We start from the raw sequence: 101731 nt of genomic DNA on the forward strand, positions 1-101731 counted from the left end.
TCGTTCCAGCCCGGACGCATTAAAGTGCAATCGGTCAAGCGCCATTGCATCACATGTGTTGCCCGATGCTTCCCGAGATAACCGGGGTAGCACTGAGCCATCAAGACTAACGTACGAATCCGACCGATGCAAAGGAACTGACGATCTGCGTGGACCGATGCATCAAAAGGTGTGTCGAAGTTGGCTTTGGGCCACGCTGCCACACCGATGCATCCGACTCAGGAGTCGAGTCTATTAAAAACTAAAAAGTACGGGTCCCTATACAGATCCCTGAGGCACTCCACTGCCCACTCCCTTCCACTGAGGAGATTAAATGGACAATTTTCTCAGTGGAAGGGAGTAGGCAGTGGAGTGCCTCAGGGATCTGTATTGGGACCCGTACTTTTCTATATTTATTTATTTATTTAGAATTTTTATATACCGATAATCGTTTGGAACATCTAATCGGTTTACAGAAAAAGTAATGTAGCCACAGGCTTTACAATAAACATAGAACATTGGATGATAATACAAATGCGAGAAGCCAAAGAACAATATATTTATAAATGATCTGGATAGAAATATGACAAGTGAAGTAATCAAATTTGCAGATGATACAAAATTGTTCAGAGTAGTTAAATCACAAACAGATTGTGATAAATTGCAGGAAGACCTTCTGAGACTGGAAAACTGGGCATCCAAATAGTAGATGAAATTTAATGTGGATAAGTGCAAGGTGATGCATATAGGGAAAAATAACCCATGCTCTAGTTACACAATGTCAGGTTCCACATTAGGAGCTACCACCCAAGAAAGAGATCTAGGCGTCATAGTGGATATGGATAACACATTGAAATCATCGGTTCAGTGTACTGCGGCAGTCAAAAAAGCAAACAAAATGTTGGGAATTATTAAAAAGGGAATGGTGAATAAAACGGAAGATGTCAGAATGCCTCTGTATCGCTCCAGGGTGAGACCGCACCTTGAATAGTGTGTACAGTTCTGGTCGCCGCATCTCAAAAAAGAAATAGTTGCAATGGAGAAGGTACAGAGAAGGGCGACCAAAATGATAAAGGGAATAGAACAGCTCCCCTATGAGGAAAGACTAAAGAGGTTAGGACTTTTCAGCTTGGAGAAGAGACGGCTGAGGGGGGGAATATGATAGAGGTATTTAAAATCATGAGAGGTCTAGAACGGGTCAATGTGAATCAGTATTTACTCTTTCGGATAATAGAAAGACTAGGGGGCACTCCATGAAGTTAGCATGTGGCACATTTAAAACTAATCGGAGAAAGTTCTTTTTCACTCAACGCACAATTAAACTCTGGAATTTGTTGCCAGAGGATGTGGTTAGTGCAGTTAGTGTAGCTATGTTTAAAAAAGGATTGGATAAGTTCTTGGAGGAGAAGTCCATTACCTGCTATTAATTAAGTTGACTTAGAAAATAGCCACTGCTATTACTAGCAGCAGTAACATGGGATAGGCTTAGTTTTTGGGAACTTGCCAGGTTCTTATGGCCTGGATTGGCCATAGGATGCTGGGCTTGATGGACCCTTGGTCTGACCCAGTATGGTATGTTCTTATCATTTCTGGCATGGGTATCTGCCTTAGATCTTCCTCAGTAAAGACCAAATCAAAGAATTAATTTAAATCTCTCCGCTATGGCCTTGTACTGCCTTAATGCCCCTTTCACTCCTTGATCATCCAATGATACATCTGACTCCCTCACAGGCTTTTTGCTTTGAATGTACCTGAAAACATTTTTATTATGAGTTTTTGCTTCAATAACAAGCTTCCTTTCAAATTCTGTCTTTGCCTTCCTTATCAATGCTTTGCATCTAACTTGTCAGTGCTTATGCTGTTTCCTGTTTTCTTCATTCAAGAATAGTCTCTCTCACATCAACTTTTAACCTCACCGGCAGTCATTTGGCCTTTCTTCCACCTTTTTCAGTGCACAGAAAACATCTGGTCTGAGCTTCCAAGATGGTATTTTTAAACAAGATCCATGCCTGATGTAAACTCTTGACCTCTGCAGCTGCTCCTTTCGGTTTTTACCTAACCATTTCCCTCATTTTAACATAGTCTCCCTTTTGAAAGTTAAATGCTCTCGCAGTAGATTTCCTTAGTGTCCTCCCCCTTCAATTATCAAGTCAAATTTGATCACTATTACCAAGTGGCCCACAACACCGTTACCTCTCGCACCAAATCATGTGTTCCACTAAGCATTAGGTCTAAAATAGCTCCCCAGCTTGTCGGGTTTTTTTTACCAGCTGCTCCATAAAGCATTTAATTCATCTAGAAACGTTTCCTCCTTAGTTTGTCCTGATGTGACATTTGCCCAATCAATACTGGGGTAACTGAAATCACCCATTATTACTGGGTTACTAATTTTGTTAGGGTCCCCTTGGATTTCCCCCCAAGTTATTACATTCCACTATTTGAAAAAGGGTTATAGCCTGTGCAACCATATGCAGCCTCAGGCACCTTCCAGTGATGTCACACTCATGAACAAGGACTAAACATTTTATTTACTTTTTGAAGAAACACAGACAGTTCCTGAGCTACCTCCATAAACGTTACTTAATATATGTCATTAGAAAATGCTAACTAAAAAAAACCTGTCTGCTGACAGTACTTCCTCAACACACCGTCTTCATGTTTCTTTTCCACAGGAGCAATCCCATTTCCTTCCCAAGTCTGCTTTAATTTAAATCCCCGGGCAGAATGCGTCCCTTCTTGCGGGCTCTCTCCTTCTTTCGCTCCATCTTGCCTCTCTTCTTTTTCTGGATATTCCTTCTCCTCTTGTCCTGGCGCTGTTGCATCTTCTCCACCGTCTGCTCGGTCCGCTTCCCCCACTGCTTCTGTCGCTGTGTCCGGCGCTTCTCCTTCCGTTTAAGTGCTGCCTTCAGCAGCTCCTCATTGTCTTTGATTTTCACGCCTTCTGCCTTGTACAGGACGTTTGTCCATTTCATTTTGTTCTCCAGTTCCTGGGCTTTCTTCTCGTCCGTGGTTTTCAGGTCCTCCAGTTTGCTCTTCCTGGCGTCCAGCCTGCTGAGCAGCTGCCTGAAGTTCTTCCCGGTGAGAGGCGACAGCTTCCCTTTCAGGCTTTGCTTTTTCTGCTTCTTCCTCAGAACGTGGTTCAGCTCCTTCTGCTCATGGACCTCCACCTTGTTGAAGAGAAGCAGTGCCTGGCTGCTGCCTTGAGCTGCGTTCTTCTTTTCAGATGCTGACTCAGACGCCCTGCTCAGTTCTGTATCATTGTGCTCCTCTGGTCTCTCCTTCAGTTTCTTCCTTTTACGTTTCTTCCTCTCCCGTTCCTGCTTTCTTCGCTGCCTTTTCCTTTCCAGTTCATCAAGCGACAACCCTTTGGAAGTGCCCTTACCAGAAAAGAGAAAGAAAACAGTCATGGCCCTAGTAGAAGAGTTCAGTTTTCAGTATAAAGATTTATATCCAGAAAGCATGAATAGTGAAATTGCTTCTATGTTTTGCACTTTCCATTTCTAGTTTAGTATTTGCTGTTCTTTGAGATGGGGCTTATTATTTACTGCTTTGTTTCCACCCTAAGGGTGTGCTGCAGGATACAGTTTCATATAGGAACACTTTATTTATTTATTTATTTATTTAGCTATTTTCTATACCGGCTTTCACGACCAGGGGTCACATCAAACCGGTTTACATTGAACAGTTTGTGCATTAAAACATAGAACTGGAACAACTAACTGGTGCAGAAAATACAGTTACAATGAACAAGGAATTATACAACTGGGAGAGTGGGAAGAAGAAGAAGAAGAGAGTATAACAATTAATAAAAATGCATTTACAATGGATCTTTACAAAATATGTAACTTAAAGACCCAGACTGAGAGCAGTCCTGGTCTGGAGTAGGTGGTAGAGCAGCTGTTTATACAACCAGCAATTTGATGATTTATATGGTGACTTTTCCCACATGGAAAGACCTTATGTGATGGGTTACTGGTGCATGCATGGTACCTGGCCTCGAGCTTCCTGGATTTTCTCATGCAACCTTTTCCGAAGGAGATCCACAGCAAAAAAGGAATCGGGTTTAGTCTCGCTTTCTGGAAGAGAAGTGCAATTTATGGAGAGTAGGAAACAGGCATGTACATCAAAATGGCAGGAGTTCTACCCAAAAGTGCAATTGGTGTGCACCTGTTTATGGATTTAAACTTGATCGTTCCTGCGTTACTTCTGAAAAACGTGCTTGCACCATTTGGTCCAGGATCAGGAAAGCTATACAGTCTTGAGTCTCTGATCTCATGCAATGCTTTGGTGCTGCTGCGTCTTTAGGGAATTAAGTCATGCATACTTCCACAGCGTCACCTAGTGCACAGATTCCAAATCTGTAACTGTGTGACACACAAATGGTTCTCAGGCTCTGGATTACAGAGACACAGCCCTAAAGCAGCAGCAACTACCACCGCCCACCACATTTTAATCTGCTATGATTAGAAGATTGAAGGAAACAACAGGAAATGAAGATGCAGGATTGGTTGTTTAACTGGAGTGCTGATTTTAACTTTTCCAGTGCAGCTTAAAAAAAATAAAAAGGAACCAAAAGAAATTTAAATTCCATTCCCATTGCCCCCTCAGTGAGCAGACATCGTGGTATAAAGTCAGCTCTGCCCCATTATTGCACACATGGGGAAAACCTTGAATACTTTTACAAACCCTTTTAATAGCAACACAATATGGATTTCTGAGCCTTGGCTGAAAGCAGCCATTGGATTTCAGTGGCCAGTGTGATCTCAGGAGGCAGATTCGATCCTTGTGCTCTGGGATGACCATTCGATAATATTTTACGACCTCTCTTGGGCCCTGAGGAGGTGGGGTGGGGAGCGGCCAGGGGTTTGAAATCTTTTTTTTATAATCTAGGCCCATAAGCTCTCTGCATATTTTCCATTGCCCTTTTGGCAGTGGAATCCTGCTTCAGGTTGAACTTAGTTCAAGGAAAGTGATATATAAATCTAACATAACATTTTTTGTGGGTTCTGCTTTTTCTTTTAAAACTAAAATGAGCACTGTTGGGTTTGGGAAGTATGAAACAAATCATAGCTGATGGAATCGCTCTAACCTGTGACAGTTCAGATTCCAGTGTAGGATCTGAAGTGTGCTACAATCCTGACCTGCTCAGCACCCCTGCTCACCTGGCTGGGCGTGGCTCTCCTTCCCTGTGGCAGGCCCCACCTTTGAGGTATTCAGTATCAGCCGCAGACCATGGGGCGGCTTTGTTTTTTCTGATCGTTTTCTTGGTTTCTTTCTCTTCTTAGGTTGCACAGATTCTTCAGACCCATCTCTTTTCAAAGCTGTCAGATGTTAATGGCAAAGAGCAATCAGGTTTTCCATCAACTCTCCACTGTCCAGGGAAATGTTACATCAGGGCATTAAATGAAGCTACAGCACCCTTTCCAACTAAAGCTCTGCAGAACATTGATCAAGACCCTGCTACCACTCCCACCTCTATGCGAAGAAAGGCTCCTGGTATTAGGATATGGGTTTGGTTTGTTTTTTTTTTTTTACCTCAGAGCTTTATAATACTTATTTTAAGACACAGAATGAGGCTGAAAGGTTGCACATAATGTATTAAAAATTTATACCACAGGGAAATCTGCATCACTCACTCAGTTTAATTCAGTTTCATTATATAAACCTCAACATGCACCCAAACTGACTGAATAGGTCCCATATCTTTTATAGTATAAACCTTTCAGGGGAAAAAAACTTTTCATGAATGGAGCTAAATTATAAATCTTTAATGATTTAGATATGATTAATAATCACAAAGAAATAGCCACTTGAATGTTATTGAGATATTTCAAAGAAACCTTTATGCTTGCAATTCTCAAAGCTGGCATTTGTAGTAAATTAATATCAAGAGGGGCAAAAAAAAAAAAGAAAGTCAAACAAACCTTAAAATTACCTAATTTTCTTTTCCTTGGATCCTGATTCTCCTGGGCACACACTTTCCTGGCCAAGCTCTGAAAATATGAATCTTTGGCTATCAGACTAGCCATCCCTAAGGGAGAGAAACAGAAAAAGACAAACCATACAGGCTGTGAGCGTGCCCCGAGGTTCCTCGTCCCCACTGTCCACAGGTTCGTGACTGCAGAGACCAGGCACACGTGAGAAGTCTCACCCTGAGAAAGGGCTACACAAAAGGATGAGGGTATCTGCTGGCTTTATAATAAAAACAATCTAATCATTAAAAAAAACAAAAAATCAGAGGGAATGAGGCAATGTAGGACTATTACCCTATGCATTATTTTTAGACCCCCTTCATCGCTTGATGCATTTGGTCAACACAGATATACGAAGTACAAATACAGCACAAAGAGTAGAAGAAAAGATTTAGGGAAAGGCTGCTTTTTTTAATACAAGGATATTGCCCATAAAATAAGTGCACACTTGGAAAAAAAAAGTTAAAAGACTTAAAACAAACCTTTTTCAAAGAAAAGAATGTTCTAGAACAAGGGGGCCATGGTTTAAGGTTCCATGGAGGTAGACTCAAGAGTAACATCAGAAAATATTTCTTTACAGAAAGGGTAGTGAATGTATGCAGTAGCTTTTCAGTTGAGGTGGTGGAGACAAAGACAGTAACAGAATTTAGGAAGTGAGTGGAAAGCCAGAGATCAACTGGGTTCTCTGGCTATGCACCAGGAATGAAATCAGGCAGACTAGATGGGCCTTACAGTCCTTATCTGTGGGTATTTTCTATCTTTCTAAAATACATTGACATAAGAAAACAGCTTAGGAATAAGAGAGACACCAATCTAGGCAAGAAACAAACAACTTCCCCCATGAGGAAAGGCTAAAGAGGTTAGGGCTCTTCAGCCTGGAGAAGAGATGGATGAGAGGAGTTATAATAGAGGTCTATAAAATCCTGAGTGGGATAGAATCGGTAAACAAACAGTTATTTACCCTTTCCAATAGTACTGGGACTAGGGGACACTCCATAAACTAATAGGTATCGCATTTAAATCAAACTGAAGAAAGCTTTTTTTCACTCAGCAAACAAACTGTGGAATCTGTTGCCAGAGGATGTGGTGAAAGCAGCTAGTGTAGCTGGGTTTAACAAGGGTTTGGACAAGTTCCTGGAGGATAAATCCATTAACCACTATTAGCCATGTACTCTTGGGAAAGCCACTGCTTATCCCTGTTGTGATCAAGGAGGACTGGATCTATTCTTTGGGATACTGCTGGGTCCTTGTGGCCCGGACTCATCACTTCCAGCTAGTTCACAGGTTGACAGCTCACTACAAGAAGATAAATGTAACGAAATAGCTTCCTTCTTTAAAAATAAAATCGATAACTTAACCTCCACTATTTCATCCATTTCGAAACAAGAAATAAAAATGAAATCTAAGTAAGGGAACAAATGGTGTACATTTGAAACAATCTCAGCAATGGAGATAGAATCTCTCCTAAAAAAACCTAAACCCGGCATGTCATCCAATTGACGCCATTCCTGTCTAATCGCTTAAGACAATTGCCCACATAATCGCTCCAACTATTGCGTCTACAATTAACTTATCATTAACCGAAGGTAAACTACTAGATGTGCTTAAATGTGCGACAATAAAACCAGTTTTTAAAAAACCAAATCTTGATTTTACATTATTAAATAACTACCGGTCCATTTCTAATTTACAGTTAATTGCAAAACTAATAGAAAAATTAATACAGAAGCAACTTACAAACTACCTCGAAACTAATAACATTCTTTTCCCTGTTGCATCCGTCGATCCTAGACGGCTTCACCCCGTTTGCCTCACCTTGGTTCACGGCTCCTCCCGCTTACCTTGGGAAAATGGCTACTGCTACGTCTGCAAGCCGCCCTCTCCGGCGTCCCACAGAACGGCTATGGTGCTGCATCCCGCCATGCTCCTCCCAAGGACCTACTGGGGTGCGCGCTACCCTCTTCTTTGTTCCAACTATGGCGCGAATTTCGGGGGCGTCTTCCTCAAGTGACGTCACGCCATCCGGGTATTTAGCCTGCCCTTACGTGCTAGCTAATCGAGTTAGCAAGGACTTGGATTCGTCCGGTCTAAGCTACTCTGCCGCTTCCGTGCTGCCGCTGGAAGTCCTCTCTGCACTTTGGAGTATTGACTAACCTGGGTACCCGCTCCTCGGGGGCCCTGTGCTTTATTTCAGGTGCCTTACAGGGATCAGGTGCTCGCTCCTCGAGGGCCTGCTCTCCCTGCCTCAGTGCCAGTACCATCTACTTCAGCCTGGTGGAATTGCATACCTACAGCTACCATCTAGTGAGTAATCTAACTCTCAGTCTATCTCATTCACAGTACTGCCTTGCTGGGAAACCTTCACCGGAATTCCCCTATACCAACGGGGTGAGAAGGGTCTCTTCTGCCGAGGGTCCCGAGACTGCTACATCCAGACTACCTCACTACTGCCACCTCTGGTGGTATACATCAGCTAAACAATAAAAGATCTAATTCTGTGTTTGTGCGTCCTGAGTCTAGCCCAGTACTGTGGCTCCCTGCGGAGCACCTCCCCATGGGCGTGGTCATCTGCCTCAGTACCCAAGAATCCACCCAAACACCGCTTAACCATAACATTCCCAAATCAGTTTGGTTTTAGAAAATATTTTAATACTGAAACGTTACTAATTGCGCTGGTAGATACTGTGCTAAGAGGATTTGACAGTGGGCAAAGATACTTCTTGGTACTTTTAGACTTATCCGCAGCCTTTGACACAGTAGATCATTCAATACACTGCAACCGCTTGACTGAAATAGGAATTACTGACACTGTACTAATATGGTTTTCTTCCTTTCTTAGTAATCGCTCATTCCAAGTAAAGATTAAAAATACAACGTCCGAAAAGCTTCTCCTTGAAACTGGGGTCCCGCAGGGGTCTGCACTCTCAGCCACCCTATTTAATGTATATTTACTACCGGTCGGTCACCTACTTACTGGGCTAGGTTTGAATTGTTATATTTACGCAGACGATATCCAAATCCTTGTCCCTACTGAAGATACAATTGAAAAGACGTTTAATATAATTGCAGTCTATCTTAACGCGATCAAGCAACTCCTGTCCCATATGAAACTAGTACTAAATATGGACAAAACTGAAATTATACTATGAGAAAGGAAATGCAGAAATGAAGAAATTCCCCCAATAGTGTTGGAGAATAAAAAAAGATAAAACCCATTGTCTTTGTTCGGGACCTTGGAATAATTCTAGATACAGATGTAAGTTTTAAAAAGCACATATCTATCAAATTGAAGGAGAGCTACTATAAACTCCTCACTCTTCGAAGGTTGAAACAGCTACTTGAAAAAATTATTTTAGAACAGTTCTACAATCCCTGATCTTTTCCAATATCGATTATTGAAACTCCCTGCTACCAGGGCTTCCTTTGTCCACAATCTGCCCTCTACACAGAATGCAGCCGCCAGAATTTTGACTGGGAGCAGAAAATTTGACCACATTACACCAATCTTAATCTCATTACACTGGCTACCAATCAAATATCGTTCACAATATAAAACAGCTTGCATTCTACATAAAATTATGTATGGCGAACAAACAGATTGGTTAAATGCGGCCATTCGTTTACATACTCCCCAAAGGAACCTTAGGTCAGCCAATAAGGGTCTACTAACAATTCCCTCAGTGAATTCAGCACACCTTAGCCAAGTGAGAGAGCGAGCAGTATCGATAGCAGGCCCCAAACTCTGGAATACGTTACCAGCCGAGGTGGGATTACAAGCTGATACTAAAAAATTCAAGTCCAAACTTAAAACATGGCCATTTGGCTGTGTGTATGCAGAACCCAAGTAAAAATAACCTTGTAACTCTTGCCTCTCTTTTAAGAGTTTTAATATCTTTTTATACCTTTTACATTTTCTTATTGTTTTCAATTTTTACCCTGTATCAGGTTTATGGTTTAAGTTTTGTATTAATCATTAATTATTTATATTTTATTTTATAGTTACATAGCTCTTGGCAATTTGTTTTATTGATGATTTATTTACAATTTTATTTCATTTCTTTTATATTGTAAACCGTTGTGATGGAATACCCGATACGACGGTATATAAAACTTAATAAACTAGAAACTAAACTAGACAACACTGCCGCTCAGATGCTATCTGGATCCAGTTGCAGGGAACACAATACCCCAGTACCCCAATACTCCGAAATGTCCACTGGCTTCCAATTCCCTACCAAATGCAATTCAAAGCCCTATTTATAGCATTCAAATCACTAAAAGGAGTAGGCCCTACCTACCTAAAAGACTGCATGTCCCCCTACAAGCACACATGCAGGCTAAGATCCAAACCCGCAGCCCTTCTGCATTTCCCTGCTCCCAAAGACTCCAGGCTCGCCCAAACCAACAAGCGCTTTCTCCTTGTTCTTCCCCAGGTTCTGGAACGCTCTCCCAGTTGAGGCTGGATGTGCCACTAACATACTGACTTTCTGTCACACGGTCAAAACCTGCTTTTTCATCAAGCCTACTCTCTCTCACTGCATATTTATTCATTTACCATATGACCGCTTAACTGGCTCCACACTGCGCCATTCGGTGTTCTGTATTATATGCAATGGTCCTGTATAAAGTGAACTACCCCACACTGTTCCATATGCTATTCAATCTTATAGGCAGTCCTAACTGTAATAAATTGTATTATTTGTAAGCCTTATCATACTTATGTAATACCATGGTAGTAGCGCAAGTAATAAATCCTTGTAATAAATAAACAAACAGACTGAGATACTTCTTACAGAAAGGGCCAGAACAGTAAGAATTGACCACCACAGACTCTATGCTAAGAAACATAGAAAGAACAATTAATGGCAGATACAAATTTTTGAGGCCCGGTCTGCCTTTTCTCCCTGCAGTAATACCACATGCCCAGTTCTCACTTTCCTACCACAAATCCTTTACTCGTCTTATGCTTTCTTGAAAAGCAATATAGATTTTTGCCCCATCCCCACCCCAAACCAACCAGTTCAATGCATTCACCACCTTTCCTAAAAAGACATATTTTCTTTATTTCTGGGGTCTAGCCGCCTCCTCTTTCCCAGTACCACAAAACTCAGAGCTGTAACACATTTGTAAAATGTTTTAGCACAAGGTATTTAGTCTAACATATTCACCATATCATGCAGACCCTGCACCGTTTTGATAGCCCTCTTCTGGATCATCTAAATTCTTCTGGAGATAGAGCCTCCAGAACATAGCACAATACCGCAAACAAATTCTCACCATCAATTTGTACAGAAGTATTTCAACTGTTGCTGAATGTCATTGATATGGTTGCACACTGTTTAAGCATATCAAATGTAATGCTCACCGAGTCAGAGAACAAGAGAAGCTCTCTTCTGATCTCTCTATCATATGTATTAGCTCCAGAACAGAGAAGAAAGAAAACAGTTTCCAGTCTTCAAAGGAATCAGCACAAAGAACTCTCCTCAAAACCACAATCTATATTCAAAACACACAATAGTTAAATGAAACCCAGTAACACAACGCAGATACAAGAACCAGCTCTTTCACCAGAAATCAAGATCATCAATTGTCCAAGTTTAAATGTTTCTCTCTCAAAATCTCACATTCTGGATCCCACAGAACCTTAACTCAAGGTAGTTTCAGTTCCCAGAATGCACCTGTTTGATTGTCCAAAGCCTGGATGAACTGGCTGACTGTAAATGGCACTTTTAGATGCTTCTCAAGGATTACTCTCTGGCACTGGAGTTGAATATAAGAAGGCCATTTGACAAAGCAGGTCAGATCATGCTTGGCTTGAACATCTTGACCTGGAAGGAAGATAGGGAAAACATAGTTCTTATTTGATAATTTCCTTTCCTTGAGTCCAATCAATCAAACCAGACCAAATGCTTATGCTTCCCAACCAGCAGATGAGTCTAACAGGTTATCTGACATCACCCCATATAGGTTCCCCTGCTGACCTCAGCCTGCAAATATTCTAAGTAACAAGCTAAAATAAACATTTTTAATCCACTAAACTTTCCCTTGCTCTTTAATCAAAGCCAGAGGGTTTCCAAGGGAGAAACAAACAACATAAGCAAGAAACAGAACTTGCGTTGAGTGCAAAAGAATTTTCTCCGATTAGTCTTAAATGTGTTACTTGCTAACTTCATGGAATGCCCCCTAGTCCTTCAATTATTCAAAAGTGTAAATAACTGAGTCACATCTACTCGTTCAAGACCTCTCATGATCTTAAAGACCTCTATCATATCCCTCCTCAGCCGTCTCTTCTCCAAGCTGAACAGCCCTAACCTCTTCAGCCTTTCTTCATAGGGGAGCTGTTCCATCCCCTTTATCATTTTGGTTGCCTTTCTCTGTACCTTCTCCATCGCAACTATATCTTTTTTGAGATGCGGCGACCAGAATTGTACACAGTATTCAAGGTGCGGTCTCACCATGGAGCGATACAGAGGCATTATGACATTTTCCGTTCTATTAACCATTCCCTTCCTAATAATTCCTAACATTCTATTTGCTTTTTTGACTGCTGCAGCACACTGAGCCGACAATTTTAAAGTATTATCCACTATGATGCCTAGATCTTTTTCCTGGGTGGTAGCTCCTAATATGGAACCTAACATCGTGTAACTACAGCAAGGGTTATTTTTCCCTATATGCAACACCTTGCACTTGTCCACATTAAATTTCATCTGCCATTTGGATGCCCAATCTTCCAGTCTTGCAAGGTCCTCCTGTAATGTATCACAGTCTGTTTGTGATTTAACTACTCTAAATAATTTTGTATCATCCGCAAATTTGATAACCTCACGCGTCGTATTCCTTTCCAGATCATTTATATATATATATATATATATATATATATATATAAAAGCACCAGTCCAAGTACAGATCCCTGAGGCACTCCACTGTTTACCCTTTTCCACTGAGAAAATTGACCATTTAATCCTACTCTCTGTTTCCTGTCTTTTAACCAGTTTGTAATCCACGAAAGGACATCGCCTCCTATCCCATGACTTTTTAGTTTTCGTAGAAGCCTCTCATGAGGGACTTTCTCAAACACCTTCTGAAAATCCAAATACACTACATCTACCGGTTCACCTTTATCCACATGTTTATTAACCCCTTCAAAAAAATGAAGCAGATTTGTTAGGCAAGACTTCCCTTGGGTAAATCCAAGTTGACTGTGTTCCATTAAATGATGTCATTCTATATGCTCTACGATTTTGATCTTGAGAATAGTTTCCACTATTTTTCCCGGCACTGAAGTCAGGCTCACTGGTCTATAGTTACCCGGATCGCCCGGAGCCTTTTTTAAATATTGGGGTTACATTGGCCACCCTCCAGTTAACTCTTGCCTCAAGCAACAGATTGCCTGGAGCCTCCCCTGGGACATATTACTTTAATAAATCATTAGCACAATGCAAGCCATCACCATAATAAACTATATGAACCATGGTTAATATTTTAAATAGGGTTCCCCTTGGATAAATAATGGCGGCTGCGAGGGCAGAGGTGCCATATGCAGGCACAAGAAACCATGAAGGAATCTGAGTAACAAACACTCACCATGGCAGACATGGACAGAGAAAGGAAGAACACAGCAGTGTTGCCAGATCTGAAATATAAAAATCATATTTTATAAAAAATTATTTATGCTACAAATTGGAAAAATGTGCATCACAAAAAACAGCAAAACAGAAAAATGGTTTAGAATTATAGGACAACTTCTAAGAGTGACTTTCATAAAAAGAATTTATATTGCCTGATACTATTCCTTGGTGCAGATAATGGAGTCCTGGGCCAGGCTGAAATAGCCCTGGCTCAGCTTCTGCTGTGGTCCATTTTGGCTCTCCTGCTTCTGCTGCTCCACATTCAGACACAATCCAGTTAGCAAAGTTAGCCAGATAAATGTATCCAGCTAACTTTGGAGGTATATTCAATAGTGAAACTGCACTACTGAATATAGCTGACTATTTTAAAGTTAGCTGGATAATTATAGCCGCCTAACTTTAGGACAGCTCTTTAGTCCAACCAACTCACTCTCTCTCTCTCTCTCACACACCCTGCAATCTGGTGTAGTTTGCCCCTCACTGTCTCACACACACCCACGCATTCTGGTGCAGTTTCCCCCTCACTCTCTCTCTCACACACCCACGCAATCTGGTGCAGATTCCCCCTCACTCTCTCTCTCAAACACCCATACAATCTGGTGCAGATTCCCCCTCTCTCTCAAACACCCATACATTCTGGTGCAGTTTTCCCCTCACTCTCTCTCACACACACCCACGCAATCTGGTGCAGATTCCCCCTCACTCTCTCTCTCACACACCCCACGCATTCTGGTGCAGATTCCCCCCTCACTCTCTCTCACACACACCCACGCAATCTGGTGCAGATTCCCCCTCTCTCTCAAACACCCATACAATCTGGTGCAGATTCCCCCTCACTCTCTCTCTCTCACACCCACGCAATCTGGTGCAGATTCCCCCTCTCTCTCAAACACCCATACAATCTGGTGCAGATTCCCTCTCTCTCTCCCTCTCTCACACACCCACAAAATCTGGTGCAGATTCCCCCTCACTCTCTCTCTCAAACACCCATACAATCTGGTGCAGATTCCCCCTCTCTCTCAAACACCCATACAATCTGGTGCAGATTCCCTCTCTCTCTCCCTCTCTCACACACCCACAAAATCTGGTGCAGATTCCCCCTCACTCTCTCTCTCTCTCACACACCCACAAAATCTGGTGCAGATTCCCCCTCACTCTCTCTCTCTCACACCCACACAATCTGGTGCAGATTCCCCCCTCTCTCTCTCACACACACCCACAAAATCTGGTGCAGATTCTCCCTCACTCTCTCTCTCTCACACACCCACAAAATCTGGTGCAGATTCCCCCTCACTCTCTCTCTCACACACCCACAAAATATGGTGCGGATTCCCCCTCACTCTCTCTCTCACACACCCACAAAATATGGTGCAGATTCCCCCTCATTCTCTCTCTCACACACCCACAAAATATGGTGCAGATTCCCCCTCATTCTCTCTCTCTCACACACCCACAAATTCTGGTGCAGATTCTCCCTCATTCTCTCTCTCTCTCACACACCCACAAAATCTGGTGCAGATTCCCCCTCACTCTCTCTCACACACCCACAAAATATGGTGCAGATTCCCCCTCATTCTCTCTTTCACACAATCATGCAATCTGGTGCAGAATCCCCCTCACTCTCTCTCTCACACACCCACAAAATCTGGTGCAGATTCCCCCTCATTCTCTCTCACACCCACAAAATCTGGTGCAAATTCCCCCTCACTCTCTCTCTCTCACACACCCACAAAATCTGGTGCAGATTCCCCCTCACTCTCTCACACACCCACAAAATCTGGTGCAGATTCCCCCTCACTCTCTCTCTCTCTCACACACCCACAAAATCTGGTGCAAATTCCCCCTCACTCTCTCTCTCTCACACATCCACAAAATCTGGTGCAAATTCCCCCTCACTCTCTCTCACACCCACAAAATCTGGTGCAGATTCCCCCTCACTCTCTCTCTCTCACACACCCACAAAATCTGGTGCAGATTCCCCCTCACTCTCTCTCTCTCACACACCCACAAAATCTGGTGCAGATTCCCCCTCACTCTCTCTCTCTCTCTCACACACCCACAAAATCTGGTGCAAATTCCCCCTCACTCTCTCTCTCTCTCACACACCCACAAAATCTGGTGCAAATTCCCCCTCACTCTCTCTCTCTCTCACACATCCACAAAATCTGGTGCAAATTCCCCCTCACTCTCTCTCACACCCACAAAATCTGGTGCAGATTCCCCCTCACTCTCTCTCTCACACACCCACAAAATCTGGTGCAGATTCCCCCTCACTCTCTCTCTCAACACACCCACAAAATATGGTGCGGATTCCCCCTCACTCTCTCTCTCACACCCCCACAAAATATGGTGCAGATTCTCCCTCATTCTCTCTCTCTCTCACACACCCACAAAATCTGGTGCAGATTCCTCCCCCCCCCCGGACTCTCTCTCACACTCATGCAATCTGGTGCGGATCAACTTTTTCTCTCTCTCAAAGCCATGCAATCTAATGCTGATCATCCTTTCTCCCTCTCATACTCACGCAATCTGGTGCAGATTTCCCTTTTCTCTCTCTCACACCCATACTATCTGGTTCAGATCCATCTCAACTCACCCTCACCAACTCTCTCTCCTTCTTACACACACATACATAACCTGGTGTACATCCCTCCCCTTCTCACAGACATACACAACCTGGCGCAAATCTCCCCCTCACTCCCAATTCTCTGATAATTCTTATAAAATCCAATGCCTGCTAAACCACTGATATGAAATTGGGTTTGAGAATAGCAGCACACACTCCACCACGTGGCTGTTGTTCTGGTAGCGTCCCGGTCTTTCTTTCGAAACCTGGATGTAGGATGCACCGAGATCACCTTCAGGCAGAAAATTTTGTTCCTGCTCGTTCTCTCGCTAGGCAGGAAAGGAATCGTAGAAGATGGAGCCAAGGATTCAGCTGATGGTCTGCAAGGCATGCAAAAACCGGAAGCCGGCTGAACACTGGACAGGAGCACCAGAGCACCAGAGCGAGTTCCGCCCTCATTTACCTCGAGAATAAGGAAAACTCAGTTGATTGGCTGAAGGGCAGGCAGGAACCGGAAATCAATAGAGGACAAGCATTGGACTGGTGCGTCAGACTAATCGCTTCCTTGTACTTTTAAGAGGGAGAACTCCACTGATTGGCTGCAGGCAGAAACAGTAACTTTACGTCTTAGTACGGTAAGCAAACCCTGCCGCCAGTCTGCCCCAACCTTAGTACTTGCAGGAAGAGGGCAGGAGGCAGGACTCACTCAGCCGAGTTAATTGGCTGCTGGGGCAGATGGGAGGACTCTCTCAGGCTCAGCTGATTGGCTGCAGGTAACTAGAAAGTAGAGCTGGCAGTCACATGGACATTTCAGGCTGGTAATTTTGAAGTTAACAATAAATCTCTTGTGTGCTTTTGTCCCCACAATATTACAGTGAATCAATGAGAAAAAATAGCCCACGTGAATATCTTGTACTAATGCTTAAGGTCACAGAAAATCAGTGGCATCTCTAGATAGAAGAATTGGGGGGGGGGGGGAGGGTAAGCTAAAATGACATTTTCTCATTTTTTTAATTTATTCACATCCACCTCCATAGCATGGCCCCCTGCTTTAAAATTGTCTATAAAAAGTCTCAATAAGAAAAGGTCTTATGCATAATTTAAAAAAGCTGGCTAGTTTCGCACATCTAGTAAAACTACTATTAAAATTATATTCAGCTAATTCCATCTGGCTATGAGAGTGAAGTCTGGAATGTATATAGGAAGGCACAGAATGCCAATGTAAATCCTGTACCTCCAGTTCTGTAACACACTGTGCATCCACTGAAATTCCCCCAACAATGGAGCTCATACAAAAAATATTTTCAAATTCTGGTGTCACCTCACAGTAATAGCAGCACAAACACCTTCCACTGTCAGACATGTTGTAAACTAAAACAAAACCCCACCAAAAAAGATACTCAAAATCTATACAGCAAACTTAGCATAACGTACCAGTAGTATCACCAAGGACTCAAATAACAAGAACCCTTCCTATGAAAAAGCACAGGTAAATATTACATTGGGTCTCAGAATACCAATATACCACCTACTGGGGAAACAAAAACCCGATTGCTATAGATCCCTACACACACACTACATCACTACATGCCAGCAGAGTCTCTCATCTTGGTCACACGTACAGAGCAGAGACAGACCCTCACCAAATACAGTTTCCTGTACATACCCAGATCAATCCAGACCAGTGGGTTTAGACCTCCATACCAGAAAATGGAGGCAGAGAACAAAACCTTGAGGCACTGCTACATAACCGAGAGTGCCACCTGCAGTCCTTCAGTATTTCTCTGTCTCCAGCAGATGGTAGAGGTGCAAACCTGCAGTCCTTACTGACTTGGAAGTTTATGAAGTGGTGCAGCTCCCCGTGGAGCCAGGTTCCGATTGGCAGGCCATCCCTTGGGTCAAGCCGGGTGAACAGGGGGTTGGATACCTCTGGTTGTTTCAGCCCGCTGTTCCAGGGGCCCCTGATAGCCAGGGGACTGGCTCACTGTCAGCGCCCTGAGGCCCCTCCTTCCAGCCGCTGGACTCCCCAGGGACGTGTGACCAAGCCGCTGGGGATTTTTGCTTCTTTCTCTTTGTGGGTAAAGCTAATTAAAAAAAAAAGCCTGCATTTGCTTCTGCAGAGGCGGTGGAGAGTTTCCAGCCTGGGATAATGAGCCTGGGGGGGCTGAACTGGGGGCAGCTGGCCTCCGGAGCTGTTGGGGCCGGTAAGGGAGTGGGAGTAGTGTAGACAGGTGCAGGAGCCTTCTCCTGCGGGGGACACGTGATTTCAGCGTGCCGCGGTTTTTCTCTGTAGATCCTTGTTTTGCGCGCTCTGCCTACCTGTCTCGGCCTTTCTCTCGCACTCCGACAGTTGCTCCACGGCAGTGCTTCCAAACAGCTCAGCTACCATGTGGTGAGGCCCACTTCATGCAACAGTGCATCTGCTTAACAGGGAGATTGAATTTCAGCCGGGATGGCAGATAAACTGTGGGCAGCAGCCTGCAAAGCCTATGGGACCTGGTCCACCTGCCTGAGACCCCTCTCCTTGTGCACAGGTTGTGCTTCGGGGGTGGGGGGGAGGGGGCTCTCCTCCAAGTGACCCAGGCTCAGGAGGGCCTTCCGATCAGAGGGATCCATGGCAGGGGTCAAGGGGAGGTGTTCCCCACCTGCTGCTCCCGCGGGAGATCACAGCAACACTGACTCCCCTTCTCCTCTTTCCCCTGCAGTGCAGGGACGCAGTGAAGACTGGGAGGAGGGGGGAAAGTCTCCATTCAGTAGCCCTGAATGGGTCTTGGGGGTCCGGGAGGCTGTTCCCCAGAGTTTATTTGGCTGATAACTGAACTGGCTGGGAAGCAGGTGCTCGGAGAACCAGGGAGAGGTCCTTGGGGTCATCCAAGAGACAACGCTCGGGTTCTGCGGGCTCTCTGGGCCGTGCAGCCAAGTGTCATGGATCATGGGACTCTCGTCTGGACCCTGTCTCCAGGGACCTGGATGACTTGGATAAGCCACAGGAGGACCCAGAGGTAGACATGGATGTGAGTCTGAGTCCTGGCCCTGATGCCACCAAGGATAATCCGAATTCTGTGGAGGCTTCTGGGGCAGATGATGATGAACATAAGAAATTGCCATGCTGGGTCAGACCAAGGGTCCATCAAGCCCAGCATCCTGTTTCCAACAGAGGCCAAGGAATGCAGAAGAAATTTATATAGTCCGTTGTAAAGGGGTCGGGAGACCCCTTTGAATGTTACAATAATTACAATGGAGTTGCCATATGAACGATAAAAAAGATATTTGGAATATTTACAATGGACTATATAAATTTCTTCTGCATTCTTCGTGCTGATATATTATTCCTGAGTGCAGACATTGCTCTTGTGCTTTGTTGGATTCCAATAGAGGCCAAACCAGGCCACAAGAACCTGGCAAGTACCCAAACACCAAGAAGATCCCATGCTACTGATACAATTAATAGCAGTGGCTATTCCCTAAGTCAACTTGACCTTCGTGTAGTTTGCCCTCTCATTCCCAGGTGTCCAGCATGAATGAGGGGATTACTGTGAGTGCAAGTGGAGAGAGGAGATTAGAGGGGGTGTAGGATGAGTGAGAAGATTGGAAGGGGGATTGGAGTTTGAGAAGATCAAAAGGAGCTGGGGGGAGTAAGGGAGTGATAGTGGTGGTGGTGGTGGGGGGTTCCTATGACTTCCTTTTCTACTCCATCCCAATCTTCCCACCTTCTCCTCTACCATTTCTCACTCTTTTACGCCTCCCTTGCTTCCTAATTCTCCCTGAATCCACCATCCTCTTCCTTTATCCTCCCCACCCCTTATCCCTCTACTCCTGCCTAAGATTCCTTCTTTATTATCCTCCTCTGAGATCCCTCTTCTGAGATTTCCTTTCTTCCCATTTCCCAGATCCCTTTTCCTCTAATAAAGAACCAAATAAATTAACAGGACATAGAAATGTTAGAAAAAGATTTTATTTTATAAATGAAAAAAAACCTGCATTATTTAAAATCCAAATATATGCTAAATTATGCACAATCATCACATAATAGCCACAGAATCTTGAAAATCTGCTGCAGGAAACAGGGGCTCTGTGTGCACTTTATAGCATTTAGACTTAATTTAAGTTTGCCAAACTTAGGGTGTCATTTATAAAGGATTTTTCCCACTGGCACAGAATTGGAGAAAAGCCTTGGTAAATCAGGCCCTTGGTATGCTATGAAGAAATTTATACCCACCCATTAATGTCCTTTCCTTTAGTCCTAACAGACCAGTCCATACTGCAGATGGAGGCAGAGACAAAAATTCAAGCTCTGACTTCACTCTCTATAAAAGATCTGGTGCTGCTTCAGCAACTCAATATGCTATGCCGAAGCTAGAAAACAACCGGGAACCATTGTTAGTTCTGGTTCACCAATTACCATTATAACAAGAATCTACTATCATTTGTTGGGTACTAGGCCTGGGACAGAAATACCAATCCCAAGTTTGCACTCAGGGCTACCGCATTCATTATGGACATCCTTGCATTTGCCATTGGCTCTCCTGATTGTAAGGTTCCCCTAGAGCTAGAGAGAGAGAAGAAGAAAAAAGACATTAGGACACAAGAATAATTTTAAAATCAAACCACAAAGGTCAAGGATTGAAGGTGCTATCTGATCCCCTCTCCCTGGGCTATGTTTCTCTGTTTGGTAACAGGCCCTTTTTTTGCTAAGTCTATCTGTATGACTTCCTATACCTATAGGCATCTATGCGACTATAACTATCTACCTATCTGTATATTTATATATATTCCTATCTATAAGTGAACTCACACCATTTGTTTTTACCGCTGTTCTCCTCTCAGGTTGGGTCCTAGACTTGTCCATTAGGACTAAAAGAAAGGAAATTAACAAGTAAGTATAAATTTCACCTGCTTTCACTTCCTACAGACCAGTTCATAATTGTGGGTTATACCACAGCAGTCCCTATTCCGGGTGGGAGTTACACTTGCTTCCAGGATTGCTGTATTAAATGCTGTCTTTTTTTTTTTTTTCCTATACCCAGATTGTCCCCTAGCATTCTGTAAAAGTATACTGAGATGCCCTTGTAGCTGCCCTACAGATTTCCTCTAGGGTCACTGATCAGCTCGGTGCATAAGACACTGTCGGTGCCTTCTCCCAGTGTCCTTTTAGGCTCACGAACCTTGGTCTTGCCTTTAATATGCAAACTTACTTACTCCATTGCGCCCATGCTGCATTTGAGGTCACTTCCCTCTTGCAGACCTCTGCAGTCAAACACAACCATCTACTTGAGTTCCTGAACTCATTTGTGAATTTCCAGATATCTCAAAAAGAACCTTATGTCTGTCTAGTGATTTGAGCTCCTGCTTCTGACCTTAATCTTTAGCATTCATAAGCCCTGCAGAGAGTGATGTGTCCCATTACTTTCAAGACAGCAAGTTGACATATTGGGCACTATGATCCTTTTTTTTTTTTTTTTTAAGGATTGCCAAAGGACACCTAGCAGATGGACTTTCCCAACAATTTTATGTATGTAAAATTTGTAAACGCCTCGATTAATGATAGGCGGTATAGAAAAAAGAGAAAATAAATAAATACAAGTCCTTGAAATGCTCCTCTATGATGCTTGAAAGGAAGTGAAGGTAGATCTCTTCTTAAGTAAGCTTCCTACCAAACTAGGGAGACTTCCTTCAGTGGAAGACTTGTGATCTTGCCTCCTCAGAAGAATTGTATCTAATTTGTGAGCAGGATGAGGCCAGTCTCCTTCATCTTCCTTACAACAAGCCTGCATTCTATAGGAAATATTTTCCTTGCATTGCTCTTAAGAGTTCACACATTCATTAATCCAGCATATCACTAAACTTCTGAGAAAGAAATGTAATTGAGAAGCTCAATAGAACTTAATCAAATCTTACACCCCACATGGGGCCTGAACTCATGTTAACCTTGCCCTTTTGTGGGCATTGTACTACCTTGTTGGAAGGACCGGATAAGAGTGCCTGGACTCTTCCCTGAAATGTTGTACCTCCACACTGACCTCTTAGAGGGCTTCCACATTTACAATGGCCTTAATCCATGTCTTTACCTGTCCTCGCTATATAGCTTAGTCCTTACTGCACCAAAGTTGGTGAGACAATAGTACGCTCTTTTTGTCAAGAACCATTTGCCTAAGGGGAGGGAGAACTCCTGCTTTGCACTACTGCCTAGTCCTGTAGGAGAACATGATCCTAGACTGGATCTTAACTGACTTTACCAGAGCGCCTGAGAACTATTGGTTCTATAACTTTACCTTGAATCACTCTAGGTCCGACCCTAGATCCTAATTTCTTGACTGCCTAATTTGTAGCTAAAACCTTTGGCATTCTAGATAGCTGGCCTTGGTCCTCTGTCTGGACCTGGCCCCTTTGGTACCCCTTTGGTTCTTATCCAGCTTTGGCTTGTTCTGACCTCACTCTTCTCAACCTGTATGGTTTATGCTGACATACCAACTCCCTGAGGGACAGTCAAGATCAGTTTCATCTTAGCAGCGAGTATGAGGGCCTACAAACGATTAGGAACAGAAAAAAAGATTAGATGTATCTAAATGCAGCATATATCGGCTTAGGGCTACCTCTCGATCTACCACTAGGCTAATGACTGCTTAAAAGAGGGGACAGTTTCCCTCCCTGTATAGGGGAGGCTTACTACTCCTTGCTCCACAAGTATCTGGAGACCCAGCTAACTCAAAGGAGGAGCCTTGTTGCTGTCCTCGAGGAATCCAGGAACAAGTGTTTGACCAATATCTGGTCATAGGACTTGGAGAAAATATGCAGGAATGATTTTGATCCTTTGGCCTGCCCTTCATCCTGGGAGCTCCAGGATAAGAGAATTCCTCATTTTCACTGAAAGATGTGGAATAAAAACTGCAACCCTGAGCTTGTCTTTTTTTTTTTAAGCTACAGGCCCCAGAACCTGCAAATAACTTTCCTTTTTAGTCCCTTTATCCCCGATACCTACAGGGAACAGCAGGGATTTCACCTTTATTGATGCTACAACAATCAGAGGGGAGCCTCGGAGTCTCTCTGAAAGAGTACCCTTGAATTTGGATTACAACCTAAATAATGACTTCCCCCGCTAAACCAAAAAATCTTTTGCTAGACAGACAAATGCTTTGCATATCAGTCTTAGAAAAAACTAAAAAAAAAGTAACTGCACTTTGATTATGCAGAATTCTATTTACATGGAGTACCGGGATCTACCTGTTTTCAGGGGCAGCGGGGTGTTCAGTCGAGGGATTTTGCCGTGGAACGTTAGGGATTCTGGTGGTCCTGAATGGGGAGGGGCTTTTGCCTCTCTCCCCTCTACAAGTCATACTACAGTTCTCATACAGTGAGAAAAAAAACTATATCATAAAACCTAGATTGTACTGATTGCCCTGCGTGGGAGTACCCAAGGGCTCTGCAAACGCACCGTGATCCTTCTCGAACTTGCAAAGACAGGCGCAAAATGGGGAACTCACAAATGGAAATCTCCCCTTTGCTTATCTTCCCTTTTTGTAGCCCCATCAATTGTGGATCCGCCCAGATCCCTCTATCCAGACCTCCCCTTCTCTCTGATCCTTACCTGTGAAAGACTATCAGCATAGCCTCTATTGAAGAATGCTAACCTTACCGCAAGAGGTCTTGAAACACCAGTGATCATACTTAGCAGCCTAGGGAGAGAAAAGAAAGGGGCAATTAGAGAAGATAAGGCCATCGCGGAAAGATTAAATGATTTGTTTGCTTCAGTGTTTACTGAAGAGGACGTTGGGGAGATACCCGTATCGAAGAAGGTTTTCATGGGTGATGATTCAGATGGACTGAACCAAATCACGGTGAACCTAGAAGATGTGGTAGGCCTGATTGACAAACTGAAGAGTAGTAAATCACCTGGACCGGATGGTATTCAACCCAGGGTTCTGAAGGAACTAAAAAATGAAATTTCAGACCTATTAGTAAAAATTTGTAACCTATCATTAAAATCATCCTTTGTACCTGAAGACTGGAGAGTGGCTAATGTAACACCAATATTTAAAAAGGGCTCCAGGGGTGATCCGGGAAACTACAGACCAGTTAGCCTGACTTCAGTGCCAGGAAAAATAGTGGAAAGTGTTCTAAATATCAAAATCACAGAACATATAGAAAGACATGGTTTAATGAAACAAAGTCAGCATGGCTTTACCCAAGGCAAGTCTTGCCTCACAAATCTGCTTCACTTTTTTAAAGGAGTTAATAAACATGTAGATAAAGGCGAACCGGTAGATGTAGTATATTTGGATTTTCAGAAGGCGTTTGACAAAGTTCCTCATAAGAGGCTTCTAGGAAAAGTAAAAAGTCATCGGATAGGTGGCGATGTCCTTTCGTGGATCACAAACTGGCTAAAAGACAGGAAACAAAGAGTAGGATTAAATGGACAGTTTTCTCAGTGGAAGGGAGTGGGCAGTGGAGTGCCTCAGGGATCTGTATTGGGACCCTTACTTTTCAATATATTTATAAATGATCTGGAAAGAAATACGACAAGTGAGGTAATCAAATTTGCAGATGATACAAAATTGTTCAGAGTAGTTAAATCACAAGCAGACTGTGATAAATTGCAGGAAGACCTTCTGAGACTGGAAAATTGGGAATCCAAATGGCTGATGAAATTTAATGTGCATAAGTGCAAGGTGATGCATATAGGGAAAAATAACCCATGTTATAGTTACACAATGTTAGGTTCCATATTAGGTGCTACCACCCAAAAAAGAGATCTAGGCGTCGTGGTGGATAACACGTTGAAATCATCGGTTCAGTGTGCTGCGGCAGAATGTTGGGAATTTTTAGAAAGGGACTGGTGAATAAAACAGAAAATGTCATAATGCCTCTGTATCGCTCCATGGTGAGACCGCACCTTGACTGATATGTACAATTCTGGTTGCCACATCTCAAAAAAGATATAGTTGCGATGGAGGAGGTACAGAGAAGGGCGACCAAAATGATAAAGGGAATGGAACAGCTCCCCTATGAGGAAAGACTAAAGAGGTTAGGACTTTTCAGCTTGGAGAAGAGACGACTGAGGGGGGATATGATAGAGGTGTTTAAAATCATGAGAAGTCTAGAACGGGTTAATGTGAATCAGTTATTTACTCTTTCGGATAATAGAAAGACTAGGGGGCACTCCTTGAAGTTAGCATGTGGCATATTTAAAACTAATCAGAGAAAGCTCTTTTTCACTCAACGCACAATTAAACTCTGGAATTTGTTGTCGGAGGATGTGGTTAGCAGATAGTGTAGCTGGGTTTAAAAAAGGATTGGATAAGTTCTTGGAGAAGAAGTCCATTAACTGCTATTAATTAATTTGACTTAGAAAATAGCCACTGCTATTACTAGCAAGAGTAGCATGGCATAGACTTAGTTTTTGGGTACTTGCCAGGTTCTTATGGTCTGGATTGGCCACTGTTGGAAACAGGATGATGGGCTTGATGGATCCTTGGTCTGACCCAGTATGGCATGTTCTTATGAGAAGTGTTTGAGTCAAGCCTTCCTCCTTCTGATCTTGGAGTTTGAATCTTTTTTTTTTTGTTCAGCAAGTAATGGCTTCATAGCTGAAGGCAACTCCCATCTACTCCAGTATCCCACCCTGAGCAATTTTTCCTTCTCATGGGAACATGTCTATTTGGTTGCATGTGGGTCGGCAGGGCAGAAGAGTTACCAATGCTACCTCCAAACTGATTATACACATTTTTGGGGCAGCTTTTGTAATTGTCTGCCAAAATTTCCAGCTTAATTTGATTTTTTCTCATTGATAAGCAGGCTTATTTAGCCATGCTGACTGGGTGACATCATCCTGTCATCACAGGGAGAAGCTTTCTCTCTAAGCTCAAGAAGTCTTTTCATCTATGGCTGCACGGCTACTTACCACACATATTGAGTGTGCTCCTCAGTTTCATTTTTTTTTGCGCTCTGCACGGACATGTGGGGCTGTTCTCTCTCTACTTTCTCCTCAGTACAAAAAAAAAAAAGAAGAAAATCAGAGAAGAACATCATTTAAAAATGTCCATATCAGGGTTTAAATTCTGTGAATATGGAAAAATCATGTTGGTGACTGATGGGCACAAATACTGCTATTTGTGCCTCGGTCCCAATCATGATCAAACGCTCTGTGAGCAATGCGGGAGAATGTCTCCAAGAGCTCAGTGCCACTGAGCGGCAATGATCCTTCGACTAAGAGAAGAAAAGTCAGGATCTTATGCTCATCCTCTGGCAGATGGAAGATCAAAGCAGTCATCCGCAGGACCAAAGATCTCACATCTAGATCGGGCGAAACGCTCTTCTTCGCTCTGATCTAAATCGAACGCATACAGCAGTGCCTCGATAACATCGGCGCACATAAATGCGCCGAAGACAATGAATGCGCCTACAACTTCTGTGCACATCTCAGCGCCAAGGACATGCATGAACATCTCAGCACCGAGGACATGAGCGCACAGCTTGGCACAGAAGACATCGGTGCACAACTTGGCACCAAAGACACTGACACGTAGGAAGGCACCTACAGAGCACATCACTCCGAACACATCGGCGCACATTGGGGCACTGAAGAGATCCAAAAAGCCGACTCAGCAAACACAGTTGGAGAAATCTAACTTGCCAGTGCCAATTCAATCTTCCAAACACACATCAGACAATGAAGTCTCTTTAAACATTGAAGCACTTTCAAAGTTTATTGTACAACCAGATCTGTCACCATCAGGAGATATGGTGTAATCACCATCTCACAATCCCTTCTTACAGTTGTCTGAACAGGAAATGGAAGACGAATCATCAATGGAGCTGATCTCCTCACCAGAATCTAGTCAATCCGAAGGGGAATTCTCACTGACCCAACGTTGCCACTCCCCTTCTTTACAAGAACCCTTATTGGACAAGCCAAAAATACAACTATCAGAACCTCCAGCACCTAGACCTGCTGCACTAAGAGAAAACATCTTAAAAGCAACAATACTTTTGTCTCGGTGACACAGATGCACATCTCATCGATTTACTAGCTCTGCATCCTTGCTGGAAAGGTCTCAGCCATCTGTCAGCTTTTGTTACAGATCAGCAGCGGATGAAACACTAACACAAATAACTTCCATTTTGAAGTCCTTTTTTGATAATCTACCTACTCAGCAGGAGATGGGGACCCCTCATTCCCCATTTCAATCGGAAGCAAGTCATTCTTATTTCTCTGACCACGCTCCTTTACCTTTAAAGCTGAGCATTAGCCCACAGGACTCTTGACAGCCCTCCAGTCTCGCCAGTATTGTCTCACTGCCCTGATGAATCCCAACCTTTCTCCCTGGGGGACTCAATGGGCATCCCTTCAGAAGAATTGGCTCAACCATCATCTCCTCCAGAGGACCTAACTTATGCCAAGTTTTAGAAAAGGTGGGAATTCTACTAAAAACTGAAACTAGAAAAGTGCCCAATCCTAGGGCTGAGACAATGGGCTCTTCCTTCTTATTCGTTACTGGACTCAATCATGGATAGATGTGGGAATCCCCTAACTCTCTGGTCATAACGTCCAGGAAGTTGGATCTCAAATATAAAATGCAAAAATCCACCCACTACAGCATGGTTCAAATTCTGCATGCCTTAGTTGTGGTAGAATCTGCAATGAAAAAGGCAAAGAAAACAAGGCTATATTCCAATACACCTCCTTGAAAAGTTGCTAGATGAATTCGGCAGGAGAATTTTTCAGAATTCCATGCTCGATGCTCGAATTCACCAACATCAATTTTATATAACACAATATTTGTATGAATGCGTTCAAAACCTGATATCCTTTATCTCACAACCACATGGAGATATGGGAACACCTCAGCCGCTTGCAGACTTACGTCACCTTCTCAGAACAACCTTTGAGAGGTTTGATACGTCAGCCGGATCCTCAACAGCTTCTATAGCAGCCAGACATCTAGCATGGCTCCATTCTAGTGCAATAAGAGAGGATGGGCATGATAAATTAGCAAACTTACCATGTAAGGGAGAGAACCTTTTAGTGAGAAACTTAGGGAAACAGTCTCTCAAATCAAAGAGAAAAATGTAGCAGTACAGTCTCTAATGTCTCCAATTGAAACATCATCTTCTAATAGAAATACTTTTCAAACTACAGGAAAAACTTCTACCCACGTAGATCATACAGGGTTTACCAAACTTATTACCACCCTTACTGACCTCACGCCTATCAGCAAGCAAGACAAGCTCAGCAGCAGCAACAGAGGAACCACTCAAGGGGTCAATGATCCCAGAAAGTGCAACAATCAATGTCCCAGAAGTAACAGAGTTTTTAAGGGACAGCCAGCCAGCCACAAAACGCAGGGCATGTCAGGGGTAGAATTTCATCCTTCTTCCATGCTTGGTCCAAGATAACAACTGATCAATCGGTTCTGGAGATAATTTCCCAAGGTTACAGGCTACAGTTCTCCTGGGTACCCCGTTACCACACTTAGTAGCCTGCACCAGCAGACAATCTCACATACTGTTACTTCATCAGGAAGTAAGAACTCTGTTGGACCAACAAGTGATCCGCCCTCTTCCACCTTCCCAAATACACAAGGGCTACTACTCCCAGTACTTTCTCATTCCCAAGAAATCAGGAGGTCTCTGTCCAATCCTAGACTTACGTTCTCTCAACAAGTTTGTCAAGAGATAGAAATTCAAAGATGACCTCTTTGAAATCAATTTTCCCTTTCCTGCAACCCAATGACTGGAATTGCTCTTTGGACCTAAAGAATGCTCACATTCCCATCCATAGAGCCTATTGGCAGTACTTTTGCTTCCAAATTGGGGACCATCATTACCAGTACAAGGTACTCCCCTTCGGACTCTCATCTGCCCCAAGAGTGTTTCCAAAATATCTGTGGTAGTTGTGGCTCACGGAAACAAAAGAGCCATATATTCCCATTCCTCGACGACTTGCTGATTGTGTCTCCAAATCTGGACACAATACAGTATCACCTAAAGGAGTCAACTCAATGCTTAGAAGGCTTGGGTTGGATCATAAATTACGAGAAATCCCAGCTTCACCAGTCTCAAACTATTCAGGGCTTTTCTACCTCAGGACAGAGCTCAGATCCTGCGCTCTCAATGTCAAATTCTCTTCAAACAGAATGTAACGACTGTACACCAAGTACTTGTCTTATTGGGGCACATGGCAGCAGCAATTCATGTCATCCCTCAAACTGAACTCCACATGAGATGACTTCAATGGGGAATAAAGTTTCAATGGAATCAGTGACAGCAAATGATGACAAAGAGAATTCGACTCACAATCTCATGAAAAAAGATATAAAGTGGTAGATGAAACCTTTGGTATTATCCAAAGGAGCACCATTCAGAAATCCTCCCCATCGATTACTCATTACATCAGATGCATCGACGAAAGGATGGGGAGCCTACCTACTTCAGTGGAAAACCCAAGTCACCTGCAGATAAATCTCTTGGAACTAAGAGCCATAAAACATGCACTTCACACATTCCAGTCAACGATTTGAAGAATGTCTGTACTGATCTGCACGGTCAATCAAGTAGCTATGTTCTTTTTATTTATTTATTTATTTAAAAACATTTCTATACCGTCTTTCACAAGCAAATAGCTGACCAAAACGGTTTATAATAAAATGTAAAAAATAAACAATAATTTTAAAAATAAAATAGAATAAGATAAATAAAATAAAAATAAAAATGAAATAAAATGAAAAATAGCATCAACTAATTAAGTAAATAAAAATAAATATACTGAAAACAGTAAAAATAAAAGTAAAAATAAAAATGAAAAATGAAAAAAATGAAAAACTACAAAGCAAAAATAGGAGATCACGTGATGTGGTGAGCCAGAGGGACGTTTTTCCACTGGCTCCAGGGCCCACTCCCACCATCGCGGTCCATTCACGCGTTCAAAGCCTTGCTACCGGAGAATTGACCAACACACCGCAGAGAGCTTATGTCCATCGTCAATTATATGCATAATGTCTCTCCAGTGATGGCTTCAAAGAGTGGCAAAAGGGAGAGAGAGAGAAACCGAAGGTCAGTGATCCCAAAATGGTGGCCGCTAGGGAAAGTAAGCACTTGCCAGCTCCCCCAATGCTTTCAATCGCGGAAATTAAGGAGGCGATTCATGAAGCGTTAGATGAAAAACTACAGCATATTACATCCCAATTGGGGGAAGTGAAAGAGGCTTTGAATGATATGCTACCTCGTATGGATCACATAGAAAACAGGATTTCCCTCTTAGAAGATGATGCAACCCAAAACGAGAACAAAATAGCTGACCGTGATAAAAAAAAAAAAGATCTTCAGCTCAAAGTAGATGAACTTGAAAATCGAGCAAGAAGAGGAAGAGGTCTTCTTCAAAGACCTGGCCCTGCCCACACTTTCAGCGTCCCAACTAGCTTTTTTTAACCGACCCCTACAGACCTATGAAATATCACAAATTATAGCTGCTGCCAATATGGGTAGGTCCCCTGGCCCAGATGGCTTCTCTTGTGAATTTTACAAAATGCTTACATCGCAGGTTTCTCTCCCCTTGACAAAATATTTCACAGAGGGAATTGTGCGGAAGGGCTTCCCTGCCTCCTTTAGGGAAGCTTACATTATTGTGCTTCCTAAGCCGGGGAAGGATCTTACGTGCCCCTCGGCTTACCGACCCATTTCGTTACTAAATTGTGACTGTAAGATTTTGACCAAGGCCCTTGCGGAACGCCTGAAAGTTCTCCTTCCAAGAATAATTTCACCACATCAAGCGGGATTTGTGACAGGGCGAAAACCCAACCAAAATATTATCAAGCTGCTTACAGCTATGAATATTTGTCAACACCAAAATATTCCAGCACTTATTATTGGATTTGACTCAGAGAAAGCCTTCGATAGGGTGGAGTGGAGATATCTCTTCTCCATTTTACAAAGATTTGGCATTCGAGGGGAATTCTTACATTATATATCTCTCATATAATGACCCTGCATCATATATTTTAGTAAATGACTGTCTCTCAACAGCGGTAAAAATCAGGAGGGGGGTGCGACAAGGATGCCCTCTCTCTCCCTTACTATATCTATTATCTTTAGATCCCCTTCTACGGAAAATTGATGCATGCCGAGCAGTGAAGGGGTTTGTGGGGCCAAAATATATTTTTAAAATCGCGGCCTTTGCAGATGATCTATTGGTGTTTCTAACACAACCCCAACTATCCCTACAGGCAGTACTGGAAATTCAGTCTCAGTACGGCTCCTTTGCAGGCCTTCGGATAAATTGTGACAAATCTGAAGCTCTCGATGTTACTGGCACTTTGCGAAGACAGTGGCTGGGTAGTTTTCCACTTAGGTGGGCAAGGGGCTCTTTGAAATATTTAGGCCTGAATATTCCAGCTCGGGTGGCATATTTCTACACGGTCAATGTACAACCTCTGCTAAATTCCACTCTGACCACCCTGCGGAGATGGGAGCCTTTACCTTTATCATTGATGGGTCGGGTACAGCTATTTAAGATGGTCTTGTTACCCAACTGGTTATATCTTCTTCAATTAGCCCCACTCTGGATTTCAAAAGGTGATCATCATCAACTTAATCAGGCGCTACGTTCCTTTTTCTGGAGGGGTGGACGAGCCCGTTTACCACTCCATACTTTGAACAGTTCGAAGGAAACTGGAGGATTAGGATGTCCAAATTTAATGTGGTACAATTTAGCCTGTAGTCTTAGACATATTAGAGATTGGCTTTTCTCCCTGACGTCAGTAACCCCATATCATTACCTACTAGAATGGTATGGGGTATCATCGTTAAATCCTTTATTACAACTGCCCATAACATTGGTTCCTTCCCATATAAAACACAGGAATTGTTACGTACTTGTAGGAAGGCCTGGCAGTTGTTTTGCAAGATGGGACGTGTTCTAAACCCAATAACCCCGTTACTCACTATCACGGGTCATAATTTATTTACTCCCGGCAGAGAGAATAAAATATTCTCCAGCTGGCATCAAAAGGGACTTACTTACATATTTGACCTGCAGGACAGGCTTACGGGAAATATAATTCCTTTTCACATATTACAGCAAACTTACACACTACCCGCATCGGACCTGTATGCATATCTTCAAGTTACCCATTTTATACAATCCATGAAAGCCACTTTGCTACAGACTCCAGACACCCAAAAACTCAGAGATATAGTGCAAGTGAGTAAACAAGGTAAAGCAAATGTATCATATTATTATCGGGAGGTTATGGGATTATCAGCTTCCCAAGTTTTAACTCAGATTTATAACAGTTGGAAAAAATGGGCTCTTTTCGATCTGACCTTTGTGGAATTTCAAAATTGTTTTAAAAGCTTACCTACTGTATCGGAGAATGTTCTCCTGCAAGAAACACAGTACAAATTTCTTTGGCAGAGTTTCATCACCCCTCTCAAGGCCTACCAAATGAAGATTTCACCCTCCTCCCAATGCCCAAAATGTACAAATTCCGAGGGCACCTTTTTCCATTGTTTTTGGGACTGTGGGCCCATTTCCAAATTTTGGAGGAGGGTGTACCGGGCATGTTCCACCTTTTTACGAAAGGTGTTGGTCCCTAACCCTAACCTTTGGCTTTTTGGAGTGAATGCAGCCACCCATATACAGCTCTCTGACTCCGAAAATCTATTTATACTTAAGGCTGGATTGGTGGGGAAACAAATTATTCTAAAAAATTGGCTTAACCCCGGTAGCCCCAGCCATGAGCACTGGTTTCGTGATCTGGTGATCCTATGCTCTATGGAGCATGCTATCCTCACGCCGACTATGCCAAGGAAATCTGTGCAGACCTCTTTAACATGGGCAGCCTTTACAGCTCATCTCAATCCTAGTATTGGCACATACAGAGACCCTTGGACCAAGTTTCCCGTGAATCAGTCTGGAGAGAGGGCACATGCGCATTCTACTGGACACCGGGATCCGGTCCCATCGAACAAGTTACCTTCAGATCATTCCAGCACCTAAAGAAAGACATTTTTTCTTTTTACCTAAGACTTTTCAATGTTTAAAGTTCTGGTTCTTCAATAGTTCTGAATATTGGAAAAACCTCTGAAGAGAAAGGGGGGGGAGGTTCAGGGGAGCGGAGGGGAGGAGAAGGGGTTTAAATTGTCTTTATAAGTTGAAAAGTGAAAAATTGATTCTGCTTATACTGTCTTGTTAAAGAAACTCAAAAAATAAATTAAAAAAAAAAAAGCAAAAATAGTAAAGCAGGAAAAAAAAATACAATGGATTCATTAAACCCCTAATTCTAATAATTGTTCTACATAAACCAAGAAGGAGGGTCAGGTTCCAGGTCTCTCTGCAAAGAAGCAATCCAGATCTGCAAATGGTCAGAACAAAACGGAATATTTCTCCAAGCATCATACTGACCGGGGTTAGCAAATACCGAAGCGGACAAACTCAGCAGGATTTTTCATCCGGATGAATGGTCTCTGGACCTGAGAATAGCAGATGATCTATTTGTCTGCTGGGGAACACCTTGCAAGGATCTTTTCGCAATGGATCTCAACACAAAGGTGGAGGCCTTGTCTTCGATTCTCCCCAGCAATCGCAGAATACCCAGGTTGTGTTTCTAATCCTTTGGACAGAAGACCTATTCTACACCTATCTTCCAATTCCGCTCATATCTCGAACAATACAGAAATGTATATCGGACAAGGCAGAAAGGATACTTATAGCTCCGGCATGACTGAGACAACTATGGTTTGCCTATCTAATACAACTCTCAACTCAACCCAAACTGTTTCGAGGAAACAGCGCAAGAATTCTAACCGAGGAGAGGGGGGTGCTTATTCACCAGATGCACTCCGACTGCCACCACAAATCACGGAAGTGTTAATGGCAGCCAGGAAACCATCCACAAGAAGGAACTACTCCTTCAAACGGAAGGGATATTCTAATTGGTGTGACCAATGGAGCATTGATCCCTTCACTTGCTCCCCAAAAACTTACTGACATATCTACACGCTCTTTCAACCTCGGGTTTAACAGTGACTTTAATCTGAGTTCACCTGAGCGCTAAAATAGCGTATCACTTCACAGATAAAGGTTCCCCAATCTCTTCTCATCCATTAATTTTGAAGTTAATGAGAGGATTACTACATATTCACCCCCCAATACAGAAATCTCTAGTTCCATGGGACGTGAATGTTGTCCTAGATAGCCTAATGAGGGCTCCATTTGAACCCATGGAGTCCTCGTCTTTAAACACAATATTTGGAAGGTACTTTTCCTAGTAGCAGTCATGTCGGCCAGGAGAATAAGTGAGCTCCAGGCTCTGGTAATTAATTATCCATACCTTCAACTCCATCACGACAAGGTCCTACTATGACTCACCCATCCTTTTTACCAAAAGTGGTTTCAGCTTTTCACTTAAATCAAACAATTTCATTACCAAGCTTTTTTCCCTAAACTTCACGCGATGGGGGGTCACATAATGTGGTGAACAGGGGAGGACGTGCTCCACAGAGCTCCGGGTGCCACGCTTCAATAATATCTTTTTTTTAGCTGCCTACAACTCTTTTCTGCTGTAAAAACAATATCCTCCTTGAAATATGTCGATCGCCTCCTATATGCAATGATCACCTTCCAGTATGCCAATAAAAACCTGCAAGAAAGAAAAAGAGAAAACTAAAATTATAGACACCAAAATGGTGTCTGCGTCCGATTCGACATGCAGCAAGGGACCAAACAGAAATATGGCAGAGGAACTTAAAGCAGCCGTTCTAGAAGCCCTGGATGTCAAATTTGCTTCCATCTCAGCGCAAATCACAGAGGTATGAACCAATCTGTCGGAACTGAATAACTGCTTTGAACAAATAGAAGGCAGAGTGGCTGTGTTGGAGGATGATGCCTTTGCAGCAACCGCTAAAATATTAGCACTTGAAAAAGCAATAGTGGCATAAACCTCCAAACTCGATGAGTTGGAAAATAGAGCCCGCCAATCTAACTTACGCTTATTGGGCCTTCCAGAATCTATAGCTGACCGGAATCTTGGTTTGTTCCTGGAATTGTGGTTGCCGGAATCTCTCCATCTTCCTGAACTACATTCCACTCTTAAGATCGAAAGGGCCCAACGGCTAGGCCCATAGAAAGAAAAGGACCTGAGACCAAGAATAGTCATAGCGAAGATCTTAAACTTTGTGCACAAGCAGGCTATTTTACAGGCCTATCGCAAATCCCCGGAGCTTACCTACAAATCAATGAGGGATAGAATCTTCCAGGACTATTTTGCCCGAATTTCAGCTTTGCGGCAAGGATTTTCCCCAGTATGCTCCAATTTATTTAAGAAACAGATTACATTTTCGCTCCAGTTTCCGGCACGACTAAATATATGGCATGGTGATGCAATCAAATTCTTTGATTCGGTAGAGGAGGCAAAAAGAATTTTGGACTCACTCGTCTATTAATATCTTTATATTGTGTGGAAAATTGTTAGAGGCCTAATATGGTGTGAAAGAAGATGGTTTTTTTAACCTGATCAACGCCATTTTGTCAGCCGTTTTTCTTCAGCTGATGGAATTCGGACCTTTCAGCCTCTGCTTTCAACACAAGATCTTAGACTGTCTGACCTTACAGATCTCTAAGTCATCCTCATGATTAGGAATTGCTCTATCTGTTGCGCTGGGGGTGGACCCTTGGCCTGGTGCAGGATTGGTACGGCCCTCTGGTCGGACCCAGAGAGTGCCTGCCACCAGGAGGCGGAGTACACAAGGAGGTAGAGGCTAGCTGGAGCTTCACCAATAGCAATCCAGGGTTTCTGCAAGTTGAGCGCTTGGGTACCCGGACCGCCTGGACTTAGGTGGGCCTCGGAGGGTCTCCCGGAGAGATAGCAGAGAGGTGTGCCCACTTCGAGCAAAGGTGCATGGCTGTTGAGAAGAGGGTGGACTAGACCTGGTCAGGGATCACCAGAGATCTCAGGAAAGACACAGGATATGAAAGTCCTCCGGGCAAGATAGGCAATGCCTATAGGTCTAGTCTGCGGAAGGCCGCGGGCAGCATCCGGACAGGCTGGTCTGATGGTCACAGGAGAAAATAGAGTGTCTGAGTGGAGCGCAAGGGTCAAAGCCAGGGTATCTGTCCAAGGGTAGTCAGCCAAAGCAAGGGTCAGTTTCCAAGATCAGTCCGAACATAGTCAAGACAAGGAGAGGCAAAGGTCGGTTCCAGGCGGTGGTCAAACGTGGTCCGATGACAAGCAGAGGTCAGGTCCGATGACAAGCAGAGGTCAAACGTGGTCAGGCAAGCAGGGGTCAGTTCTGGGTATCAGTCCAAGAAGGTACTACCAAGGAGGAACGTGGAGCAGGGACCGGACAGACACTGGGACACAGGGAGGACCACGGAACACAGGAACGCAAGAGCACTGGAACAACAGGAACGCAGGAACACTGGAACAGAAGACTGGCTTAAGGACAAGGAGCAAAGGACAGCAACTAGCTACACCGGAGATGTCGACCCGATTGCCAAGGCAACATTCTGGTGACAGGGCCTCGCCTTATATACCAACTCTAAATGATGTCATCATTGGGTGTCGCAGACTGGTTTCCCATGCTGGGCCCTTTAAAGGGCCGAGTGGTCCGTGCGTGCCTAGAGGTGGGGCCAACGTCGAGGAGGACGCTCAGCCCCAGCGTGAGGAGCGCTGCGAGTCAAAAGGCCCCAACGGGCCTGGGGACGCCTGAGAACGCTGCAGACGAGAGGAGCTAGCCGTGGCTGCGAGGGAAGACGGACCAGGACCTGCCAGAGCGCAACACTGTCTGGTTTGTTACAATATACCCTTTAGAGCAAGACGTAACTCAAATATCCCCTATTGTTCTTTTAATGCTGGCTCACGTCTTTACAACCCCTGCCGTTCTTTTGCATGGAAATGACCGTTCTTTTTGGTCTCTGTGTTCTGGGTCAGACCGTTTTAACATACACAGCCAACTGATTTTACCTCAACTTCGTCTTTAATTTCACTTGGTGGCGTATAGACATTATCCTCATTTATTTTTTACTGTATCAATTACGTGACTTTCCACCCCAGCTATATGGGGATTTTTGCTCTTTCTGATGTTTTTTGGGAACTGGGATGGGATGGGATGGGAGGGAGGGTGATTGGGATATTTGGTGGGGATGTTTACTGTTATGCTCAGGCTTGTGAACCCTTGGGCCGACGGAAGGATGGAATACCTTAGGAGGATGATCCGTAGGTTCTCCCGTCGGGTGGCGAGGCAGGAACAGAAGACGTGACCAGCTGACCCTCGGCACTGGAGACAGAGGCGACTGTGGAGGCAGACGAAGAGTTGTGACGTCAAAGGAAGGAAGTGTGTCTTTGCCACTGGAAGCCCGCGGTCCCCCCAGGAGGAGCCCTTAGGGACCCGGACCACTGGGACTTAGGTGGACCTTTGAGAGGTCAAGAACTTCGGTGCAAGGGCTGACTGGAGCTTCACCCCTGGAAGCCTGCGGTCCCCCCAGGAGGAGCCCGTAGGGACCCAGGCCGCTGGGACTTAGGCGGGCCCTTGGAGACTAAGGTCAAGAAGAAGTCCGAGGTCAAGTGCCAGAGGGTCATCGCTTACCAGTCCGAGGTCACACAGCGAGGGATCACCACTTGCCAGTCCGACGTCAATACCAGGAATCACCACTAGCCGATCCGAAGTCACACACCAGGAACACCAAGACGAAACAGGAACAAGGATCCAAAGCACAAGAACTCACCAAAGCAAGCAGACCTGACTAACCACGGAAGTTGCCAAGTCAAGGAATGAGCAGAGGAAGTCTCCTTTTATACTTCCTCTGCTCTGGCTCATAGGAAACAGGTGAGTCTAGTTAAAGGGATCAGGTCCCTTTAAATCTGAGACGGGGGTGCGGCCTCGCGCCTAAGGATGGCGGCGGCCTTCTTGGATTTCCTCCGCGGAGGAAACGCCGCTGGACGCCGAGGGAGGAGCGGGGACGGCTCCCAACCTGGCAACCAGCACCAGGGTCCATGTCGGAGCGAGGGACGTTGGATCCGGAGCTTCTCCCAGAACTCCCGCGGCGGGTCGCCGCCGCGGGCATGGTAGGGGGCCGCGCCCGTGGTCGTCCACAGGCATGAAACACAACATTTGCATGTTTAATCTTATGTATGCGAAGATACATATGGAAGTTCCAATTGTCCAAATGGTGAAAAATTGTCAGTGTGAGAGACCAACTTGGATACCGAACCGGGTTGGGATGCCCAAATTACTGAGGATTTGGTATAACAAAAGAATGGAAAGAAGGCCTGTATATCTGTGAAAACTCTTAATCAACTGATTTCCCAAGGGGGGATGAATTGTCCCAATTTACGCTTCTACAACCTAGCCTGTATGTTAAGGTTTTTATGAGACTGGGTTTTGAAGACTTCATACTTCACCCCATGTCAACAATTAGCAGGCTGGCTAGATCTCCCCTCACTTAATCATATTCTACATGCAAATAGCGCTTCCTTGTCCCCTGTTTTATCAACCCAAATATTGATAATCTCAGGCTGGAAGGCTTGGTTTTATCTATGTCAATTGCTTAATCTCCCCTCTAGATTATCATCGTTACTAAGCATCTGTGATAATGATCTGTTTCCCTGGCCAAATGTCGCTCTGTGTTTCATAGATGGAGGGAACTCAGTTTGGAGTTCATATTCCAATTCTTCTCACAAAGCACAGGTCAGTTACTCTGTTTCCCAGAGCTGCAAAAGCAATTCGCATTACCATCCTCTGATCTCTTCCCATATTTATAATTACAACATTTCATCAAAACATATGAAGACTCATTTAAATGCACGCCTCAGGCTTTGACTTTACATAGTATTGTTTTAGGCAACCATAAGCATAAACCACCTCCGAGCGCAACAGATCTGCTCCAGCTGCAGCCAAATTCTTAATATTTCAATACCTGTAGATCCTACATTGTGGCTTTTCGGAGTCACATTCCATACTTCTATAACAGTTGACTTCCCTACCTTTAAATTTTTACAGAAAGCTAGCCTGGTGGGAAAAAAATGATCCTGTGCAATTGGATTGATAACTCTATATCACAGCAGGATAACTGGTTCCGCCTGTTGGTGAAACTATATACCTTTGAATTTTTAACAGCAAAGCTTTCTTCACATAAAACGCTTCCTTGAAATGCAGCCAGTGTGGGACAAATTCAACACTTTCTTAGCGGCCAAAACAATTTAGGGGGGTTCCTTCTTTGCCATTTCCCTTTTGTACCTCAGTGAGAGCACTCTTCATTATATGGGACACAGAGCAGAGTCCTTACTATCACCCAATGGACTTTACAACCTTTATCCGGGACATATCTGGCTTACTATCCTAGAAGCTGGTTATTTTTTTCTTTTTGGTGTACTGTCGGTTTACTTTTACTTTTATTCTCCATTGAGTATCGTCCGCTGAACAATTTTGGAGTGGGGGGAGGGTAGTGGGTTGTGGGAGAATACATGGGGTTAGTTTAGTTTAGATACATGTTAAGTTTTAGCTGTACGATCTGTCCAATTGATTGCTGTAGCTTTCTTTTGTCCAGTACAGGTATATGTGTTTTCTTACTGTGTACTCAGGGGTAGATTTAAAAAATGTGCGCGATCGCGTACTTTTGTTCGCGCACCAGGCGCGAACAAAAGTACGCTGGATTTTATAAGCTAGCGCGTAGCTTATAAAATCCGGGGTCGGCGTGCGCAAGGGAGTGCACATTTGTGCAACCTGTGCGCGCCGAGCCCAGCGCACGCTGCCTGTTCCCTCCGAGGCCGCTCCGAAATCGGAGCGGCCTCGGAGGGAACTTTCCTTCGCCCTTCCCCTACCTAACCCACCCCCCCGGCCCTATCTAAACCCTCCCCTTACCTTTGTTGGCAGATTTACGCCTGCTAAAAGCAGATGTAAATCTGCGCGCGCCAGCGGGCTGTTGGCGCGCCATCACCCGACCCGGGGGCTGGTCCGGAGGCCTCTACCACGCCCCCGGGCCGGCGCCACGCCCCCAGGCCCGCCCCCGAAACGCCGCCCCCGAAATGCCGTGTCATTTCGGGAACACCCCCGACAAGCCCCCTCCCCGCCCCTTTTACGAGGCCCTGGGACTTACGCGCATCCTGGGGCTCTGCGCGCGCCGGTGGCCTATGCATAATAGGCGCGCGGGCGCGTGCAGGGCATTTAAAATCCGCCCCATCAGTGTTCAAGGCTCACTGTTCACTGTATTTTGTTGCTGTATGACGCTTATCTAACTTTATAACTTTTGTGACATGTATGTATTGAAAAATGTAATAAACACAAATAAAAACTTCAAGCAAATAAAAGGGAAATAGGGCTACACACACTAGACTGCAAGAGAGCCCTTGTATATTACAAATTGAGAACTCAGTCAGACATACCTCGCAACTTTTTGTCTCCTTCAACCTGAATTCCCCAGGAAAAGCAGTAAAAAAAAAGAGGATGCTGTCAAACTGAATAACACAATGCATCCAATTCTGCTATGAGTCTCATTCCCTAGTTCTTAAGAATCCAATTGAAGCACATCAGGTTAGAGCAACAGCAACTTCATTGGTACACCTACATAATATGTTCCAGTTCAAGAAATCTGCAAAGCAGTGATGTGGTCATCATCAGTACACACTTTCACTTCCTATTACTGTCTCAACCAACAATCAGTAGCAGATAATGCAGTGGGATCAGCGGTGTTGCATCACATCCAATTTGCATGTTGTGGAGGCAGTGCATGCAAATTTTCTCTCATGCATATTTATTATGGATATCCTGAAAACCCGACTGGCTGGGGGGTCCCCAGGACAGGGTTGGGAACCACTGCCCTAAACCAAACAATTCCAAAAAATGCTTAGAAAAATATTACTTCTTACAAACATATTTATTGAATATTGCCTTCCAAAAACAAAATTTACACAATTTATTCTTCAAGCTAGACCAGTGGTTCTCAACAGGTGTGTCAGGACACACTAGTGTGTCACAAGTTCACAGAAGGTGTGTCGCAGAGCCAGCAGAAGGCTGCTTTTTCCTCATCAGTCTGGACAGGAGTTGGCTGATTTCTCCTTCATTGGGTATGATAGAAGCTGCTCTTGCTTCCTTCTCCTCTTCCTGGCCCGGTGGGAGGTTATTCCCTTCTCTTTCACCCAGTTCAAAGCGAGATATCACCAACTCCTGTTCATATGGGCCTGGCAGGACACCAACTTTATCTTTCTCTGCCTAGCTTGGCAGTGAGGCTGCCGATTCTCTCTTCATCCCATGGTGCCTAGACATAAGGGAGAGAGGTGCGTGCTCTATAGATCCACTGCCAACTTCCGCTGCTGCTGCCTCATCTTCTTTCTCTCATCAATGCTTCTTGCCTCATCTGCTGCTGGTGAAGAGGGAGGAAGTGTCTGGATTGGACTGAAGGCTTTTATGCTGGCTGGGAGCCAGAAGAAGGGGGAAATATGCTGGGCAGGAAGACCTTGGGAGATAGGGAGTCAGGAGTCTGCTGGGTAGGGGGAAAGAAGGTTGGGGTTGCTGGGTAGGGAGAGGTGGAGAAAGGAGGGGCTGGGGGCTGCTGCACAGGGAGAAGAGATGGAAGTGGAGAGAGATGGAGGGGTGGGGCCTGCTAGGTTGGGGGAGAGGGGAGGTCAGGGGATACTGAGCAGGAAGGGGTGGGAAAGAGGTGGTCAGAGGTATGCTAGGTAGGGAAGGGCAGAGAGTTGAGCAGGGGACAGAGGTGGCATAGGGAAGAAGATGCAGAGGTGGGAGGTGTCAGAAACGTTGGACAGGGATATGAGCATGAAAAGGGACGATTGAGTAGATGGGAGAAGTGATAGGAGAATGGAGGGGAGTGACAGGGTACGAGAGCCATAATGTCAGTTTTGAGAATATGCATTTTTTTCTATCTTTGAACTTTGCTTATTGTAGGAGGAAATATATTTGTTTCTAGTTCTCCAGTTTTGCACTGCATGCAGAAGGTCTTGGTGTTTCCATTCCAATTTTTGTTTCCGCATTTGTAATTTGTGGTATTTTATTCTATATTAGGTGAAGGCAAGTCTGTCTCTATTCTGTGTGTGTGTGACTGAGATGTAGCAAGTAGGGATTTGAATCAGTCTTATTTGTTGTATTTTCTCAATATGATATTGCACTGGTGATGAACTGCTGCCTTTTCATGGGTAGGGCTATTGCTGTTTCATTTCTTGGAGATAATGCTGCCGAGGTATTGCAGGTTTGATAAACATGTACAGATTGGGGTTTGGGATTTTTTTTTTCCAGGTTTTGTATTGTTTTACAATGCATTTGGTAGTAGAGGGAGTTTGTGATGCTGTCATTGAAATGACACCAGAATCAGAACATCTTTTTTGTATGGTGAGTTGTACAGGGAAATGTCTTAGTTCTGCTCTGCACTCATTATTAGGAGGTGGGAGATTCCTGTGGATGCAGAGTATATGTTTATATTTAGTCCCATGATGGTCATGTGTTCAGTGAGTCACGCATGTGAGCGTCATCTCTCAGGTGTGTCCTGTTAGAAAAAAGGTTGAGAACCACCGAGCTAGACAGAACAGCATTTCCAGAAGGTATTATACAGAAAGTTCTTCAGTGCCATGAAGGCTAGTATATGAACATCTCCCCTCGACAATGGTTCCTTTGTTTCGCCGCAAATGGGCTTCATCAGGAGTGGATCAAAAGGAAAAACTGAATCACTGGAACACTGATGAGATCTGAAATTTCAGTTATAATCAAATAGTTCATAAAGGGGCATATTCAAGATTCTTCAATACTTTAAATGTAATCTTACTCAAGCCTTCCTTCCTGCAGCGTTTCAATCAAGAAAACAGTAGCCTACAAGGCTTCATTTATACATAAGTATATCTCCCTGTATGCAAACACCACCACACTTTTTTTTTTTTTTTTGAGGGCAAGGTACTGAACCTTCTAAACACCTGGCAAGCAGCTGGAGTTAGGACACTAGACTTTATAATTCACAACCAGGTTTCAGGCTTATCACCTCATGCTCTGCATCTGAGTCCAGCCAAGGGGGGTTGCTAAAGTACAAGGGAAATAATCAGCCAGCCACAGACAGCTGAACAGCCTGGTCATTAGAGCTTCTGCAACTCCTAATTGACCTTGCCTGCCTGTTAGACACACGCTCATAAAATTTCTCCCAGCTGAGAACTTGTTACCCCAAATACTGAGCACTTTTCCCTGAAGGCGGCTCACAAAGTTAAATGAGTACGATATCTTAGGCAAAACATTCCAACATTTTCTCATCCAGTAGCTGACATCCTGATTTCCTCAGCCTTACCTGTGGTTTCTTCTTCTTCCAATCCTGCTCTTGCCAGGGACAAATCAGGTTCCACGCCTGCTGTCCCAGGAGCCCCCTCAACCAGTGAAATCAGCGCTCTCTGCCTGATACCCTGGAAAGTCTGTTTTTATGTGCTGATGCTCGCTTAGGGCTCAGGTCTTGTTTCTCCTCGGTGTCCCCTTATAAAACCAGCTCCGTTTGAATTCCCCCACACTCTATGGGGGAAAGGGGAACCTTGCAGCAGCCTGAATAAGTCTGGATTTTTCTTTTCAATTTATTTTATTACTTTTTGCAACATAACATAAACAGGATTCAACCAGTCCTTCTGATATAGTACACAATTATCATTTTACAGCTCCCCCCACCTCTCTCGTGACGTCTGCAAAAGCTTGGCAAATCACTTGTGGCACCATTTAGATCATGAAGCTATGTAATAAACATAAAGGGGTAGATTTTAAAAGGTGCCCGCTACCCAGCACGCTCGCATGAACGCCCAATTTTATAACATGCGCACGCAGGCGCACACAAGGGGGTGCACAATTGTGCACGCCAAGCCGCACTGCCTTCCCCCATTCCCTCCCCCCTAGTCTGACCTTCTCACTTTCCCCTAACCTTTCCCCCTCCGGCCTACTCTAACACCACCCCGACCTTTGTCTTACCTTTTGCACCTGCCTCCAGACAGGCGCAAGTTGCACGTGCTGGCAGCCTGTTGGCATGCGATCCTCCAACACAGCAGTGTCGGAGGCCTCTGGCCCCGTCCCCTCCCCCGGATCGCCCCCTTAGTAAAACCCTGGGACTTACACGCATCCTGGGGCTTTACGCGCGTAGCCAGGCCTTTTTAAAATAGGCCCAGCGCGCGTAAGGCTTTTAAAATCTGGCCCAAAACGTACAAAGAGGCGACTTCGTTTTTACCAATGAGTATTATCAATTACCACTATCCATTAAGTATTCTTGGATATAGATTGTTTCCATCTTGTATATGGAGTCCAGATTCGATCAAACTTTGGCACACATTTATGTTGGATAGCAGAGATTCTATGCAAAATATATACACACTCAACCCTATCTTGTGTGAGTGAAAGAAGAGAGGCCTGTTGTGCCTTCCAACTTAAAGCAAGATCACATTTAGCCATCATGCAGATGGCTCTTACTAGTAATTGATCATAATTCCCTATTTGAGTAGGAATTATTTTGTTTTGAAGCATCTGCTCTATCCATATCTTGACCTTATTCCAATATGCCTGAATATATGGGTAGTCCCACCAGAGATGAATATAAGAACCCAAGGTGTTACATCCCTTCCAACACATTTCATTATAATTGGGGTTGATCTTATTAAGGCGCTCTGGTGTTAAGTACCATCTATATAATACTTTATAGCTGTTTTCAATTAGTTGTGCAAAAATTAGACCCTTAGTAATATTGGCAAAAACAGCCATTGGTCTGTGGTGTATTCTCTCCGTAAGTCATGTTCCCAACCCTTGATAAAAGCTGGCTTAGATTGTGGATCCTTAAGAATGTGTATAATTTTGGAGATAATCCCTCTGATAGGGCCAGCGTGCCTACATAAAGATTCAAAGTATGAAGCTCCTTGCCCCGGATGTTCTTGGATCTTTGCTTGCGTAACAAAGTGATGCAGCTGTAGGTATGGAAAAAGTGCTCTGTCTGGCAGACCATATTTAGTTTGCAGAGATGGAAAGCTCGGGAACCCAATGTGTTCCCTTACATGTTCCCCTCATGAGAACCATTGCCTGAAAGCAGAATCTGTCATCCCCAGGGGGGAATTGTAGGTCATGATATAGGGAGGTACTATAATGGTACTCCCTGTTGCCCACTAAGGAATATCGCCATTTATCCCATGCCGCCAAAACAATCATTAAAGAATAGATCTGGATTTAACAGCGGGCTTGCTGTCAATGTTAAACTGGGAGCTGCTTCCACTAGGATTCTTCTGGACTCTTTGGCTGTTTTCCTGGAAGCCCTCCTTGCAGACACCACAGGAACAAGTTACTACATATCCATCTAACTGTTGCAGCACCAGCCAACACATGTGCACATCTACTGAGGCAGAGACATATTGAGTTGCTGCAGCAGCACCAATCCTTTTATCAAAGAGTGAATCAGCTCTTAAATTTTTGTCTCTGCCTCCCTCTGCTGGTCAGAGGATGCGTTCCACATCTATGAACTGGGCTGGAGGACGTGCAGTAAGCAGTGGGTTGCTGCATCTAAAGTGAACCTGATTTAATAGATTTGAGATTATGGTAATTAACCCTGCATTAATGAATTTCAGATAATTTCTGGCTGCATCTCTGTTTTTCCGTTGCACACTAACTAGGTCCCACTGCAGGAACACTGAAGAAGATTTGCTGTCCTTGTACCAAGGCTTGTCTTCCGCTTCTGGGCTGAGTGCAATTCTTTCATGAATAGGGGGTAGGGCAGTTTTAATGTTCACATGCATACATGACAAATAGAAAAAAAATATACAAAGTCATTTTTTATTCAGCTGTTATTTACAAGAGAAAACCACAAAATGTTAACAGCACAATTACAATACTGACAATGAGTTTTTCCAGTCCTGTAGCTTATTCAACACACTGCACCTGGCCTTCTATGACAGGTGCAGTTAAGTCTTATCCTTTTTCTCATGTTATTTGACCTGTTCTCTCTTACTGCTACACAAAACACTTAAGAAGGGACAGGCCAACGTTTTTAATCCCACATGAAGGTAAAAAAAGAATAGAAAAACAAAAGTATGGAGCAACTCCCTTTTGAGAAAAAGCTAAACATGTTATGGATCTTCAGCTTAGAGAAGAGAGGACTGAGAGTTTATGATAGATTTAGGAAGAAGAAGCTGAGTGAATCAGCCCTAAAGTTTGGTATGGTCTTAAATACCCAATAGATGTTAATGCCAAGGGCATATTTTACTGATGTGCACAGACCAAGAGAAAGACCTCAGAGTAATAGAGTAAGTTTCCGTAAAGTGTTTCCATAGATAGCAGGATGAATAAGCATGACATGGGCCTCTCTCTCCAAGCTAGTAGAGCTTTTGCCCCTGCAGTTGATTTGAGCGCTAAATCTAGATGGATAGTCGACTCTCGAGAGAGATTGTTGGGAATATAGCATGGCTAATTCCACAATCTACTCAACACACTATTTACGGTAAGAAAACTTGCTTTTTCTGTCAATAAGCAAGGCTGAATAAGCAACCTAAGGGTTGCAGCGGAATGTTTACTGAAAAAGCAACCCAGACCCCATCATGAAGAGAGCACTACTGGGTGAACAGGCTATACAAAAAACTGCTGTCTGAATTTACTATCATTGTTTGATAGATTGTCCATAGCAATGGAACATAAAGGTGTTTACCGACGACTATGCTGCAGTTTTGCAGATATGTTCTCGGAGGTGAGCTACTGATGCAACCATTGCTCTCACTTGATGAGCCTGGATAGTGTCTGTGATCTGGATGCTTGCTCAGGTATAAGTATGCTATACATTGTGCCAGCCCCTTGGACAATGTTTGTTTGGCCTTAACTATGCCTATTTGGTTAGAATCATAAGAGACAAAGAGTTGCAAAGCCTGACCCTGTGGCTGAGTTGTTCTTTTGTAATAAGCCAAGGCCCTTTTTATGGTCTAAAATCTGAAGGGCTTTTTCACCTTCATGTGCATGCAAGCTTTAGAATATAGGGAGCACAATGACTTGATTAATATGGAAAGACAATACTACTTTTGGTAGGTAATGCATTGGCTACATGCCAAACATGACATAATGGATCTTTGCTGTTTTGTTATTGAGAAGGTACCTTGCCAACTTAAGGGTGGGGATATGATAATCTATTACTCCAACGTGAATGACACTGGATCATCTGTCTGCAATCTCTACAGCCTATTGGCTTGAATCAGAAAATGGAGCTGTCCTCTTTCTTTTAAATGTACATTTTTTTTCTGGTTTACCTGAACTGTGCTATTTATCATATTTTGACAGATGTATTCCATTGTATATTTCCTGATTGGTTCTTGCTCTCTTCTTGTTGGATTGGTGAATCTGGATTACATGACTTTTTGGCATTGTTTTTTGAAGTTACTTTAGTTTTCAGTGTGCACCTTCAACTGCTGTGAACTGTTTTAGAGTTTCCTATTTTGTTATCAGTAAAGAAGTCCACTGCCTTATGCACGTATGTGGTATTTTTGTTTAGGCTTTGGTGAAGTGGTGTTATGTGATCCTCTGAGATGAATATTACTTTATTTTTCATGTAGTGATCTGTCCTTCCTGCTGTAGATGCTCAACAATACATGTATGTGTCAGGGAACTCATGTTTTTTTTAAGTTTTAAATTGAATGCTTGATTATTTTGGTTTGAATAAAGAGACTGGTTTATTCTCAACATTTGGGACAATTATATTTTTACTCTTTCCTCCTCATTCCTTTCTTTCTTATGTTTTGCTGTGAGGTTTGGTTTTCTCCACTTTATAATTTTTGGTTTCATGAGTTGTGCCAGAACCACATTTAGATTCCGTGGAACAGGAGGTTGTGTGACTGGAAGTGTAGTCTACTACAAACCTTTCATGAACTTGGACACTGTTTGATGAGTGGAGCTAGATTTATTATTGATTTGAGTATAGTAAGCAGCTATAGCACAGAGATGTACTTTTACTGATTAAGTGCTGAGACCTGCAGCAAAACGGGATAGCAAATAGTTAAATAACTCTTTGGGTTCGCATGAGAAAAGGACCAAAGAACTGTATTGACATCATGCAGAAAATATTTTCCATTTAAAGCAGTAAGCTCTTTTCATTAATGGCTTTCTTGCAGATTCTAGGATGCCCTCAACTTCCTTTAGTAAGGACAATCTGGTGATTACTGAGCATTCAATATTCCAGCCATCATATTGATGTATGGGAGGTTTGGATAAAATAGATATCCCTCCTCTTGGGAAAAAAAAGGACAGATTGGAGTAATGTTGGATAGCTGCATTAGACAAACAAAATTTGCCTGGGCCATAGCAGAGCTATGAGAATCAGTTGGGCCTGGTCTTTGAGTACTTTTTGCACAGTTCTGGATACTAGTGGGATCAGTGAAAAAGCATACATGAGATCTGTATTCCAGTCAAGCCGAAAAGCATCTTGTGCCATGCTGAGTTTGCTGTGAAAAACAGAGCAAAAAGTTTTCTAGTTTTCTGTTTCGTTCTGATGTAAATAGGTCGATCGTTAGAAGACCCCCATAGATTGAACAGCGTGTTGGCTGTTGCTTGTTGCAGAGACCATTTTTGAGTATCAAAAGACTGCGAGGGCAATCTGCTAATGTGTTGGAAATCCCTGGAAGGTAGTTCGCTTGCAGCATGGCATGATGTTTGGTTGTACTACTTGAACAACTGGTTTCCTGGTCAATCTTATGATTATACTGCGACGCATATCCACAATACAATAACAAATTCTTATTGTGTTGTTTTATATATGTAGGACCAATACGCAACGAATCTGTATGTCAATCAGACCCACCATGGAAAGATCACAAATTTAAAAAAATAGTTTGAAGATACAATTTAATAAAGTAATGGACCGTTCCATGGTGGGTCTGATTGACATACAGACTCGTTGCGTATTGGTCCTACATATATAAAACAACACAATAAGAATTTGTTATGCTATTGTATTGTGTATATGCGTTGCAGTATAATCATAATAAGATTGACCAGGAAACCAGTTGTTCAAATATTGCGTACTTGTACCTAGGTGGAGTACAGGGTGTTTGGGCTGATTTTGTTGTGAATGATGTTTGGTTGCCCATTCCATATCTTTATCGCTTCTAGGCAAAGAATCCATGACGCTGTGCCTCCTTGCTTGTTTACATAGAACATGAGGAACCGCTTCCCTTTCAGCAGTTGAGTAAAGGTTGTTAGAATGTATTAATCACTCAAGTCCAGTAGATTCATTTGAAGCTGTTTTTCTTGGAATGACCAAGTTCCTCAAGCCTGAAAGGGACAGGTGTGGGCTACCCAAACTCTTGTGGAGGCATGTGTTGCCAACATTGTTGGTGAGGGATGAAATGCAACTGTGTTCCCTCTTGAACAATGGAGGGTGTAGCCAGCATCAATCCCGTTTCATGTCTATCAAAATCTGTAATTTTGTAGTCAAGGGTTGAGTCAGCTGGTCCCATTATGAATGAAGACCCCACTGAAGATGGTGTATATGAAGGCAGGTTACAAGAACTACAATGATTGCTGCTATAATGTGGCCCAGAGCACCCATCAGGTCTCTGGCTGTGGCCTGATGTGGGTGTAGCAGTTTGTGTACAAGTGACCCGAGAATAGTTGCTTGCTCTGAGGGAAGGAACGCTCTCTCCTCCAGAGGATCTATCTAAATGCCGATGAATTTGATCCTCAGAGGGATTTAGATTTTATTTTTCTAAATTTATTAGGAAGCCCAGGGCCTGCAGAAGTTGAATAGATGTTTGCAAGAAGATTAGTACATCTTCCTGGCAATTTGCTGTCACCAGCCCTCTGTCCTGGTAAGGGAAGATTTGAATGTACTGATGACAGGCCAAAGGGCAGCATATTGTATTGATAGTGGGAAGAGTCCACTATAAAGCTCAGGTACTCCAGAGGCAAGGATGGATGGGAATATGAGCATAAACATCTGAAATCCAGAATGCACATCCATTCCTCCCTCTGGATGAAGGGGAGGAGGACTGTGTGGAGGAAATTCATTCTGAATTTCTCCTGGACTATGTACTTGTTAGGCTTCTTAAATCCAGGATGGGTCTCATTCCCCCAGAGTTTCTGGGGACAAGGAAGTAGTGAAAATATAACTCTTGGCCATAGATCCAATTTCTTCCCATCTATAATCACCCATTGTTTGAGGAGCAATTGCAATCCAGATGGACTTACATCAAATAAGATGGATCTGGACTGAAGGCTAAACGATGAAGGAGTGTGGGAAACCAGGAGAAATGTAAGCAATCTTGTGACCCCAACGATCTTTCATGGTCTAGCACCACTCCTCCAGCTAGTACTGGATTCTTCCTCCTACAGGAGAGGTTGGGTGATGGGTTTGTATGGTGGCCAAAAACTTTATCCAGGTTTTGGCTGGACTTGTTGCATGGATTTGGGTTGACAATGCTCATGCTATCTGGAACGAGATGGAAGGAGCTGGTGTTGTGAAAGCAGAGGCAACATCTGGTAATGGAGGAACTGCTAGAAAAGGCATCTCTGGAAGGCTGTATTTCTGAGCCTGTTGAGAGGAACTGGACCGTTATATTTTGTTCTTTAATTTGTGCCACTGTTTCCCTGAGAGTTTCTTCCAAGAAGCTGTCACCGAGGCAGAGAACATCCACCAGCTTTTTGTGGACATCATCGCAAAGACTACTGACTCTCAACCAGGTTATGCAGCTCACTCTTATGAAAGCTGAGGAGGAACAAGCAGTGGTATCAAACAACTTGTAGGCAGAACGAATAAAATGGCATATACATTCCTCAGCAACGAAAAGTGGTTGTGGATATTGTCAGGAGAAGAGTGACAAACTCCTAGCACGGCAGGATATTCTACAGGTCCCCGTTCAGCAGTGGTCCAAAGATACCAAGGGGAAACAGCAGGGGGCGTGGAGACACCCTGTGTGGACTACAGTTCCCAGAATCCCAGAGCGGCAGGGGAAGGCTCCTAACCAGAAGGAGGCTGAGGTGAAGGCCGAGGGTAATCTGGAGGAATTAGAGGCAGCTGAGAGCATGCTGTGGGAAGCAGAGGGTGTGTCCAGGAGTGAGGAAGAAAGCTCAGAGAGCAGTAGCATGGAGAGTGAGGAGGAGATGGACTGGGAGCTGCCTTCCGAGGAGTCCTCTGAGTCTGACATGGAGACGGAGTGAGTGTGTCCTGCAGCATTGGTGTTACCTGGTTTCACTACACACTTACAAGGAGGACAAGGTTGATTACCGCAAGAGATAGAGGTGAGACAGGACGGGGAGCACAACTATTAGGGGAGAAGGGGTGAGTTGATGCTGGATCCCCACGTTGGGTAGTCAGTGCAAGGTTAGAAGCCTGACTACAGACATTTCGGTTTCAGTGCAGAGGCAATAGTGAATTGCAATTTCTGCACAATCTTAGGAACGAAACAAAAAGACCTGGATTTTTGATAAACTATTATATGTCTGTTTGTGAATCCTTCCTCAGTGGAGGAGGGGGAAGAACTGAGAATTGCATCTCGGTGAGAGCACAGGAAAAATACCTGACTGGAGGAGGGCCAGTCAGAGACAGAATGGGAAACCGCATTCAACAGGTTGACGCCTAAACTGTTTTAAAGAATTGTCAGAACGTCTGAATTTGCAGCAGAGCCCAGCCGTTTCAGCCTTGCAGCGATGCCTAGAGGGATGACAGCCCTGTGAGTGAAGGAACCACATCTCGCTGGTGAGAACTTCAGAGGTGCCCGCGACAATATACAATTTCAGTTTCTCTTGCCGGAGGAAAAGCTTTCAGTTTTTATATACAATGTACAATTGATGGGTAGAAATCCTTGCATTTAACATTTGTCAAAATTGTTTAGAAGCCTGGGATCCTTCCCTGGTGCCATTGAGTATATTTTTGTTTCCTACTTTTTTTTTTTTAAACTGTTCTACCCCAACTGAGTAATGGGTTAGCTATACCATTCCAAACTCTGGAGATTTTTGCACCCTATATTTAAGGTCAAGATTCCTTTTTACTTGGGTGATTTTTCCCTATTTTTTTATTTGTAAGTCTTGCAGGATTTGATGGTCTGGAATAGCTGCTGGCTCTACTTGCATGTCCAGAATTTAAAGGAGACCCAAAACATTTATGCAAGGGGCTTTGTCCTTATGGACACTTACTCCTAGGGCTTTTAACAATTTGTCCAGAAACCTGGAATAAGAGAGGTCTTCTGCTGGAGACAATTGTTTTGAAAAATCTGGAGGGGGCTCGAGGGTAGCTCTGTTGAACCCTCTTTGGAACCCAGAGGCGAGAGAATGCTAATCCAGGAAGCAAACAATGAAGATGGCGACTAAAGAGGCGGCCTCAGTTGCCACAGACATATGTATTCCTTATGGACCACTGCTGTATGGTTAGAATTCACTGCACATGAAAGCAGTAGGTTAGAAGCCCCTTGCAGGGACCTGATGTATCCATATAAACTGGAGCCTGTGGGACTCCTCCTTGTGAGAGTAAATTTAATATTCTAGAAAGGAGAGGTTGGATGGTACTAGCCTTGTCCTTAGCCACTAAAGAAGTAAAGAAATCCTTCACTAACTTTGCTGACATGCTCTCTGACCTGACATAGGTGGTGGACTCTTCACAAACTAGGACCTGCATATGTTCTGGACTCTGTAAAATTTAAGTTGGATGATAGTTAGAAATGAGAAGCACTAGAAAGCAAATGGGCTCTGGTGTTTCAAATTGTAGTCCTTGGCCCAATAATTTCCTCAGAGAGATTGTTCTGGTAATTGGTGGAGGCAGAGGAATCATAGCCCCCTCTGCACCAATTAACCAACTGGTTTAGCCTACATACAATTGTGTGAGAAGACGTGTGGCACAATGCATCGAATCTTCTGAAGGCAAAGGCATTGAGGAACGATAGTCTGAAGGTTGGAGTATGGAAGACTTATGCTTTGACAGCGCCAATGCTGCTTTGTGTGGTGATGGTACTGGTGTATTCGAGCCTGTGTTTTTCAGTGCGGAGTGTTCCATTTGTTCTGCAAAGCAATGCCGCTTCTTCTTCGATGCATGCCAGCTGTGAGTACTTGATCCCCAGAATTTAGCCTGCTCTGCCAGTGGGGGTGGGGGGGGGGGGGGGAGAGAGATACTCTGGAGGAACCCCTGTTCCGATAAAGTTGCGCTTTGGGATGAGGACAGACTTTGCCTTTCACAAGCCTCATGCAGTTTCTCCGTTTTGTAGGCCCTGGCTTTCTGTATATGCAGGAACAGCCATCCACAATTGTTACAATTAACCTGGTCACGGTCAAGACTCAGACAAAATTAGCAGAGCTCATGGACATTTGTAATGAACATTTTTCTGCCATAAATAGTGTCTTTAAACCCACTTACTGTGGCTTTTTTTTCTTTCTTGACATTGTGAAGAAAACTTTAAAAAAAAAAAATTTCTACCAGAAAAGTGCTGTTGAGGGGCTGCCAAGGCAGTGAGGCTACATTTTAGACAGAAAATTTAGGTTATAACAAGAAAAGAAATGAGAGAGATTCATGTCCATACTGGTTCTTGGATTCAAAAAAAGACTGAGGAGGCTTCCAAGGCATCACCTGAGTGGGAGTTCCCATCCATACTCAATAGAGCAAAAGCTCTACTAGCTTGGAGAGCGAGGTCTGTTCAGTACCACCAGATAGTGTCACCCATAGGTCATGCCTAATTCAACCCTGCTTATCGATGGGAAATGTCAGCCGATGTGAAGGTAGTACAGCAATGTGACAAGTTGGTGGCTAAGGCCCGAGGGATGCTGGGCTGCATAAGGCGAGGCATAACTAGCAGGAAAAAGGAGATGATAATGCCTCTCTAAAGGTCTACTGTTTTCAGTTCTGGAGCCTGTATCACAAAAAGGATAAAATCATGTCTGCAAGAGGTTAACAGGGAACAGTTACTTACGCCTTCAAACAGTACTAGCCCTAGGCAGCACTCCAGGAAACTAAACTTGCAGTAGAGTACTACATTTTATTTTTCAAATTATTTTGTTTCAAGCCAATGCCAGTTAAGCTATGAAGTCCATATTAAGAAAGCTGGTGAAAAGATAAATTCTGCTGATTATCCAAAAATTGGTATAAGGTTACCCAGCGATACAGGGATATTTTTAAAGATTGATGCAGGCAAAAGATTTTACCTGCATAAATCCTTTGAATATGAACCATTATGGAATTTGTTGCTGGAGGATGTGGCCAAGGCTAATAGCATAACTGGATTTAAATAAGGCTTAGACAAGTTTCTGGGGGACAGATCCATTCACAATTATGAGTCACACAGATATAGCCACTTCTTACTTCTAGGAATTATAAACAGGGAACAGATCTTCCCATTAAGATTTGTCAGCTGTTTCCAAGTAACCTGGATTAATCACTATTAGAGACAGGACACTGCTTATGTTTTGTAGTCTAGGGATCATTCCATGAGCTAGATTTATCAGATCACAAAATCCATAAACTAAAACAAAAATGTCAAGAGATCTCATTTAGATAAGACCTTTCCATAGTTTTTATCATGATTTCTAATCAAGATTTAATACAGGCACCATTTCCCATCACCTTTCCTCAGTATCTCCTTCTACAAAATTAGCTTTGTGCCCTTTGGCATCTCATTTTGCTTACGCTTGGAGAATTAACTTCCCTATTCAGTGTACCTGCAGGGGCACCCTGCTCTTCTGTAAAACCAAACACAGAAATAAAGGTGGAGAGAAAGATTATATGTTATTGCCTTCCTGTAAAGAGAAGACAGTGAGGTAGCTAATTGTAGGTGCCAAAAATGTAGCCATAAATGGAATCCTGATCTCCTCTTAAGACTGATAATTCTGGCCTATGCATCATATATTCAGAAAATACTGCACGGCTGAGTCTTCTCATTTCTTAATTGGAAAATGAGCTATGACGACTCATTAAAAAAACAAAAAAAAAGTCTAAGACATAGGTACAGTAATTACATCTAAGCCTACAGAAAATCTGCACATACACCTCTGCTCACTCTGAATAATAATACTTAATGTCATCCTGAGCATGCTCAATTGAAAGTAATCACACCACCTCTTCATGCATGTTCTGTAGGGCCTGTCCCATGGCCGTTCACATGTGGGTGGCATGGCGATGTGCCTTGTGGAGTGGTGCCGTTTGGTTCTGCTGCCATAGTAACCGGCGGTGGGGAAATACCTTCAGGTGAAAGCATGGTACTGTCCTGGCTCCAATAGGCTTCGCACAGAGGCAGATCGTTTCTGTCATACAGACTGTAGCTTTCCAGAACAAAACACCCCAGTAAGAACACACACAGCAAGGTCCAGCACAGAGTTAAGGAGAGGCAGGGTGGGGAGAGAGAAAAAAAAAAAAGCAAGATAGAAGCAAAGCATTAAGAAAATGAAAAAATACTGCTGGGAAGACTAATTTAGGTAACAAGATTCAATTCTGCACAGAACATCATTCAGCCAATCAAATCTCACATATTCCCTTCCTTAATTGTGTCCTGCTCTTTCATTCACATTCATCTGGGGTTTTTAAGGAGTCAACAGTTTACAAAGCAGGCAACAGCGTAATGTCATAAAACATCCTTTTCTCTATCTTTTTTCAGGGTGGCATAAAGCATATCTCCAGTGCCCTACAACAATCAACTTTTGGTTAGCTAGCTGAAGCTACAGGATTAGGCAACTTCAATCCCGGAATGCCACAGATAAGTTTGGTTTTCAGGATATCCACAATGATGATGCATCCATTGCATGCAAATATACCTCATGCATATTTATTGTGGATGTCCTGAAAACCAGATCTGTTTGTGCCTATTCCTGCTGTAAGGTTTGTGTATATATATTATATAGCCATACAGAAACTCCTCTCCACCCACCCCAGTGACAACCTCTATGCAGAATTATAAAAAGATATGGGATGTGCAACTGAGCTTGCCACCAGACTGTCCATGCCAGATTTCAAGATTTGCCATAAATCTAGAATAATTCAAAAGCATCTGATTTTGAAGCTAAAAATAAATGCCTTATCCATATTTTTTTGGAGTTCATCCTTGTGGTGTTGTAAATCAGAAATGTATGACTTTGAGAAGATGGAAAACAGAATGTGGCATACAAAGTGACTCCAGAGGAAAACACTCATGGACTCGCTCCTGAGCACATAGTCAGACAACAGGCCAATACAGTACCCTTGGACATGCGTTTTCCCTTACCCCTTATTCAGTAAGGGGAGGAAAACGCGCGTCCAACCCGCGGCACCTAATAGGGCCCTCAACATGCAAATGCATGTTGATGGCCCTATTAGGTATGCGCACGGGATACAGAAAGTAAAATGTGCAGCCAAGCCGCACATTTTACTTTAAGAAATTAGCGCCTACCCAAAGGTAGGCGCTACTTTCTGCCGGCACTGGGAAAGTGCACAGAAAAGCAGTAAAAATGGCTTTTCTGTGCACCCTCCGACTTAATATCATAGCAATATTAAGTCAGAGGTCCCGAAGAGTAAGAAAAGTTAAAAAAAAAGAAAGAAAAAAAAATTTTAAATGGGCTGGCGGCTGTCGGGCCGAAAACCGGACGCTCAATTTTGCCGGCATCCGGTTTCCGAGCCCGTGGCTGTCAGCGGGCTCGAGAACGACGCCAGCAAAATTGAGCGTCGCCTGTCAAACCCGCTGACAGCCGCCGCTCCGGGCTAAAAGGAGGTGCTAGGGCGAGTGGGCGTTCGTCCGCTCTCCCGCGGACTTTACTGAATCGGCCCGATAGTATGGTATATATTTAGGGACCTTCATTTTCAGCTTTTATTTTATTTTCCTTGGGAATTTATCAGTGTTTAGTATAATCAACCAAACAGCAGAAAATCAGTAGGGGGAAAAAAAATGACTCCTTCCCAACCTCTCCCATGATTTTCTCCCTTTTTTGTTGATTATAATAAAACACCGATAAATTCTTGGGTAAAATAAACTGAAAACAAAGGTCCCTAGGTGTACTGTGGTATTGTATATACTGCTTATTACCTACCCAAGACTAGGCAGAGAGTGGAACATGGGATTAAGTACAAAGATGCAAATCAGTTAAAGACGCCGCCTCGCAAGATTAAAGCAAATATGGGAATGCTGCAAAAGGAGCAATTAAAAAATAAATAATCAGTTATAAAGGCAAACAGGGCATGATTCTAAAGAGGAATGCCTTAATGTACAAAAACAAACCAACCAAACCACTGGAGTCTTTATTTTACCTTTATTTAAAATTCTGTTTAAGTATGTATGCCTGGGAGTCCACTTGTTTTAAATGATAAAATAAAAGTTTCTGTAACAAAAGATAAACATTTGCTTTTGGAGGTTTAACTTGAAGGCATATCCCATTGCACAGGCTCAGGCGTACAGAGCAGGATGATGGGAACAGACTTACAGTACGGGTTAAAAGCAACTCAGATTATTCAGCACAACAAGCAACAAATGAGGTGCTTTTGGATAACATTGCAGAGTCTTGTAAAAATTTCTGCAGTTGCCCAGAGAACGAACAAGACAATGACGTACTACAGGTAAACATAAGAGTACTACTAGGGAAAACAGCAAGGAAGTGGTGAGGACAGACAAGCAAACAAACACTCTTACTCATGATAAAAATAAAGGAGCAATTACTACCTCTACAAAATTTTAATGTTGAGATTAGGTGGCTTCTGTGACTTTTTGGCAAAAAAATGTCTCAGTTCCCATACAACAGAAATAGAAAAAAAATGGGATATATCTCAGCTGAACTACTCCCAGCAGCTATTGAGTTGACCTCTGAGCATGAGCTTCACAGTCCATTTTCACTCTACAGCAAGTCATGAACAGATATGATTTGGAATACACATAGATCCCACAAAAGAAAACCTGAAGTCTGCATTCCAATATGGTGACTTATCCCTAGATGGATTTTAACAGTACAAAAAAATCCACATTGGATACACTTTAGGCACTTATATAAAAACAAAAAATATCTTTGCATGGAGTCCAATATATTGACCAGCGAGAGGCCAGTATTTGTAATGCAACAATGACAGAGTACTGCCCTGTGTCCCTGTAGATCCAGACTAGTGCTTAAGTCAGAGACGGCCAACTCCGGTCCTCGAGAGCCACAGTCTAGGTTTTCAGGATATCCACAATGAATATGCATGAGAGATATTTACGTACAGTGGAGGCAGCGCATGTGTATATATATATATATATATATATATATATATATATATATATATATATATATATATATATATATTCACTGTGGATATCCTGAAAAGCTAGTTTGTTTGTGACTCTCGAGGACCAGAGTTAGACACTCCTGGGCTTAAGCTATAACCTGCTTCCTTTATCATGAGACTGGTTGAAATAAATCCATTTAAGACTAACACTGTCTTAGTGCAATCAGTGTGTTAAATTACATTACAAAACTGTTATAAATCACCTTTCCTAGGAGAAGGTATTTACAAATTCTAAACTGTCATTTTTGAGAACTATTTATATGAGCTAAATAGACAACAACCCCTCCTCTGTATAATTTAGTAACCAGGATTTCCAGGTACTTTACAAGAAAGTAGAGTCCAGAAGGGCTCCAGCCTAAAGCACTTTATATGTCCTGAGATTTGTGTCTTGTGCTGGCAGTACAAGAATCAAACGTTCTTAGCAGATGCAAAGTGAAAAGTCCCAAAACACGCAGCACAAGGCAAGAGTTTTAAGGTGCTGTGCTTAGCCTTTTTGGATAGAAAAAAAGCCTGCACCTTATTACAATCCCGTCCCTCCCATACAATTCTCAAGAATAGATTAACATTTAACATTACAAAGTACAACATGGGCTTTTCAGTCTGCTCACTTATATATATATATATATATTAGTTAGATATTAAAAAAAAAAGTCTTAGCATCTATAAAATTCAAATTACTTAGGATATGATATTTTGAATATAGACTGTATATTTTACATACATAAATTCTCTTTGGTGCAGAGCTTGTATTTTTAAACCCCTGCCGCAATAACCATAAGAAAGGAGCATGAAAGGTGCTTTGGAAGAACTGATCTGTTTTGGGTCGATTCTTCTTGTTCATTTTTACCCCTCTTCTGCAAAATTATGGAGAAGTGAAAATGGTTGAATACCTGGAGATATTCTGCCATTTTTCTCTCAAGCTGTATAACAGATCTTTGGCTCTGCCCCATGAAGATTTACTCCTGTGCAAAATGTTTTTTTATATACCTCTGAACTTCAAAGAATAAAAAGGTCCTGGTGAAGCATTATAAAACTACATATAAATGTTGAAAATTCCCAGATAATAACTCTACTTGACCCTGGAGAATTTGTTTTGCTTTAATGGATTTCTTTTTCTTATAATATCCCTAAAGTAGTGATCTTATATCCTGGAGTTGTGGAAATAATGGCATTATAAGCAGTAAGAACTGCTAGTAGGTCATATTGGCCTCAGCTAGAACTAAGACCCCCAACAATTCTATGATGACTTTATAAGCCAGGAATGTTACAGCAGGTGCTGACTACATACAGTGACTTTATAAGCCAGGGACAGGATGTAGTTTCACTGTAGGTACTTGGTGCAAAAACCAGAGCTCTCCATAGAGTTCAATAAGGCAGTTTACAAGGCTGGAATGAAATGTCTTTTCACACAAGACAGAAGGCAATCACTGTAGAAATGAGGAGAGAGCACACATTCTCAAGACACAGAGAATTAAACAGGTTATGAATCATTCTTCTAATAACCTGTCCTGGAAGAGAGGGGGGGGTTTTAATTGTACACGAGAGTCTTGCCACCACCATCTTGCCTACAGGAACCAAGAAACATTTCTCCAGCAGCAGATTTGTTCCTGCTCTGTTTTCAGGAAGGGACCCTATTTATGCGAGGCGTCACAGAGGGAAGCAAGAGTGGCCAACAAAATCACTCCAGGAATCTCAAACATAGTACTGAATGGATGTTTGGTACAAGGGTTGACTTTTTCATTATATAAAACTGTCTAGCAGCATTTGCCAACAATTTTTTTTTTTTTTTTTTTTGCAAACTGAAGTATTTTACTTAAAATACTTTCAAATTTAGATAAGAAATGTTCTCTTTCCCCAATACAAATTAACGGCTGAAGTTTGATCCAAACTGCAGGCAATGGCTCTCCTGTACACTGGTAACCCCCTCCCCTTAGCATGTGTAACACGATGCGGTATCAGCATGAGAGCACAGGCCTCAGCTGCATGGTGCCTGCTTCACACAAGTAGATTCCTTTGCCTAACCATTGCTTTCCCGTAGCGCACACACACCAGTCCATGTTCCTATTTGTACCTGGAGGAGTAATATTCTTCTTCCAGCTCGTACAGGTCTATGGAGATCTCGTCCCGCAGGGAGACGAGCTTCTTGTCACAGTCTTCCTGCAGGCTGCGCAGCTGTTGGTTCCGCTGGTTGATTGCTTCGTTCACCAAAGGGAAATCATTCAGGATCAAGAACTGCTTCAGATCAGAAACCAGCTTCATCAGGGACTCACCGGCACGGACCTTTTAAACAAGAAAGCACACAGGAGAGTAAGGCAGGAAGGAAGGAAGGTGCCATGTATGGCATGAGCTCAAACCCCAACCAACACGTGGGTGCCCTGCTTCAGGTTTCATTACCCGCACCAAGCAGCTGAAATCCTGAGCCACTGCCCTGGGAAGGGGAACGGTCCACAGTTATGCCTCTGCTGAGAACAGTGAAGCACTGGGATGCCCCAGCTCAGATATCTGGTGTTTCTTCCCCAACTATTAAAACCTCTACAACTTAATATTTTCTTATTAAAAATACCATTGTCCGCAAAATGCCCACAGGTGGGTAACAAAGACCTGCCCAAGGGAGTTTACTGTTATGATCACACTTCTGCAAAATTGGGAGGAGTTCAAATATCCAGGGTCCAAAGCTGAAGAGCCTTCAAAGTGGCCCAAATATCTTTGGCAGAATGAAAAAAAAATGGTGCAGAAAAAAAAAAAGGCACTTCTGCCATCTATATTCTACACCAGTGGTTCTCAACAAGTGTGTCGCAGGGCCAGCAGATGACTGCCTCCTTATCAGGCTAGGTGGGAGTTGATTGACTTCGCTTACATTGGGCCTGATGGGAGGCTACTCTCACTTCCTTCTCCTCTTTCTGGCCCAGTGGGAGACTGATCTGGTTGAAGGAGGAAACAGAGAGAGACATTGCCAGCTGCTGCTGTTCTGGGCCTGATGGGATGCAAGCTTTTATCTTCCCCTGCTGAGTATGGGAGTGATGCTGCTGCTGATCTCTTCGCCCTGTGGAGGATGGGGGAAAGGAGGTTGGGAGATGCTGGGAATATGAAAGAGGAACAGAGAGGGAGTGTGGGGGCTGCTGGGTAGGCAGGGAGATGAGATGAAGGGGGTAGGGAGAGTCAAGCAGGAGAGGGAGCACAGGGAAGAGCATATGGGGGTTCAGGAAGGCTGGGCAAGGATATGAGTGTGAGCAGATGATTGAAAGGGAGTAACTGGGGAAAAGGATGGAGACATGGAAGGGGAGAGACTGGTTGCAAGAGCCATATTATGTCAGTTTGGGAACTATGCATTTCTTCTCTCTTTCAGGCCGATTCAGTAAAGTCCGCGGGAGAACGGACGAACGCCCGCTCTCCCGGCGCGCGCGATGCAGTATTCAAATTAGGTGGCACGGTAGAAACGGGGAAAAGGAGATGCTAGGGACACTAGCGCGTCCCTAGCGCCTCCTTTTTGACAGGAGCGGCGGCTGTCAGCGGGTTTGACAGCCGACGCTCAATTTTGCCGGCGTCGATTCTCGAGCCCGCTGACAGCCACGGGCTTGGAAACCGGACGCCGGCAAAATTGAGCAACCGGTTTTTGGCCAGACGGCCATGAGTCGAATTCAAATTATTATTTTTTTTTTTTTTACTTTTTTTACTCTTCGGGACCTCCGACTTAATATCGCTATGATATTAAGTCAGAGGGTGCACAAAAAAGCAGTTTTTACTGCTTTTCTGTGCACTTTCCCGGCGCTGGAAGAAATTAGCGCCGACCTTTGGGTCGGCGCTAATTTCTGAAAGTAAAATGTGCGGCTTGGCTGCCGCGGGTTGGACACGCGTTTTCCTCCACTTACTGAATAAGGGGTAAGGAAAAACGCGCGTCCAATAGCAGGCTAACAGTGCGCTCCGTCGGAGCACACTGTACTTTATCGGCCTGTTTGTACTTTGCTTAGTGTAGGAGGATATGTATTTCTGTTTCTAGCTCTCCAGATTTGCACTGTATGCAGAATGTCTTTTTGAGGTTTCCATTCCAGTTTTTGTCTCCACATCTGTAACTTGTGGTCTTTTATTCTGTATTTGGTGAAACTCAGATCTGTATGGATGACTGAGGTGAGGAATTTTACTAATAGGCAGGGATTTGTATCAAATTTTGTTGCGTTTTCTCATTCTCAATAGGACATGCATTGGTGCTGCACTGCTGCCTTTTCATAGGTGGGGCTATTGATGTTTGAGTTCTTGGAGTTAGTGTTGCAATGGTATGAAAGGTTTGCTACACATGTGCTGAGTGGTTTCTTTTCAGGTTTTTGTATTTTACAATGCGCTTGGTAGTAAGGGAGCTTGTTACTGAGATAGCACCAGAATCAGAATATCTTTTTTTTATATAGCGAGTTGTATTTGAAATATCCCAGTTCTGCTCTGCATCCATTGTTTGGGGATGAAGGGGGGAGGATCTTGTGGATGCAGAGTATGTGTTTACATTTAACCCCGTGATGGTCAAGTATTCAGTGTGTTTCGCCTGTGAGCATTATCTGCCAGGTGTGACCCAAGAGAAAAAAAGGTTGAGGACCTCTGTTCTACACAGATCACAAATCTTACAGGACAGTGGCCTATGATTACAAGTATACATCCTTACATTAGATAATTTGCTCTAACTCTTCCTCCTCTCTGCCCTACATTCAATTGGCAGGAGACATACATATTCCAAAAGCAACCCATTTAATTATTTAAAAAACAACACACACAAAGAGTGTGTTCGGGGTTAAAGAAAAAAAATCTGTTCATCTGATATCTAGCAAGGCACTTGGTAAAGGAGATGGAGGAAGCACTGAACGCCAATATCCATAAGTGACTTAACAAGAACTGCTGATGTTGCACGTTTCTACAAACTCATATCCTTTGCCCTAAGAGTAGATCCCTCCTAATGACAAGAAAACGATACGAAGGTCTAGTCTCAATCTGGCTCACATAGAAAGACACTGACAAGGTCAACTTGGTGATCTCCTCCTCTTAAAAAGTCTCCAGCACATTTAAGCTGTTAAGATAAAATTGCCCACTAGAGGCTTTTCTTCTTCAGACCTCCTGCATTTTTCAGATTGTAAACAGAACACTTTCTAGCATGTGGATAGATGGATTCAGGACTGGTGGGTTAATCACCTCTACCAGCAGAAGGAGACGGAGCAAACTGACGATACAGTATACATAGTCCTGTAGTGACATCAGCCTGCCAGTATTCTGTCTCCAGTAGATGGTGGACGTGCATCTCCCTAATGGGAATTGCTTCAGATTTAAGAAGGAGAATTTTTGCAGGATGAGTTGGCTCTTAATTCTTTGAAGGTACTTGTAGCAGCTCTTACCAGTTTCAGGGGCCAGGTAATGGCAAATCCTTATCGTCTCCTCCTGATGCGGCCCATTTCTTGAGGGGAGTGAAACATCTTCATCCTCCCTTGTAGTTACCTGTTCCTTTGTGGAGTCTGAACCTGGTGTTGGATTTCTTGGCGGGCCCTACATTTCAACCTCTGCGTAGCCTATCCTTGCAATTGACCTTGAAAACTGTGTTTCTGGTGGCGATTTGTTCTGTGTATCAAGTTTCCAAGCTACAGACTTTGTCTTGCTGGAAATTTGAGAGCTGCATACTGTTCCTTCCTTCTTGCCTAAAGTGGTCTCAGATTTTCACTTGAATCAGTCCATTTCCTTGTTGTCCTTGGATAAAGAAAGAGATACAGAAGAGTATCACCCTTTGCGTCCCTTGGATGTCAAGGGTATCTGGAGGTTTCTAAACCTTTCCGAAAGCCAGATCGCCTATTTGTCCTTCATGGTGGAGGAAACTAGGGCATACCAGATTCAGGGGCTACAACGGCTCACTGAATTAAGGAGGTGGTCCCAGCCACATATGTGGATGTTGAAAAGCCATTGCCTAATCAGATTAGGGCTCAGGCAGTTTCATGGGTGGAGGTAAGATTGTCGTCTCCCATCGATATTTGCCAAGCTACAACGTGGTCCTCCTTACATACCTTTTCCAGGTATTATAATCTGGACGTGCAAACCCAGGAGGTCACAGCCTTTGCACGTGGGGTGTTGACTGGACCGCAGGCAGCCTCCCACCCTATTCGAGAGTAGCTTGGGTACATCCCACTGGTCCTGAATCCATCTATCCATATGCTAGGAAATGAAAAATTACTACTTACTTGATAATTTCCTTTTCCTTAAGGAAAAAAAGGGCTTCCTGCCTTTGGCTGCCGAATGACTGTGTGATGATCCTCCTGTGTGGCTACGTGTTCTAGGGGATTACTGGTAAGTGTTCATCCAGTCCCTAGCCTGAAATGCATATGTTCTTGCCCGAGTTCAGTGTTTCTTGTTGGTTAAGTACAGAAATGATTGTTTTTAATCAGGTTTTTTTTCTAGTTTGTCCACAGTTTTGAAGAGAATACTGGCAGGCTAATGTCACTGCAGGAATATACAGGGTGGCCCATGGAAAAGTAGCCCGCCTTCAATACCAGTGCATTGGAGGTAGGCTACTTTTCCATGGGACATCCTGTATATACTGTGACGCCAGTTTGCTCTGTCTCCATCTGCTAGTAGAGGTGCATAACCCACTGCTGCTGAATCCATCTATCCACTTTAAGGAAAAGGAAATTATCAGGTAAGTAGTAATTTCTCAGTTTAGAAGTTGATGGAACAGTGGATATTTTCATGACCTCTTGGAGGTACTTCAACATATCCTAAAAGGAGTGTGTGTGCTGTTGTGGGGGAGCACCAAGATTATTTAGGAAAATTCAAAAGCTTTATGGTGTCAACCACTAGAGTTCTGTAAACTCTTCAGTTTAAATCATAAGGCCACACTATCTTTTGATTGCATATTTTTGTATGTTGCACCTGGGTTTCATTTTTTAGGTGCGCATCTTCTTTTCTGATCGTTGTTTAAAAAAGTCCATTCCCTGTACGTACCGGATCAGTCCAGACTCCTGGGTTCATACATCCGTACCAGAAGGTGGAGACGGAGAAAGTAAAACTGCCACTGCTCTAACTATGCTGATGCCCCCTGCAGTTTCTCAGTATTTCTCTGTCTCCCAGCAGGGCAGGACTGATGCTTGAACCCTACAGTTTGTTTTAGGATTTTTTGGTTGTTTTTTTCTTTTAAATTTTGAGAGCCTTCCTCCCAGGGGGTTGGTGACCCTTTTGTACGCCCCCATCCCGTAACCGTGAGGTGCACATCCGGTGGTCCGGATCCCTCCCTGGCACGTGTTGGCTCACAAATTAGTTTTCTCACTTTTTTCTCTTCCTTTAATTGCTGAATTAAGCTGGACAGCTCTCTTCAGCGCAGGAGAGGAATTTTACAGTGAGACTGCTGTTAAGAGCAGTAAAGTTTAAAAAAAAAAAAAAAAAGTTAAGGATCCGGTAGGCAGGAACAGGTAGGAGCTGTGTCGACTCTCTCCTCCGCCCCCCCCCCGCGCGGTTTTGGCGGTTTTTCTTCGCAGTGTTTTTTCTTAGTTTTTTTTTTTGTTTTTCTGCCGGTTTTGGTTCAAATTGTCGGTGCCGCGATGGTAAGCAGGGTGGCTTATCGCGCGTGCAAGTCCACCCCAGCGCGCCTAAGTCGCCGCGGCCTTTGTGTGGCCTGTGTTTCCGTGGGGGGTGGGGGGGAGGGAGGGTCCCTCCGAATTCCCCAGGCCGGCTAAACGTCGGAGGTGTCTGTCTCGGCCTTCCCCAATTGCGTGGCGCGCCGGCGCAGAGGGGTTCCTCGTCAAGAGGACATTCCTGGGGACAGCCCTTTCGAGGAGGCTGTAGACCCTTCAGGAATCCCGGCAATACAGCTCCCTCCGGTCCCAAGTCTACACAATGAAAGAAGGCCAGTCCACTCCGCCGTTCCTTTTGTAGGAGGTCGGCTGGCATTGTTTTACGGGGAGTAGGCCAAGATCACGCAGGACCAGTGGGTTCTAGGGGTGATAAAAGATGGCTACGCCTTAGACTTTGCAAGGCCTGTCCACGACTTGTTTCTAGTCTCCCCGTGCGGCTCGCTGCAGAAGCGTAGAGTGGTGCGGGAGACTCTGCACAGGTTGCAGCGTTTGGGGGCCGTGATACCGGTGCCTCCGGAGGAGATTCGAACCGGGCGGTATTCGATCTATTTTGTGGTCCCGAAGAAAGAGGGAACCTTTCGTCCCATTCTCGATTTGAAAAGGGAGAATGTAGCGTTGCGAGTTCCTCGTTTTGCGCTCGGTGATAGCAGCAGTGCATACCCAGGAGTTCCTGGCATCATTAGATCTGATGGAAGCATATCTTCACATCACTATTTTTCAGGAACATCAGCGCTATCTGCGGTTCATGGTCCTGGGACAGCACTTCCAATTTCAGGCACTCCCCTTCGGCTTGGCCATGGTACCTCGCGTCTTCACCAAGATCATGGTGGTCGTGGCAGCAGCCTTACGTCAACAGGGAGTTCTAGTACATCCCTATCTGAACGATTGGCTCATTCGGGCAAAGTTGGAAGCCAGTTGTCAGACAGCAATACAGACGGTGCTTCAGACCTTGCAATCGTTAGGCTGGGTAGTGAATTTGGCAAAGAGCCATCTGGTACCCTCGCAGACTCTGGAGTATTTGGGAGCGTTCTTAGACACCTCCAAAGGCAGAGTTTTTCTGACGAATGAGAGGGCTCGCAAGCTTCAATGGCAGATTCGGCGTTTGGCAAGGTTGCCGATTACCACTGCTTGGGAAGTGTTTATAGGTGCTCGGTTCCATGGCTTCCACCTTGGAGCTGGTACCATGGGCTTTTGCTCATATGCGTTCCCTGCAGAGTGTACTCTTGGCTCAGTGGAGTCCGGTGTCGGAGCAGTATCACCAGCCCGTTTCTCTTTCTCCAGAGACCAAGGACAGTCTGTCGTGGTGGCTTCACACCCCCAACCTTCTGAAAGGGATGTCCTTGGCGATTCCGGATTGGATAGTCCTGACCATGGATGTGAGTCTGTCTGGCTGGGGAGCAGTTTGCCAGAGTCAAGCAGCTCAAGGCTCCTGGTCGAACGTAGAGGTGTCTTGGTCTATCAATCGGTTGGAAGCCAGGGTGGTGCGTTTGGCTTTGCTTGCCTTTCAGCCTTTGCTCCAAGGGCGGGCAGTGAGAGTGCTCTCAGATAATGCGACCACTGTAGCGTATACAAACAGACAGGGGGGCACTTGGAGCCATGTGGTCTCCCTCCAGATTCAGGACCTGATACGGTGGGCGGAACATCATCTGATACAGATCTCTGCATCTCATATTGCCCCAGTCGAAAATGTGCAAGCTGACTACCTCAGTCGCACGCTTCTAGATCCAGGGGAGTGGGAGTTGTCAGACGCGGCAGTGCACCTCATTCGAGAAAAGTGGGGTTGTCCGCGGATCGATCTCATGGCAACTCGGCACAATGCGAAGGCTTCTCGGTTTTTCAGCAGACGCAGAGATTACGGTGATGAGGGCGTAGATGCTCTGGTCCTTCCCTGGCCCCAGGGGGTCCTGCTCTACATGTTTCCTCCTTGGCCTCTGGTAGGCAAAATCCTGAGGCGGATAGAGAATCACCCAGGGGAGGTGATACTCATGGCCCCGGAGTGGCCTCGCCGTCCTTGGTTTGCAGATCTGTTAAATCTGGCGGTCGAGGGTCCCTTACGACTCAGTCATCTCCCTAGTCTACACCACCAGGGTCCCGTATTTTCGGATCAGGCCGCTAGCTTTTGTTGGTAATTACTACCCTCTTTCAGTCTAGGCGGAAGTCCACCTCCGTGGCGTATGTCCGAGTCCGGAAAGTCTTTGAGGCTTGGTGTCTGGCGAAGGGGACTCCGCTCTTGCATGCTTCGGTAGCACAAGTGTTATCTTTCTTGCAGGACGGGTTGGTTAAGGGTCTAGCTCTCAATTCCCTTAGAGTCCAGGTGGCAGCGTTAGCCATCCATGGTTCCCTTCAAAGAGGCCAGTGCTTGTCCTCTCATCTGGATGTGGTCCGCTTTATACAAGAGGTCAAGAATTTGCGTCCCCATGTGAGAAAGGTTTGTCCTCCTTGGAACCTCAACCTGGTCCTTCGGGGTTTGCGAGCCTCCTTTTGAACCCATTCGGAGGGCTACGTTGAAGGATGTAAGTTTGAAGGTTATTTTCTTGGTAGCCATCTATTCTGCAAGGCGCATTTCAGAGTTGCAGGCCTTGTCTTGTCGTGATCCTTTCCTTCAGATATCGGATAGGGGTGTGATTTTACGGACAGTTCCATATTTCCTACCGAAAGTAATTTCTTCCTTTCATGTTAATCAGTCAGTGATTAAGCTCCTCCCACTATCCTTCCCTATAATTATGGAAACAAAGAATATGTACTAACTTGATTTTAATGTATTCTTCTGCCAATGCCAATTTCCTTTGTTATTTTTCAAGCATAATTATTGAATATTTTCAATAAATAATTGAACTTACATATTTCATTACTTACAATGTTAGCAGCTCTCACATGCATTTCATAATTATCTTGCTCTCCCTGGGTTGCTCTAGAAACTTGGGTTTCCTCTTCAATCTGATAAAGGAATTACAGAAAAAAAAAATTTAAATTAATCAGTTGCAGCTCATTCAGTGTTAGAATATACCTTAAAACGCATTTCTAATCCCATCACTTTAGTTCCTAACTTCAACATTTACAAGTATGACGACAGTAAGAGCGTGATTCACCCAAGCGGAGAACCTCTAATAGAGTGAGATGCTAGCTGAGAGAACTGCTGTGAGCTGGACTACTATAAGGAAAAGCTGCTTAAAATGTTCTCTTTTATTAAGTGTGACCTAGTGGTTAAAGAAATGGGCTGAGAACCAGAGAAACCCCAAAGATACTCCTCTTGACCATGCGTAAATCATTTTATACCCCAGATTATAAACTCTTCTGGGAAGGGATTTATTATGTAAGACATCTTGAGCATTATTTGGAAAGGTGGACTGACAACTGTAATATTATAATCATTGTACTATTTTATATTTTTGGAAAGAAAAAAGCAGAGCTATCTTGCTCAAATTTAAAACTACGGTAGGTTTAAAATAAAGAGATTAAGCATGACTACCTTTAATTAGGAAGTTAGGGCTGGTGTAATGTAGGGTAAAAAATGTAGAAAAATAAAGAAAGAAATTACAAGACAGAGTGAAAGAGACTGTAAAACAAATACCTGATATAAGAATTAGCTGAGACCCATAAACAAGCCACCACATGCTGATTATAGCATCCAGCGCAGGATTTAAGAGTTTGGCGCCCATAGGCAGGGTTGGAGAGTGGTGGGGGTGAAAGATCCTGGAGATTGGAAAGTGGGGAATGTCCTCCCTCACCACCTCCTAAAGTCCCAGACTGCTATAGCAGTGCCCCTTTGAAGTGAACTGCTAGAGAAAACTCCTCTTTGGCCTGCAAATTTGGTGCCTTCAAAATCTGAAACCCTAGGCAATTGTCTATGCCTAAGTCCATGCCTGACAGCATCCAAGAACTGACCATTTAAGGAACCACAATCAGAGATCTGACATTGCTGAGGAAGTTTTCACAAGTATTTCTTTTGGCTTTGTGGTTGCTTAATTAATAAATCTCATGCAAGCCCGCCAATACAAGCATATTATTGCTATTCAGTAGTTCTCTGTTATAACTTTATTCATTGTCCTGCTTTCCTAGCACTGGGACACCTGAGCCCAGTAATACAAGGTCTTTATCAGTTAACACATTAATACCAACATACAAAATATACTAAAGATGATAGAGCAGATCTATTTAAGGATGGCATAGTGTTAATTTGGATACAAGTTTTGCAGGAAAATAGCCCTTATTTTGAAACCTCTATGAATAGAAATACCATGTCTGATGAGGAAGAGTATAACAGGGAGGGTTATACTGCCCAGGATGATGAAACAGGACGATGAATTACCAACAGAGGTTAGACAGGCTATTAAAATTGGAAATACAAAAATAGGAAATTTCAGTGTTCCCAATATCAACTGGGTCAATGTTTGAGTATGCCCAAGCGATTAAGTTTCTAGATGCCACAAATGAGCTGCTGACCCTAGAACCAACAAGAGGGAGAACTACATTAGATCTAATTGTCAGTGTAATGCAGCACCTGGTAAAGGAGCCACTTGGCAATAGTGACACTAATGGAATTAAATTTGAAACAAGCTGAAGGGAGAATAATAAAATTACTGCAGTAGTATTTAGCTTTAAAAAAAAGAAGACTGAAAATGAAAAAGTTAGTTATAAGCAAACTAAGAGGGTCCACTATATTACACAATGCTGAGTTCCACTTTAGCAGTTACCACTCAGGAAATAATCTTGCAGTCATTGAAATCCTCAGCTCAATGGTCAAAAAAGCAAATAAAATGTTAGGAACATATCCAAGCAAACACACACCACAATTATTTGCTCACTGTTCTTTCTGTTTCTTCACTAACTTGATGAAGAAAGAATATCTTGAAAACTTTGCACAGATGTATTGTTAATCCAGTAAAAATGTATCATCTACAACTTGTTTTGTTGTCTCTTAATGCCACATATTCAAGTAGACTAATATGGCAAAGGAAAATTATTTCTTACCTGTTAATTTTTGTTCCTGTAGTACCACGATCAGTCCAGACCGTGGGTTGAGCCTCCTGTCCAGCAGATGGAGACAGACCAAAACTGAAAGGGTATCCTATATCAGGACAGAGCCTACTCTGCAGCCCTTCAGTATAACCATTGTCAAAGCAGAAAGTATGAAGATAAACAGTAAGGAATCAAGCAAGTAACAAGAGAACGCGAGCAAACAACAAGAGAACTCAAAACTCTAACAAATGCAAACATTGGATGGACTCTGTAGATAAGCACTCTTGCATGAATGTCCATTGTCATCAAAGAGATGCTTCCGGTGCCTGTAATTATAATCACAGATGAAAAACATTCTGAATCCTGCAAAAAGAGGAAGGAAGCTTTGAGCGGACGGCAGGAAGTATAGGGAAGGGTATCTGGACTGATCCGTGGTACTACAGGAATGAAAATTAACAGGTAAGAACTAAATTTTCCTTTCCCTATATGTACCCGGATCAGTCCAGACCGTGGGATGTACTAGAGCTTCCCTATGCAGGGTGGAACTAAGACAGTCCCGCTCGAAGCACCTGCCGACCAAAGGAACCAAATTCTGGCACCTGTACACCAAGGCGGTAATGCCGAGCAAATGTATGTAGAGATTTCCACTTAGCTGCCCTGCATATCTCCTGTGGAGAGACCGATTGATTCTCCGCCCAAGAAGTAGCTTGAGAACGCAAGGAATGAGCTTTCAGACCCTCCGGAACCGCCCGGCCCCGACAGAGATAGGCCGACGCGATCGCCTCCTTCAACCAACGAGAGATCGTAGTCTTAGAGGCCTGTTTGCCCCTCTTGGGCCCACTCCATAAGCAAAAAGATGATCCGAAACCTGGAATTCATTGGTGACCTGAAGATAACGCATGAGGACGCGCTTCACATCAAGATGGCGTAGATCATCCTCTACCATACTCGCTATATCCATGGGAGAGAACGCGGGGAGCTCCACCGACTGACTGACATGAAAGGAAGAAACAACTTTCGGCAAGAAAGACAGGACACCCCCCCTCCCCCCCGAGTCCGAAAAACGCAGGAAGCGCTCCCTGCATGACAACGCTTGGATCTCCGACACCCATCTGGCGGAGCAAATAGAGACTAAAAACACCGCCTTAAGGGTTAGATCCTTGAGAGTAGAGCAGCGGAGAGGCTCGAAGGGAGCCTGGCAGAGAGCCCGGAGGACCAAATTAAGGCTCCACGAGGGACAAGTGGAACACAGCGGCGGCTTCAAATGCTTAACTCCCTCGAGAAAATGGACAACATCTGGATGAGATGCAACCGCATAGCCTGCAAGATTTCCCAAGAGTGTCGAGGGCAGAAACCCGTACCCAGAGCGAATGGAACGATAGACCCTTAGAGAGACCACGCTGGAGAAAAGAACCAGCGGAACTGGGGCCGAATGTGCTGAGACACCCGATTCCGCAAACCTTCCAAACCCGGACATAGGCGAGTAAAGTAAAAGTCTTGCGGGCACGCAGAATAGTGGATATGACTTCCTCCTTATATCCCTTCTTTTTCAATCTCCGCCGTTCAAAAGCCAGGCCGCTAGACAGAAGCGATCCGCCTGGTCGAAAAATACGGGACCCTGCCAGAGCAGATACTGAAGATGACCGAGACTAAGAGGGCCGTTCGTCGACAGGTTTACTAGATCCGCGAACCACGGTCTGCAGGGCCACTCTGGAGCTACGAGATTGACCGGACCCCTGTGGAGTTCTATCCTTCTGAGAACTTTTCCCACCAGGGGCCAAGGAGGGAACACGTACAGAAGGACGTCGCGTGGCCAGGGAGGGACTAGTGCATCTACCCCTTCCGAGCAGTGCTCTCTCCAGCGGCTGAAAAACTGGGAACTTTGGCATTGTACAAGGTTGCCATCAGGTCCAGGTGAGGAGGACCCCACCTGTTGACAATCAGATCCAGTGCTTCATTGGACAATTCCCACTCGCCCAGATCGAGACGCTGGCAACTCAAGAAATCGGCTTGAACATTCTCCTTGCCCGCTATGTGAGAAGCTGCTAGGCACTCCAGATGGCACTCCGCCCACGCGAAGAGCTGGCTGGCTTCGAGGGCCACCAAGCGACTCCTCGTGCCCCCCTGGCGATTGATATACGCCACTGTGGTAGAGTTGTCCAAGAGCACCCAAACTGCTCTTCGGCAAAGCAGCTGGAGAAAGACTTTGAGAGCCAGTTGAACCGCCCGAGCCTCCAGGCGATTGATGTGCCAGTGGGATTGGACAGGGGACCAGTATCCCTGCGTGGCCTGCAACTGGAAGACTGCTCCCCACCCGGAGAGGCTGGCATCCATCGTGACTACAATCCACTGTGGAGTCTGAAGGGAGATTCCTTTCACAAGGTGCTTGAGTGATAGCCACCACTGTAAGTCACTGATGGTAGAGTCGGAGAGCGGGAGCGGCGTCCGAAACTGTTCCGACACCGGTTTCCAGTGGGATAGCAAAGCTTTCTGTAAAGGACACATATGCGCAAAAGCCCAGGGGACTATGTCGATAGTGGAAGCCATGAAAGTAATCCCACGCTGTGGGGAGAGGCATGGAAAGGAAGTTTTGGACTTGATCCATCAGCTTGAATGCTCGAGCGTCCAGCAGGAATACCTTGCCGACTCGGGTATCGAACCGAGCCCCTGGGAATTCTAAGACCTGTGAGGGTTGCAGATTGCGCTTGGGAAAATTGACTATCCATCCCAGAGAAAAGAGAAGAGCAAGGACGCAGTCTACTGCCAGCTTGCATACGGTCTCCGACTTGGCCCGTACTAGCCAATCGTCCAGGTAAGGGTGGACTAGGACGCCGTCCCGCTGGAGGGCGGGCACCACCACCACCATAACCTTGGTAAACGTGCATGGTGCTGTGGCGAGATGGAAGGGCAGAGCCTGGAACTGAAAGTGTTGTCCCAAGATGTGGTATCGGAGATACCTCTGATGTTCGGCACGGATTGGTATGTGCAGGTAGGCCTCCATCAAGCTATAACTGCCCTCAGGGTCTCCATCTGAAAGTGGGGCACTTTGAGGGCTCGGTTGACTTTCTTGAGGTCCAAGATGGGGCGGAAAGAGTTGTCCTTTTTCGGAACCACGAAGTAAATAGAATACTGGCCGGCGACTTGTTCCTCCACAGAAACCGGGACTATAGCCCCCAGCCCCTGGAGTCTGGCGAGAGTCTGACATACAGCGGCCCGCTTCCGATATCCGCACAGGGAGACTATGTGCAGATCCGGCAGGTCTTGAGCAAATTCTAAAGCGTAGCCTCTCTCGATTATCTCGAGGACCCACTGGTCCAACGTGATTTTGACCCATTCCTTTAGGAACCGAGATAGACGACTACCTAAATTTGGAACGGAGGAATGGGCCGGCTGAATCTCATTGGGAGGCGGGTTTGGTCGCGGGACATTGTGGGTTACCATCTCGGAAGGCACGACGGCCTCGAAAGGACTGAGACCAGGCCTGAGATCTGGAGGGGTTTCCCCTAGAGAAGGCGCCTCTTGCCCTGGGATTATATCTCCACTGACCCTAGAATCGGATACGTGTAGGGAAGAAGGCCCTCGACTGTTTTGGGCTATCCTCAGGTAGCTTATGAACCTTGTTCTCACCCAAGGATTTCATAAGCTGCTCCAGGTCCTCGCCAAAAAGCAACTAACCTTTAAAAGGGAGCGTGCCCAACTGCGCCTTAGAAGACGAATCAGCCAACCAATTATGGAGCTAGAGAAGCCGTATGGCCGAGACCGCTGAAGCCATCGCTTTTGCTTGGACCCGGAACAAGTCGTAAAGGGCACCCACCCCATACGCTATAGCGCCTTCCAACCTTTCAGCCTGCTCTGCCTCTGCAAATGGGAGGTCCTGGGTGCTGAGCAATTGTTGAACCCACCTAAGGCTTGCCCGCTGCATGAGACTGCTGCAGATCGTCACCCAAACACCCAAGGCCAAGACTTCGAAAATGCACTTGAGATGGAATTCTAGCTTGCGGTCTTGAACTTCCTTCAGGGCCGTAGCACCCACCACCACGCTCCCGTCTCTCAAAGAAGACTGCCGAGAGGAAAGTGAAACCTCTTCTTTTTATTTTTTTAATCGGGTAGTGCAGGGGAAATAGACTTCCCTGCTGGCAACACCGGGGAATAAACGTCCCGGAAGAGAGAGGGCTGTGCAGGGGGAGTGACTAGAACCACCAGTATCACCCCCACAGCCAAGGAACACCAGGGATAGGGAGCCTAGGCTATATTAAACATGGGGCAAAGCCCCCCTAGGCCACCCCAAGAGCAAGGAGACAGAAAATTGTCTCCTGGATGAAAATCAACATAGTCCAACTTTAACTTTTACTTTTTTTTTTTTTAAAACTTAACTTGAAAGATAACAAATACTTGCTTGATCCAATAAATTTAGAGAAGAAAGGAGCCCCAAAGCAAGGGCTAAGCAAGAGAAACCAGGGAACCGCAGGGTGAGCTGTCACATCTGCTGGAGACAGTCAAATACTGAAGGGCTGCAGGGTAGGCTCTGTCCTGATATAGGATACCCTTTCAGTTTTGGTCTGTCTCCATCTGCTGGACAGGAGACTCAACCCACAGTCTGGACTGATCCAGGTACGTACAGGGAACCATATTTATTTGCTCATGAATTATTCAGAAAAGGAATAAAGGATAAAGCCTATCATAATACTTCTATATAATTCTATAGTTGGATCACACCTCAAGCATTGTTTGCAGTTCTGCTCACTTCATCTCAAAAAAGATGGCGTGAAGTAGCAGCTTAATGGTTAGAGAAGCCGACTGAAAACCAAGAATAGCCAGGATTCAAATCCTTCTTTTCTTACTGATGCTCCTTGCAACCTTGAGCAAGTCATTTCATCCTCTATTGCCTCAGCTACAACTTAGACTTGAATTATAATTCACACTGAGCTCAGATTTAAAAAAAAATAAAATTAAAAATATTAAAACTAAAAGGTAGAGAGGGGCAACAAAAATGATCAAGGATACAGAGACTTTCTTATGAAAAAAAAAAGACTAAACAGGTCTCTTCTTCAGAGACAAAAGATAGCAAAGGGAATATAACTGGGTTTATAAACTTATGGGTACTATGGAACAAATTAAAAGGAAATGGGTATTTACCCTTTCAAACAGAAATAGGGCTCAAGGGACACTATGAAACTGATTATTACATTTGTTTTAAATATACAAAAGTATTTTTTCAGTTAATGCACAATCAAGTTTTGGAATTTGTTCCTGGAGATGTGGTCAAGTTTAGTAGTATAGGTAGCTTTAAAAGCGGTTTGAATAAGATTTTGGAGAATAATTATTAACCAGACAATTGAGGGGCTCACCACCTCTTATTTCTGGAAATGGATCTCCTGGGTACTTTCAAGTGATCCAAATTGGCCACTTTTAGAGACAAAATGGAGTAGTGATCTGACCCAGCATATTCTAAAGTTCTTAAGGTCTTTTCCCACATCAACAGAACTAGAAAAAAGCCTTAATTATCAAGCCCTAAATGGAAAGATGATAAACCAATGCTCAGAAGAAATGAAGGCCTTTTCCATGAATTACTTAATAAAACTTGGTTTTACTTAACTAATTGTATTTTCTAATCTATGCAGACTAATCACAATAGTTTACCAACCAAAATAATATAGGTTTCTAAACATAACTAGCAGGTCTATCCAGTAAAGTGCGGCCACGTTTACCCCACTCCTAACCCGCGTTCTACTCACTTTCTGGCCGCGTTAGCACTTCCTGTAATCCCCAATCCCCTTTAACCTACTCCTACCGCGTCCTAAAATCCCCGGGCAACCCCTTCCGCACGCGGCATGTATATTGCATTCAAATGATCGAATTAGCTATTCCCTAGCATCCAGTAACGCGCGCCCCAACTATCCCTTTTTTACCCTGCCGTTTTGCCGCGCGTTTAACCTGCTAACTTACCGCCTACCCTTACCCCTGCATTAGAGGCAGGGGTAAAGGTAGGCGGCAAACTTTCCCCCAGCCCCCGCTCTCCTGCCCTGGCCGCGTCCATGGGTGCCGGTCTCTGGGGCAGCCCCAGTCCTCTCCCCTCCTCCCGAAGCAAAAAAAAAAAGCGAAAAAAAAAGTTGCAAGAGAGAGAGGGGAGAGAGGACGGGCAATCCTACGCTCGGGATTGCCAGTCCCCCCTCCCCTCCTCCCGAAGCAGGGCGCGAAAAGCAGCCTTCCTCCGGGAGGAGGGGACTGGCAGTATAAAGCAACTTATTTTGCAGCCCCCCATCCGGACATCGGCGAAGACAACCGCGGCTCCCCTCTCCTGCCTCCAGCTGCTCAGGAAGATGGACGTCACGTCTTGAGCGGCCATCAGCAGAAACAGATCGCGGCTCCCCTCCCCTGCCTCCCGGCGAAGATGGACACCTGCACGGGGGAAAGCGGCCCCTGTGCATGCAATTGGCCGCTCAAGACGTGACGTCACGACATTTGGCGTCACGGCACGTGACGTCACGTCTTGAGCGGCCAATTGCACGTACAGGGGCCGCTTTCCCCCGTGCAGGCGTCCATCTTTGCTGGGAGCAGCGATCCGTTTCTGCTGATGGCCGTCTCCGGAGGGCTGCAAAAAAAAGTAAGTCGCTTGGTCGCTTCACACTGCCAGTCCTCTCTCCCCTCCTCCCGGAGCAAGGCTGCTTTTCGCGCCTTGCCTCGGGAGGAGGGGAGAGGGACTGGCCATCCCGAGCGTAGGATTGCCCGTTCTCTCTCCCCTCTCTCTCTTGCAACTTTTTTTTTCGCTTTTGATGCTTCGGGAGGAGCGGAGAGAGGGCTGACAATCCCGAGCGTTGGAGAACTGTCCACTTCCTGGTACCTGTCATTTCAAATGTCATTTGAAATGACAGGTACCAGGAAGCTGTATAGCGCTCTATACAGTAAAACGGGTTGCGCGGGCCTAACGCTTCACGGACGCTTCTTAGACGCAGCTTGCATTTGCAAGCTATTTACATATAGGATCGAGCGGTAGGTGAGCTGCACTGTGCGTGCGACAACCGCGGGTGCGCTGGGCACTAACGCAGCTCTTCCTACCGCTCGTTACTGGATTGACCTGTAGGTTTCTCCTCACATTAGATTTATCAGCATATTAACATATTCTGCCGTTCAAGGCAAAGTGTCTTCTGTCAACATACTCTGGCAGTTTTGATGATCTCTGTGAAGTTGTCCATGATGGATTTTATATCATCTTTCAGCCTCTTGTTGTAGGATTGGAGGAGGGTCTCCTTACTCTGGGGCAGAACACGCTGCTGCGACATTTTCTAACACTAAAGAAGTTACAAGAAGAACACGTATTAACAAATCTAGTTTGTTCAACAACTTAAAGTTACCGTCACATTTTAAACTTTACCCAAAAGAACTGAACACTACAGGATCCCTTAGGATTGTGTCTAACTCAAAATGCCCTTCAACAAGACCTGCACATTTTAAAAGTTATAAAAAAAATATATATATATCAGGTTTCACTAGGCAGCACCAATTACTTTATATTCTCATTCTAAGCGATTAAATAACAAGATAATAGATAAACTCATCAGAAGTGGGTTTCCAACCCTTCCACTGCAGGCTGCCCCCGAAACAACGTACAAGACTTTCAAGGGTCAACGTGAATGCGATCTCCACAAGCCATTACCAGCAGAAGACAGGATGTGGAAGTATAGGGATCCAGGCACAGCCAGGAGACATAAACTAAAAGCCTTACTAACAAGCCAAACATGTTTTGCTAGCAGTCCCATTCCTCCCCAAAGCTTATTCCCTCGCAGCCAATGCCCAACACCGATCGAACTCAGCCTACACCAACAATACTCGTAGGATTTACAGCAACTATAAAGCTCCTGGTGGCCCCAGTCACCTTTTTTTTTTGTTTTGTTTTTTTACGACTCTGTGAATCCGCCCTCACCGCCTAGGAATTCGATTTGCCTAGAAAGCCGGATAGCTTATTGGTTGAGAACCCGCGTCAATCACTAGAACGGAAAGGCGCCCAGTTTCAGGTTGAAGTGACCTCAAACTTCCGCGCCGGAGCTCTCGCGATATTTGTTGCGTGCTTACAAATATTACCCGGCATGCTTCATACTTCCTTTCTCTGTCGGTGTCAGCCATGGTGAGTAGCTTTTCGATTTCTTTTGGAGTTTCATCCGCCCGCATCCGGCTCCATGCAACCACACCAGCTCCTCAGCCGTTCCGAGAGGGATCACGATTTTTTTCTTCTTTGATGCAGCCCCTTACTCGTAGGGCTGCTGATCTCCCGCGATACAAAATCCGTCCTGTTGCAGGGTTATGCCCCCCCCCCCCCCCAGGACCGCGACCAGGGCACAATGGGTGTGGGAAGGGAAGGGACCGCGCTATGGTAACTTGAATCCTTCCTGTTCTCGTTCTCCTCCTCCTGCCGCAGGAAACCGACTGGTACTTTGAAACAAGTAGGAGTATGATGTACGGCCCGAGGACCTGCCGTTCACAGCTGCTGGGGAGGATCGTGTTGAATTGTTTGAGGTCTGTCTGATTCTGTGGCTAGCGAATTTATTAATTATAACTATTTTGCAGCCTAAGGGGAAGAAGGCCAAAGGGAAGAAGGTAGCCCCAGCCCCTTCTGTAGTTAAGAAGCACGAGGCTAAGAAGGTTGTCAATCCGCTCTTTGAGAAGAGGCCCAAAAATTATGGCATTGGTGAGTCTTTACACAGGTGACAGCTTATGTGATGTTTCTATAGATCAAGGCCTTTGTTTAATGTAAAGCTAATACTTTTATCCAGAATATTACTATGAGTTTATTTCCAACCAAGGTAAAATGGACAGTCCTATTACTGTAAATATTCAGTGGAGATATAGAGACAAACTAGCAAAAGTGTTTTAGATTTTTGATGTGTACAATTGCACAAAACACAAGTTCATACTCTATTTACTATAATCCAGGCATTTGAAGAAGGGACCTGTGTAGTCACCAATGTAATTTTGCCTACAATCAGGCCAATACAGTACAGTGCGGAGTGCACTGTTAACTGCGCTAGCTTTACCCCTTATTCAGTAAGGGGTAATAGAGCGAAAACGCGGGTCCAAACCCCCCCCCCCAAACCTAATAGCGCCTGCAACATGCATATGCATGCTGATGGCCCTATTAGGTATTCCCGTGCGATACAGTAAGAAATTAGTGCCAACCCAAAGGTAGATGTTAATTTCTGCTGGCGCCGGGGAATTGCACAGAAAAGTAGTAAAAGCTGCTTTTCTGTGCATCCTCCGACTTAATATCATGGCGATATTAAGTCGGGGGCCCCAAAAGTTAAAAAAAAAAATTTTAAATGGGCTTGCGGGTTGAAAACCCGACTCTCAATTTTGCCGGTTTCCGAACCTGTGGCTGTCAGCGGGCTGGAGAACAGACGCGTCTGCTGTCAAACTCGCTGACAGCCACTGCTCCTGTCCAAAAAGAGGCGCTAGGGACGCCTTAGTGTCCCTAGTGCCTCTTTTTGCTGCGGACCCTAATTTAAATTTACTGTATCGCGCGCACAGGAGAGCAGGCGCGCTCCTGCGATTTTTACTGTATCGGCCTGAATGTTATTGTAATTCAATTGCTGTTTTTTAAATTGTACCCACTTGGAGAGGTTTCTTTGAAAAGGGTAAATAGGTAACAAGTGAAAAATAAACAAAACTTTAAGTAAATCCTTTTAAAAGGGTTACAACCTTTAAAAATAGCAGTTTTCTTCAGGATCAGTAATCCTGAACTTTGTGAGTCTAAATATAAAGTGAATTGTATATGGTGGTGGTCTGAAATAGCTAATGAAATATAATTTTCCAGTTGTTGCTGAGTAGGTATGAAGGATGTTAAGAAATTTTGATGAATACAGGTGGCTTAGTGAGTTTTGTTCTTTTACTGACTTTTCTTTCCCTCCTCCCCCAAACAAATTTAAGCAAATGGCCGTTTCTTATGTGCATATGATGTAAATGAATATTTGCTATCTGAGTCATATGATGACAGATCTTTCCACCAAGATCGCTGATGCACATTCCACCTAAGCTCCATCGCAGTGTGCTCCTGGTTGAATGGAATCTGATATTAAAGGTGTACTGTCTTTATTCCAGGTCAAGACATTCAACCCAAGCGTGATCTAACTCGCTTTGTGAAATGGCCTCGCTATATCAGACTCCAGCGCCAGAGGTCAATCCTTTACAAGCGCTTAAAAGTGCCACCTGCAATCAACCAGTTCACTCAGGCTTTGGACCGTCAGACAGGTGCATACTGGGAATCAAAACCATTTTGAGACCCGATTTTGTAGTGATTGATAGATGCTGAGATAGCAACATTTGAACTTGGACGGTTATTGATCTTATGTTGTGTTACTGAGCTTCATTCAGTTATAGCATGTTCTGAATATTGACCATGCTTTTATAGAGTTCTGTGTGCTGGTTCTTTTGAAGGCTGAAAAGTTCTCTGTTCTGGAGCTAGTACATCTGATAGGGAAAGGAATAGGCCCCTCCCTTGCTCTGAGACTAGGAGGGCAATAACAAAAGCCATTTAAGAATACAAGACTTGCCATACTGGATCAGACCAAAGGTCCATCAAGCTCAGTTTCCTCTTTCCAGCACTGGCCAATCCAGGTCGCAAATACCAATATTTTCTCCTATTTGTCATAAATAGTAACTTTATTGCATGTCCTCTTTGTCCTTTTTTTTTTTTTTTTTTACAAGAGTAAACCAATTCGTGATTACTTGTTTTCATTCCACTCATTTTATAGACCTCTATCCTATTTCCCCTCAGCAGTCTTTCTCCCAAGTTGAAGAGCCCTAACCTCTTTAGCCTTTCCTCATAGGGGAATCATTCCATCCCCGTTATCAATTTGGTCGCCCTTTTCTGTACCTTTACTAATTCTGGTATACCTTTTTTTGAGATGCGGGAAACTGCACACGAAACTGAAGGTGTGGTCTCACCATGGAGTGATATGGAGAGACATGATATTCTGTTTTATTCTCCATACCTTTCCTAAATTTCTATCATTTTATTTGGTCGCCCTTTTCTGTACCTTTACTAATTCTGGTATATCTTTTTGAGAAGCAGTAACTAGAACTGCACACTATTGAAGGTGTGGTCTCATCATGGAATGATATACCTTTCTTAAATTTGTAGCATTTTATTTGCTTTATTTTTTTTGCTGCTGCCACTCTTGAGCAGAGGATTTCAACATCGCTGCAGATTAAATACTGTTTTCAGGTAGAATGGGCAGTTTGAATATTGCCCATCTTCTATGGGGGTAAAAATATGCACAGGTCAACATGCATATATTTATCCTGCATATTCTTGGAAGTGGGGTTAGGTTGGGAGAGGCAACTATTTGCATATTTTTACATTAAAATAACCACAAAACTGAAATTTGTGTGGATACTCTTTGGGGGTGGAGGGGTAGGTGGCAATAAAACAAAATTAACCATGTAGTTTTGCTTTGCTGCAAACCCTGTAGATAAAAATAATGCATAGGGTTTGCTAGGCTGTGGGTGGTTAGATAATCCAAGGGGTTTTATGGACTCGGTGGAGCAGGGTTTGCATCATAAGTTCTCTGCAACCATATATATTAGAGATAGATTAGACAAATATCCCAGAGCCATAATACATCTGTAATGTAGTAAAAGTATTTCTTTTTATGAATTGTAGTGAATGCATGGAATTGTAGGCTGGGAGAGTTCTATTTGGGAAGTCAAGCATGAATCAAAAAAAGGATCTGTGGAAGGAAAGTGAGAATTGAACCCATGATGTTGCTGTAGGTAGAAGGAAAAAAGGCAGATTGGGCATTGAGGACTTTTATCAGTTTCTCTTTTCTATGTTTCTTAGCACAGTGTGGTTGGTGGTCAGTTCTGGGCCTTTCCTAAAAAAAGTACTGTAGTTCAAGAAAACACTGCTGTAACTAATCAGTGGATCTCTTTCTAGCCACACAGCTTTTTAAACTGGCCCACAAGTACAGACCTGAGACCAAACAAGAGAAGAGGCAGAGGCTTTTGGCCCGTGCAGAGCAGAAAGCTGCAGGCAAGGGTGATACCCCTACCAAGAGACCGCCAGTCATCAGAGCAGGTACTTCTGACAAATTCAACTCCTCTTATACTGAAATGAGCTGCTGTTCAGCTGTCTCTGATTCTGGAGAGCATACCTATGAAACTTTCTAAGACTTTTTTTCTGTGAACAGGCAGGAAAAAAATCAGTGCAAAAAAGATTCAACATTTTTCTGGGTAAATATTGGTTTGTTTTCCTAGAAGTAGCCAGATGGTCTCAGGACCAATGGATTGTGCTCCCCTGCCAGCAGATGGAGATGGAGTCAGGTTTCAAAGCTGACGTTCCCTGTACGTACCCAAATCAGTCCAGACTGCCGGGTTTTGCCTCCCTTCCAGCAGATGGAGACAGAAAAACTTGTAAAGCACCCCCTCTTAACCTGGTGTGCCACCTGCAACTCAGTATTTCTGTCTCCAGCAGATGGAGGTGGTGCAAAACCTGTGGTCTGCACTTTTAGTTAAGGTGTAGGCTAAGCTTCAAAAAGAGAAAGAGGATAGTTTTTTGCAGTGCATCCGTGCGAAGTCTAAGGAGCTGTGCGAGGCGGCGGTCGAGAGACTTGTGGGGCTTCTGGAATCACTGGGATGTGTGATCAATCAGGCAAAAAGCAACTTTTTCCTGTCTCAGGTTCTGGACTTCTTGGGAGCTTGATTCAATACCCGATTGGGGAAGGCTTTTCTCCAAGAAGACATGATCGCCAAGTTGATGCAACAGGTCAGACGCCTATTGTCTCTTCTGACCCCCTTGGCTTGGGACTACTTGCAGGTCCTCTGTTCCTTGGCATCCACTCTAGAGTTGGTCCCTTGGGCGTTTGCTCATATGAGACCGTTACAGAGAGCGTTACTGTCTTGATGGGATCTGAAGGCGGAGCAGTTTCAGCTACCATTGCCGCTCACAGAATCCGCCAGTTCCAATCTTGGCTGGCGGCTGATCCCAGAGCATCTGTCTCGCGGAGTGGATCTCGAAGTCCCTCAGTGGATAGTGGTCACCACGGATGCCAGCTGTCGGGTTGGGGAGCGGTATGCCATTTGCAGGTGGTCCAAGGGACTTGGTCGATGGAGGAGTCGCAATGGTCCATCAATCGCCTGGAGATGAGGGTGGTCCTGCTAGTGCTCCAAGTGTTTCTGCCGATTGTACGCAAGTGAGTGGTACGTGTACTATCCAACAATGCAATGACTGTGGCGTACGTCAACCGGCAGGAAAATGAGTTTCTTACCTGATAATTTTCATTTCTATAGTACCACGGATCAGTCCAGACACCTGGGGTTTGCCTCCGCACCAGCAGATGGAGACAGAGCAAGATTTGACGGGCTCTGCCACATATACCAGGGTGCCACCCACAGCCTCTCAGTCTTATGTAATGTCAAAGAAGAATGGAACAAACAACCAAACTACTTAACTAACTATGCTTCGCCTATAAAGGCAGAGTCCAAACCCCCAATTGGAACAGAACTCTCAGAACCAAAGGAATGAATGACAATATAACGAATATCCAGGGAAATGAACATACGAGCGGACTCTCCGTTACTTCAGAATACACACAGACATGGGTGGGTCCCTGGACTGATCCGTGGTACTACAGGAACGAAAATTATCAGGTAAGAAACTAATTTTCCTTTCCCTGTACGTACCCGGATCAGTCCAGACACCTGGGATGTACCAGAGCCAACTTACCGAGGGTGGGAACCAGAGAGTCCCGCTCGGAGCACTCCCTCACCAAATCCACCCGAAGTTGAGGCTTGGACATCCAGACAGTAATGCCTTGCAAAAGCATACAGTGACTTCCAAGTAGCCGCCCTGCAAATTTCCTGAGGTGACACTTGAAAAGATTCCGCACAAGAAGCAGCATGAGACCGCATAGAATGAGCCCGAAGGCCCACGGGAACAGTTTTCCCACCTAGCAAATATGCAGACCCAATGGCCTCCTTGAGCCATCGTAGTTTTCAAGGCTGCACCTCCTCTCTTCAGACCACTCCACAACACAAGATGGTCAAACACACGGAAAGGATTCGTAACCTCGAGATATTGCAGCAGCACCCTGCGAACATCTAGTTTCTTAAGTCCCGCGCCATAGGATCAGCCCGCTCCACCTCTGAGAGAGAAGGAAGCTCAATCGACTGATCAATGGGTCCTAAGCATAATCAAACATGGCTATGCTTTAGATTTTGCATGGCCGATCCACGACCGCTTCGTGGTTTCCCTATGCGCGTACCGTCAAGAGACAAACGGTACACGAGACCCTGCTGCGCTTACTAGACCTCGGCGTGATAGTTCCGGTTCCAGCCGGAGAACTTGAGCGCGGGCGTTACTCGATCTATTTCATTGTGCCGAAAAAGGAAGGAACTTTTCGCCCCATCCTCTATCTGAAATAGGTCAATCGGAAGCTGAATGTGCCTCGTTTTAGGATGGAGACTCTGCACTCTGTGATAGCATCCATCCACAAGGGAGAGTTTCTGGCATCGTTGGACCTGACTGAGGCTTATCTGCATATTTTCATCCGTCCGGATCATCAGAAGTACTTGCGGTTCGCAATCCTCTATCACCATTTCCAGTTTTGTGCACTCCCGTTCGGCCTTGCGACAGTGCCAAGGGTCTTCACCAATGTAATGGTGGTGGTAGCAGCAGCCCTGAGGCGTGAGGGAGTATTGGTTCATCCCTACCTGGACGATTGGCTGATTCGTGCGAAGTTGGAGGAATTGTGCAGGACCGCAGTCCAGCGGGTCCTCCGGAGGTTGACTTCCTTAGGTTGGGCGGTAAACCCCGACGAGCCAACTGATTCCTTCTTAGTCCTTGGGAGTTTCTGGGAGCCAGATTCGATACAGCCTCGGGCAAGGTGTTTCTTACAGAAGAGAGATTTTCCAAGTTGATTTCCCAGGTGGATTTATTCGGTTCCATGCTTCAGCCCACAGCCTGGGATTATTTGCAGGTCCTGGGGTCGATGGCTTCCACTCTTGAACTCGTTCCATGGGCCTTTGCTCATATGCGTCCTCTGCAGTCTGCGTAGTTTTCCCGCTGGAGTCCTTTCCCAGCAGTTCCAGCTTCAATTACCGCTGACGGACGTGGCGCGTGCCAGTCTACATTGGTGGCTGTATCCAGACAACTTGCGTCGGGGAGAGGATTTGGAGATTCCCACGTGGATCGTGGTTACAACTGTCGCCAGCCTCTCTGAATGGGGAGCGGTGTGTCGGGGAGCGGTGGTGCAGGGCCAGTGGACGAAGATGGAGTCCTCCTGGTCCATCAATCGCTTGGAGACCAGGGCTGTTCGGCTGGCGTTGCAGGCCCTTCTTCCCTTAGTGGAAGGGCGGTCGGTGAGGATAGTATCAGACAATGCCACAGCGGTAGCTTATATCAGTCGTCAGAGGACCCAGGAGCTGTCCTGTGGCGACAGAGGCACGGCTGCTGATCACTGGGGCCGAATGGCACCTTTAGAAGATTGCGGCATCCCACATTGCCGGGGTCGACAACGTGAAGGCAGACTTTCTCAGTCGAAACCAGTTGGATCCAGGGGAGTGGGAACTCTCAGATGAGGTCTTTCATCTTCTGTGCCGGCGTTGGACCAAGCCATCCATGGACCTCATGGCAACATACCGCAATGCCAAGGCTCCTCGTTTCTTCAGTCGGCGACGAGAACCGGGAGCGGAGGGAGTAGATGCTCTGGTTCTGCCCTGGCCAAGGGACGTTCTGTTGTACGTCTTTCCTCCGTGGCCGGTGGGCGGAAAAGTGTTGCGCCGAATAGAAGTTCACCCGGGTTCAGTGATTCTTGTGACTCTGGAATGGCCACGGCGTCCATGGTTTGCGGATCTTCTGACTAACCGTCGACGGTCCACTGCGGTTTCCTCTGTCTCAGACTCTACTGCGCCAGGGGCCCATCTGTTTCGGCGATGTCGATCGCTTCTGTCTAGCGGCATGGCTTTTGAAAGGCAGAGGTTAAGTTCGAGGGGTTATTCGCCTGCGGTTATCGCCACACTCTTATGCTCCTGTAAAACCTCTACCTCCAGAGCCTATGTTAGGGTCTGGGAGGTGTTTGAGGCCTGGTGTGTGGAATGTAGCATTCGTCCTGACAAGGCCTCAATCCCAGAAGTTCTGGATTTTCTTCAGGCGGGCTTGTCCAAGGGTCTGGCCTTTAATTCCTTAAGAGTCCAAGTAGCGGCATTAGGTTGTTTTCGAGGTAAGGTGCATGGGCTGGCGCTTGCTTCGCATCCCGATGTGGCTAGGTCCCTGAAAGGGGTTAAACACTTGCGCCCTCCAGTTCGGAATCCCTGTCCTTCCTGGAAACTTAATTTGGTTCTCTGCGCCCTTTGCTCGGCCCCCTTTGAGCCTTTGAAGTGGGCGACCCTGAAGGATCTCACTTTGAAAATGGTGTTTTTGGTCGCTATTGTGTCGGCAAGGCGCATTTCAGAGCTTCAGGCGTTATCTTGCAGAGAGCCTTTCTTAAGGATTTCAGACGCGGGTGTTTCATTGTGCACAGTTCCATCCTTTCTCCCGAAGGTGGTCTCTGCTTTTCATTTAAATCACTCTGTAGAACTTCCTTCCTTTGCGGGTTTAGATTCCTCTTCGTCAGAGGCCAGAGATTTGCGAAAGCTGGATGTGAAGCGGGTACTGTTGCGTTACCTGGAGGTCACGAATAGTTTTTGTCTGATCATCTTTTCGTCTTATGGAGTGGACCCAGAAGGGGTCAGAAAGCTTCCAAGGCAACTATCGCCCGGTGGCTGAAGGAGGCTATTGTGTCGGCATACCTTGTACAGGGCTGGCCGATTCCGGTCGGGCTTAAGGATCATTCTACGCGCTCACAATCGACTTCGTGGGCAGAATGTCAGGTGGCGCAGCAAGAGATTTGTAGGACGACTACCTGGAAGTCCACTCATACTTTCGCGAGACACTATAGACTTGATGTCCGGGTACCTGAACCTGGGGAGTTTAGAGCCAGTGCTCTCCAAGCGGGACTCTCGCAGTCCCACTCTGGTTAGGGAAGCTTGGGTACATCCCAGGAGTCTGGGCTGATCCGGGTACGTACAGGGAAAGGAAAATTGGTTCTTACCTGCTAATTTTCGTTCCTGTAGTACCACGGATCAGTCCAGAGTCCCACCCAGGGAGAGTCTGCGCGGCCGGTAGTTCATTATTTCTGGTTGTAAGTTTCATATGCCCCCCCCCTTTCAGGGTCAGAATTATAGGGCATTGTTTTGGAGTTGGTTACGAGTTCATTTCCTCTGCTCTTCGGGGAAGGTTGTTCAGTGAAAGTTGTGAATCTTTTATTATTCTGCTTGGTACAGTGGAATACTGACACTCTAGATGGCATCTCAGGGGTATACGACAGAGTCCATAGAAATTGGTCTGTCTCCACCTGCTGGAGGGGGAAGTAAAACCCTGGAGTCTGGGCTGATCCGTGGTACTACAGGAAAGAAAATTAGGTAACCAATTTTCCTTTATCAGTCTTGATCTTCTGATTGTTCTTTTTCTGTATAAATGAGGAACAATCATGCTGCCAAATCATACAGCATTCTTATATTTAACATATTTACAAGGATACTTTAAGGAGGCCATGATCTTTTTAATAAAAGAAAAAAATGTCCTTCCCCGACCTTGTAGTTCGGGGGGGGGGGGAGAAGTACTTTTGTGTTTCCTTGTATTTATGGTGGTGATAATGAGCAACTAAAAGGAGAATTCAAATTCTTGAAATGAAAGGGAGGGTGGTCATAACAATCAACATTATCAGAACATTTCAGCTAGTACTGCAGCTGCTCTTAAGTTATTTTCCCTTGGCCCAATATTTCAGTGAAATGTCTAAATTGGATAGCTGGCTGTAAATCTGTGAGAATATTAAAGTCCCTAGCACCTTTCAGCTGAACATTTGGTATATGAAATTTACGATTCAGATGTTTGGGGTGGCCACCTTCCTGGTCTAGTCTGGCAGTTGGAAGTGGTGTGGCCTTGTATGTGTCTTCTGTTTCACATTTTGTTGGATCTGCTATTGCAATTATGTCTGAATTTCTTCACCTGAAATAAAGCGTGTAGATCAAAAACACGAGCTTTTTAACCCTGAGCAATAGCAATTGGTCTAGATTGATCTGCCTGAGGCCAACTGCAGCTTTTTGCAAGAGAATATTGAGAATATTGGCATTTGTGATTGAGGATGTAATAAATTTGCTAACACTGACCAGGGACTTCTGTATCCAGGTGTAAACACCGTGACTACTCTCGTCGAGAACAAGAAGGCTCAATTAGTGGTGATTGCACATGATGTTGATCCAATTGAGGTAAGCAAGATGTTAAGACATGATACCCTTGCCTTTCTGTTGCTCAGGTTATATAACTGTCTCTGGGGGCACAGAGAACAGCTTTAGCTAGCTCAGATATAGAGGTAAATAGCAAATATAAGGAAATTGGGCAAAAGTCAAGGGCTTAATTGTTAATTTCCTAGCATGTAGCCAGATGGACTCAGGACAATGGGTTATGTGCTCCCCTGCTAACAGATGGAGACAGTCAGGTTTCAAAGCTGACGTCACACTAGATACACCCCTGCAGTGTATCTAGTGTGACGTCAGCCCTTCATTATCTGTCTCCTAGCAGTGGGCGAGGGCACACATGTGACCACTTCAACGCTCCCTGCTGTCACTTTGGAACCCGCTGTCTCAAGACTATTCGGTTTGCCTCTACTTACCGATGGAGGTATGTTCTCTGCTTTGGTGGTGGCTGCTGGAAGCTCACCTGGGCAAGGATGTAATCCTGTCCCCATCGAATTGGCTGGTCCTCGTGACAGATGCGAGCCTCCAGAGATAGGGAGCTCTCACTGTCAGGAACTGATGGCCCAGGGGCATAGAACCAAGGAAGAGTTGCTCTGGAACATAAACCACCTGGAAGCCCGGGCAATCAGATAGGTGTCTACGATCAGTCCAGATCAGTGGGTTATTCATCCCTTCCAGCAGATCGAGAAAGAACAAAACTTTGAGGCACTGCTACTTAACTGAGAGTGCCACTTGCAGGACCCCTCAGTATTTCTCTGACTGCAGCAGATTTATTTATTTAAAAACTTTTCTATACCATGTAGTAATGCACCATCACAACGGTTTACATTTTGGCACGAAATAGGTTTGGTTTGGTTTCTAAGTTATCCAGATGGTAAAGATGCACCTGCAGGCTGTTAGTTTAAAAAAAAAAAAGGAAAAAAGATTGTTTTACAGTAGTTTTAGGTTCCAGATCATGGACACTGCCTGAGGTGTTAGGAATCTTTGTGGGCCATCCCTCAGGTGCAGCCGGACCGCAGGGGGGTTGGATAACTCTGACTGGGTTCGCCTGCAGTATACCGAATCGATGGATAGCCAGGGGTCCTGGCTCCCTCGACCCTCCAAGACACCCTCTAGACCTTCTTCCTCTGGACCAGGGAAGTACCTGCTTAATAAAGTTTCTTTAAGTTGCTTTTTTTAAAAAAAAAAAGCATACAACACACAAAGGAGCAGAGCTTTGCAGAAACTTTGGGGAGGGCCTAGTCAGTGGGAAATGTCTGCCAGGGCCAGGAGCTGCAGGACTCTGCGGCGGTTGCCTGGCTGCTAACCCAGGGGTTCGGGGTCAATTGCGACTCTAGTGCCGGGAGGTAACCGCAATGTCTTGTTCCTTGTGTAGTCCTGTGCTCTGGTGGGGCCAACTGGACTCTTGTCAGCGTTCCTGGGAACTTCCTAGTGGGGATTGCATCTGTTCCTGGTAGTGGCTCGCTGGACCCCAGTCCGGCACACATGGCATGTGGGAGGCCTCATTGGGGAGTACCACGGGGCGCAATCGGGAGACATGGCGCTAAAAACCAAAATGGCTGCCTGCCGTGCAGTAGAGCAATCGTAGGAGGATTCTGATTCTCTGGCAGAGGACTGAGACCTTTGTTCCTTTCTCTCCAGAGTTCGTCATTCTGATGCAAAAGGCGTTTCTGGTGTGTCAGACAGCAGCCCAGTCCTCTCGCAGGCGCAAGGCAGGCCCCCTACCGAAGCAGAGGGCTAGGGGGCCACTAGGATTCGACTAATCCATACTCATTCGCGCTGGGGGCCACTGGCTATGCTTCCTCTGAATCTGAGAAGGGGGTTATCCCCCGGTGCTGGCTCACTGGACTCTGATCTGGAGCAGAGCATCCAGGGTCTGGTTGAGGAGTTGGGGTGTTTCCCAGAGGTAGAAGGCAATGATCCCAAGGTACTTTTCCTCTTTCATAAGGAAGAGCTGGGACCCCTGATTCCACATCTTCTGGTGGAGCTGGGCATAGCAGTCCCTCAAGGGAATACTGAACAGGAGGAAGTGGACCCGGTCATGGCAAGCTTTTCATAGCTCGGTCAAGCAGTTGGTGGTCAGAGAGTGGGATACTCCGGAGACTGGCCTCAAGGTGAGCAGGGCTATGGACAAGCTGTATCTGCTGCCCGAGGACACACTGGATCTCTTGTGAGTTCCGAAGGTGGATGCCGCTGTCTCGGCGATTACAAAGAAGATGACCATCCCTGTGGCCGGGGCTGTGGCACTGAAGGATGTACAGGACAAGAAGCCTGAGGTCCACCTTGAAATATTTGAGGTCTGCTGGGCTGCAGTTTGCAGTAATTTTTTTGCTTCATGTGTTGCTGCATTGAGTGCAGCAGTTGCAGCAGGCAGGGATTTATCTCCCTCAGTCTCAACAGGCAGAGCATCAGAAGGCTGCTGTCGCTTATGGTATGGATGCCTTGTATGATCTCATCCATACTTCCAGAACAATGATGTGCACAGTTTTGGCCAGGAGACTTCTTTGGTTGTGGGATTGGTCAGCAGACATCTCCTCAAAGACTCAGCTTGGAGCCTTGCCATTTAAGGGCAAACTCCTTTTTGGGGAGGATCTGAAGTAGCTTATAAAGCTCTTGGGGGAGAATAAGGTGCACAAGTTGCCTGACAATCCCAAGGGGTCTTTCTCAGTGCGTTCTCTTTATCGGGCCCAGAGGCGATTTCTGCAAAGCAGAGTTCCGGTTGCTGGGCAAAGGCAAGCCTCTGAGGCAGGTCCCAGGTCTGGAAGCAGTCCTTTCATGCCTGTAGAGCAGGCAGGGATGGCCCCAGCCAGGAGTCTGGAGGATCTAAGCCTGCACAATGAAGAGAGGCGGGCTCACTCCTCAGTTCCCATAATAGGGAGTTGTCTTTTACAAGGAGTGGGCCAAGATCACATCAGACTGGTGGGTTCTAAGCGTAATAGACTCCTCCTCCCCTGGAACCTTGCCATCCTGACCACTAGTAAGCTTGCCATAGTCTTACCGAACCCCTGTACTTAACTTCTCCCTAAGACCCTTGTATATATGTTATCCATACAACAAAGAGGATTATTTATTGTGTATATGTTACTCCATTGAAAATTGTACCCAGTTTACTATTCACTGTTCGCACTTTCCCCTCTAACTTTTCTCTTTGATTACTTAGAGACCCGCCCCCTTTTCCTTGTTCATTGTACTTTCGATCTTTCAGTTGTAATGTAAACCGGTATGATGTTTGCTTACTAATATCGGTATCTACCTTATAAATGGCCTGTGACCGACGGCCCGCAAATGCGCAGTAGAGCGCAGCTCTACTGCGCATGTGCGGGCAAGGATGTCGATCAGGAAAAAAAAAATGGCGGTGGGGCCGCAGGAGCGGGAGGAGAAGCAGCGGCGCCGCGCGCGCGCGGTGCCGCTGCTTCTCCTCCCCAGATCTGCCGGCAGATCTCGGGGGGGGGGTGTCACTCCCGCGCCCCCCCCCACCGAGATCTGCCGGCAGATCTCGGGGGGGGGGGGGGTGTCACTCCCGCGCCCCCCCCCCCCCGAGATCTGCCGGCAGGAGCGGGAGGAGAAGTAGCGGCACCGCGCGCGCGCGGTGCCGCTACTTCTCCTCCCCAGATCTGCCGGCAGATCTCGGGGGGGGGGGCGCGGGAGTGACACCCCCCCCGAGATCTGCCGGCAGGAGCGGGAGGAGTTAATGGAGCCGGGTGAGGGTTGCGGGAAGTCGCGCTTACGGCGCCGGGAGGAAATGGAGGTGGGTGAAGGGAGGGAGGGAGAGGGGGACTGAGTGAGTGGGAGGGAGAGGGGGGACTGAGTGGGAGGGAGTGAGGGAGAGGGGGGACTGAGTGAGAGGAGAGGGAGGGTGGAGAGGAGTGGGTGGGTGGGGGAGGGGGGTGGTGAAGAGTGAGGGGAGAGAGAATGAGGGGGAGGTGAGAGACAGAGGGATGTAGCCCGTTTTAACGGGCTTTACGGCTTGTATAAAATAAATAAAATAAATGGTTATGCTTTAGTTTGCTCAGCCCCTCAGAAGTTTCTTTATGGTGTCTTCCTGTGCGTCTGCAGAAAAGAAGCGGATGGTGCTTCAGACTCGACCGCTTGTGAATGTTAGGAACCATAGTTCCTGTTCCTCTGCACGAGTGAGAGACAGGATGTTATTCCATTTATTTTGTGGTTCCCAAAAAGGAAGTGATGTTTCGTCCAATCCTTGACCTGAAGAATGATTTGGGCTGTCAAGGTTCCTCAGTTTCGCATGAAAACCTTGTGGTCTGTCATCGAGGTGGTACGAAGAGGGGATTTTTTTGGTTTCCTTGAATCTGATAGAGGTGTATCTGCACATCAGGATCCATTCGGTTCATGATCCTAGGAGAGCATTTTCAATTTTGTGCCTTTCCATTCGGTTTAGCGATGGTGCCATGGATCTTTACCAAGGTTATAGTGGTAGTGGCAGTGGCCCTACGGAAGGAGGGTATGTTGGTGCCCCGTATCTCGACAATTGGCTGATTCTGCAAAGTAGCAGGACGTTTGCAGGCAGGCAGTGGAATTGGATTTGCACTGCTTGAGTTCATTGGGGTGGATAGTGAACTCTTCCAAGAGCCACCTCCTCCCCTCACAAGTCTTGAGTTTTCTGGGTGCATGCTTTGATACCCACGTCGGAAAGGTGTTTTTCACAGAGCAGTGGATGATCAAGTTACAGTCCCAAGTTTTCTCTGATACAGGTTCAGGTGCTCAGGGTTTGGGATTACTTATAGGTTCTCGACTCCATGGCATGGACCCTGGAACTCGTCCCTTGGGCATTTGCTCATATGAGACCTCTTCAGCAAGCGTTGTTGTCATGATGGGATTCGGTGTCTGAGCAGTTTCATTTCCCTCTACCACTTACCAGTTCAGCTAGATCCAATCTGTCGTGGTTGTCTCCCCACCATGTGGGCCGTGGAATGGACCTGGAAGTACCACAGTGGATAGTGGTTACTACCAATACCAGTCTCTCCAGTTGGGGAGCCGTATGTCAATCTCAGTCAGTCCAAGGAAAATGGTCGCTGGAGGGAGGCATCGTGGTCCATCAATCGTCTGGAGATGAGAGAGCGGTTCGGCTAGTCCTCCAAGCGTTCCTACCTCTGCACAATCGCCCATTCTGGATCCTGTCCAACAATGTCACAACAGTGGCTTACATCAACTGTCAGGGCGGTACCAAGAGTCGAGCGGTGGCTTAGGAAGCAGAAATGCTGATGGGTTGGGCAGAACAGCATTTATCCTTGATAGCGGAATTTCACATTGCAGGGTCCAATAATGTACAAGCCAATTTTTCTCAGCCATCAGCGGACGGATTCCAGAGAATGGGAATTGGAGGAAGTGATGACTCTCATTACCCACAGGTGGGGTGTTCCACATATGGATTTAATGGCAACTCTGCGGAATGCCAAATCTCCTTGGTTCTTCAGTCACAGACAGCGAGGGACAGAGGGAGTAGATTCCCTGATTCTCCCTTGGCCAAGCAACATGCCAATATACGTGTTTCAGCCCTGGCCTCTGGTGGGCAAAGTACTGAGGAGAATAGAGATCCATCCGGGCTGGGTGATCCTGGTGGCTCCAGAGTTGGCCCTTGAGGCCTTGGTTCACAAATCTGGTCAATCTAGCAGTGGACGGTCCGCTTCGTCTGGGGCATCTTCCGAACCTACTTCACCAGGGGCCCATATTTTCGGATCAGACGGCTCGCTTTTGTCTAGCGACTTGGCTTTTGAGAGGCACCATTTAAGAAAGAGAGGTTATCCTGAGGACGTTATGCTATTGCAGGCTCGAAAGACTTCCACTTCCTTGGCATATATCAGGGTATGTGGAGGTTTTTCGAGTCTTTGTGCTCTGATCAAAGGATTAATCCTCAGTGGACATCAGTGGCTCAGATTCTGACTTTTCTACAGAAAGGATTAACTAAAGGATTGTCATTTAGTTTTCAAAGTACAGGTCTTGGCTCTTGGGGGTTTTCGAGGCAAGGTTCACGGGAAGCTCCTGGCAGCGCATCTGGATGTTGTCCACTTTCTCAGGGGGGTCAAGTACTTATGGCCACCTATTTGTCCGGTGTGTCCATCTTGGAACCTTAATTTGGTTCTCTAGGGCATATGTGCAGCTCCATTTGAACCTCTTAAAACCCCTATCATAAAGGATTTCATTTTCAAGGTAGTGTTCTTGGTGGCAATTTGTTCGGCGAGGAAAATATCTGAACTGTAAGCCTTATCATGCAGGGAGCCTTTGTTACACACTACACAAGGGACCCAAAATAATATAACATGAAACCAAATCCAAACAATATAAGACCTGTTATATGAATGTCAATTGAAATCCGAGTGTACATTCATACAATGCTGATAGGTAATTCAGCTATCGTATCTGTGAGCCAAAAGTTGGGCTTCAAAATCATTAGGTACCTCAGTGATGTAGCTCTTTATGCCAGAATGTCCACTTCCAGATTGTTGCATTGATAACGGCTGAAATAAAGCCTTTAATGTCACTTATCTTGTGTTCTGTAGTCGGTCTTGCACAGCAGACATCTAGATGTTTCGGAGACTAGCTCCTTCTTCAAGGGCTGAATATTCTCGAGAGACTCGTGGAACACTATTAATTTGTGCTATGATGGCAGAATTCGTTTATCAAATGTGGACTGTTCCGCTGTGAAAGCGGTCTGAGGAGCTCCGTGTGCTGAAAGCGGCTGCTCCTAGCGGCTCCTTTACTGGCCTCGGATTTCCTTTACACTCTGATTTCAATTGACATTCATATAACAGGTCTTATATTGTTTGGGAGCCTTTGTTATGCATTTCAGATTCCACAGTATCGTTGAGAACTGTTCCATCTTTTTTGCCGAAGGTGGTCTCTGTGTTCCACTTAGGGCAGTCAGTGGAGCTCCCAGCAGAATTAAGGCGTCTGGATGTCAGAAGAGCTTTGTTGAGGTTCCTAGAGGTCACTAACAGTTTCAGGTTGTCTGATCACCTTTTTGTATTATGGAATGGTGCGAAAAAGGATCAGAAAGCATCTAAAGCTGTGGTCACACGCTGGTTGAAAGAAGTTATTAGTTCCACTTACACGTGTCGCTGTTGTCCTATTCCGGAGGGGTTAAAGACTCATTCTACCTGGTCCCAGGCCACCACCTGGGCAGAATGTCAGCTAGTGTCACTGCAAGAAATTTGCAGGGCTGCTACTTGGAAGTCTCTGCATACCTTTGCCAGGCGTTACCAATTGGACATCCAGGTCTTAGACGTCAGCAATTTCGGTGCAAGTGTACTTTGAGTGGGACTCTCGCAGTCCCACCCCAGTTAGGGAAGTTTTGGTACATCCCAGGAGTCTGGACTGATCTGAGTACATACAAGGAAAGGAAAATTTGGCTCTTACCTGCTAACTTTCGTTCCTGTAGTACCATAGATCAGTCCAGAGTCCTGCCCGGTGGAGGAAAGATCATTTGGAGAGTCTGCTTGATCTGTCTTTTTCTGAAGAATAGTACAGGTTTTTGATAGCTACTTCAAGTTTCTTTACTGTCTATTGTAAGTTTTTCCTCTTCCCCTGCTCGTTGGGGGGATATTGTTTAAATTTGTTGCAGGGGTTTCTTGTCTTAGCTTGGGTACATAGTGGATACTGATGGACTGCAGATGCTATGCTGGGTTATGTGCCAGTGACTGAAAATTTCTCTCTGCATCTGCTGGAAGGGAGGCAAAACCCAGAAGTCTGGACTGATCTGTGGTACTACAGGAACAAAAATTAGCAGGTAAGAACCAATTTTCCTATCTTTCTCATCCAGCTATATCTAATTTTCTATACGGAGTGAAGCATTTTCAGTCTGAGAGTCAGTACCTGCCTGGAATCTTAATTTGGTGTTGACATATCTGGCTGGTCATCCATTAGAGCAGAGCTTTCCAAACTTTTCATGTTGGTGACACACTTTTTAGACATTTCACAACATTTGGGCTATCCTACAGGTATTAGTCATACATAATTAAATATACAATATATACCTGTTTTTGCTTTTCATAAATATTTATTTAATTAGATCACACACATATAACATATATCATCTAAAATCCCTATATCATTAACACACATACCACATTCACACTCAGTGTTCCCTATTGCACAAATCCCTTTATACATTAAATACTTATACTACTAAACACTGTATTTCCTATTCCATATATCCCTTTTATATTAAAATACATACAATGTTTATTAATACAATTGAAACAATTCTCGCATTTTTATCAATTAATATTATCAACCGTTCCCATGCCAAAAACAGCAAGTATCTTTTTCTCATTCAATATTACTCCTTTTATATATCTCTCCCTTGCTTTATAACACTCCCACTTTTTAGACAAACATAATTTCACGACACGGTAATTCAGTCTACTAGCAAACCAGAGGTTAAAGGTTAAACGAATGAAACGTATTTCGACAATTTATGTATGTTTCCTTAAATATATACATAAATAAAATGTTTCACGACACAACCTATCTCATGAAAAGCTTTAATTTATATTAAAAACATATAATATTCCAAGCGCTATTTTCCAAAAATCAAGCCCCACACACTCATCTCTTCCCCCCCCCCAAAATCATATGTCTGGCCTCCCGCAGCACATGTCTGGCCCCCACACTCATGAACCTCTTCTTTTTGATTGTTGCCAGTTAAGTGCTTCACTCCCTTCAGGATTCAAGCCTGCCGTGATGCAAAAAATCTTCCATGATCACCAGACACTTGCTTGCAGTCGGTACTCCTCGTGGCCAGGCTTCATCGGCAGCAGCAGCCAATGACAGAGGCAGCTGGGCTGAAGTCCCACCCACCATGCCCAAAAAAACAGCGATTGACAGCAAAAATTGCCCAATAATAAGCAACCCACGATCTGGGAAAAAAAAAAGTGAATCGCTAGAAAAAAATAAAAGCCCAAACTCGAGTCAGCGTTGACAGCGCGGCAGGCGACACACTAATGTGTTGCGACACACAGTTTGGAAAGCTCTGCATTAGAGCCTCAGGTGTCACTTCAGCTACTTACTTTTAAAACTTTTGATAGCAATCTGATCCAGACTAATTTCAGATTTGCAGGCTCTGTGGTCTAGGGATCCCTTTTTTGGGTTTTTCAGATAGGTGAAGATTTGCGTGGTTTTGCCCTTTTCATCTTAACCTAGTATGTCTCCCTTTGGAAAAGCTCTGGTGGAGAAGGGTATGCTCATCTTTTGTGATAGTGTCATAGGTAGGTTTAAATATCTTCATAGGCAGAATTTAGCCTGGTGTCACCTTTGGAGATTTGTAGACTGATGACTTGGTCTTCGTTTACTACTTTGCACTCTCCTCTTGACCTTCAATAGCAGACTTGACAGTGTTATGAAACCCAGATGCTTGGAAAAAAATTTCTTCCTTTTCATCCAGCCACATCCATCCAGTATCCCTCCCTGTTCTGCCATGAGAATTATTCTCCTGAGTCATTTTCAGAATGTGCATTAGACTGCATGATGGATATTAAATAACAAACCTTATCAAGCAATGCAGTTTGTTCTCCCTCAGTAGGCCCTCTGCATAGGGGGTTAAGGGAAAGGTTTATTTTATTTAAAAAGGTTTCTTAGCTTGTTCTTAGAATATCTGGCTGAGGCCTGCACAGGAGCCTATAAATAGGGTGATATCAGCAAGCCTGTTAAGTTTCTCTATCTGTTGATTTGGAGGCATAAATCCATGTCTGGTTGGGCTGAAGGAAACACTATTATCAGGTAAGAATTAATTTCTCCTTGGTGTGCCCACTGGCATGATATTTAGACAGTTTCTTCTGTTCTGCAATAAGTACAACAGCTGATTTGTTTTCTTAAATTACCAGAAATGGCTACATAAGAAGTGCTTTCAAAATCTTGAAATGTCCTCAGGCTTGAAAAATCACTTGAAAAGAACTAAGTCAAAACAGAATACTGCTAGGGGTTTCCCCTCCCAATGTGGGCAGTGGAGCTCGGCAATTGCAATGATGTATGAATTTCTTCACCTGAAACTCAAGCTGAAGAGTAAACACATGAGCTTTTTAACTCTGAGCGATTGCCTGAAGCTTGCTTTTCTTTTTTTATCCTGGAGAACAGATCCTACTAGTGCTAACTCCTTCTGTCCTTGTACCGCAGCTGGTTGTGTTTCTGCCTGCCTTGTGCCGTAAGATGGGGGTCCCGTATTGCATCATCAAGGGCAAGGCCAGGCTGGGCCGCCTGGTTCACAGAAAGACCTGCACCTGTGTCGCATTCACGCAGGTTAACCCGTAAGTTTAGCCTCCTGGTGATGGGAACAATCTTGTAAAAAATCAGGTTGGGAGCAGATGGGTAGCCGTTTTCCTCTTGTCATTAAAGTTTGCCTTTGAATAAACATCTTTAATTTTGAATTGGGAACTCATGGCATATTTTGTCAGCCTTTTTGTTTTGAGACTAAGTGCATTTGGCTGGGAGTAAAAATTTTTGTTCAGAAATGAGGAAAAATATGATTTTATCTAATTTCTTTGCTTATCTTTTTCTTTTTGCCATTTTTGGTCTCCTTCCTTTCCTACATTGCCTTTCTGCTGTGCTTAAGGATATGAGAACATAAGATGTGCCATGCTGAGTCATACCAGAAATCCACTGAGCCTAACATATTGGCTCAGATGTGGCCAGTTCAGGTCACAAGTACTCCTGCCCCTTCCTGCAGTGTGGTGTCAGGTACCAGGCCCTGAATTTTGGGCTACCTGGCACCTGAGTATTTTTTTGCTTTTTTTTTTTTGACAAGCCCTATTCGAATAGTGGGTCATAATAATGAGGTAAATCAGCCTTTGTATGAACCTTGTTACATTATGTACAATTTCTTCACCTGAAGCACCCATAAGTGCTAAGAGCTTTTTAACCTAGAGCTAAAAAAGGTTTGATAAATATAGCCAAAAAGTATTGAGCATACACTGAGGTCACGTTTTCTCCACAGTGAGGACAAGGGAGCCCTGGCCAAACTAGTGGAGGCTGTCCGGACCAATTACAATGACAGATACGATGAGGTAAGATTTGCAGTCTAAAGGCTGCTGATCTCTGGCTCCCTGGATGCAGGGACCTCATTTTGTGACTTTTAGGTAACCCAGCTCTAAAGCAAACCAAGGTACTATGATAGTATAGCAATATCTGGCTCAAATTTCATGCAGCTGAGAAATTGAAATGAAGAAAGCTTCAGTACAAGCACTAGTATCACAACAGTGAATGATTTTGCCCAATAGTTTCCTCCTGTTTTATTTGGGTTTACAGTTAAATCTGAACTGCCTTTCTTTGGGATTGTGATGCCATAAGCCCTCCCTCCATTATCTGGCCCAGTCAGTGCAGTGCCAGTGCTTGGCTGGCCTCTGTCGGATGTGCATGCACCTTGCTGGCCAGTAGGTGTTGCTGCAACACTGAGTGATGCCCATAAGCTAAGGCTCGGCAGCATATTCTGCCTTTTCTGGTTTGAAGTTGGCAAGTTGCTCTTGGGAATTGATGCATAGATCTCCTGCATGGCATAATACTGCTGGTAGTGAGCCATCTGGTAGGTTTATCATTTATTTAAAAAAAAAAAAAAAAGTGCCAAGATCTTATGCCATCCAGTTTGAAGTGTACAGTAGTACTGACTTGAGGCTATTGCACCCTGACTGTTGATCTTTGCCCTAAAAAAAAAAAAATTACTAGAAGCTGGTTTGATATTTTAGGCTCTGAGCTATTAACTTCCTCTTTCTTTTTTTTTTTTTTTTTTTTAGATTCGGCGTCACTGGGGCGGTGGTATTCTGGGTCCTAAGTCTGTGGCCCGCATCGCTAAACTTGAGAAAGCCAAGGCTAAAGAACTGGCCACTAAACTCGGCTGAATATTCCAAGCTTATTTGTGTTCTGTACATAAAAAATAAAATCACAGCAAAAATTGTCTGATGCTCTTTTTATGCCCTGGGGAGCAGTTAGGGCTTTTCCTAAAAATGGTGAAATCTAAACTAATACGAGGTCAGCAGTAACTGCAGCAGTTTCTAATTTTGTTTTCTAGTGAGCTTGCATAACAAACACATACCTTGCATAACAAACACATACAGATAGACATTAATAAGAAGGCCAATGTGATAGGCATGGGCTGGAATTTTTTTTTATCTTAATTTCAATCCAATAGCATGGATTATTAACAAGTATATATGTAATGCTTAGTGTTCCCTGTACATACCAGGATCAGTCCAGACTGTGGGTTATGTCCCCCTTCCAGCAGATGGAGTCAGAACAAAAACTGAGAGGGCAGTCCCTGATAACTGGTGCGCCCTCTGTAAACATTCAGTATTTCTCTGACTCCAGCAGATGGCAGTTGCACCTTCGGTTCCTCAGTTCATTTAGAGGATAGTTTACAGAATTTCTTTATTCTTTGTTTTTCTCTAATTATTTCCTTGGATGGATCATAGTTATAAAGTTTAAAAAAAAAAAAAAAAAAGCTTGTGTTCAGCTTCTCTGGAGACTTGCAGGCAGAACTTTTTCAGTGACAGGTCTGTCTTGTACATTCCTTCTATCTTCTGTTGTTTTTGGGGTAAGTGTTTACTTATTTCTTACAGCCAGTATTTCAGCTGCCTTATGGGTGAATGTTGGTGGTC

The 101731-nt window shown here is 44.7% G+C and overlaps 3 protein-coding genes, 1 long non-coding RNA gene and 3 other non-coding genes across 17 annotated transcripts; 5 read left to right on the forward strand and 2 right to left on the reverse strand.

Annotated features, from left to right (window-relative positions):
- Nucleotides 1-2486: 2486 nt before the first annotated feature.
- SURF6 (surfeit 6) lies at nucleotides 2487-16591 on the reverse strand. Of its 5 annotated transcripts, none has more exons than XM_029613118.1 (7): nucleotides 16363-16591; nucleotides 13539-13587; nucleotides 11630-11779; nucleotides 5915-6010; nucleotides 5142-5300; nucleotides 3970-4055; nucleotides 2487-3356 (listed from the first exon to the last, which is right to left on the reverse strand). In XM_029613118.1, the coding sequence occupies exons 1-7, from the start codon at nucleotides 16537-16539 to the stop codon at nucleotides 2682-2684; spliced, it is 1392 nt and encodes a 463-aa protein (XP_029468978.1). In that variant the 5' UTR covers nucleotides 16540-16591; the 3' UTR covers nucleotides 2487-2681. The 5 variants fall into 5 exon arrangements, with proteins under 5 accessions (XP_029468978.1, XP_029468979.1, XP_029468983.1 ...); XM_029613119.1 differs by having other exon boundaries at nucleotides 16441-16588; XM_029613123.1 differs by having other exon boundaries at nucleotides 16415-16459.
- Nucleotides 16592-16617: 26 nt separating this feature from the next.
- LOC115097375 lies at nucleotides 16618-69042 on the forward strand. The gene is made up of 3 exons (XR_003858268.1): nucleotides 16618-16783; nucleotides 20976-21024; nucleotides 68934-69042. It is a non-coding gene; the product is annotated as an uncharacterized LOC115097375 (long non-coding RNA).
- Nucleotides 42635-78856, reverse strand: MED22 (mediator complex subunit 22). 7 transcript variants are annotated; one of them, XM_029613129.1, is made up of 5 exons: nucleotides 78727-78856; nucleotides 78011-78142; nucleotides 68751-68831; nucleotides 60380-60588; nucleotides 42635-42835 (listed from the first exon to the last, which is right to left on the reverse strand). In XM_029613129.1, the coding sequence occupies exons 2-5, from the start codon at nucleotides 78131-78133 to the stop codon at nucleotides 42667-42669; spliced, it is 582 nt and encodes a 193-aa protein (XP_029468989.1). In that variant the 5' UTR covers nucleotides 78134-78142; nucleotides 78727-78856; the 3' UTR covers nucleotides 42635-42666. The 7 variants fall into 7 exon arrangements, with proteins under 7 accessions (XP_029468989.1, XP_029468988.1, XP_029468984.1 ...); XM_029613128.1 differs by lacking the exon at nucleotides 42635-42835 and adding an exon at nucleotides 45894-55346; XM_029613124.1 differs by lacking the exon at nucleotides 42635-42835 and adding an exon at nucleotides 45894-55352.
- A 26-nt stretch (nucleotides 78857-78882) lies between these two features.
- On the forward strand, nucleotides 78883-101031 carry RPL7A (ribosomal protein L7a). The gene is made up of 8 exons (XM_029613132.1): nucleotides 78883-78975; nucleotides 79416-79536; nucleotides 80943-81092; nucleotides 82780-82920; nucleotides 89068-89147; nucleotides 99261-99391; nucleotides 100078-100147; nucleotides 100871-101031. Exons 1-8 carry the CDS (start codon nucleotides 78973-78975, stop codon nucleotides 100973-100975), a joined length of 801 nt encoding a protein of 266 aa, XP_029468992.1. The 5' UTR covers nucleotides 78883-78972; the 3' UTR covers nucleotides 100976-101031.
- Nucleotides 80791-80864, forward strand: LOC115098416. The gene has a single exon (XR_003858504.1). It is a non-coding gene; the product is annotated as a small nucleolar RNA SNORD24 (small nucleolar RNA).
- Nucleotides 88862-88938, forward strand: LOC115098414. The gene has a single exon (XR_003858502.1). It is a non-coding gene; the product is annotated as a small nucleolar RNA SNORD36 (small nucleolar RNA).
- Nucleotides 99105-99181, forward strand: LOC115098415. The gene has a single exon (XR_003858503.1). It is a non-coding gene; the product is annotated as a small nucleolar RNA SNORD36 (small nucleolar RNA).
- Nucleotides 101032-101731: the final 700 nt, after the last annotated feature.

The sequence above is a fragment of the Rhinatrema bivittatum genome, chromosome 8 (assembly GCF_901001135.1).
Source record: "Rhinatrema bivittatum chromosome 8, aRhiBiv1.1, whole genome shotgun sequence".
NCBI lineage: Eukaryota > Metazoa > Chordata > Amphibia > Gymnophiona > Rhinatrematidae > Rhinatrema > Rhinatrema bivittatum.

Coding starts and splice junctions, on each gene's coding strand:
- MED22 (XM_029613124.1), bottom strand. CDS start 78,133: ATGTCGCAGCAGCGTGTTCTGCCCCAGAGTAAGGAGACCCTCCTCCAA. Junction 68,832..78,010: donor AGATCATCAAAACTGCCAGA/GTATGTTGACAG, acceptor TTCCTTTATCAG/ATTGAAGAGGAAACCCAAGT. Junction 55,353..60,379: donor GAAGAATATTACTCCTCCAG/GTACAAATAGGA, acceptor TGTTCTGGAAAG/CTACAGTCTGTATGACAGAA.
- RPL7A (XM_029613132.1), top strand. Junction 81,093..82,779: donor GGCTTTGGACCGTCAGACAG/GTGCATACTGGG, acceptor ATCTCTTTCTAG/CCACACAGCTTTTTAAACTG. Junction 100,148..100,870: donor ACAATGACAGATACGATGAG/GTAAGATTTGCA, acceptor TTTTTTTTTTAG/ATTCGGCGTCACTGGGGCGG.
- SURF6 (XM_029613118.1), bottom strand. CDS start 16,539: ATGCCTTGCAGACCATCAGCTGAATCCTTGGCTCCATCTTCTACGATT. Junction 5,301..5,914: donor TCCAAGGAAAAGAAAATTAG/GTAATTTTAAGG, acceptor AACATCTGACAG/CTTTGAAAAGAGATGGGTCT. Junction 4,056..5,141: donor GGAGAGCCACGCCCAGCCAG/GTGAGCAGGGGT, acceptor CTTCTCTTCCAG/AAAGCGAGACTAAACCCGAT.